Genomic DNA, 144,179 nt, shown 5'->3' on the forward strand with positions numbered 1-144,179 from the left:
TTGTTCTTGTCCCTGAACTATAGAGTAAACACAATGTATGCCACAAAGTAAAACATTCATGTTGACTTTTGTTGTATATTAAATATGTACATTCAATAAACGTATATTAAAATAATTTAAATGCTATGTTAATATTAATGTATACATATTAATTATAAATTCATATAATATTCATATGAACGTGTCTTACATTTAATCAATAAATGTAAATAAACAATACAAAATATTTTCCCTCTAACATCTTATCACTTTTAACTTTTTTTATTTGGAGCGAAGTCCAGGGCCGTTTTTATAGTCCCAGTTCAGACTGGGAGGTAACTGCTACAGTATATGTTTACATTACAGGCAGAATCAGAATAGTATTCAGAATCAAGTATTCAGACAGACCATGGTGTAAAAGCTTTTATCCAATTCCAGCAGCTATTGACAGTCAATGAGAAGCAGAATATGACAATGCATGATGCAAACATGATGTGTGAATATTGTGTTTTTCAGTCATATTTTAAAGTTTTCGCAGAAATCTCAGAGATGTTATTCTCTTTCGGCAGGCTGTTGTACTGCAGTATTGGAAGGCTGCGTTGCTCTGTCTTCAGCTCTGAAATCAAACCCTTCACACACGAGAGAACACAATCTAAAGAGTATGGGGATTTAAGATTGAAGCTGCTCTACGCTTTACTGAGTAATCCAAAATGTTAACATTAGAGTCAATTATTGACTCAGAATTTTTCAATAACTGTTTTAAACAGATTTTTATAATAATCAATAAAGAATTATCTTTATTTTACAGCATCTGACCTGTAACAATTACATGGTGGAAACAGTATGGTCAAGACATGTGTCTTGAACAGTATGGTCGGCTGGACTAACACAGATTTTAATCTAGCCTTTAGTAAATTAAGTGAAGAATGTTGTGAAGTTGTGCACAAATAAAAATGAATTTGAACCCCAAAAGGGCTCATGTGACACCCCTTTTCATCTCTCTCCACTGGCTACGGGTTGAAGCCTGGATCAGATTCAAGTCACAGATGTTTGCATACAGGACTATCACTGGATCTGCGCCGGCATACTTTCACACCCTCCAGCACTCCTACACCAAGAACCCTGCATTCAGCAAACGAGCGGTGCCTTGTAATGCCTTCTCATAAGGGCACTAAATCCCTTTCCCTTCACAACTCCTTCCTGGTGGAACATTCTTCCCAATGCGGTCCGGTCAACCGCATCTATCACAACCTTTAAAAAATTAAGTAAAACCCATCTCTTCTGTGAATATTTGACAGACAAATGAAAAAGAAATATGTTCTCTCAAAAGGTAGTGATATAGTTTTTGTTGAAACTAGTAACTTTGTATTAGCACCTATTGTACCATTGCTTTTTGTATGACATATCGCGTATTGCTCCCCGAACTCTATGTAAATCGCTTTGGATAAAAGCGTCTGCTAAATGTCTAAATGTAAAAACATGTGTCTTCTTTGTGTCCGATGAAGAACACTGAAATATTTTCTTGTGGAAATTGTTCTTTTTCACTGGTTCTCAATGTGCATTATGGACCTGAAGGCATTGCTATGTATATTGTATTGGATATCTATCAATAGATCATCCCAAAAATTACACACTGGACCTTTAAATAACAATACTTTGGGTATTTCAGTACTTTTAATTTCAGTACCAAAACTGAAATAATGGGCTATGTTGACTGTTTATGTGGTTTACAGAACATGTGTTCATAATGTGATCTATTTTACAGTTTACAATGTAAAATAAAATATAAATATGATATATACATAAAATATAAGATATTCCCCAATGTATGAAGTAAAATTAAACCAGCATTTATTTAAAAATGAATAATCACGTTGGGTTTAAATACCAGGTTAAATTACCCACATGATTTAGTTCAGCTCAACATATATTCTGTTCTGCCTATATTTACGCAGCAGTTGGACATAAGTCACCTCAATTTGCTATATTAAAATATCTCTGGTGAAGGACCTAGTTATGACGTTCGAACTTTTATTTTGCATTTCTCCATTCCGGATGTTGAATTGCGTCATTTTGAAGAATTCGCAGTGTCAACGAGGCTACTGGTTGAACAGAAGAGGACAACAGTGGAGGGCATTACTTGTAATGTCAAATCAATAAACTCTTGTCGTCAAACGTTCGCCATCACCTAATCAGAAATGTTTTCTCTTTCAACTTCCTTACAGCCACAGGTATTGAATTTCGTCCGTTATCAATATTTGCTTTCGTAACCGAACATTCGTGGCTAGCCGGTTAGCATGTTCTAACTTTATAACACATCTAAAGGTTGAGAAGCTGGGCGAAAACTTTATAAGCACTGCAGAGTGCTCGTTTGTGTATTGGTATGTTGCTGGCGCAGTCATTGTGGTTAATTAGTGAATTGTTCGTGCTCATAGTGTTATTGTTGGGCCGTGGTGTGTAACTGCTGTTAGGTAAATGCGTGTGAAGCACCTTACATCACACTGTTTTTCTCTGACCAGCGCTAGATGACCATGATACTGCTAAATACACTTTTACGTTTTTAAAGTATTAAGTGTGGTAATTAAAATGACTTATTTTAAGTGAACTAATGGAGGACCATTATTTTAAATTGCCTTGGTTTTACCGTTTTCTAAGGTAACGGTCCAGCTGAGTCACCTGATCAATGCCCTGCACTTTCTGAAGGGTTCAGTAAGCAGCAGTACTTCATCTAGTCTCAAACGCGGAGACAACACACCCGAACCAGATCAAAACAGCACAGAGGTACGTGAATGCATACAATGCAAGCATAAGCATGTTTCCAGGTGCTGTTGCAAGGTTAATTTTTTCCCCATTTCTCCTTCTCTGTTATCTCTTCATTTGTGGTGATGTACTGACAAGCCATCATGGAGCTTGAAGGATTTAGGTGTGACAGATATAGGGATCGGTAAATTGAATGATCTGGTGGAGAGGCTTCTGCCCTGTGTGACTCCCAGTGAAACTTCTTCACCCCTGGGGACTGCACCCAATATCTGGAGGACTTCGCATCTCTCGTCAGATTCCTTTTTTCTCAACAAAAATGGTGAGACCGATAAATAATAACATTTCTGTCTATTATTAGTCTGGATGTGAAGATGTGCATCGTCTCATTTAGTGTTGTGTAATGTAACTTTCACGTTTTTTCATGTATCACCAGCCAATACCTTTGAATGTGAGAGAATTTTTATTTTTATACTTGTTAAACTGGATACGGATGAAAAAAGCTGCTGAAAAGTTTCTGGAAGTTAAAATGAGTGTTATCTTTTGTTGTTGTTGCTTACTAATGATACCAATGTATCTATCTGAATTTTTTTTAATGAGTAGGGGTGTAACGGTTCAAATTATGCGCGGTTCGGTTTGTGTCATGGTTTTAGGGTCACGTTTTTTGTTTCGGTTCGGTGCTATGTTCAGGGGAAAGGGACTTCTGACAAATAAAAATAAGACCAAATAATCAAGCTTACAAGTAAAAGCACCAATAAAATAACAGAGCAAAGCAGAAAATAAAATAAGATACTGTATATATACCTTTTAAGGTATAGAAATTGATTAAAGTAATAAAATATAACATAACATTACATATGTACAAATTAATTAAAGATGAATCATAATTGAAGTGACAGAAGCTATTGAGTCACAAGCAATGAGTGATTTCCTTGACTTCTAACAGAAAGCAGGAATATGCTTCTGTTGCTTTAAACCGACTGTGACAGGTCTAGTACACTGATACTGTACACATGTGTTTTTTTTTTGTCTGTTTAGTCCGTTCACTTAAGACATAACCTACTTTGTTTGTTATGATACTCGACAAGGTTGTTGACCTTCCTCGTGTGTATTTGAAGTCTTGCGCTTAAACAGACATCTCAATATTTGCGCCATGTCTGAGACTCAGCTTTCCTTGTGCGCGCTTTGGATCTTCTCACAGCACGCAAGCGAGTTTTCTTGCTCATCATCTTTTACTTAAATGTTAAAATTGGCAAGGCTTGAATAAGTTTAGTTTAAACAGCAACGTGCTGTTCAGGTCGGGTGATGACAGCATGAATGACTGGTCATATTACAGCATACGTCAATCTTTGTGTTATTTTTTATAGGTATTAAATGTGTATCCACTGACAAACATACATTAGCTAAACTTTGTCAGTCTGTTTTACGCATTATAATTTTGAACGAAGAATATTATACATGTGCGTCAAATTTAAGATGAATCACGGTCCAATTGCGGGCCTAACCGTTGGTGGAGAACGGTGTGGTTAAATTTTTTCCCAAGAACCGTTACTACCCTAGTAATGAGTCTAAATCAGTAGGCATTTTTTACTTTTAACTATAGTGGATATAATATACCTTACAAATTGTTGTCTTTCTTTTCATCAGGTTTTTCAAGAATTAGTGGTGGTACTCCTGTGTTCTCTAGGCAGAACAAGTCACCTCTCCAAACACTGTGCACAGACCTCAAGTATTTGCCATGTAAAGTGTTGGATTTCATTGTAACTTCAGCTTTCACATAGTGAATGAGCACCTTATTAAAAAAATGATGTTATTTGGCAACTTCTGCTATTTGTTTTTTCAGTGTTGGTCCCAAATCGAGGCTTTAAAACTCTGAAGTCCCGAACACGTCGTCTGCAGGGAGGCTTTGACAGTCCAGTGGAGCCTGAGGGATTTACCCCATCCTTTATGAAGGTCACACACATAATAATAAAGCAACTCTTTTTTTTGTACAACATACTGCTATTGTCGAGTATTCTAGAAAGGCCTCATAATAACACTGTTGGAGATTCATTTTATTTTTATTACAGCTGTCTGGTTGTACATTATCCCATACATGTTTACTTTAAATCTGCTGCTTATGCACTGTATGAATCTCTCTTTAAAAAACTAAATAATGTAGTTTGAAGAGTGTACGTACTGTGCTTCACAAAGAAAGAAAGTTGAGGGTAAATTGTCATTTCTTTTGTAAGCTTTTCCTGTAAAACATGTTTAGAACATTTTAAAACGTTCAAATAAAAATATGGTTATAAAAAATATATTTATTCTTAAAATGTTTAGATTATAGTTTTTGTTTTTATACCTATAGGGTTTCCTCACACGAGACAAAGGCTCAGATGTAGAAACTTTGGACAAGCTCCTTAAAAACAAAAATATACCTGATGGTCAGCATGATTCTTTTAAAACTGGTTTTGCAGAAGGTTTCCTCAAAGCTCAGGCCCTAACACAGAGAACACAAGGTATGTTATTAAACCAACAACAAAAACAATTAAGTCAAGATGTTTGATGGAAAAATATTTATATTTTATTTCTAATAAATATTTTTTGTTTTACTGTTCATCTTCAAAAAGAATCATTAAGGAGGACACGGCTGATTCTGTTGGTCCTCTTTGTGGTCGGCCTGTATGGGCTCTCAAAAACACCTTTCTTATCAGGTAGAATTTCCATAGCTGCATCTGCATGTCTGGTTGGTGTTGAGTGTACTTGATGTGTATCATGCCTATCAGTTGTTTTAAAATAGACTGTTTTATAGGGTTGGGAATCGAATCAGATTCATAAGAAAGAAATTGGAAATCCTTTTTCTAAAATTACAATTTCGATTCCATTTAATGATTCCAGATCACACGGTCACATCACCTGACTTGACAAAGCAACCTGCGAGAACCTTCCGCTTGAATACTAAAAGTTCAAACGATGGACTGTGGAAGGCACTCTAAAGTGTGGCAGCATTTTGCTAAATCAAAAAATACAAAGCTAAGTGTAAAAATTGTGACAAACTATTACGTTCCAACACGGTGTCAACACCAATATGGCAAAGCATCTTTGGTTGGTTCATCAGTTCAATTACAACAATGTACCCCGTTTGATGCATTGCGTAACCTGAGTGCCCACACTGCCTACTCCGATTGCTCTTCATTAGCCGCCGATGACACTAGTGCGGGGACAACGAAGGCTCACAGGAAAAAACTGAATGAAAAAAAAGTGTGACAGATCGATCACAACATTTATTGTGAAAGGGCTGCATCTATTTTCTGTTGTTGAGTCGCCATCATTTAGGAAGGTATTACATTACGGGCCAGTGAAGATTATTTTAAAATCATTTTGAGCTAGTCTAGCCATCTTTATTTATTTTCAGAGTGATGACCAGGCCGCTCAATCCAAAGTACACATGTATTGTGTATTAAAGCTTTAATTTAAAAGTTTTGCTGCTCCTAAAAAAGTTTTTACGTACCCTCCTCTTTTGTGTGATCTGGCTTGACTTTTATTGCTTTTTCACCATTTTGGAATCGGAACTAAGAATTGGAATCTATAAATTTGAAACGATGCACAACCCTATTGTTAAATTACAGTAAATGTTCTATAGTGGTTAAGATCTTAAACTATCAGATTTTCATTATTTGCATTGTTGTTTTAAAGGGGAAGTTTAACATGTTTAGAGAACTTCCGGCTTTTTCGGAGAACAAATTAAGATATTTAGGTGACATCCGAGAGATTTCCAGGCCTCCTCATAGACATCGTGGTGTCAGTTTTTGTCATGGTTCTTGTCACTTCAAAAAAATTCAACTGAGCAACTATGTGTGGATGGACCAATTTAACAATGTCTTAAGTACTTTTCTGGACCTTGACAAAAACTGACGACATGATATCTATGAGGGGGCCTGGAAATCTCTTGGATGTCACCTTAATATGTTCATTTGTGCTCCGAACACGGCGGATGTTCTCTAAACATGTTTAACCTGATTTGTGGGTGAGTAAAAAATCCTCTAGCCCTATAAGAGTGCTCTGTAGTGTGTGTGAGTGTGTTTGGTGTGTGAATTGTAATGTAACCGTTCCGGACAGTGCGATTCCGAACTACATCAGGCCTGGACTCTGCAGTGGACCCTGTCCAGATGAAGAATGTCACATTTGAGCATGTGAAGGGAGCAGAGGAGGCCAAGAATGAGTTACAGGAGGTGGTGGAGTTTCTCCGCAACCCACAGAAGTTCACAGTTTTGGGAGGAAAGCTGCCTAAAGGCAAGACTTCATGTTTGTTTAAAGACTTGTCTTCTTAAAACAGTGTTCCAGGTTTTACACGCCAATGAAAACAAACTTAAAAACCAGTGACACAGGTTTTATAACATTAATGGTAATGTGATGGAGCTAAACATTTCCATGCAAATACTTTGAACTTTACAGAAGGATCTCTTTTGCAGGTATTTTGTTGGTTGGGCCTCCGGGTACAGGAAAGACTCTGCTGGCCCGTGCTGTTGCAGGCGAGGCAGATGTGCCGTTCTACTATGCGTCTGGTTCTGAGTTTGATGAGATGTTTGTTGGGGTCGGTGCCAGTCGAATCCGGAACCTTTTCAGTGAGTATCTCAAGAGTCTTGGGTGCTGTCACCACTGATAAGCTTTGTGTGAAAGTATCTTTCTATCATAGCGCAATGACTTTTTTCCTGATCTGTAAAGAGAGAGAGAGTAGAATTACTAAAGATATGAAGGCTGCTTTGGATTGATTATGATGTGTACTTCCTTTAGGAGAGGCAAAAAGTAACGCTCCTTGTGTCATCTTCATTGATGAGCTGGATAGTGTTGGAGGCAAGAGGATTGAGTCTCCCATGCACCCCTATTCTAGACAGACTATCAATCAGCTTCTAGCTGAGATGGATGGGTAAATCTTACACAACAAGTCACATTACGTCTTATGATTGTAATGCAACTTCATATTGTTTTATTTTGTTACTCCTAGAAGTGTTGCTGTATGTCATAAACTTACTGTTTTACCTTTGCAGATTCAAGCCAAATGAAGGTGTCATCATAATTGGTGCAACAAACTTCCCAGAAGCTTTGGATAAGTATGTAGTTTTCTTCTGTCAAGAAATTAAATGACACTTAAACTCACATTAAATAAATATTAATTAATTGATTCAAGATTTTTGAAAAAATTTGGTTAGTTTTGCGCAAAATGGTTTGGTGACGCTTTAAAATGTGAGACTGTAAGAAGGTCTGTGCTCTCCTGTTCTCCAGTGCTCTTATCCGGCCAGGTCGCTTTGATATGCAGGTCACTGTCCCTAGACCAGACGTGAAGGGCCGTACTGAGATTCTTAAGTGGTACCTAAAGAAAATAAAGGTAGACTCAGGTGAGTAGCCTAGCATTGGAGAGTACCCGCTGCATCGTAACATATCTTGTCACGTACACTGAAAGGAATAGTACAGCTAATGCATATCAACCCTGATTAAATAAGAACTGCCATCTTGTCTGGATGTCTAGCTGTGGAGGCTGAGGTCATTGCGAGAGGAACAGTGGGCTTCTCTGGTGCTGAGCTGGAGAATCTTGTTAATCAGGCTGCACTGAAGGCGGCTGTGGATGGCAAGGACATGGTGACCATGAAGGAGCTGGAGTTTGCCAAGGACAAAATACTGATGGGTAAAGCATCTCTTAGTTTACATGTATGAATTATGATTTAGTCACATTTAGGATTAAGGATAGATTTAGCAAACATTAGTTCTGTCCCGTAATGGGTGACGGGTGAAGGTTGAGATAAATGAGTGTAATTTGCTTTCTCTACCCACAGGTCCAGAGCGCAGGAGTGCAGAGATCGATAAGAGGAATAAAGAGATCACAGCATACCACGAGTCCGGACATGCAATTATTGCATACTACACCAAAGACTCCATGCCTATAAATAAAGCCACCATTATGCCAAGAGGTCCCACTTTGGGTCATGTGAGTAACATTGGTTGTTTGTTACTGGTGGTATTAAATCGAAACAAACCAGACACCATTATGCCCAAGTAGAGCAAAACAATTTTGTATTGTGATAAATAAAAGTAAATATTCAATATATTGTTGAACCCTTAATAAGCAATTCTGCTAACTCATGTTGGACAGCAACTGTAATTTACTAGGACAGTGATTTACAGTGGTCTGATCTGTTCTCTGTAGGTGTCAATGCTTCCAGAGAATGATCGCTGGAGCGAGACGCGCGCTCAGCTGCTAGCTCAGATGGATGTCAGCATGGGCGGCAGAGTGGCTGAGGAGCTTATCTTTGGCCATGAGAATATAACCACTGGTGTGTTTCTATGATATTTTGTCCAAAGTTGTAATGTCATTAAAAATAATGTTAGTGTTATTTCATGTGCTGACAATTGCTTTGTTATTTGCTCATAGGCGCTTCGAGTGATTTTGACAGTGCTACAAAAATAGCCAAAATGATGGTGACAAGATTTGGCATGAGTGAAAAGGTTTGTTTTGTCAGACTTTATTGTGCATTCAGATTAGACCGTAAAGTTTGAAATAATTCTATAGTTTATTATGAGTATTTATTAACCAAAAGGATAAAAGCTGCTATCAGAGGAGTTTGTAATTTTCTCATCTAGAACTTTGTTATGCTGTTGACCATATTGTAAGACAGCTTCGCTTGTATCCCAGAATGCTTTGGTGGTTTGTATAGATTATATAGATTTTGATAATAAAAATGATTATATTAACATTAGTTATGAATGTCAAATCCATACATACAGATTTCTTAATTATTTTCCGTTTGTTTGGTCATAGTTGGGTGTCATGACGTACGCCGACCTTGCCAAACAGAGCCCAGAAACACAAGCAGCCATTGAACATGAAGTCAGGACACTTCTGAGGGTAAACATGACTCCAATGTAACACATTAATGATTAAAGGCTTAACTGACTTAATGTTGAAAATTTGCTGTTCATTTCCTCAATCTCTGAAAATTAATTTACCATTTCTCATTTGCTTAGCATTACCCTGTCTGTGTGTTTGAACTGACATTTTGTACTTGAATTGTATATTCTTTTGAGGTTTGAGCTTAAATATCTGTTGTGTTGGTTTAGGATTCCTATGAGCGTGCTAAAGTCCTCTTGAAGTCTCATGCAAAGGAGCACAAAAATCTGGCCGAGGCTTTACTGCAGTATGAGACTCTAGATGCCAAAGAGATCAAGTTGGTCTTAGAGGGAAAGACGTTAGAAATCAGATGAGAGTTCACTGGGACTGTCAGGCAGTGCAGTGAGAAAAATGGACCCTTTCAAGACATGAATGTACATATGCAACAAAGAGCTGGGTAGGTCTTCATTTCCCATTGATTATATTGTCTTTCTGAGCCGGATTGTGAAAAATAAATTGTTTTACGCACTCATAAACGGGTGATAATGTGATGTATCTTTTTCCATGTTTCACTGTACCATTGACTGTAGATGCTGCTTTATGTGGCACTGATAAAGATTCAAGTGGAACTGAATTTGATTTGGCATAAATCCATCAGCTGTAAGTGACAGTCCAGTTTACTAGAAGTCTGTAACATATTGCTTTGACGTTGTCTGAGCCGGTTGAGTATGTTTACTGGTGGCCTTTTGGAACTGTACAGTTAGTGTATTTTTTAATGAGGGACTATAAAATATTTTAAAGAACTTTGGTTCTGGATAATATACAAGTTGGGTTTTGTTAAATACATATAATTTCTGCCTTTGGACAATGCTGTTTCAGAACTCCTTCAGTTACAATAAATGGTTAGATAAATCCTGCTATGTCATTAGATAAACCTTCTGTATTCTGAATATGTCCCGGTGACAATATTACAAATGGCCACATGAACTGATTCTTTTATTTAAATAGAAGTATTTTTACATTATTTTCACTAGTCATAAAATGCCATTATGGGCCATTTCATAAAAACTAATTATTCCTGATTTTGTGCTCAAAGTGTTTTCAGTCTGAAATACTTGTTGACATTTTGTTTTTAAATGCTTTACATAAGTTTTCATTCAAACAAGCTACTTGTACACATTTGAAAATGCATTTAATCCAAACATCCACAACTCCTCTCAGAGATTTGATCTGATAGCATCTGATGGGTCCAGTGGCGACAGTCAATTGTTTTATTCAGCTTTATTCTATACATGTTATTTATTCATGTACAGTAGCTCTACATGTATGAGTTTACTTTTCCTCCATGTATGTTTGCCTTTTACCCATGCTTATTTTAGTTGTGTATATACAGTATTTAATAATGATCAATAAAATAAAACAAGGCATTGTATGATTGTATATAAGTGTATAGATTGATTTTAGTTTGAGTTTTGCCTGGTTTGTAATTTTGAATTGCTTTTTCGTTTCGTGCTCCTGCACATTAAATATTGAATGGGGTTACATGAGCTGAGCTAAATAAAGAAAACAGTTTCATTTGTGACAGTATCGTCAATAGATAATTCTCATCAATTAACCTGTTATCAATAGGCTGTGCCGTCGGCGGTACACTGCGTGTTTTGGTTGATAACATCGGGAAATACAACAACTTAGAAAAACAAAACCTAAACATATCACATATCTTTAAAAAGCTGAGACTCTTGTGATTCGAACGATGTAAACCATTTTAATATACAATCAACACAGCCAATGCAATCGGAGTCTTTGTCAGACAACCAACAACCAAATAAGCAGCAACAAAACTGAAGAAACTCTCCTATAAAGCCTCCTGGCAGTCCATGTATTCATAACATTCCCCCCAAAATTGTATAGGTATACTCTAAAGGGTCCAGTAAATCCAACACATATATGTCAATAAACATCCAAGGAACATGGTAGTATAGTTTCCAGAAGCCGACAGAGCTATCAAATCTCCGACGCATTTTGTGGTGTAGCGTCTCTTCACTTGTAAACATTGCAGATTTTTTTATGTCAAAAGGGCCACTGAACTCTGCCCTTTTGATTGACACCTCATTTGAGCGAATAGGTGCATCTAAGAGGTGACAACAGGCAGCAATAGCCAAGGAGCGCCCAGGATGAAGGATGAGACCCTCCTGTACTTGATTGACAATAGATCGATCCTGTCGCGTCAGAGTTTGCTAATGAGGGGCGTATCTGATAGCCAATAGAATTCCGAAAAGATAAATATGCAGCTTCACGGGAAACATTCAACCGTAAGTAGAGAGGTCCGTGCGCAAACACGTGTGCGGCTGCGCGTAAACTCTAACAGGGATTCGTGACCGTGCGCAAAAGCTGCTAGGAAAGAGTTTGAGCGTGTAAAGAGTTTTACATTTGGAAAAAATGGCTAAAAGAGTGAGTAAAACACACTTCTCACTTGAAGAAGTTGTTGAACAATGTACCAGGCGTGAGAGTGATTTGTCGGAGGAAGACATTTCAGAAGAAGAGAGCCCTAATCAGCTATTATAAAGTGATCCACAAAACCCAGAAGTGGTAGAAGACCTTTTTATCACTTCTTAGACATTGCCATTGTAAATGCCTTCCTGATATACAAGCATATCACAAAAGGTTATAACGAGTGCCATGTTGCCAATAACCTGTAATGTAATTATAAAAATTTTAAATAGTTTGGGTTTTATACATTTACTTAGAGTGTGTTTGTTCTAATATTAAAAATTATTTTATTACACTAGCACTTAGTCTATAGTCTCTTTATTTGCACAAAGTATAGTTTCAGTGACTATGTGTTATCCAAATTCACTGTCAATAATTGCTAAGGAATAGAGTAGCTCTAAGTGTAACCTTTCATTAGAGCCCAGAATTATGACTGTACATTAAAGCATTCAAGAATAACAGAATTTTATGTGTCAATGGTAAAGGGCCATTTGGAGTCTCCAAGTGGCCATTCTAGAAGGCCACCTAGACATAAACTTGGATAAACATGTGAAAAACACACATTTTCTAAGGTATTGTAATCTAATTAGCTTGGTAAGGCTTCATGCTGTGATCCCAATGTGTTTTCCAGCTAATAGCTCCCAACTATAGTCATATGCAGGCAACTGTTTTAAAATAAAAAGTAGGCAGAATATTTTTTCCCCTCTTTCAGTGTTTTAAAAATCCTATTACTCAATAACAGTAAGATTTGCAGTGATTCTGACTCTTTAGAAACAAACTTCAGAGTCTCACCTTACAAAAGATACCAAAACCATGCATATACTCAAAATGTTTCAAGAACAGTATGCACTTTACTTCGGGTATGTCTTTTTTAAGCGTTTTTGCAAAATTTAACAGGATTGCTAAAGGGTTAATGCAAACACAATTGCCATAGAAGTATTTGTACTTTTCATTTATTGAAAAGTTGGATGACCGTATTTTTTAAACACAATATTTCACAATTCGAAAAATGCTATTTGACAAATGTTGGTGGAACATGGGCCTAGTTAACATGATAAATTACATCTGCATAATGTCTCCATCATGTGTTAGCTTTGCCTTCAGAATTCTATAAAGAGCTTACACAATGACGCGTTATATTTTTATTACCTATTTCGAATGAGCTATTTCTATCTACATACACCGCCGGTCCCCTTGCATGGATTTCGCCATGTTCTGTCAGCCATTGTAGTGTTTCGACAGGAAGGAGGAGGGGTGGAGTGAGCGGCTGGTTTTAATATTCAACCTTACCGCTAGATTTCACTGACTGAACCTTTAAACGCCTTAATGTAAAATACACTTTTATGGAAGAAAAAAAGCACAGACATTTGGATCAGTGCTGCCACAATTTGTGACAAAATCCAGTGAAGGTTAGAAAAACTGGAATAAAAGCAATACCATGAAATAACCCAAACACAATGACCAAGAACACAATAGAGAAGAGAGTTCTGAATATGTAGCTTGTAGAAGCTGAAAGGACCACAACACCCACAATCGTCGACAAGGCCCCTTGAAGAATAGGAAAGCCCAGGTGTGTCAGAGCCTCCACAACTCTCTCATTCACATCAGACTTGGCACTGGACACAAACATGTAGGAGATGTGAGCGGAGAAGTCCACAGAGAACCCAATGCTTATGACCAGATTTATCATGGAGATGGAATCAAGGTTAATGTTTAATAGTGCCATAAAGCCTGTTACTCCCATAATGACTGAAGCAATGGCAAAAGTCACCCAAAGGGCACAAAGAGGATTTGGAATTAGTACAAGAGAAATGACTAGCATGACTACTGCAGCTACACTGATGGTCTGAACGGTGATTTGACCGATCACAGTATATTGATCATAATATATAAATGCTGGATGATAGACCATCAGCAGCCACTGGCAGTTCTCTGCTGTCTCTCGTAATGAATTCAGCATGGTCTTCTCTGAGGAAATGTTGAATGTCTGAAGAAACAGACGAGAAGCAGTTATGTTAGCATTGGTTATGTTGACATCCTGTCTGAACATGGGATGGTGGTCCAGAAACTCATAGAGATGTGTTTTAAACTCTGCCTCAGAGCTAATGTCTTTGCTGGTTTTGTTCGCATATTTCTCGAAAGAATGAAGCCAGAATGTTGATATGTTCTTGACAAAATCAAGCTCTAGAAATTGTACAATACAAGACTCAAGTTGTTGCCGTTCATTCTCATCCCAGTATTGAAATGTGCCATTGACAGCTAACATCACATTTGGACCATAATAATCAAAATAAGTTTTTTCAGTCTCATAGTATTGGACGACGTATGATTCATCAAGCGCTAGATTCTTGAGATCAATGCCCTCCTTAAGCCTCAGACATCCATAAATGCTAACTGCGACGTATAGCAGGTATAGAAGAATTACTATTACTTTAGTCCAAATTGTGGTCAAAAACGGTCCATAGGACTTCCTGAAAAACAGCGTCATTGGATGTTCTTCCTCGGTTCCTGTGGTATGGTCATAAGAACCTCCAACACAGCACACAGTGTACGCTTTAGATTGTCCTGTTGAGTACTCTTCTGGAACCTTCATGCAAGTCAACCAATGTCTGTTTTCCCCCTCCCTCCTACCATTTAAAGCCAAACACGCCCCAAAGAACGTTATGTTATAGAGGTAGCAGAAGAACACGGCCGTGCCAGCGTAGAGACAGAAAGACCGCACAGAACCAAACGGGTTGCTGAAGCTGAGGTAAAATGCTAGAACGTCAGTCAAGGTGGTGATAGTAATGGAAATGGCTGCTTCTCTGTAGGTGCAGGCCATTCGATCTGGCACTGAGTCTTGAACGTTGGTCCTCTGCCAGCTGGAGATCATGATGAACATGTCATCGATACCGATCCCTGCGAATAAAGTTTTGCATTTTGAATTACAGAATGTGACCTCAGATAAGGTAAAAACACATTTCAGTGTAGAGATGTCATCTTACCAAGAACAAGGAATGGAGATGATGCCACAGTTATAACAAAGGGCACATCCATGAGTAGTAGCAACCCAAAACTGGATAGCACTGCTTGTGCAGCTGAGAACACTCCAAGAGATGCCACCCAGACTTTACTCCTGACATTGTCAAGCCTGTTGAGTGAGGTCAAACAATGTATAGCAAAAATATATTGCAACATTTAAAATCTTAAAACGTCAACAGTGATTTAGGATAAAAAAATTAGGCATTATACAAACCTCAGGCAAGATATTATTGAAAATGAAATGGCAAGAAAATATGTGATTGCAAAAAGCTGAGTGACGGATGCAGTGCTTTTCTCAAATTCCAGTTGTCTTGATATAGAGGTGAAAAAGGACACCTGACAATAAAAATTGTAAATAAAAACTTAAAATTTGTAATATGAACAAAAACTGTCATGTATCAAGTATACACTATTAATAACGTTAAATGTAGTTATGGATGCCAAAATATGAAATTGGCATCAATAAACATTATCAAAGCTTTGAAAACATTTGAATAATTTCTTATTTTGGCATCAATCAGAATTAGAAGAAAGATTTGACATTATCCAAATGTTTTTCAAAGCTTTGATAATGGTCATAAAATCTACCTGATATGGACATTATCAAAGAGGTTAAAAAGAATACTTACTTCTGTGAGGGAGGTTGTCACATTACCGAACAAGTTCACAAATCCTTGCAGCCAAATGTCCCCCAGAGTAGAGTTGTCTTGTAAATAATATACAAGTCTCACTGCTTTGGCACTTTGAATAACTCCATTGTCATCCACATCCACTTCACTAATGTAATTTCCAACATAAATACAGTTGAAATCTGACTGACAATACATAGGGAATGTTACGTTGACTAAACTAATATTGCTCGCATTGTAATTTAAGACATCAAGCAATGAGTTAGTGTAACACGTTCCATTCACAGTTGCACAAATGTCTAAGAAAGTAAACTGCCTTGATCTATGATTCGCAATAAATCCTTTAACTTCTCCATCTATGCGTAGGATTTCCTCTAATACATCAGTGCTGAATACATTTGTTTTACAAGACAATATCACAGATGCAAAGACCCCATCAGTGTTTAGTCGCAGCACTGAAAATTCTCTGTCTGTCTGTGGAAAAGTTTCTTGAAAGAAGCGCCTCTCCACTTTTGCGCGTCCATTCTTCGGCGTGAACTGCTCCACTATGTTGTTTGATTCCAGGTCCTGCAGAAAGTAAAATCCTCCTCCGAGAGCTGTAGACATCACCAGTGGAAGACTGACAAACCACCACGGGTAAAGCCCAACGAATTTACCAAATCTCTCAAAACCTACTCGTATGGGTTTTTCTAAGCAGTTTGTGATGCAGGACACCATGACTTCAGCAAAGCTCTACAAACATCTACAGATGAGTCCCTCTGTCCATCAGTGAAGCTATATGAGTCTCATTTGAATATTTACAAACCCGCAGCTCAGATTTCTGTAGGGTTCTCACAGGAGAACACAAAGGATCTCTTCAGACCTCCAGTCTTTTGTTTTCTTAATAACTATTAAGGGATGCATCAGCACTAGAATTACTGTTAATGCCTATATAGTCAAACAGTTGATGTTATTCTTAAAGCAAACAATTTTCTGAAGCAGTGATCCAGGCACAGAGACGATTATCCCAGTGAAGTAGCAGACAATGAAAACACTCTTTAGAAAATTGGTTGAGATTGAATGGGGGGTTTTTAAGAAAAGCAACTATACCTAGTTTTTTTGTGGAAGTTGTTAATGCAATCATTAATTGTCATTATCATGTATCAAGGCATTCTTTCCATTCAGCTGTTTACAGGTGTGACAGGAGGGCTGGAAACACATCCCCCCGTGGCCCAGACTCCCACAGATAGATGGGCCCACTCAAGGGTGTAACGTTTGTTTGAGAAGTGGGGGGTACAAAATGGGGAAGAATGTTACTGATTTGAATCCCATTTTCTGCATGAAGTGCAGCAAAGTGTGGATGGAGCGCAGCGAGTGATTTTCTCTATAGGGAATTCAGTATCACAAACTCATAATACCTATATTTTGCATCGTTTTTTATTGTTTAAATTGATTAAACCATGAAACCACACAGTTTTTTTTCATTGTGTTGCAAAAGTTGCTGTTATGAAGGGGGAAAGGCAAGTCTTGACTGAGAACGGAGGAACCAAAACAATGTTTTGTAAACTTGAATCTGCGGTAGGGAGGACACGAGACGGATGACTTTCTAAAACACCTAGGTCCGATTCACATTTCGGCCATACTCCGAAAAGTTGAACTATTTCCATCTCGATCCGGTGCCGACACCGCAAAATGCAAAAAAAAAAGAAATTTCTATTAAACCTTAATTGTAATAAACACAAGCTACTGTTAAAAGAACAAGCACTTTTTCCCGGGATAACAGTAGTCTCACGTTAAGCTTGTTTATTAAAGACATTTACATTTAGTCATTTGGCGGACGTTTTTTTCCAAAGCGACTTCCAAAGAAACATTGGAAGCAATTTTAACAACATAGGCAACAAAATACGTAAGTGCATTAAACTAATCCATTAAAGCCTAGCACAGTATACAAAGCTAATAATAGTGAGGTTAATATTTATTTATTTTATTTTTTTTAAGAAGGAAAGGGAAAGAATTAGGATAAATCAATCAGAGACGTGTTGACGGAAGAGATGAGTTTTTAGGTGTTTTTTAAAGATGGCAACCGAGTCTGCTGATCTTGTAGCAGCTGGTAGATCATTCCATCAATGTGGAACAGATCCAGAGAAGGTACGGGAAAGTGACTTTTTTCCTTTTTGGGATGGTACCACTAGTCGTTGTTCTTTGCAGACCGCAGTGATCTGGCAGGAACATAGGTCTGCATTAGCGAGTGGAGATACGATGGTGCGGACCCGGTGGTAGGCCAGGAGCATAGCTTTGAACTTCATGCAGGCGGCAACAGGGAGCCAGTGTAACCTGATGAAGAGTCTTTTAACAGAAGCTAGGTAGAAGGTTTGACAGAAATTTGGGCTTATCTGGTGGTTGTTCAGGTCGTTAAACATAATCTTTGAGTTTGTCACAGTGAATTCCTATGGATAAAACCACTTGCTGCCATCCACGTGATTGAAACCAACCAATGAGAGATTTTTAGAGTATACACACGACGCCTGTGTCAAAACAAGACTACTCGGTCCTACTTTAAGTTGCATTGCAACTTTAACAGCTAATGTCAATAATCTCTGCACACTTAAATCACTTGCACTATTGTTTAGTCTAAATTATTATCTGCTCATATCCACCTGTACGTTAATGTTCATAGTGTTAATGTTCATAGTATATAGTCATCTGTATATATTGTTCATAGTACATACCTACTGCAAAAGATATTTTCGCAATATTGTATTCTGTATTTATTCTAACTGTATATCCTGCACTTGCTAATTGCACTTCTGGTTAGACCTAAACTACATTTCGTTACACTGTACTTCTATATGTGTAATGACCATAAAGTTGAATCTAATCTAATTTCATAGCCTAAAAATGTAACTATTATGTTGTGACTATTATATCAGTAGCAAAATGTAATTTTTGGTTTCATTTTTTTGAGTATTTTAAGTCAATTTCTAAATCCCCATTTCTTCACCTTCTGTCAACCAGTCAAACATACCCTTTAATAAAACAGAAAATAGAAAAACTAGACTGTGTTTATTATTTAATCTATCTGGTTTGTAAGATTCTGACTAACATCAAATTGACACAGGTCTTCAACAATCTGAAACACCATCTGAGCTAAGCCTCATTATATATTTCTCTGTCCGTTATTGTTTGCTTTTCTCTTTCTCCTGACAAAAACAGAAAATTACAGTTTTGCCTCCATTATTTGCTTTCCAAACCAGTTTCTTTATGAAGAAGGAAATGCCAGAAACCTCAAAAAAGTTATAACGACCAAACCATTAAACTATATCGAAATATGTTATTACATGTAAGCTATCTTATTACAAATAGATGTAATGCTTGTGTCTAACTCTCGTAACTCGTTACACGCTCTTACGCAACATCTAACGCGATCCTCCTGACGTCATGACTCAACCGGAAGTTCCAGTATAGGCAACAGCGAACGGGAGTTTGACCAGTGTAGTGTAAACAGCGAGAACATGGACGACGACGTGCTGACAACATTAAAGATTTTAATAATTGGAGAGAGCGGTGTTGGTAAATCCAGGTAAAGATAACGGTATCATTTTACTCGTTTTCAGTCGTCTCCGACAGAATAGTGAGTTGTTTTCAAATAGCATTTAGCTGTATCTGCATTTAAACAAGCGCGAGCTCGGCTAAAGTAAAGCTTACTGTCGCGTGTGGTCAACGTTTCAAGCACCTGTCATCAAACTTCGCGTATAAAACTCGTTTTGGACTCAAGACTTGATCAAAATGTAACTCTTAAAGTTGTTTTGTGGTCAAGCTCATCGTGGTATTCTGAACCCTGTTGGCTTTTTTGTAAGCTGTTGTTTGCTAGCATTTGAAGTTACGTAAAGCTTGAGTATAATAGTTGCATATGTTAGTTTGGCTTTGAATAATATGCTGGAGTTAAATACTTTGTATACAGATAGATCAGATGCGGCATGAACAAAATGTTAGCTGGCAGCTGTTCCTATAGCAGTTCTGCTAACGGCTGGTTATGTGGCAGTCCAGACGAAACAGGCCTTGGGTGGAGTTTAGGCTTAAATACTGACAATATATGTACAGTTATAATTGATCTGTGCAGTTATAAGACTTTAATCATACTTTTGTACATGGACGTTTAACACTTACTAAGTCACAAACTAATACATTATAAGTCACACTAAATTTGAAAGCAAAGAAAGTAATTCCAAGGTAAAGAACGAAAGTATTCCTCGCAAGTCATGAACAATTTTTGCAAATATTTTCAACTTTATAACGGGATTGTACATTTCATGTGCTGTTATTTCTCTCTTTATTTCCACAGTTTACTCCTGCGCTTTACAGATGACACCTTCGACCCAGAGTTAGCTGCTACTATTGGTAAGTCACATCATGAGTATTTGTGATCCTACTAATGAATTGGTGACACATCTTGCTTGGTTTTCAATCGGTTTATATTCAAATCCACTGAGATTAAATATTTTATAACACATTATCTGAATTAGTAGAGCATTGTGATAGCAGCACAAAGGTCATGGGTTTGATTCCATGAAAACAGGTATACTGATAAAAGGGACCTTAAAGGGCTAGTTCACGCATAAATGAAAAATCTGTCATCATTTACTTACCCTTAGGTTGTTTAAAACCTGTAATAATGTCTTTGTTCCATTGAACATAAAGATATTTGGAAGAATGTTAGCAATTCTCATTTCTGGGACATCATGCATTACCGTAGTAGGATCTGTTCTGTTGAATACAAAATTAGATATTTTGAAGAATTTAGGGAAAGAAACAGTTCTTGGGCACATTTGACTAGCATTAATTTGTTCCTGCTATGGTAATCAATGCTGTCCCAGAACTAAAAATTGCTAACACTCTTCCAAATATTTTTCTCTGTGTTCATTAGAACAAAGTAATTTTTACAGGTAGGAAATTAAACGAGGGTAAGTAAATAATGACAGAACTGTCTCTTTAAATGCATTTAAGTTGTTTTGCATAAAAGCATCTGGATAAATGTAAACTTAATTCTTGTTGAGCATCATTGAAAGTACATTTTTGGGGGTGTATATTTAGGTGTGGACTTCAAAGTTAAAACAATTGCAGTAGATGGCAACAGAGCAAAGCTGGCCATATGGGTAAGTACAATAATACTCTTAGTAAGTGGTTTATAAGTTCTTGATGTTGAATATTTGAAATTGTCCTCACTATAGTGTAAACTATGCTTGCACTCGTCTTATTCCACTAGATGGCGCCATGACACTCTCTGTAGCTGTATTTGATTTTGTCTTTTATTAGTGTCCTGATGAGAAAGCTGCTGAAATCTTTATAATCTTTTCAATTTTAGGACACAGCAGGTCAGGAGAGGTTTAGAACTTTAACTCCAAGCTACTACAGAGGAGCCCAGGGCGTCATTTTGGGTTAGTGCTTTTTTTTAATATATATTTACTCTCAGAACTTGTAGACTTTTTTTCCACAGTAGTTTATGTCAGTATGGGTTTGAAAGTTAAATTAAATTGTTGTTTTCATTCCTTATAGTGTATGATGTTTCTAAGCGGGACACGTTTACAAAACTTGAGAACTGGCTGAATGAACTGGAGACATACTGCACACGCAACGACCTGGTTAAAATGCTTGTTGGAAACAAAATCGACAAGGTTTGTTTGATTCATTTTGTAAATGTACTAAACTGATAGCAAGACAGGGCTGGTATCTCTTCATAATGCATAGGGTGAGGGTTTGTTACTAGACTAATCGGCTTGCAGCTATCTTGTGTCATGAACAATTCTGTCTGACATCAAACAATAGTTTTTCCACATTTGTTTAATTCTTTCCTTACACGTTGCTTGATGCTATATCGCTTATTGCTCCATAAACTCTTTGTAAGTCGCTTTGGATAAAAGCGTCTGCTAAATGACTAAAATGTAAATGTTTGCAGAGTAAAAATGTACCTAATCCTAGTAATGAATTTTTCTTACCACCAGATGAGCCGCTTTATAATGCTGACCCTAAAAGCTGTTTTCACCATCTTACTGTACACTGGCATTTGTTTAACCACAGATGCCTTCACCCACTATTTTGTTTTGCCCTTTTGGCAAGTTAAATAATGTGACCTTTTCTTGACTAGAAAAAACGCATTACAAGGTTTTAACAAATTCCTTGCTTCTGGCTTATTGAAACAGTCTGGAAACCGACAAATTAGTAATTGTACAACATGGTCTATGAATTAAGTGAAGTAGAAATGCGGTCCTGTATTCTTTTTAGGAAAGTTGTACATGTGTCCAGACCCATAGATGTTAGAGAATGTAACCTTTAAATAAAATGTTATTGTAACATTTGCAGACATTCGGAGACTTCTGTAACTTCATTTCTTTTATTATTGTATTTGAGTTTGGTAAAACTCTTCCAAATATCTTTCTCTGTGTTAATTAGAACAAAGTCATTTTTACAGGTAGGAAATTTTAGAATGAAATGAATGACCTTTCTATTGCAGGACAATCGTGAAGTAGACAGAAATGAAGGCTTGAAGTTTGCACGGAAACACTCTATGCTTTTTATCGGTAGGTTTTCTTTCTTATTAATTTTGTTTTCATATGTATCAGATGTTTTGTCTATTCTTTAACTGCACGTGGACACTTAGTGGTGTAATAGGCATATTGTTCTTGCACAGCTTCTCAGCCTTTTTTTGATAATGATGTCAGTGTCATTAATTCATCTTTGGACTGTGCGTCTCACTCTTTAAACTTTATCTGCATTTCATATTTCTTGCTTTAATGACTCACATGCCTTAATCAACTCTCTCGCCATTCTGTGTGATTATCAGAGGCTAGTGCAAAAACACGGGACGGAGTTCAATGCGCCTTTGAAGAACTGGTGGAGAAGATCTTGCAGACGCCTGGGCTCTGGGAGAGCAGCACCCAGGGTCACGGGGTTCAGTTGTCTGACAATGAACAGCAACATCAGGGTGCCTGTGGGGGCTACTGCTCCCTTGTTTAACATCCTCACCTCGCTCCAGAACCACAAACAGTGATGGCAGTCTCTTGTTTCTATATGAAAGCTTCTATTGAGGAGGAAGAGTCTGGTCCCTCAGAGCTGGTCAAAGGGACCTTTGCAGTTTGCACACCCTGTCATATATTTAATGACTTTAGAGTCCCAGTAATTTATGTCATATTATTCTTATTGATTAATGTTTCACAGTTCTACTTTACCAGTAGCATATGTAAACATTTGTTATGCAAAATACGTCCGGTTTAATATTACAGTCTGAGTGCCTGGAACCCCGGCCAGTTAACATGCCGAGAGGGGCCGAGACAAAGGAAGGTCTTTCCAGTCTTAAAATTATATTTATCAAATGTCCTACTACATGTTAAATTTCTCTCATACCCTTCACTAGTTTGTTTAATATATTTTCTGTAGCTCTCATTTTAAAACTTTCTAATTTTTATTTCCATATCATTTTTGTGATATTTTCCTTCAAATGTTGCTTAGCACAGTCCTACGTTCTTAAAAATATTATTTTACAAATATAATATTCAGTGGCTGGTCTGAATTATCTACGCTGAAATAACTTAATAGGCATTTGTATACAAGATGCTGTGGAGCTACATTATGTATTGGTTGAAATGCAGTGCTGTTTGTTTTGGGACTTCACTACATACATTTATACGTACTTGTTAATATAATCCTTAATGATCTCAATCTTGTCCGAATATCACACAAGGCTGCCCATTTTTCTCCACTGTGTTTAGATATTGTCACTTCTATCCATGAAATTTGCATCTCTTATTAATTGAGAATGAATACCAAAAATACATTCTGTATTATAAATGCTTTTTAATCACAAGGATTTGATCATGCCTTAATATTTATTAGTGGTGCATGTATAACTTTACATAATGAATCTGTAGAGAGTATGTTAATGTAGCCAGTCAGAATGGCCTATGGTATATGGCTAAAGTGGTTATTTAACCTCTTGATAACATATCTTGGTCATAAAGTTAGGACCTCTTACAGTTTATATATATTGAGTTCAGATGGGACAGTGTTGCTCTTATGAATGCTTCATACTCCGTTGTGTATAGATGCTTTATTTCTTTTAAAGGCTGTTGTATACTTGAACTATGAAGTACAATTTCTGTAATGTAGTGGACAGTATGGAGTGATTATATAACTGAGAGCAAGTTCTGTTTTCCTTTTTTGCATTAAAAACTTCCCTTAAGAGTTCAGAACAAAATGGCTTATGTTAATACTTAAGAAACATACTTTGAAACAAATGTATAGTATAATGCAATGTCAGTCGCTTTGGATAAAAGCGTCTGCCAAATGCGTAAAGGTCTGTGTATAACCAAAGATGTTCTGGAGGTTGTCTGTGGTAATTACAGAGTGGTAGTATGAAAATTAGTTTTCATACGTATGCGCTGTGAAATATATTAATATTATATACATATATTTCTATTAATAATAATGATACACTATAAAATATGCTAATTACAATTAATTTGATTGTTACTAACATTACTGTCTAGTAAATCTGAGTCAGTTGCCTAAATTATGGCTGCCATTGTTTACTTGATTAATCTTAAAATGATGTATTGCTTTGTATCTGTTTTTGGCTATTAAGTACCACTCTTTGAAGCTAAAGCATGTGTGAGTAGCAAAGTTATGATTCCATGTTGTAGGGGTGTAATGGTCCTTCGATACGATGATTTTGATTTTGTGTGTACAGATCGTTCTAAAGCTCACACAACGGGCAGCTATACAATAAACTGACAGTCGGATTCCATTCTTTAATATAGCACACACCCCCAATTAAACTGTTATATAAATATTGCTATGATGTCTGGAACTGAAACAAGATCAAAATCAACAGATTTCCACCGTTACATCTTTGTTCCAGGTTCTTCTCAATTTCAGAATTTGGGGTTTTTCTATTTGTATTGGGCTCTGTGTGTTGATACAGCAGGAGCAGTTGACCATTGCATGACTGCAAGTCAGGGTAAAGCCAAAGGGAAGGTGAAAAATATCCTCCTCTTGAAGCTTGGGTGTAGCGAAATAAAACTTGAGCAAAACACAAAGCATGTGTCCAGTAAGACGTATGTAAAAACATTATCATAAAGAAAAATCAGGTACATAACTCTTATGCAAATGCAATATAAGTAAAAGCACCTGGGCACTGTAGAAGATGGAGGAAGATGCAACATCCTTAAAAACAATATAGAAACATAATGCATACGTATAGATTTAGATATTATTTCTTGAGGATGTTTTTACAGAAATACTGATTGAGAAATGCTTTTAGATTTTTACAAATTATGGATTTTATTATTATTTAAAGTGAACTGGTACTTTGAACCTTTTTGAGTGTATTTCAAAAGAATAACACAAAACCTTCAAAAAAGAATTTCACTCATTGTGTAGAATATTCAAAACATTTGAAATTGCTTTACAAAACAGAAGAATCTATATATAGCAATGTCATAGGATGACAACAATCCTGTGTCAATTGACATTAAAATTAACTTAGAAAAAACTGAATATGTATATGAATATATTACATTTGAGCCACTGACAACATTTCAAAAACGATAAAATAAACTGGACTTAAAGTTTTGTGCTTCTGTGTTCAGCCTAAACATATCCATCTTTACAAATTCTCACATGACAATTGTAGAAAAATAGGCACACTGGTCAGTCAACAAATATTTGTCCTCCCGGAAAAGGCAGTTGTAGATAACTAAGTAAATGATTGCAGGTACCGTACATAAGTGTTCAGGTAGTCTTCAGCGAGTATACGGCCAATTAAAAGACCGAAAACCAGTCTGTCAGCCACTAATGTCTGGGTTGTATGGGCACCTTGACAGTCTTAATCTCTGCTATATGAGAAGATTTCTGGATGATACAGCTGGTGGTTCCTGCCGTTGTATTCTGCTTTCCTTGGGCCAGGTTGGTCAGAGCCATGGCAGCATGGAGCTCCTTCCAGCAGGTCTCATTGTTTCCCCGTCCGCAACCTTTACTAGCACAGCTATTGCCAGAGAAAACGGTTTATGTGGGATTTTATCATTATTATTATTATTTATGAATAACTATAATACAGTACAATACAAGTCTTACCTCTCACTCTGGTGTGTACCACAGCCCAATGTTACTGAAAGGACATTATAGTACAGTTAGGTGAAATGAATCAAACTGAACCTTTATATAGTAAGCACATGTTGATCTGCACATTGCTTACTCTGCAGATGACATGGTTCGCAGTATATTAATTGACTATGAAATTAATTGTTTATGGTGACCGACTTAAATTGACGGAACTGATGTGTAAATGTGCTTTAACATGTGCATTTTTGTGTCAATGTACTGTACATGGGTAAAATAAGTGTGTGTCTACTGCGCTCGAAGTGGAGTTCTGCAGGCCGTGCCTACAGCCACATTCATGCGTTCCAGCCAAAACAAATGCAATTACATTTTTCCTGCGCTCCTGAGATGGAAAATGCATATCTGCTTAGTGTCAGAGACAGACACTTTATTCCACCACTCTGGGACTGATTGGAATCTTTGAAAATTATTGCACCTTTTTTGCACATTTTATTATAATTCTTTTGGCTAATGCCATTTCAAATGTCAGTGACATTCTGCCAAGCAAAAAGTCTGTGTTGAGCTAGTGCTTACTAAAAATGGAGACTTAGAAAACTGTGAGGTATTCCATGGAGTTAAACTATATAATACAGATAGATTAATATGTCAATATCAGAATAATGATATCATCCCAACAATAAATAAGCAGCCATCAGAATGTTTGACATTACCAACAATGCAAAATGAATGACAGAAAACATTGTGTCTTGTTAGATGGGAGAGCACAGCTCAAACAAATTGAGATGGATATTTGAATCATTTCTTAATGAATCTTTCACATTTGTTTATTTATAGGACAAATCCTGTACAATACATTTTTACAGTCATCGTTTGGACTCTGAATGGTGAAACGGCCACTCTTTTCTGCTTAAAGCATTCAGATAAGTAAACAAAGATCTCTTTTATGGGAGCTATGAGAAGGAAAATTGGACGACAAGCACAAGTACACAAAATGCTTTTTTCAGTGTTCTTTGCCTAAAACATCCCCATCTCATATTTCTCAAACGGCCGCCGTGCCAAGAACTACTTTAAACCTTTAATAAATCATTTGGTCTGGTTTCCTGTGTGCTACTGAATGCTTCTCATCATTTATTGCATGTACTGCTTTTTAAAAAACAGATTATTAACCAAAATCACATTAACTAAATGAGATCGCATGAATGAAACAAAATAAATAAGGCTTTGCTAATTTTCATTGAAAATGCGGCTATGCCTTCATATATTTATTTATATTTAAAATATGTGGCAATAAAACGCAACTAACATGACGCATGATTGTTTTACTCTTTCATTAGTATCAACATTACAGCATCTGCAACAGGTTTCTTCTGAGATGAGGAGAAGCCCGACTCATTTTCACACACACAAAAACACTAAAGTCAACACAGAACTTACTGCCTCCTGCTGTTACAGCACCTCAGTAATGGTCAAACTGCTTTTAAAAATACTCTTGTCTCCATTAAAAGTCTGTTACAATCTTTTGCGCCTCATTCTCACAGCTATCAGTGGCTGAAAATATGAGCCATTTTGAACCATATAATGGAGTTATGATGTGAACGTTTTGACATTTTTGTTTTATGAGATTGATTTGGAAAGTTTATGTTGAGGTCACAGACTCTTTTTACTGAACCACACAACTCTTCAAGTGCTGCTTGTACAGTACTACAGGTAGAATCAATTTGACCAATGTCACATGTTTAGAAATGACAAACAGCTTTTTCAGTTTCAGTAGGCTTATTTAAAATGATTTATATTTAACTTTATCCTGCTTACATGTACACCTCCAGCACTGTACTCTCTAAAATAAAACAACATTGCTCAAGGTTCCCCTTTTATAGCTCAGGATATTTAATAAATTCTGTTTATATTTTCGTAGTACAATAATTCTTCTAAAAACAAATCTTATATTTTTTCCCTAAAAGCTCTAACACGCAAAAAAATTAAAGTGCACCCCATCCTGAGAAACACAGAGCTTCACCCAATACAATGTACTTCCCACAGGGTTTGCGTCTCCATCTCAGATAACTTACAACAATGAATGTTGATTACCAACTCACACTTTCACATCTGTTCTCTTTCCCCCCTCTTCTAACTAAGGACCTCACCCTTGAACTGGATTTGACAAATAAAATATCTTTCATGAACAAAGAATCTTCATATGCATATTTGATATCATTTTAAATGTCTCATTTGAAGTGCGATAAGTACAATGGTCTCATTTCCACAGCAGATCATAACATAGGTTTGAGGGTTTAAAGATATTCTGGTCACTGTTGAGGGTGTCTCTTCATGTAAATGCCCATTTGTGGCCTGATCAAACCCAGCACATTTGTGGAATGGTTTACCTGTACACTTAAGAACTGCTCAGACTGTTGGCATTTTTAAGTTATATTAAATATATATATTGCTATTCTTATTATTTTTCCTATTGTATTTGTGTTGCTTGTGTGTGATTGCCTTTGGACATTGTGAAGCACTTTGGTCAACCATGGTTGTTTTTAAATGTGCTATATAAATAAAATTGAACTGAACAGCTCATTTCTTTGTGATGAAAATTGTTGTTGTGTGGAGGAAGGGTATTTTTGGTCTGGGTACTTAAGGGAAGCTGGCAAAATGTTCTGGGGAATTGGTATGCATTTTAGACTCGTAGACTAATCTTTCAGAATTTAATTGTTATTGGGATGAAACATATACCTGACCAATAAATTGTCATGTTTGAATTTGTTCTGTTTTAGTCTGAGTTTATTAACTTTAGTAGATCACACTATATACTCTGTTACCGCAAATCTATGTTCAGGTTAGTGACGGACTAAAATCCTGTATTAGTTGGAGCATTGGGGCACTGAGATTTTAGAGCTCCGGCTTACTGTTTGGCATTAGGTTAAGTGTACTTAGACTGTAGGGGCTAATGTTTCCGTTTAGAACAGCACATACAGTATGTTGTCTGACCAATCCAAATAAGGTAAGTCTCAAACCTCTGGCTATTGGGATATTATTTAACAAAGTGTACATAGGAAACTATGGCATAATTATACAAAACTTCCATCAGAGGAAGTAAGATTGGTCTATTTATCTCTATGGAGTGGTCATGACCTCTGGTTAGAAATAATCATTACTTTAATTAAGTTTTTATAGTAAGGGGACAAGATAAAATAATGCTTTCTGAGTATTACTAGTCAAAGAACCTTTGGCAGTGACCAAGACTGGCGAGTTTGTGACCGTGAGATCCGAACGTAACAGCCGAGTGCGAGAATCTAAGCGACACTGAGAATCATAGGAAGAGTGCAATTTAGAATCAAAGAATCAAACTTGACCCAAATTGCATGAATATTATCACATAATAATCAAATACAAATAATATCATTCAACAAGGTTTTCTTTTTATCTTTTGGAGTCAGATAAGATTACACAATGTTAAAATAATGTTAACAGTAACAACCCAGAGCGCTGGAAAGACAGAACACGCACATGCTTCGCCATGCCACTTGGACTGCGCCATTGGGCCAGTGGGTGGTTGGTGGTTTTGTATTCGTTTCGCTTTATTTATATGCCAACATTGTGTTGCTGGATTGCTTGTTTGTCTAAAAGCAAAACAAACAGCTTTATTTTGTCATGCGCAAATGCATTGCTGGATTATTAATAAAATCCAGAACCTTTTTTAATTTTCCCATAATTGTCCAAAAGGACACAGAGGCAAAACAATCAGAGAAAAGGGACATTTTGAAATGTTGAGGTGGAATTATGTTAATGATAAATGAAACTTTGGAAACTTTGGGAAGCATTTGCTTTTAAGGGACATCAGCAGGTGTTCTCATAAGCTGTAAGGGAACCCAGTCCAAGTACTTTCCATTCACTGGTCAAACCATGAATGAAACCACAACCTTCCATTCAACTTAATTCTTCACTCTAATGAGACCCACAGTATGTATTTACAAGCATGTCTATTGGTTATGTTGTATTCACATAGGAGTGAACACAACATGTAAGACGAAACATATTAATTAAGAACAGTACAGAGCAAACTTAGCATGTTGCAATGAGTGCGTAAATACAGAGGAAATTGCAGTCGCTCATTTTTCTATTGCATCAGAATGTCATTTGGACCACTTAAGCCGCATGAGTGCCAGGAGAACAGACCAAGAGAAGGTCTTGTTCATAATATATCATTTTGCATCTTAACCCTTTAAGTATAATACTGAAATGATTAAATAAAGACTTGCATCCGAAAATGCTTGTCTTCGGATGAAACTCAGACAATGTTTCTACAATAAGAGCAAAGTATCCGAGCCTGAAGATAGTAACATTTCTTACCTGTACGGTAGGTGAAGTTTGCTTCAGCTTCTGATGAAGAAGGTGAGAGGAAATCGTCGTCATACTCGTTGGAGCTAAATGATCCAGAGTGATTCCTCTTTCGAGACTCCAGAACTTTTTCGGAAGCCATTACATGGCGAAGCGAATCGTTTAGATAACGGTTCAACAAACTGTTCTTGTATTTCGGTGGAGAGACATGGTCATCACAAACAGAGAGGTCTGTGCTTCGCCCCACCCCTTTGCCACGGCTATCCTGAATAACACTCAGTGACGGTCTGGGAAAGTCTGATTCACCGGCCTGCATTAGTAAAGGGCTATCACCATCTGTGAAACACACATTTTTACAAAATTCACTCAAAAATGACATACACTTAGCATTATTGAAACACAAACACCCACTGAAATTATATTTCTTATAATCTGATGTCTTAAACTTCTTTTTTTAGTTGATTGGTTTAACGTGGCTTTGTTTTTTATTATAGCCATCAAATACATAAGTTGTACTAGACAGTCAGTGTACAGTTTACATAAGTGTCCAGTTTACATAAGAGTGTGTTACAAAAAGCATCCCAGAATGCACCTTATAAATCCAGTTAAGGCAATGCTTATACAAAATGCTTACTTTGCAGGATCTTAACATTAGATTTTTAGGTCACTTATACTGTATGATTCCTAAACTGTTTCTCACGGTTTTGTTCACTATATGGAAAATATGTAGAGAATAGTAAAGCACCCCCCAAACTGTACCGTCTGATGTTGTGTCATCACTGCTAATGCTGAGTCTCTCCGCATTGCCTTGCACATACTTGTTGTAAAGTTTAATGCGTAGAGCCCAGCTCAGGTCAGGCTGTCGAACTGTGTTCTTGAGTCTACGTCTTGCATTTGCGAACCAGTTCGAGACCTGAAAAATATAAAACCACAATTGTTGAATTGGTTTATCTTGATTGCAGTCTCACGGGCAATGATTTAATGCAATAGTCAAAATGAAGCAATATATAGTCATATTTTCTTTTGAGATGGCTGTCACCCACTTTATAGTAGTTAAGAAAAAAACTTTAGGAATTCTTTTAAATGAGCTGGATTTCTTCATGAACGGCTTTTAAGATTATATCTGATCTTTATCCATGTCACAATATTAAATAGAGTCGTATTTAACAAACAACACATGCAAAATTAGTAGCACCATATCATTATTGAAGCAATAGACACTTAAGATACCTGAGCCAAGATAAGTGTCCCAAACATTAACATTGACCTTTTCTGCAATATCAGAAACACAATTTAGTGCTCTGCTCTTCGTGAGGGGACTCTGCTCATGTCCAATATGACTCAATCAAAATAGATTTCAGCAAGCCTCACGAAATCTGTTGATGTTCATGAGACTGGACAGGTTACACAAGATTTTTCCAGACTTGGCCATCAATCAGTCCATAATCAGGACAATAGTTTACAAATGGAAGAAATTCAGCACAATTGCTACATTTAGGACTGGATGTCCTGCAAAATTGTCCTATCAAAGAATCTTAATGTGATAACTTTGTTCAGTATGTTTATGAATCAATCATGAACCGCAGAGCAAATGGTTACTGGTGTGCATTGTTGCCTGTTTCACATTTGATGCAGACCACCTGAATACTCAACAGCACTACTGGGACAATCATCCAGCGAATGATAAGATAAAGGTTGAGTATTTTGCACACTGCCATATGTTTGGAAAGCACAAAATGCAGCATGCCAACACAAAAACCTCATTCCATGAGCTTGGTGGAGGGAACATGATGTTGTGGAGTCTGATTTGATTTCTCTGGGCCTGGAAAGTTTACCATCATTTATGGACCAATGAATTTCAAGTTGTACCCACAAATAACATAATGTTGAAACATCTGTTTTCAAAGTGGATGGTTTATGCAACATGACAGAGTAATGGGCCTATAACTGTGATGCACGTCTGATTGGCAGCTACAGAATGAATTTGGTTGAGGTTATACACAACGTGCACATTCGCACGAGACTCAGCGATGGGCCCAACATTAAACCACTTCAGCCTGATATGAACCTAATCAAATAAGTCACAGCTAGCAGGATCCCTGTCATACAGAGAGAAGGCTCGCTTTGATCTCACCTGAACCAGTGTCATGTGCGAGCCCAAAGCCAGAAGAATCTTCTCAGTCTTGGTGGGGTACGGGTTGTCCCTGTGCTTATAAAGCCACTGTTTCAGTGGTCGAGCCATATCCTGCAGGGCCTGACGTTTGTGCCGCACCTTCCCTCCGCTGCTCATGAAAAACACCACGGAGAGCCAAAGAGGTAACCGCAAATGTAAACATTTTACTCACATCTAGATTAACCATTTATCTTAATTCGGTCTGGATCAATTACTTTGCGGCTGTAGTTTCTACAAACCTTCAGCAAAACTACCATACCACTCATCACGCTATTAACGCAAATTATTGCCCTGCAAAAATATAACCCAAACATTTTACATGAGAACAGAAATGGAGACTGGTGATATTGTAAACAAAGTGGTTGAAGAATGTTTGGTATATACATATGACAAATGATGGAAAATAGCAACATCAATACTATTCAAGTGAAATCTTATTCATGCTGTATCAGTCAGAAGTGGCACCATATTCAACACCAAAACAATCAGCAGATGTCACTGTGGACCAAGTGCAAGTATTCACTTACTGTATGCATAACACCTCATATTTTTACCTTAAGTATAGACTGATGTGATGAATTAACTGCTAATGGACTTTATTCCATTCCGGTTTGGTGTTTTTATAAAAAAAGAGAATTAGCATGTACAGTAAGCATAATGTCCTACAGTATATGCGGTTTTCTGTCGTAAATTATTAAAATGACTTTATACTGTATACCTACTTACAAATCTCAACCTTAGAAAAACAACATAATATAATCACAATTTTGTTTTGTTTTGTATTTATTTTTCAAACTGTTTTCATTTAACTGACCCTACCACCTTTATCATCATTTGTTGCTCTATGTAGCACCACCCCCCATAATTATTTTAATATCATAAGTTAACCGTATGGACATTATTATAATAATAAATAAAATAATATTCTCAATGTTTTCAACGGCGTCCTTAAACTGTTGCCTAAATAAATACATAAATACAAATATTTTATATTATATTTAAACGTTTTCAATATTTCAACAGAGTGGTGGAATACGAATTTAACATTTTAAACGTAGGTTGCATTAAAAATGAGGCTCAATGGGGAGCTTGCATGCATTCTAGTTTTCTGTAATGGATCGCAGACATACCCATTTCTCCTGTGTTTAACAGCTTCGGTGTCATCCGTCACTTTGTGGCTTGACAGTAAATCTGTGTGTTGTCCATCGATCACATCTAAATAGTTCCTGCTGGTCCTCTCGACACTCTTATCGTCAAAGCGCAGGTGATCAAACTTACTGAAGACTACCGTGTTCATCGCTCTTGCGCTTAAATAAATGCCATGTGCCGCAAATGAGACCGTAACTCCAAAGACCGACAAAATGTTGCTCTTAGAAATGCCCCTGTGAAGAAAAAAGTGAAAGTAAAAACTTATAACTGAAAGCTGAAAATGCCTTTTCTATTATTGTTTTCCACATTGTTTGCAACTATTAACATTTTGAGGTTAAAAACATTGAACACAACCGTTTCAAGCACTGGAATAGCCTATTATGAAACACAGAATGCAATTAAAAAAGAAAAACGTGTTTAATGTTCTTAATTTGTAATAAAACACAGCAGAACATACCGATATGATATATCCCGTTAGTACCTTTAACTACAGCGTGGTTATTTTAGATGGTGTCTCCCATCCCATCCGCTCATATTCAACACCGCTGCGTTCAGCAACTGTGAAACTGCTGTCTGACTCCCCACTATATCAAGCAACACTAGAGGGGATTGCACCCCGGAACCTGAATACGCAGCCCATCGCGCGTTTCCCAGACATGAAGCTACAGCTCATAAGACAACATGAATATGATGTATGCGTGTTTCCGCAGCCCAGGTGACGGAGTCTGGCGGCGCGTCTCCGTTCGCAGCTACTGTGCATCTGGCTGTTAGCGGGACTGGACAATCTCCAAACGCAACTCAGGGGAGTTCTCGAGCAGACTTTTCTGACTTATCTTATGGAAAGCATTTTTATTGGTGCGTTGTTGAAACACATCTCATTACGGGTAATTATTTAGGGCCGTCTGGTTTCAAATGGACCGCTTTTTATTCTGATCTGTGCTGGGGTGAAAAGTTAACTATGGAGTTGAGATGGCACAAGAAGGACGTCTGTTTTAGCGATTCAAACTTGTATTTACTATTACTGTAATTGACTAGCTATTATTTTTTTTAGACATATTTTATTGCTCAATAAATGCTGGCTGTTAATATCGGTGATATATGTAGAAGAAGGTTACAGAAATTACAGACGCATATTATATTTCACCACTATAACGTTAGGCCTATATATAAAATATATCGAGCTGAAAAAAAAACATTCAAGATAGTGCTAACTTTGCCATAGTGTTAGATTTGCTAGAATTAACATATTAGTCTTAAGGGGATAGTTTGCCCCAAAATGAAAGTTCTGTCACGAATTAATCATCCTCAAGTGGTTGCAAACATGTATTTCTAACATGCAAACATATTTGGATGAATAATAGCAACTGAGATTTCTGGGGCAACATTGAAGTAGAAAAATTTATAGGCCTATAGTTTGTTCAGGTGTACACAAAATAAGATATTTTGATGAAATTGTAAACTAACTGTTCTCGGGCACCTTTGACTACTTTTGAGAAATCTCAGTTGCTTCCATTCTTAAAAATATATTTCTTTGTGTTTAACAGAACAAAGAAGTTTATACAGATTTTTAACGATTTAAGGGGGAGTGACAGAATTTTCAATTTAGGATGGAATATCCCTTTAAGTGGCACCCTTTAAAACATAAGTGTGAATAACTCACAGGTGTCTGATTGCAGAATGCAATGTATCTTTGTATTTATATTTGTATATTTTTAGTTTACATTTTATCGTTGCTTGTATATTAATTTATTCCGTTTGTATTACTATTTTATGCCTTGTATATTCGTAAATGTTAGTTTTGGAGCATGTATATGTTTGACGCATTTCAGGGTCTTGTGTGGCAATATGCTGTCTTGTCAAACTTTAAAAAAACCCAAACAAAAGTAAAATTATTTTTAATGGGAGTATTTAATTATAAATTAGGTGTATTAATAACTATGGAGAAATGTAAGCTCTCACTAAAGACCCTAACACAGATGTTCTCACAAAGGGGTATTTTTAAGCATTTGTAATCACAAAGAGCATCCCCAATTGACACCTTAAAGCAGACAGCACATTCCTCTCCAGTAGTCCAAGCATATAACACAGCAACACACACCATAAATTCCTTTCCCTCAGCGATACATTTGTTGAAACTAGACACGAAACCTCTCATTCACACACAAAAAACAGAGAGCTGTTCGCTCCGAAGTTGTGCAACAATGAATAATCTACCGACTTTCAGAACAGGTTCATTCCCACTTGATTTTGTAAAATAAAAATGCTTTGGTTGAAGACCACTGTGCGTGTACTCTGCTTGAACCACGTTTTCTTGGATTTGCAGAGTTGGAAGTGGGTAAAAAACTTTGTTACCATGAGCAATAGCATCTGCTCTTGTGTTTGTTCATATAATGTAGAGAAACATTATTTAATGTAACATTTTAATGAGAATGGTTATGAAGCTGTTAAACAGCATTGCAAAAACGGCTACATTTTTATCACAGGACTCTGTAAAAAAGCTTTGGGCAACACGAGTTTAGTGCAATAGTACCAATTAGAGCCGATTCAAAACCACAAACACCACAGCCACAAATGATCTTCAATAGCCCAGAGTGAACATACAGTAAATGACAAAATCGCTTTTATACTCTCATGGAATTCATCTGAATAGAAATGTCTGTCAATGCATCATATGCATCACAAGCCTTTAGAGTCAAATAGTTAATAGTCTCAGCACCTCTTGATCTCAAGTTTTGTATGCTGGACTTTGTCACAGATACAGCATTGTACTGAAAACTGTGGCGACTGCGGTATGTGGCACTGTCCCATGAAATGTGTGTAGAGTTACAGTTACAGGCCTGAGTTTTATCCTAGGGGAGAACAACTTTGAAAATGTCGAGGAACAAACAGCTCATGTTTTTAGTTTTGTCTGTTATGTCTAGCGTAGTGAGGATCTCATCAATGGGGCCGCAGTCACATGTGAGGTCACCAGAGAAGCTGAAGATTTATATGACCTTTATCTAGTAATGTATATTTTAAAATGTTTTCGAGATGAGTTTTATAATACTTTTATCACCTAAAGTCATGTACCGATTGGACCTGAGAGGGAGTGTCTGGTCATTTTTATTCTATTATTATTTTATCATCATTTATTGATGTATTTTCATTTACATTTAGTCATTTAGCAGACGCTTTTATCCAAAGCGACTTACGAAGAGTTCGGGGAGCAAAAAGCGATATGTCATAAAAGAGCAATAGTACATTAGGTGCTAATACATAGTTACTAGTTTCAACAAAAGCTAGACCACTGCCTTTTGAGAGAAGAGGGTTAGTGTGTTTTATTTTCTTCATCATTTGTCTGTCAAGTATTCGCCGAACAGGTGTGTTTTAAGTAGTTTTTTGAAGGTTGTGAGAGATGTGGTTGACCGGACCGCATTAGGAAGAATGTTCCACCAGGAAGGACATTTACATTTAGTCATTTTGCAGACGCTTTTATCCAAAGCGACTTACACAGAGTTCGGGGAGCAATAAGCGATATAGCATTTATACCATTAAGTCATTGATTGGAGAAATCTTGGTGTTGAGCCACATTTTTCCATGTTCAACTATTTTTTCACTGCTTAATGGTGAGATTCTGGCAAACAGAAAGACATTGCAGAGGACTAAATAGTATAAATAGCAGAATGAGTTATACTTAAGATTATCATTTGCTGTCTGTGAGATACTGTGAGTGGGCATGGTGTGCATTTAAAAATTCCAAATGGGATCAAATGAAGAGCCCCTGTTCTAGCTGTGCAGTTATTCATAGCAAATGCTGTTTGATGAGCTTCACTGGTTGTAATGATAAGGATAAAATGATAACTATAATGGACGTTTTTTTAATGCATTGGTATTACTGCAATTGAAACAAAGCTGACTGGTGGGATATTCAGTTCCTATTGTGATGTGTATATGGTCTAGATTTAATAGGCTAGAGGTTCCTTTAGCAGTCACTTTTGGGCAGCTGTTTTTTTTATGATGGCATCATGGCAACAGGGGATGTGAAATATCATGGTACATCCTCATGCAGCACAGTTTTAGGTCAAAGCCAGCTATCTCTGTCTGTCTACAGAGAAGAGTATTTTCTTGTAGCCTTGCACTGTCTCAGACCTTTTATAATTAACTCCACATGTCTTATCTAAATAAGTACCACGCCAAGACAGATCCCACTTCCCCCTGGTGCTAGCCACACATACAGGTTACCTTGTCATAGGCTTTGACGTAAAAAATGAATTGATACTGGCACAAGTAGTGGCCTCCAGTCATGTAAAAATGTCCCTATTAAGTGATTCTTCACTTCCTTTTACCATAGTAAATTACTATGTATACAGGAGCAGGAAGTCTTATCTAGGTTCAGTTCACGAATTGACAACCATTTAATATTAGACCTCTGTCCTTCTACAAATATAAATCATTTGAAGAATTATCCTCAAGACATTAGGGCAAATGAAATTGTTAATTCTTACCACAGTCAAATGGTGATCATAGAAAAACTGTTTAAATGCTAAAGCATGCCAATCACTAAAAAAAAACATGCTGAGAAGACTGAATGTGGACGGCAAGGTTAAATTAGTAAGATAGTAGTTTAAGGTGAAAGTAGATGCTGGTCACTATGTGATTGAGCACAATGAAATCAAAATGGACACAATGTTTACTCAAACACGTTCCTAGTGTTGTCATCTGAAATTAATAAAATAATGATTTGCTTTGCATATGAAACCACTTTTGCCTGCTTTCATTGAGTTAGCTTATGCAAAATCTAGCCACAGGCATAATACATATGCATAATAAAGAACAAAATGTAAATATGTAAAAAAAGAAAAGAAGTATAAAGACAAAGATAAACATTCAAATTAGATTGTTGACATTTGAAAAAACATGTCATAAAAATATGTGCTGCACTAAAAATTGTTGTTCCAGGATATTGCATTGCTTTTTGAAGGTTGGCTGATGTAATTTCATTTCCATATGCGACAACCACACTAACTAATGTCTGATCATAATTTCTTAAACATTCTTTAATCAACATATCTCCTTGTCTAACAAAATGTTAAATCCCAGTGGAGCCTATATGCGTCATATGTTTTTCTTTGCTAATAAATCTTCCATGGTTGAATTATATCCACAGAGTACAGTAAATTAAACATGATGACATACCAATGTTAGTGTCTTCTCACACTTGCTGTTTTGCCCATTAGCTGGGGAATGGTCCAACAGAAAGATGCACCGGGTGCCTTAATGTTCTGCCAGTCAATGAAACCTCTCAGACAAAGTTGTGCATTCATCTTTTTTTATGTTGCAGAAGACTGCAAATGATTTCTCTGAAATATTTTTTATATCTAAAGTCTTAACTTTAACACCAGGACATAGTGGATCTTCAAGACACAAAAAGGCTTTGAGGGAAACTTACAGAATTTGTTTTAAGTATTTAAAGGTGCTCAACGATTTATGCATTGAAGTTTAGTTAGAAAATTGCTCTTTTAACCCATTTGAGAGCAGCTAAATGTATTGAGGGCAAGGACAATAATTGGGACAGGTTTAATTCTGTCTGCTCTTCTGCAGGTGCGGCTCTCTTTAAGGGCTAGCTATTTTAGCACCATATGACCACTAAGGTTTTGGACATTATATTTGAAAAAAGATTCTCCCTGCTAAATGACAGCACACGAAAGCTACAAAAGAGTGTCCTTACTTAGCCAGGATAAGCAATGGTGCATTGTGTTAAAGGGAAAGTTCACGCAAAAATTTAAATTCTGTCATCATTTACTCACCCTCCGGCTGTTGCAAAACTGTAAAAATGTATTTTTGCTGAACACAAAGGAAGATATTTGGAAGAATGTCAGTAACCAAACAAATCTCATCCCCCATTAACTCCCATATTTATTTTCCCTACTATGGCAGTAAATGGGGGATGAGATCTGTTTGTTTAATGACATTCTTCTAAATATCTTCCCTGCGTTATATCAATCATGGCAGCAAAGCGATTTCATAGTTTCTCCGTCACAAATCAAATGAAGCAAAGCATTTTCAGATCATGATTCCAAAATTTGGTTTGACAGACAGGTCATCGTACAGAGCTGTGTATACATTTTACAATGTGCGCTATTGTACTTATAAGCTGAAAGAATGTTTAATTCTGGATTGCTGTTGTAGTATTTTATTGACGTCTTGTATATATTCATCAAAACCATCTGTTGATTCAAGTTCAAAAATTGGATTATGTTAAAGAACTTTTATATTCTGGTTTATCCAGTCTCTCCTATTATTTGGTTACTAAATAAAGGGTATTAAGATGCTAACGCTATTTATGCAGTTAAATGTTTTCACGTCAAAGTTCAACCAGTTATATTTGTACGCATTGTAGACGGTGTCAGTCTTCAGTGTGCTTCTATCAAGTGTTTACACATTCAGTGCCTCTGTCTTCTGGTACTGAAAAGAAAGACCAGCCTACTGTAAATAGTCAATGCCCAACGTGCCTGTGCGGTGATTAATAGCTTTGCGAATGTGTTGCTCTGTGCCACGTATACTCCCAGAAGTCCCTGGGTGTTTGAGCACTGCAGTTACTATATCATATAATTATGACTTTGCCATCAATCACATTTTCATACTAATGCATCATTAACCCAACAAATAGCTCCCATATGTTCATTCAGACCCGGTCCAAAAACTGTATCCCCGCCACATGATTTTCCACAGAGTTGTGTGTACCATAGGCTACACCACATGGTTCCACCCTCTCATAGTCTACATCTTCTTCACATCCTTAATGAGTTGGGTCGTGTTTGCCAGTTGAGCAGTCATTGATAATTTAGCATGAACGTATCGTTTTCAGGGCCATGAGGATGTGTCAAGACGTCCCTCTTCATGTTTCTGAGTTCTTCAGGTTGCTTTCACACTAAGGGCTTTTGGTGCGGACACAAATCTGTGTCGTCAGTGTTTGGTTGCCGTTGGTGTTAAAGCATCATGAAGTCACAAATGCTGTCCTAAATCACGGAGCTTAACAAAACTCTATTATTTGGGTCTGCATGCTACTCCGATAGCCGGAGCTGTTTCAGCTTTTTTCGACAATGACATTTTTTATGTTTCTGCTCTCGCTCATAACTTCTGGTCTCAGCTACAGGATGAAATCCCCTTGTAGCACATTAACCTCTTCTTACTCAGCATCATGCTGGTTTCCGTCGACAAGCAATAGGCAATTTTACGCCTTTCACAGCCAATTGACTATATGATCCAGAGGAGAGGTGAACCTCGACAAAACTTTTGTTATTTCACGTTTCTCATTAGACGCATCATGGGTCAGTGTTGGACATGAAGCTCTGTTAATGTCTCGAAGGAAACTGCACCTGCAATTACTGCTCTCATTATTGTAATCATTGTTATTTATGACTCCCTGTTTAGAGTATAGCTCAGTCCAAATGGAGCATAATGAGGTGTCGGGATGATAATGAGTTTGTCTTGAAGATGATGAGAATGATGACGGCATAATTCTCCTGGTCTACTGTGACTTATGGAGTCAAACTGCTTTAGGCCCATGTGTGAGGCAGCTGGCACCTCACAGAATGGTAGAGGGCCATGTGGTAAACATCATCATTGTACAGAAACTCAAGTGTGTATGAACCGTCATTGATTTTGCTGAGGAAATTATAGACATTTTGGTTAGAGACCATACTGTAAATCATATTGTTCTATATTTGCATTAATTAGTTTCACAAAATATAGAATATAATCCTCATAAATTTCCCAGAGATTTATTTTATTTGATCATTTGCTCACCCTACTGTCTTTCCAAACCTGGTAACCTAACAACATTGGGTTTCAATAATTGGGTTTGTAAGGACACAAAACCACTGACACTTTCCTCAAAAGATCACATTTTGTGTTCCACAGAAGAAAGAATACAATTATCTCCATCTATATTGTGAAGAAATAATAGCCCAGTTGCATTGACTAAACACCCAAATATAGTTGAATGAATCAAACGCCACGATACGAAACGCATAAACTCGTCCTGCAAAAAACATTTACAAATGAAAAGGATTAGTAAAGCCTTCCTGCCTTAAATGAGTTAAATATCATTTTCATTTTTGTAGGTTTAGAACAATTTAGGAATACTCCCGATATTTCAAAGTCTACCAAGATAAACAGCTCAAGGCCTAATCCCCCATAAAGACCATCCAAAATGGAAGACCAGACATACAAATTAAGATATTTTGCAATGGAAAAGAATCTCACATCACAGTGGAAAAACATAAAATGTGGCTGCATGCATTGGAATTTTGTATGATTTTTTAGTTAAAAGTGCTAGTAATCGAGTATATTTCATAATGCTAGTCTTCCGATTTACGTATCAAAATATGTATTATACTGACTGAATTGCATTTAGTATTTTTGTTATGTCTGACTGTTCACTGCCATTTCCTCATATAACCAATGACTAAAGTATAGACAGTTCATTGTTTCAGTTTTCCATAGATTCTGTGAAATAACTACAGTATATGCTGTCACTTACCTTGAGACACTTGATGGCATTCAGCAAACATAAAGATGTTTCAGACCTTTAGTTGACTGCAAGTCTTTATTAAACCGATGTCTTAGGCTGTCGGGCAGAACACTGAAGCATGCATGGCTGAGTCTCTTCCCATACCTCTGATGCATGAGTAAAAGGCATAACATTTCGTTAACAGGGCAGACTGAATTAATACCCATCCGAGGACTACTCCAGATGGCTCTTGCCTCTTTCACAGCCACTCGTTGTGTAGGAAAATAAACATCCGTAAATCACCATAGTGGGAGTTTCTACAATCAACGATGCTGAAGTCATGGTCCAAATCCCGTCTTCTCAGAGGACCTGCTGATTTTGTGGGGAATGCTCAGTGCTGTTAAAAGCAATCTCCTGACAAAACATAACGTAGCTGTTTTAGACAAATGTGGTCTCGTGTTCTTTTTCGATTTGATGTTTTTGGCTTAAAGAGCTAGAATATGCCATGGCCCTAAAGAAGTAACACTTTCGCTTGCCTACCTGCTTACAATGTGTGTTTGTGTCTTCAGGAACTACTACACGCATGTTTAAAGACTCTGGGGAGGAAGACGTCCAGCTTATGGAGTCTTGTATCACTTCAAATGGCCACCATATTGCAACGACCACATAAAGAGGTGTTTTTGTTGGAAAAAAGGTGCTGCCAAATGCTTGCCAAATGAAATCCCTATGAAAAGATGACCTTTAAGTCGAAGGTGGTTATTGCAGTAAATAGAGCTCTTTGTGGATGTTTTATAAAAACATTCAATGCATTCATGTTTCTGCCATTTTAAATACGAGAAGTGACTCGTGGGAGTGTCTTGGTTGCATGCACAATAGGATGAGGATTAAAAAGCTCTCGGTGCTTTCATTTTTGAGTCTTTCAACTCAAGGACAAATTTGACTTAATTCATAAATGGAAATTAAGAATGAGTGCAATGGACAATGCAACCATCATAAATGAAAGCACTGTGGTGCCTTTTTAAAAGAAAAACATTTACATTCATGCATTTGGCAGGGTAATAAAGAATCATAGATGACTGTGCATAAGGAATTATTTTAAGTTCATGATGCTGTAGTAAATTACATCAGCTGTCATAGTAGCCAGCGCACCATAAACAGAAAAATGAGTGAGTGCACCTGTAATCCTCATCCCATCGTGCATGCAACCAAAACACAAGTTACCTCTTAGGATGGCATGAACGTTATTAAGGTTTTTCGTAAAATATCTACAAAAAGCATCATTTACTGCAATTGCAACAATGTCAACAGAGGGATTTGAGGCTGATTTTGTGTACAGAATCTAATTGAATGCTCGGGACGACTTTGTTCTTTTTGTAGATGGGCTTTTAGAGAAAGTATGTGAAACATCAGGATTTCCTTCCTCAGAGTTAAGTAGATTTTGTCTGTTTCTCGAAGGACTGGGATTTTGGGAACTTTTTTAATTCATTGTCGTTCCACAATTGTCTCTGAAAGCATACCACATCTTCATACAAAAAGAAAAAAGAGAACAAAGAGAGAGAGAGAACAAAAGCAAAAGCATAAAATAATATTCTGTACACAAATCCCACTGTTGACATTATATCCCATCTTGCATTGCACATATTATACTCTATGTGTATTTGGTGCAAAGGACAGAATGTAAGTAAAACACGTTTAAGTCCCAGATCCAAACTGAATGGCCCAGTGAATAATTTGGTGAGAGGTAAACAGGAGGTTTCTCTTGCGCTTTATGTGCTTTTTGGTCATAGTCCATTAAACCCACAGACCCAAGGCTCTGCTAACATGCTGCCTAAAGGTTCTTCACTAACAAGAAATGATTGGATATAGCCGTAAATCACGCATGAAAAAACAGGAGTTTTATTATATTTTATACAGCCTTTATTATCTGTCATGAGTTTGTGTGCTTTCCTGTAGCTCAGTGGTAAGAGCATTGCGTTAACAATGCAAGGTTGTGGGTTCAATCCCAGGCCATTGCACATACCTATTTATAAATGTATAGGACAATGCAATGTAAGTCGCTTTTGGATAAAAGCGTCTGCCAAATGCCTAAATGTAAATGTTAGAAGACTTAAACTGCAGCGCTAATCCGTCTGGGGTTTATGGTAAAGGTAGATGTTACAGGCAGTCGCACATCATTTTTTTGGAACGTTTTAAACTGAATTGAATGTATGGAAGCAGTCAGTTTGACAGACAGCCTTCCCAGTGGGAACGTAGAGGCTACTCTTATTGGTTTCAGGGTCGCGTGCTCATGAAGGAGGAGCTCGACAAAACAAGCACACAGTCTGTCATTTACTAGCAGGGGGCAAAATACCACAATGAAGGTTTGTGTTTTTAAATGAATGGACACAATGAATCACACAGGACGGCGGTTTGACGGTTATGATCGTGACCCAAGCTCAGCTTGTCGAGAATGCTTGGTGATTCAAGTTTAAGTGAAGTTCTCATAAACTGAAGCATTCGTGGCACGCGTCCATCCCGAGGATATTTCATTCTAAGAGGTGGTCTGTTTTATCCATCTTGATCTATATTGATCACAGAATTGCTGAGGTCAGATTCACTCAGAATACGGTGGTTCATTAACTAATCGATCTCATCTGCTCCAGTCAGCTGTAAGAATGGCCCGTTCTGCCTGAATCTGTTGTGATTGGCTCTCGATATGTTCAGAATCCCTCCGCTTCTCCAGCGTGTGTCTTGTATTCCTCAAGTCTCCATAAATAACGCTTAATTGAAACTGTCCAGCTGTCAGAATGATTACACGCTTTAGTTCGCCATTTGGCGGCGAGAGACACAAATCTATGCGTGCTTGGTTATACAGTACAAGTTTGTGGGGAATTCTTCACTTTCGTGGCCAACATAATCATGCCACTGGAAAAAGAGAAAAGCCTGGACGTACACCTGTGTAGCCCACCAGCGCGATGTTAGCGGGTGTGCAGTCTCGTAACAGTATGCCGATGCTGCTGTTATCTGTCTCAGTAAACAAATATTTTAACATTTCCGCATTTGGCAGGCGGTTTTATACAAACAACATGCCATGTGTTTGAGGTACATTTTATCAGTTTGTGTGTTCTATGGAATGAAACCCACAATTTTAGCGTTGCTATAGCTTTAACTCTACCTCTTACAGGAAGGTCAAGGAGGAGTGGTGGTTTTCAACTGCTAAAGGACTGTTAGCTCTAGCATGCAAAGTCACGAAGCTGTTTTTGCATTGAGCCAACACAAATGCGACGAAGTGGGACAGGTTTATGAAACAAACAAATACAAATGTTTGCTGGTATATCCAAAAACTATGCCATCATTTACTCAGTCTCTTGTAATTGAAAATCTGTGTGACTTTTTTTCTCTTGCAGAACACAAAAAATATATTTTGACGAATGTTGGTACAATGGTACCCATTCAATTCTATTGTATGGAGACAAAACCAATGCATACTGCTGTTGTTCGGTTACCACCATTTTTCAAAATATTAGAAAGAAAGAAGAAGTTTGAAATTACAACAATTTCCTGAAACATTTACATGTTCTTGTTACTGATTTATTGGGGCTATGAAAACATTTAAAAGCACTTGAACAAAATCTTTGTCTTTGAAAACAGTTTAACATCTAATTGAAACATCATAAAACAATTGATTCAATTATCAATCTGAATTCTTATATCTCATATTCACTTAAACCCTAAATAATGTACTTTGAGCAGTATGAGATCTCTGGAGATGAAACAGTTTGCTCTGACTGAATTTTCTAGACCAAATCTGGCTCTGAGCACTGCATGGTTTGGCAAAAGGTGTGTAGCCTCTGTGCTGTCCAAGAGAAGGTGTGGCCCACTGGAGACCGTTTAGTGCATTTCTTAGCCTTCTGCATTTTAGCACAAATCATGAGTCAATCTGCTCTAAAAACAATGTTTGACACGACCTCATATAAAATAACTTCCTCCTTGTGTGATTACATTTGTAAACATGGAGTCGTTGCTGGAATGTCTTGTTTCTCTCGGCTGACCACAAATGGTTGTTCTGTTACTGCGAGATAATGAGGGACAGAACTTGACTATAGTTCAGCGAGGATAAAGAATGTTTTGTTTGATGTAGTTAACATTAACATTGTCTTACACTGATTATGGTGATCGTGAAAGCACAAATCCTTTGTTCCCCATTGTAGTTGCTTTATTCAAATGCATCAGTTATCTGAAATCATTGTGCACAGCTTTACTTGGTCTAGCCATATTTTTATTGGCATCATCAGTGTACGCGTGTAAGCGCATGAACTGTCCCGGTCTGTTTAACACGCTTAGGCCTGGCTGTTCAGATAGCCCTTTAATAGCCATGACGTCAGCCTGTGAAGGAACCTGACCTCTTGTAAAGCCACAAAGCCTGGGCTGCCTACCCAGGCAGCTCCTTCACACAAAACCAGACAAATACAGTCTCCAGCTCTCTGTCCAAACTTCTGTTTCTATAGTAGTCTGTTTGATTCTAGTCATTATAACTCAATTACAGAAGGATAAAAGAACGACACAGTTTGACATTTGGATGAGCCAGGACTGACCAATAAATTAATATCCTCCGCAGATACATGGAAACTTAAAGTGGGAAATGGCAGTTTCCAGATATTTAAGGATGAGGGTAATTTTATTATTAAAGAAGAGGTTCCTGAACTACAGTAGATAGCTCAGCAGGTGGATTATTAAATTTGGTTTTAAACACTGGAGAGCAGTGTAGCTTAAAAAAGGCCAAACAGCAGCACAAAATCGCAGCAATACAATGAATTCTGTGATACGCTAAAAAAAATATCAACTTTAAAACTTTTGTTTAAAAGCTGATTTACATGTCCAGTTTTAAACAAATTGGCTTTATAAGGCAAAAGTCATAAAATCTAGTAGTAAAAATAAGTCGAAAATTGGTTAAACTAGATTTTTAGGTCAGTTTATTAAAATGTAAATTCATGTGATTTTAAAGCCAGTTTGATTTATTTTAAATGTTTAGTTTTAAAGCCGTGTTAAATTCAGGTATAGGTAATAAATAGGTACTGTATTTTTTTACAGTATACATCTGGCATAGTCTGTTCAATTCAATCTTACTTTCAGTCCGGCTTCATGGGAAAGTAAAAGGCAGGTATGCCTGGAGTTCTGTCGCTCCCACTGGCCAGGCAGCCAAGTAAACCCCAGGAACATTACTGATAGTCTATTTCTCCTTGAATACACTTCCTCCGCTGGCTTCCGGGGGAAACGCTAAGGTCACCATGCTTCAAACCTCTTCTCCACTAAACGTGTGGGATAACTTGAGGTGCTTTGCATTGATCTTTTGGAGAGTTTTACCCATGGATGGCCTCCTATACCTGCAAAAACGAACAGTCCTCACGAACACTAAGAAAACTCTTTGTAAAGCCCTGGGTTAAGTTCAACAATGCCAGGAACAAATCTAAACTTGGATTGGAAATGTTTGGTACATAGATCTACCTGGATACGTTTCAGAGATCTAATCCAATGTTCAGACTTGTATTTGCAATTTTAAAAAGTAAACCGTATAGTACTTCACCTCATTTGAGCCAAATTGAGAACACGTCTTTGCCATAGAGATTCCACGTCTGCAAGTGATTAATGTCAAAACGTGACCCACAATGGGGCACCAAAGCAATACACGTAGATGTCCAGTAATATAGCATAATGTATATAATTATGTAGGAATTAGGGAGAGAATACTCTACAATTATTTGTTTCTTAACATAAACATTTTAAGTGCAGGAAAAAAAGAACATTTCAGTACACTATCATGTGTTTAGCAGATTTGAATGAGTTGGTTCATGACCGGTCAGGACACTGCACGTGTTGCATATAATTACAATAATATAAAGTGCTCTTTAAAATGCTGAAATCTCCGAACCATTGTCAAATGCTATATGTTTGAACGATGTGGTCGGCATGAATTGCTCTCTAAGACATGAGCCCATGTGGGATCCAGTTACTTTCTGTTTCAGTCTTCCTGAGTTGATCTCTCAGCTCAGTAAAAGCCATGGCCAAGTCGTCATTGATGATTACTTTATCAAACAAATGGCCATATTTACTCTCCATGGCTCGGGCACTGGTAATCATATCCTCAAAGTCAATTTCCTGTAAAACAAAATAAAATGAATTAAAGTAATAGTCCACCCAAAAATGAAAGAAGATATTTTGAAGAATGTTTTTAAGTGGCCTCCTTTCACTTTTGGTAAGGACATCAAATCAATGCAAGTGATTGGGGGTCAGTTTACAACATTCTTCAAAATAACTTCTTTTGTGTTCTGGGGATGAAACAAAGTAATTCAGGTTTGAGATGACAAGAGGGTGAGTAAATTTTACTTTAATACATAGATGAAAATAGTGCTGTAGTGTTCAGTTGTAGAAAGAAGTAATCTGCTGCATTTTCATTAGGAAAGGGATGAATGAGACACTTGAAGGATTCATATTTTTTAGATCTATTTTTGCACAGTCAAAATGAATGTCTCGTCTTGGATTAAATGCCACATGTGAAGATACAATGTGAACTTTTTCCATTTATTTTCGTTTTGGTGGCTTTATGTAAATATTATGGTACATGTGTTACCACATGTGGTTCTAGAAGTTTTAAAAATTTTGAATTAATGATTTGTACAGCGCATAGGACTGTTGATCAAATAAATTCCACAAATTTAAGATACTTTCTTTGCCTAAACCAAGATAAATTATGTATATAGAGAAAACAGCCATATGAGTAAGAATATCAGTAAAATTAGTAAAAAAGGTTATTTAGATTATAAAAGGGTAAGAACGAGATGGCTCTTTTAATTACTTTTGACTGAATGGTTCTCTGTGGAACCAAAAATATTTCTGACATCATGGTAAAGAACATTTTGGGCACCTTTATCTTTAAGAGTGTATGTCTGAGTCCCTCTTAAATTAATTCATGGCAAAGGTCAGTGTGAGAAATGTTCTGTTTTAACTACCACATTGTCCACTACTGTTTAACAGTTTTATATAGATTATCTCAAAACTGGTGATTAAACACATCTTTCAGCACTTATAAACCTGTCTTTGGGTATCTCAGAAGGTATTTCACTTTGTAGTTTATAATTTACAAAATAAGAGTAGTGTGTCATTTTCAGACTGATCTGGCTTGGAAGACCAGATCAGCTTGTAAGGACGATTTACTCATGACAACGCGAAGGTCCAAATGTTCAGGTCAGTGCTTGATTAATATGGAAAGATGAGCAACACATTTGCACCGGAGGGCGTCTGAGAGCCTGTAGTATGTGAAAACAACATCCAGGTGTGGGAGGGATGACCTAAGACTTTTATTAGACCCTGGGGTGGACTAAGGTGCTCATGCTCACAGCAGTGTCAGTGGCGTTACAGACATACCTTCTAGTCCAAGGTCGAAACAGAAAGTGGGGAGTGTAAGAGGGGGAACCTGTGTTCGCTCATGGGGCACCTGCAGCCCACCCTGAAGTGATTTTAAAAGGGACCTTTGCCAAAGAGGTGCATTTACTGCTAGATGGGTCGTAGAAGGGTCAAGACAATGGGTCTGTTGAGTACTTGTAGTGGACATCAGGAAGGTTATAAATTGAGAATTTATAATCTTTCTGTACTTTTATACATTTAACAGTGAACTGTTGTTTGGTCTTTGTACTATGAATTTTCAAGTGGATGCAAATTTTTTTTATTAATAATGCCATTATGAAATATTCAACTGGTCATGTCATCTTAACATGGCGGACCTCCACTTTTTCTTATTTTGTAGAATACAAGTTTTACTGGTCTATTGATATGGAGCCTCTTGCAACTCTTCTGTCTTCTTTCTTCCATCTTATATGAGGAAATATTGTGGTGCAGTTTCAGAGCTTGTATTCCCCAAAATATACTTTGCTTTTTACAAGTACAGTGTATAGACCCCTTTTGAACCGATGTCACGATTACGTCAAGGCCTTAGCTGGAGGCAAAACAAAGGGAAAACTGGAGGCGTTCCATTGAGTGAGCGTGTACAGGTCAGCCAATTAGGTTCCTTCTGTTAACTTTTTCAACAACAATCACAGTTCTGGGCTGTGACTGACCTTGCACATTCAAATTAAATCGGATTCTCTTCAGACATTGTCAAAAAACAAGCTATCAAAACGTGCTAGCTAGGGTTAGTAAAAGGGCCAGAGGAATCTTTCTGCTTGCACCTACGCTCCACCCACAAAAACGTGTCACAATGTTTGCTAACAAAAAGGGGTCTATAGCACATGCATGCAGTAGTATAGACTATTTCATTTGTCTAGTGTCTAATAATAGAACTAATTTATGTTCATATTAATTTGTACTATTATTTGACTGTATAATAATTGTATTAAATCAATTATTTGTTGAATAGGAAATGCAGTTTGGTCGCATTTTAAACAAACCTATTGGGAAATTGACATCTAGCGGTTGAGCTTGGTATCGGAGTGTAACTCCAAAATATTGGAGAGACAAGTTTAGCCAAGTATCGGTTCTTCTCGGTTTCTTTTGATTGTTAAAAGAAAATCTACACGCACACTTGTTTGTGAATGTGTACTGTATGTTCAGTTGGGGTCACAGAAGTGCGTATGCCAGAAACGTTTGTTTATGTTGTTAAAATGAAACTGCCTATACTCAAGCCTTTCAAACTGTACCCTATTTGACCATGTGCACAATCACAGGTGGCCGTAGAACCACAATCATTATTATCTCTTACCGTAAATGTTTTTGTGGATTTCTGCTCATTTGGACTTGACAGAACTTTTGCTTTTCTCCGGCTCAATTTCAAGCGCTCTATTGATGGAGGCTTCACAAATACAACATAGGGTTTAAACTCAGTCGTGTATAAGGCTTCTATAACCTGTTAAAATAGAAACAACAAATGGAAAATGTTAAAACTAGTCACTTTGTATAAGCACCTATTGTATTATTGCTCCTGTATGACATATCGCTTATTGCTCCCTGAACTCTTTGTAAGTCGCTTTGTATAAAAGAGTCTGCTAAAAGACTAAATGTTGCTTTGGCAGACACCTTTATCTAGAGGAATTTCTTTTAATTTAGGCTATAAATTGGATCAGTAGATTGACCTTATTGTTGCAGGCATTATACTCTACCAGCTGAACTACAGCAACACAGTAAACTTAAAGGTATTGTCAAAATAGTACAGTTGTTCAGACATTGGCCTTGTATCAATGTTTCTATGCCGTTGTGACATTTTCGTTTAAAACTATTTTCTATGTCTCCAAAGAAAAATGGTCACAGTCAGAAAAACATGTGTAGGCTTTAGTAGAAAATCCTGCACAGGACCTTTTGCATCAGCCATGCATAATTTCAAATATGTGCCCATATAGTATGCTGGTTAATACAGTGAGAATGTTTCTATAAATGTTACAAGCTGATGAAAAATAATCAGACCACAGGAAATGTAGCAATTGGAGTGGAGCTGACAGAAGCTCCCCGTCCAGAATGACATAATTCCTGCCCTTGAGTCTACGTTCCAAAGTCAACAAATATGACATGTAATATAGGGCTCTCTAGCTCTCAAACTCTGTTTATCCCCGTTTCCATCTTTTTCTTTCTAACTTGTGCTTATGAAGGACGGTAAATTGTACTATTTGTGTTATATGTTGAATGTGTGGCTTTTTAATAATACAAAATATGTTTCGCAAGGTGGTGTTGCTGTTGATAACACATGATCCGATGATTTTTGGCAAAAATAACACATCTTTACTCACACGAGGCTCCACATCAAGCAAGCACACCCTTCTCTCCTCAAGAACCCTGCGCACCGAATCTATGTTCAAACCGTAGTAGTTCCCACTGTGTTCACCATACTCCAAAAACCTAAATAAAACATTAAAGAGAGGAAAAGCAAAACGTATTCAAAGTGCATTATCACAGTATGACTGTTAATAACAGTTGCTTTTAGCTGCACATTTATTGCTTTAATTGCGTCAACTTTCTCGTTAATTCTCCATTTCTGATTTAATAAATATTCTTTTTTTTAAGAAGATAAGACCTAAAATGTGCTTTGTCTTTCCTCGCAGAGAACATTTGGAGTGAGTTGTAGATTTTTTTTAAAACAATATCCAAATGTTTTAGCACAGTGTGTTTTATCCAAAGCTTTGAATAGAAGTCACCTGTTGGATCTAACATATGAAAAAACACCCAGTCCAGTCTCTGAGAAAGAATAAAGAATACAAATGTGATGTTTGTTATTAATGTGATGTAGTGTTAAAAAACTCAGCGTTGCTTATGTTTTCCTGCAGTGGTATACTGTCGAGTTCTGGCAATAACTTGGGCTTTGGCATTTGGCTTCAAGGCATTTATATGGTAATTAAAGATGATGGTAAATCGGAGTGATTTAAAAAGCAGCCCGTGTTTCCTCTCTCTAGCTCGTCTCTCTGGAAAGTCTGTCTGTCTGCTCTTTGTCATTCCCGTCTTACTCCTTTTGACATCTGTCTCGATGCACAACTAACAAGACAAAAAGTCATTTCAAACCACAAAGGGCTCTTAAAATATCCTTTTAGTTGAATATAATGTGACACCGTTCACAGACACATGCTTTTGAGATTTCCTTTAGTTTCTGAGTGAAAATGGGAGAAGTTGGACGGTATTTCCTGTCAATTTTGGTTGTTATCTGCGTTTTAAGCATTAACCAGCATTAAATGTGTGATTCAGATTCCAGGAGCATCTTTTAAGGCAGGAATGGAGAACTCAGCTTCTTGTAAATCGTATATCGTTTAAGAGATGGATTTAAACAGGGAAAGAAAATATAAATACCACAATTTATTGGTTAAAATAAGACACTATTTGTAGTAACCCACAACTTAATAACAATTATTATATTTATTATATAAATGTATAATTCTTTTTAAAATATTAAATTTTATGCTTTATTCTTGATTGTTTTATTTTGTATATATGTATGTGAAAGTGCTTTTTTGCAAAGGGTAGTTGACAAATATACCGTATACAGTATGAGTCCTATGGTGTGACAGCAAAAATATAGAAAACAAACTATGAATGTATTATTTTATATTATTAATACTTATATTTATAAACAAAAATGGCTTATGAGATTTATCTTCATTGTTAGTTTTTTCTAATTTTTTGCTGTCATTTACACATTTATTTGTCAACTACCCTGGACAAAGAGATTAAACAAGCAAGCAATGCAGGCAAAGCATCAAGAAGAATCCACATCATGGCTGGGTGGTCCATTTGCTTACTTGTGGTTAAGAATATCTTTCTCAAACGTGTGTTTGGTTATAAAGTGATAGTCAACACCATCTTTCTCCTGCCTTTGTCGCTCCCGAGTGGTATCTGTTGAAAAAGCACTAATGTACTTAATGCAATAAAAATTGAATTCAACTGGTACATACTATCATTACAAATGCGACGCAACCATTTTACATAACACACTTGTACTTTAACATTTTAAGTGCATTGACATTTAACATGACAGATACCCAGTCTAGTAGCATGTGTCCAAATCTGAGTAAAGTTTATGTAGTATGAAGGCTTGGTTTAACTAGCCTGAGTCATGCAGAAAATATGTTCAGAGGTAAGCTTAACAAGGCCCGAGGAGCTCGCCACACACCCTAACTCTAATTGTCCACACGTTCTCCACATACTCCAAAATAAACTATAAACTTTTACCGCCATTGTGGGGGCAACAAGCTGGGCCAATTGTGATTTCTGTGTGTGTGCACTTCCTCCAGCCATGCAAATCAAACATAGTCTTGTTTATAGGCCATGCAAGTTAAGTGATAAGACAATTTACTGATCTCCAAACTCATCAAAATAATGCTGTTCCTGGACATTACACAGCAAATAAAATGTATTTTAGTATGTCAGCTTTAAAGTACAAGGCTTTATACGGACCTCTGGGGTCAGTAGCAGTCTGTTACAAAAGCTATAATTCCACTACAATCAAAATAAAATCTAACAGAGGAATTAGTTGAGATTATCATGTCATTTTTTGCTAAATTACTTACTTATGTTAAACTCTATAAATCAAATAAATGTATGTCATACATTGTTAGACCCTAAGTTTGTTTCACAGCAGTTTGGAAGCTTGGAACACATTCACAAATATGGCAAGCTGTTAGCTAGAGCTTCCTAAGAGAAACAGGCAAGACATGCGCCAACCTAAAGCAGAACGTTGGTGGGCTTCCAAATCAGGGAGAAAAAGTGACGCTGCTTCCTTTATCCCCACATTGACAGTACGTTAGTGGCTGTGATTATTGCCTGTCCACATCGCTCTTAGACCATCCGAGTGGCAGCATGGATCTGACTCTGACATCTACTGCCAGTCTCATACAGCCTCAGGCATCAGTGTGGAAAAATGTGATGGTCTACATACAGATTATTCATCGCACATGAGTTTTCCTTTTGAAAAATATAACCGTTGTTGATTCCTGTTTGTTAGCTCGCTTGGGGGATGTGCTGTCGAGTGTTTAACTAAAAGTAGTGACGCTACTGGAAAATAGTAGCATCACAGTAGTTGTTTTTAAAAGTGTGCAGCTTTGCAGATAAAACTACTTTTTCCAATGAATGATCACAACAAAAAACACTACATTGCTCTATGTTGTATTGTGCACACATAGCTTTACAATAGAGTGGGCTAGGTAACAGTCTACATTTGCTTTCCTTTGCTTTATCTTAAACATTATGTGCTATAAGAGACAGTTTATTTAAACAAATAATATTCTAAATAAATGCTTCACAGAATCACAGATTTAAATCTGTGATGAGCGTAGTTGTTTGTATTTCAATATTTGTTCAAAAAAGTTTTTATCATTGTGTTTTTGGTTGATTGTATAGTGTTCATTTATGTTCCACTTTAATTCGGTCAACCCTGTGAAAGTTCACCCAAAAATTAAAATAGAATTTACTGTATGATTTGGGTCACACTTTATTTTAAAGTCTGTATATAATTTATGTATGACAACAAAAATTACCATTGAGAAGGAAAAATATTGAGTTTAATTAACTTAAAATTACTGGAACAATCTGAATTTACTCAAAAAAGTTGTCAGCTTTACTTAAATTGATTTTGTTTACACAACTAAATTGTTAATTATAGAAACTACTCAACATATTTGCGTGAAACCACTTTACCAGTGGCGATCAATGCTTATCTTCAGGGCCAACTTTACAAATTTAATATATGTGTTAAGCGCGTCATGTCAAAATACGTGTTAGGTGCATCACATGAACCTAGATGTTTGGATATTTCATCACAAAATTCTTCCATATTGTGGCTTTAAATGAATAAAAGAGCTGTAAACACACAACATACAAAATAAAAACTTCGGTTCTGTATTTGAAGTTCCAAATGTTGTTTTGCTACGTACTAAAATGTATATACTTTGATAACAAAAAACATTACATTCTTTTACTGCATAGTTATAGAAGGTGGACTGGGCGTTAGCATTTATGTTTAAGAGATAGTGGATTGCGTCATTAAGCTAATTCATTCAAAAACACACAAAATGTTTTCCCCCAAAATAATAATAGCAGTTTGTAGCTTGTAGTGTAGTTTGACTTTAGTCTGAAATTGTGCAATATGTTACTCATAATTTAAAGTAGCCTCCCTTGCTTGGAGGAGTGAGCTACATTTCAAGCAGCTCAATGAGTTTACACAAAAGCCTTGCTGGTTGTTCAAAACAGACAGATGCTGTCAGACTGATTTATTGCACATATGTTATATGAACTCACATGGCACAGTCACACTGAAGTGCTCTGGGTCAGAGAGGAGAAGTTTCCTCTTCAATTCAGTCACACCAACGCCACTGGGTCCTGTGCGACAAACACACACACACACAGTTTATCACCAGTTATTCACTCCTGACAAACCAGTAAAGTGTGCAGTCCACACTCACTCAATATAAACACACTTATCTAAATCATAAGTAACACAAAAAAAAACCTTCATCATGCTACAGTCTGTCCACTCATAATCTCCATCCAAACATTTTCTCTTTCAAGTCGAACCCATATGACAGACTGTAGGCTTGGCTGGTTAAGTGGCACACGAGAAGTGTAGGGACCAAAAAGTAGGTGGAGATGAACTTTGTATAAAATATACATGGACCGTCTGGGCCATGAAGTGGCCCTTTATTCCGGCAGGCATCTGCTGTTTCCATCACTGGACTGTAAGCATAGGGATGATAGGGTAATGCTGTATTGATTTCAGCCTGTGGCTCCCGTCACCGTCCTGTACCCTTTCCAGAACACAGTTCCAGTCTCTGCTCTGGCCGGCACACCCCCAGAAGGAAAAGCCATACCGCTGTAGTGAAAATGAAAAATTTGTCTGGTGCCCATTCAAGAGAGATTGAATGCCTGTGCGTGCCAGCCGCGAATCCACGACATGCTGGGTGTTTTGCAGGAGTATCTCTACAAATCAGAGACAACATGCAGCCACACCTCTTGCTGAAATTGGCCATCTAGGTGTGGAGCATTATTCTGAAAATTCCTGCCATTCTTATAATGCATGAAATGCCTACAGCCAACACTAATGCAAGTAAATGTTTGGCTCAGTATTAAATGAGTTTTACAGAGTGGAAAGAAGGTAGGACATCACACTGACGGAAAAAAGCAAATATTCAATCATTTAGTTTGCTTTCACATGGGCTTCCTTTCTGACCTCACTTTCATCAGCTGTCAATGCATCACTCGTGCTCATCTGGCAAGCAAACCTGCGGATTGATGGTCATTGAAATATTTGCAAGTTGCATCTGGTCAGTCAAACAAACATATTAAGGAAGACACTATATTTATATTACACATTATTGTTTGGGTTTAAATGAATGAATTAGACATTTCAGCCGTTACATGTCCTGTATTGTGTATATTATTTTGAAAAAAATATATATTTTAGTATATTTTATGCACATATCATGCTTGTAAGGAATATGGACCAAAGACATTTACCCACTACTAAACCAAAGATAATATAGTGTATTACCAATATGAGGCACTGCCATTACAATGAATAAGGAGGAATGCAACGCTCAATATGGCAGTTCTAGTGAAGAAATTACCACCTTCCAGTTAAACGCAAAGACTGAGAATTCTCTGGGGCGGGGTCCTAGTGAGGCGCTTGCCAACCTGTGCGCATGTGTAGTAGTTGAAGCGACTTCAAAAAGGTGATTTTTAGTGCAATTTTAACGACCAACTTTAGCAAACCAAAGTTATGGTACAGTCCATATCAGGAAATAATTATTGATCGTAAATGTGCCATTTACTTGTGATTTTTGCCTGAAATATATTGGCCTTTTACCCCTCAAGGAGATGGGACTGTTGACTTGCTATGATGTAAATAGCTGCCCAGAGGCGTCGCAACCATGGCCGAAGAGTGACAAGACTTTCGTGAACGGTCTTTAACTAAACTTTTGTGTTTTGGTTATGTGACAATCGCAATGATTTGACTTCTGCAAATCTGTGTGTTATTAGGACAGAATCAGCAGGACTGACCAATTTGACCGTTTGAAGAACTTTTAGTGCACACAGTGTTTTTGTTGGAATATTTCTTAATATATCAATGGCAGACAAAGCAGGTTGTGACCTTGCTGAAGCGATTTTCTTTTGAAATCGTTTAATGGAGGACTTAAACATGTTGGCTCTGGTCAACCTTGTCAAGGCTCACTTGAGACCTTCCAGTGCTGTAGATCACTGTGCTCCTGTACGTATTCCCTTGTTTTTTTGGGAAAGAATCTCGCATTCGCTCTCGCATCTTTGCCATCTGCTGTTCTCGCTCCTGATGTATCTCTAAATGAATGCTCAAATTTCCTGCAGAGACACATTTTTGTTTCAGCAGTGAATAAAAAATAGAAAAGCTTGAGTGACCTCACACGCTTCATCGGATTTCTAAGTAGAATTTCATGCATTCATAATTATGCAAACAACAGAGCAAAATGTGACGTCTCAGGCATAGTTACTACTTTTAAAACAATGGAAACTTTCTCCAGAATTTTTATATTTTAAGCTCATAAAGAGACAGCTCAAGAGTTTGCGGTCAAGGAATGTCAAAGTCTGATTATGGTCATTTTCTAAACTCTTGCTACTGATAGACTGTGGCAACAGGGGACTTAAATGACATTAATAGCATAGTGGCTCCAGCTGTATGGAAAGCTGACTGCCATATTCAAGCAGTTCCTTCATGTTTGGAGGATAAGCACGCCTATTCTGTTGCTCATTTGGAGTCTGTCTTTGGAACTGTCATTGAGGTGAACATTCTGCAGAGCCAGGTCTATGTGCAGACAGCATAAAGAAAACACATACGTAGTCCACAGATCCTTATGTAAATGTATCTCTTCAAGTATTTTCTTTTTCTCTATCTATATATGTTCACAGTACTGAATATTATGGAAATGTCCTCAAAGGAACAGTTCAGCCAATGGAGAAAATTCTGTCATCATTTATACACCCTTATCCAGATTCTTTCTTCTTGTGTTCTTCTGTCATGACGTTTGGACACGAGACAAGAACCAATGAGGTCTGATGTTACTGACATCTATGTATTGTTCAATGATGTGATTTGATTTGATTTTCTGTCATGTTCCTGGAATATACCATTTGAGTCAAGAATTACTTTTATAATACCTACAGTAAATGTCCTTTTTGGAATTTGAAAGCATTGGTAAATGTCTTTTAGATTACAAGATTATTTTAGTTTGCATCCCTTAAACTAGAATGTTTCTCACCAGTAAGAAGCACAAGGCGATACGGGTCTTCGGGCTTTCTGTGGTATGGCGAGACCTCCTGATATATTTGATCAGGGATATTGCCATGTCCTTCAACCATCTTCTGTCTTACTTGTTGACTCCAGCTGTTCTTTCTGCTTAACCGAAAACTTCTCCTTAAACCAGCTGTGTAAAGAAGACAACTCAATTATTTTACATTTATATGTAGTTCGAAAACAAATCTTTGACAATATTTTTCATTTTTCATCAAATTGAATTTATGTACTTATATCCTAACGTGTCAGACCTGATTACAGGATTCTCTATTTTCTGATATTGAGTAATGTGTTTAGATATTACAGCATAATTTGCTCAAAGTCATTACTAAGTAGAGATGCCAGAAAAATTTGGATTGTTATACCTTCCATCTGTTTCTTATTAGAAAGTATGTTTGTCTGGATCATTAGTGTATGCTTTAGAATGCTGTCAATGTCTAGTCTCGGTTTGGATTGGGTTCTTGGAACCTGATTTTGGATGTAAGGACCAAAGAAGGGTCAATAAAACTGAGAAATCAGAAGACTTCAATCTAAGAGGTTGTCAAAACAATAAGTCTGGCAAGACAGGCTGTTTAGTACTCAAAAATGCATGCCCTTGTGAGCGTAGCAGTGGCCTGCTGGGGAACCAGAAATGTAGATGTCAGAGGAATTCTTTCGACCATGAAGAACAGATGATTTCTGTAGTGTTTCTGTAGTGCAACTGGTGGAGCGTGGTGCTGGAAAAACCAAAATTGTGGATGTGATTCCCAGGCACTGTTAAAAGGTGTATACTTCAAATGTACTGTATACTGCAGGTTGCTTTGAATAGAGGCATCTGCCAAATGCATGAATGCGTAAACAAGTAGAAATGAGCCAGTGTATGACACACACATGGCAGTTAACACATTATGTCATGACTACAGTTACAATGAAATACGTTCCCTAAAACTGGTTTAATATCAGGGAATAAAGTGTTTTTTTCTTCATCAATATAATAGCACAATAAGTAACCCAACCACCAGCAAGGAAATACTATGGAAACAGTGACTGCTTTATAGCAATGACAGTGTTTAAGTACCAGCCTCATGCAGAGTCTCTCCAAATGCTGCTTTCAAAAAGATTAATGGGTACACGCTGTTTAATTCAAAAGAGATTGAGGCTTTAAGATAAATTCACTATGTTGCATTACTTTTCACAACATAACGGAACTGCAGGAACATTGCATATAGAATATCAAAGGACCAAATGTCATAAACTACCCAACTTTACATCGGCAACTTTCATTCCAATTTATAAATCAAGTATTGGGAAATCAGCATCAGAAGCTCTGCATTTGTGCTTTGACATCATCAAGTAATATATTTGAAATATTCAACTTGATTATATTAAAATATTATTGCACAAATCACTAAACAATCACTCAATTCACATGGAATGAATAGTCATGCACACATTACAGAGGGATGATCAGCTATTGAAGCTCATCTGTGTTTCTGGGAAATATATCATATTGAATCTAAACAAATCGTTTTGAAAAAACTGTCAAACCAAAACATTATCACAGTATATACATCACAGTATCACATTTATTTGCTATAGTAAAGACAAGAACTCTGAGATAAACTGTGTCAGAACAAATTCTTCTTGATAATGTCAGATAACTTTACTGTATGTATAATAGATTAGGCTGAATAGCTGCCAGATGTAAAATTAAAGTACAAAATTAGATATTACCAAGCAATGCCTCATTTATTTTATGTTACTGTCCTCACTTACTTATAAAACTATGTCCTGCACCAACTAGTTCAAAAATATGGTTTCTGAATAATTCTTGGTATGACTGCAAACCATATCATTGTCTGCTGGAGCATTCTTTAAGTACACATTTGATTGATTCTACCAATATAAATTTTGCTGAATGCCTCCAGAGTTAAAGAGTGTCCCACACAGAGAGTAAAACCAGCATGAAGGCCAAACTGCTTCTGTATAAATAAATCAAAAGATAGCAGGGACGAACTGACAGAGAAAATTAAAGCAAGACAAGAAGATTAATTTTATCTGAGTAGTCCATGGACTCCCTCAAGATAAGAATCTCCTGACACTATTTTTTTCTTTAGACTTTTTTCGTTGTTTTATTTCCCCTCTTTTCGGGGATACAGCCAAGGACCTAAGTAGAATAAAAATTCTATTATACTTAATAATTTATCTACACTGGATAAACTTGTGGTGATATTAAATTAACATTTATTATTTAAGTAAAATCCTGTAATATGATATAAAATGACTGAATCACTCTGACTAGGAGGGAAAAATATTTCCTGCATTATCTATAAGCCTTTGAAAATCACCATAGGGAATTTTTTTTTCACAATTCTTAATTTCTAACAAACAGTAATACAAAATTGCCCATGTGCTAAACATACACAAGAGACAATCTACTCTTCTATGACGCCATAATTCCATCCACCTCCATTCCCAGATGATCTGGGTTAAACCAACGAACATTACTGCTTATTTCCATCCTTTTAGAGGAAAGCAAAGCGGCTGGCAGTAAATAAGCAGGATTTCATCAGGGCTGATCATAAATACAGCTGATGAGTGGTGATCATGATACAGCGGTGCTGACAGAGGCTGATATTATATAGAGAATGGAGATTTAAAACCTGAAGCGTTTACCGTGTCAGAATAATGACAGAAACGTGGCCACATTTTTCGGAAAATAACACCATGCAGGAATCACCACACCAGAAGGTTTATGTTCCTTAATTCATGGTCTACACAAAACAGTTCTTTAACCACATACATGTGGTCTCGCGGATGCCATGTTGTGGGCACTGTGAGGCCCTGATTTACTGACATGATACGGGCATCTCTAACTCTGACATGACAGGTAAAATTACACTCAGTGAGTAGAACAGACTCTGTCTTATTATAAATTATAAGGATTTTTGAGTTTTTGGAAGCAGTTTGGCTAGGATTGACTCAAGAGCAGGATAATCCCAGCGGTCATGTTGTGTTCCAGCTTGTAAGTGGCTTGATCAGTATGGACGAGGAAAAATGCATCTCACTTTAACAGATATTTAAGTGCCAAATAGGAGAAATAGGATACAACATAAGCTTAGACAAATTATGACATGATTCAAATGAGCCAACTATATTAGAATTTCTTCAGAAGGAATATTCAATACGGCACAACCACAGGTAAAGTTTTAAGATTCATATTGATCCACCACTAATAAATACACATTTCTTTTAATGTCTGGAGATTAAAGCCCTGCCTGGACAACACTTTATATATCTTAACCCTATATCTTCAACTTTCTGCCCTTACGTTCCTTGCACAGGGCACAGTGCCATTAAAGCTCAGCGAGGCAACACAGACACACATCCCATTCTGGGGAATTTAGACGGTCCGCTAATATGATGGGGAATGCTGCAATATAATTTTGATATGCCTCTTCAGAAACCACATACTGCACTTAACCTCATCAAGTACCCCATTTGCATTATCCTTCACAAACGGTAGATAAAAAGTACGACATATCAGATGTGGCCGGTTGCACCAGGCTGCATGTTAAAACCATTATCTGCTTAATGAAGACTTGTGATCGTCATATAAACGGAGCAGATTAATGTGTGCAAGCTTCGGCTACCTGACACCGAAAACATCCAAAAGATCTGGAGAAGTAAGCAAACGCTCTGGAGTTTCACCCGTGCGTTAGATTCTTGGCTCTTGACGGCATGTGGGACTGCATACTGATTAAATAATCTGGTTTGTATATAGAACCTGTTTTTAATGCGTCCCTGTTTTTCCATGTCTGTATCTTATTGGGATTCGCTGATACCTTTTCCAGGTTTCTCCAGTTTAATATCCCACCACACCTCTCCCTTGTGACCCCTTTCGGATCCCACAACAGCCTGTGCCTTGTATCTCTGAACAGCACCTCTAAACTATAGCAGCGGCTTTGCTGAATAGATTTATAGAAGAGTGTTGACAATTGCTCAAGGAGCATCCAGTGCTACCAGAGCTCTCCATCCATGGTGAAAGGCTCCAGTTTTCCAACACATACTTGCTACACTACCACTGTGATAAATTTCACATTCTGAACCTGGCACAATAAGCCCTGTATGGCTGGGTCCCATTGTAATGTCTTAACCATGTCGTCTTGAGGGACTGCAACAGCAACGATGCTAGTTTGGCCATTGCGTGTGTCCTGGAGATTAGCCGCGGACATACTGACTTTTGAAGCGGGGTCAAGGTTGCCAAAATGCTGAGAACGAAGCACGTCTCTGTTAGACTCATCCACTAGCCTGGCTGCTAAATGAGCACAGTGCATGTCCGGCTGCCTGATGGCCTTTATCACTAATGGACCAGCACAAAGCACCCAGTCAGGAGCCATCAAAGCCTTTCACATTAGCATGAATGCTCAAACCAGATCAGTCTAAAACTAAAACTAATGACCCCCACCTTGAATAAACATCATCTTTATAATGGTGTGGGAGCATAATGGAAAAGTACAAATGTAATGGGATGAGATAGAGATCTCTAACAACAGCCTCATTTAAGTCACACATGGGGCTGTAGGACGCTGTGGCCATGTGTGTGCGGTATAAAAGAACACAAAACAAAGGTAATGACAAACAGATCCTTACCTATATGTATGCCACTTATTGCTCTGTAGTCAACATCCTCTTGTGTGAAGACAGGGTAGGGTGTTAGAAGAAAACGTGCAGATTAAACAATGAAACATGTAAGAGAGTTCAGGCAAGTAAAGCGTGGTTAGTAAAAAGTCTACATTTATAGTTTGTTTTCACGTTATGTAAATGTTAGAAATAACAAAAACGCTAGCATATACAGTACATGCAGCAGTTATATTACTATATTACAGTGATTATTTGCTGAAATGAAGAAAGATTACCTTGCATGTCTGCTCACAGTTTGAATAAAACAACAAGATAATTGAATGAAAATTCAGTTTTTGACATTTGGAGGAAAATGTATGATATCTATTCATCTCATATCAGATTTCAATGTAATGTATTTGTCATCAACGATTACTGTACATCCCATTAAATGAGCTTACAATTTATTAGCTGACAACTTTAGTTTCGTCAAAGTACATTGTACTGAGAAAAGTATTTCTATTATTATATTTCTATGCATGTAATGCTGAAACAATCCAACATGACAAATTGTGAATGGAAATAAAACCGAAATTTAAATATTTATATTGTGTATTAAGTTATATGATTATTGAAACTGATTAAATTGGTATGTGTAGATTTTTTCTTTAAATTGAAAATGATCCATACTCGCCCTTATGTCTCAAATATAGTTTGACTTCTTTCCTGTTGAACACAAACATTTGGATTTGAACTTTGGTCTTCTTGTATCCTTAATGAAAATGTTCTTCCAGATTATAACAGAACTAGCACATTATAAAAAGAGATATCTTTGTCACATGTGCTCTTGCTCAGAGGATCGAGACAGTACTGCCAGTGACACTGGTGCCCCTTCCAAAAATAAATGGTGCATGACGCCTGTTTTTAGAGGTTTCTACAAATACACTGTTCTAGCTGTCATATAAAGAAGCAGCACTTAGATACAGCAAAACGCCAAGCACTTCATCAATCAATCCTACTGTATAATCAGTGAGGATGTGATGTTGTTTTTACGGCCTAAATTTGAAACATCACCGAACGGCCCGTTGCTTTAAAAACTCTAATCACCTCTCCTGAACTTCACTCTTTCATTTGGTGGCTTTAGCATGTAAACAGTGAAATGATAGCAGGGCTTTGTGACAGTTGTACCGCAAAGAGAAAAGGGAAAGAAGTATGACATGATTTTGGAAGAACATGCTTTTATTTCTTTTATTCCTTTTAAAAAGGATGAAGTGGGCACCGGAAATCCAAAGCCCACACATTGTGTGTGGCCTGGACTCTTGAAGCCACATTGCAGTTGAAGCCAGGGGGCAAGACATCGACATCAGTCCAACTGGCCGTCATGTTGTGGCCAAGGTAGATTTTCGAAATAGTAATTGCAATTTTCTGTGACCACGGTCTACATGTTCTAACCATGTCCTCACCTGCTGTTCATTGCGGAATGATGTGTTTCATTCTTTTAAGAGACAGTAAAATGCTGTTTAACATGTGGCATCTTGGTGACCTCTCGCACGGACCCAGGCTCTATGTGTGTGTGTTACGAGGAGGCTGTAAAGTTACCTTGTCCATCATTGCCTAGTGATGACTCAGTCGCTTAACAGCTGTCACTTTCCTCGCATCCAACCCACAGATGGAGCTTTTATAGGGAAAGCTGTCGCTTTGAACAGGCCTACAATGGCTTTTCAAGATGAGATGATCGAAATATTCCAGATCCATCCATTTCCAACCCTCTTCAATTCTCAAAACAACTGATACTGTAGAACAACTTCACGAGGAACTTAAAGCGACAAGTATGTTCCCTAGTGAATTTGAGTTAGACATCATCACTTTGCATTATCTAACTGATAAAAGCATATTGTCTAATAAAAGACTAAAATACTTTTGTGTAGCATTCTTTTTCAAATACATTTGAAATATTCTTCTCATTTTGAACCTGCAGAAGTATTATTATTGCAGTTCCTGCAGATTCACACTGTAGTTTTACTTTTCTAAGTCCATTCTTAGGTTTTTAGCAATGATAGACTGCATCTGCAATCTGTGGCTCGGTATGAACGTGTTCACACATAGTAAAACATTTTTTAATATGTCCAGCAGAGCCACTGTGAACTACAGCACTTCCTCAGACTTTATCAGGCCATGTATTTAGCTCACATCTCCAGGGAGCCGCTCCAGGAAGATGCCTGGCACCCTTACACACACTCTCATCTCTAACATTTACTGTAGTTATCACACCCGTGACATCACTTTCTAAAACAATGAACATATGTTCTTTTCAGTATTCTTGTTATAAAAACCATAAAAATACATGGTTAAACTGGATGTACCACACATAAAAATGTTCCAGTTTTTTTACGTTCGTATGGAACTTGAAGTAATTTCTTTTTTAAAAAGTGGTCAGTGAAAGAAATGCTCAGAAGGTAAAACTGTAAATATTACATGAACTCTTTGATTTTCCATTAATTTTTTAATGGAACTCTTTGATTTTCCTTAAAGACAGTGCTCCCTAAATTTCACCAGCATGTTTCCTGCCACACAAGAGGAAACAAAACTTTGGACCATGTCTACACAAACATGGCTAAAGCTTACGCCGCGACACCCCTCCCCCACCTGGGTCAATCTGATCACCTTTCTTTGTTCCTCACCCCCAAGTACATTAACCTCATTAATCGTGTGAAGCCATCAGTAAAGACCATCAAGGTGTGGCCTGCAGGGGCAGACTTTACACTCCAGGAAAGGTTTCTACACACAGACTGGAGTCTGTTTGCTTCTCAGGCCACCAGTGGCTCTCACACGGACATCAACAGTTACACCTCCTCTGTATTGGACTACATAAATTCCACCATTGACAGTGTCAAAACCCTGAAGCAGATCACCAGATCACCACGTACCCTAATCAGAAGCCATGGATGAACAAGGAAGTGCGCCTCCTGTTGAAAGCACGTAACACTGCCTTCCGATCGGATGATGCACAGGCCTATAGTACTTCTAGGGCAAATCTGAAGAGGGGCATCAAAAAGGCCAAACACTGCTACAAGCTGAAGCTAGAGGAGCATTTTTCCAATTCTGACCCTCGACGCATGTGGCAGGGCATCCAGGCCATCAGTGATAACAAACCCAACCACTCCACCCCCATAGCCACAGATGCCGTCTTCCTGAACGAGCTTAATGACTTTTATGCTCGCTTTGAGAGAGACAACAAGGAAACAGCTACCAAGCTCACACCCTCTGCTGACCACCCAATCATCACACTTAACTCCACTGATGTTCACAATGCACTAAGTCGGATCAACGCGCGCAAGGCTGCTGGACCAGATGGCATCCCTGGTCGCGTACTCCGGGCATGCTCAGAGCAGCTCGCTGGGGTCTTCACGGACATCTTCAACCTGTCCCTCGCCCAAGCAGTGGTTCCAGCATGTTTTAAATCCACCTCCATTGTGCCCATTCCAAAAAATTCTAACCCGACGTGCCTGAACGACTACCGCCCTGTAGCACTCACACCCATTGTTATGAAGTGCTTTGAGCGGCTGGTCCTGGCACACCTAAAGGACTCTCTACCACCCACACTGGACCCATACCAATTTGCCTATCGAAACAATAGGAGCACAGATGATGCAGTGTCTATGGCGCTGCACTCCGTGCTCACACATCTGGACAATAAGGACACTTATGCCCGTATGCTGTTCGTAGACTTCAGTTCTGCTTTCAACACTGTCATCCCTTCCAAGCTAATAGTCAAACTTGGAAACCTAGGCATTACCAACCCTACCTGCAACTGGATTATGGACTTCCTGACGAACAGGCCTCAGCTTGTTAGGTTAGGCCCCATCTGCTCCACCACCACCACCCTCAACACTGGTGTACCACAGGGCTGCGTACTGAGCCCCTTTCTCTACTCCCTTTTCACACTCGACTGCAGGCCTTTTAACGGATCTAACTCCTTCATCAAGTTTGCAGACGACACAACAGTGATTGGTCTCATCAGCAACAACGATGAGACTGCATACAGGGAGGAGGTCCGGCACCTGGCCACATGGTGCTCAGACAACAACCTGCTCCTTAACACCTCCAAGACAAAGGAGATCATTGTGGACTTCAGGAAGGCGAAAGGAGGCACACACGACCCCATCCACATTAATGGGATGGCTGTTGAACGTGTTTCCAGTTTTAAGTTCCTGGGGACTCACATTTCGGAGGACCTGTCCTGGACCACCAACACCTCATGCCTGGTCAAGAAGGCTCACCAGCGTCTCTTCTTTCTGAGGACACTGAAGAAGAACCAACTGTCTTCAACTATCCTGGTGAACTTCTATCGCTGCACGATAGAGAGCATCCTGACCAACTGTGTCACAGTCTGGTACGGGAACTGTTCTGTTGCTGAGCGCAAGGCACTGCAGCGGGTGGTGAAAACAGCCCAGCACATCACAGGGACTACACTTTCTCCCATTGAGGACATCCAGAAGAAACGCTGTCTGCGACGAGCTCGCAGCATTCTCAAGGACTCCTCTCACCCTGCTCATAGACTGTTTACTCTCCTGCCTTCCGGTAGGCGCTTCCGGTGCTTCCCTACAAAAACCAGCAGACTAAGAAACAGCTTTTTTCCCAGAGCTGTTTCATTATTGAACTCTGCCCCCCACTGATTCCTCTACCTCTCATACCTTTAACTCCAATGCTGCTACAACATTGTTTACATTGCACTACAGGGCTGAATGCATGACTGAACTGTACACACCAGTACTTCATGTTATCTGCTCTACCGGACTGTTTACACACACACAGCATCATTTGCACTCTATACTGCTCACTTGCACACCAGGAATATTTAACTGAATGCTCATTTGCACCAATGGACCACTTCCATAACTGCACTAACCTATATACTGCACAGTAATTCTATTAACTACTCATCTATTGCACTGTAACTTCAATAACTGCATTAACTAATCTACTGCACGGTAACTCTATTAACTGCATTTACTCATCTATTGCACTGTAACTTCAATAACTGCATTAACTAATCTAATGCACGGTAACTCTATTAACTGCATTTACTCATCTATTGCACTGTAACTTCAATAACTGCATTAACTAATCTAATGCACGGTAACTCTATTAACTGCATATACTCATCTTCTGGACTGCAACCTATTAACTGGATTAACTCGTATACTGCACCGTAACTTTAATAACTGCATTAACTTCAACAACTGCATTAACTCACCTATTGCACTGCAACTTTAATAGCCAATGTCTATTTTACACTATTTTGCACTATCTTAGTCTAAATTATTATCTGTTCACATCCATCCTGTACATTTATGTTCATAGTATATAGCCATCTGTATATATTGTTCATAGTATATACCTACTTTCATATTTTCATAGTACATACCTACTGCTAAATATTTTTATAATCCATGCCCACTGTATTATATTCTCTCATTGTACTCTGTATTTATTTTAACTGTATATCCTGCACTTGCTAACTGCACTTCTGGTCAGACCTAAACTACATTTCGTTACACTGTACTTGTATATGTGTAATGACAATAAAGTTGAATCTAATCTAATCTAATCTAATCTAATCTAATCTAATCTAATCTAATCTAATCTAATCTAATCTAATTTACAGAGGTATTTTGAGACCAAACGTTTGTTAATTATGAACTTTATTTTATGAACATCTAGGACTTTCTTTCCTCAAATAAAATATGTTTTGAAGAATGTTGGTAACCGAACAACAACAGTACCCACTGACATCTATTGTATAGAGACAAACCTAATGCACGTGAAACCACCGTTGTTTGGTTACCAACATTGACTACGTTTAGGTCGTCATTTTAATATACGTGTGTCAAATGCATAGGCTACACTGTTATGTGGACGTATTTTATGGCTATTCAGCGCTGTGATGAAGACTGTCATGTTTACCATGAAAGGTGCGTGACAGAAGCACATGCGCACCTTGATCAGAGCAACATAAATGCGATAAAGGTGCTACATGCCGTCATATCACATTGCCATTAAAACCGGTGTACACCACATGTGTTACTTTGATTATGCTTACTGCGATTACGAGCTAAATCACATTATTTAAATCGAATGATTGCTTTTACATGAGGTAAAGTGTAAGGCAGTATTACCTAAATCCTATTATAATCGCATTATGAGGGTGCATGTAAACGTAGTCACTCTTAACCTCCTACCAAAAAGGATTATTTTGTGTTTTGCAGAAGAAAATAAGTCATACAGGTTTGAAATGGCAAGAGGGTGAGTAGATGATGACAGAATCTATACTTTTTACCAATTTTACAATTCTAATTCATCACATTTCTAATATCAACGTAATTGAGTCATCAAAAGGAGTTATATGGTGTCACTTTTTTTGTTTGACAGTTTTGAAAATCAAGTTTCTGATGTTGTTTATATGTCTTTGTGGTATTTTACATATTTTAACTCAAAGTATATGCAAACTCCTCAGTCAAGACCATTGGTGAATATGTTGAATATGAATATGTCAAAGACCGTCTGAACAAGATGGTTTAAATGTACATTTTACATTTAGCCAAACTATTTTAATATGTTATTGTGATGATCAAAGATGAGTTTTAAGAGGTAAACCACGGGGTATACTGTTCTTACCTGTGAATGTTTCTAACACACTGGGTAACTTGAACAGAGCTTCAGGTCTCTGTAAAGCCATTCTCCTGCAAAGAAGAGCACATCACCACCACCACACAAAACATCAAAGTCAGCAATGTTATATTCCCCTTCAAAATTACACAGTTGTCTAATCAAAGTCAGATCACATTAAACGGAAAAGCTTTTCCTCCCATCCTGTCGTCAATGATTGATTCTGGCCAGATACTCAAGTATCGAAAGAACATTTGATAGATTCCTACTGCTGATTTTGGATCTGATTCAGATTTTGATGAGATCGATTGCTTTACTTACAAGATTGAAAGCTTCACAAAGGGAGTGTCAGACTGTGTCTAATTCAACATTGAGAAAGTGATGACAGTATCCAAGCCTAACTAACAATTGTGAGCGGGACTCTTACAACAAAGGGATTTTGTTTCTTCTGTCTAGACTCAATAGTCTGATTATACATTTTCTTACCTCTCCTGAAGCTGTCTAGAGGGAATCAGTCCAGCCCTGAGGTTTGCCTCACCCTGATGTTTGGCCTGCCACCAGATGTCATCCTTTTGACTTACAATCTGTAAGACATCTCCTCTTCTGAACTCCAGCCCGGCATCTTTGCACGGAATAGCAGGATCTGCTTTGGGATCGTAGTCAAAAAGTGCCCTCATGAAGATCTGTAAGAATGTTTTTTGACAGAGTTTGGAATTTAATTATGTGGTGTGTAAGATGCAATGCAGAAAACAATTTGCACCATGTACACTTCTGATAGTAGACCTTGGTGTTTTTGGTCGCCAGTTCTTCGTTGGTGCCTGGAATGACTCTGAAGGTCACCGTTCCTTCGGATTGGGCCTGGAAGGTGATTTTGAGATATTGGTCCAATTTAATCTTACAAGGTACAGATTTATTGAAGCATATACAAAAAGACACGATGCAGAACTGTTATCGTCAGGAAAACCATCAAAACACGGCAGACCAAAACATACATGCACACACAAAGAGAGTCATACCAATATGGGAATAATCTCCTCTGGGTTCCTGTCCTCCATTGGAACGCCATTAACTTCCTCAAGCTTGTCACCTTCATGAATTAGACCTGAAGCATTTAACAGTGAAACAATGATAAGTTGAATAGCAACAATTCAGCTAAATGAATTGTTTTGAACCTTGTAAAGCAACAGTTGCTCAAGTGTGATATTGCAATACAAAACTTACATAGAGCAGCAATACAAACCTACATGTGTCCTATGGTGTGACATCATAAAATTCTGAAAAAACTACCAATGAAGATAAATCTCTCTTGTGTTATTTTATATTATAAATAAAAATAATAATGTGTGATAATATTTGCTGTCACACCATAGTACTCATGTATGGTTTATTTGTCAACTACCCATTTGAACAAGTGTAAGTGAACCAGTGTGAACCACATGTTGCAATGAACTTCAGTATTGGCACATATTTCATAGTGAAGTAAAGTAGGAATACGTGCCTTGTTTTTTTCACTGATGAATTCTATTTTTGATTCAACGGATGACTGTTTCACCACACAGTTAGTAATGTGCAATTAAGTAAATAGAGTCAATTTTGATTCATGTGGACTTTAGATTCAATCTTTCTGAAGTCATTTTCTGTTAAAATGAAATTATTTAAAAAAATGTTAAACACCCATTACTCATTAAGAGGATCGGGACAACCATGCGCCCAGGCGCGCTGACCGTTTTCCACCGTTAAAATAGCAAAAGTGGATTCGGACTCGCTCTGAGAGCACCTTTGAACCATGCTCTTAGATCGTGAAAATAGGGCCCATAGAATATTAAATTGCATCTATATGTCAACGTACTCTCATTAGAATATTATTAGACTGGTAATTTAAGGTTGGGGTTGGTTGTGGGGTAAGGGTTAGTAGAACAAGTTGCAAAGTTACTTCAGTCAGTAGGCTGTTTTTTTTAGGGACTATCAAAGTAGGTGATAACACATATTAGAGACACAGTATACTAATACTTTCCCGACTGTTAGTTGAAAAGGCCTTGCAAAGAAAGTTACAGTTTGTAAAATATTTAATTGGACGACCGCAATGAAGTGTTACCCTATCCACAAATTCCCGGAGGGCAGTGGGTAAAACTTCCGGTGAAGCAGCGGAAGAAGTATATTGCACCTTGAATGACACAGCACCTTGAACGAGACAGTAAACTGGATTTACAAGGATTATTTACTGTAAATTACCAACGCATCAAAAATCTGTTGGAATATATCAAATCATGTGGACTATATTTCTTATAAAGCTTGATGTAAAGTAGGTATTTCTTCCACTAATCGTCTTATAAACAAAACATAGAATGTTTAAAAAAAAAAATTTTTATTATAATGTTAATCAGATTAATGGCCATCTGACGATACAGCAGTTTAATGATACTTATATACCACATCTTTAAATAGCACACAATCATTTAAAGAAATTGAAAACCCTGAATAATTTTCAAATTGGTCATTGGTTTCCTGTAAATATCTAAATATCTGCTGTCAAGTCTTAAAATATATAAAGAAGTGGACAGAATGCTTATGTAGTTTATAAATGCTGTCAGTGTGTAAGTTCACATTCTGCTATAAACAAATGATTTGAAATATGGCAGAAATGCATCTTTCCCGCAAAGCGTCATGGGGTGTAGGAAACGTGTGGATAGATATACAGTATGTGTATTTTTTGCATGTAAATGGATATTTCAGTCAAAAAGCAAAAGGGCTGTCGTTCCGGCAAATGACGCAGGCTCCTCGCGGCTCTGTGAGTTCCTGTGATGAAAGCAGCGGCGCAGCAAAACAGAATGAAGACAGCCAAACGCAACGGAAAATAGACGGATAACGGAAGCTAAGACATTATCATTAATAAAGTTGTCATATGGATATTTATCTTAAACAAATGCATCGACTAGCGTCAGAAGGCCTTTATTAATATATAACCTCACAGAGCCGCAAGAAGCTATTTATTGGTCGATGGATGGACTTTTTGGAGCTTCAAAATCTCATCCACCATTCACTTCCATTCTAAAGCTTGGAAGAGTAGGATTATTCTGAAAGAAGAAAGTCATATATAAAAAGGGATGCCTTGAGGGTGAGTAAAACATGGGGAAATTTTGTTTTTTGGCTGAAATATCCCTTTAAGATGCCGCAATGCAGTAGTGCTGGAATTATGTTGTACTGCCACAGTATAATGCGTGCCAAATTGTAGTCTGAATCCGCCACTCTTTGGCGCTTAGAACTGGCCTCCAACATGGGGAATTGGTATTAACAGGGGCACAAAGTCTTTTGGCCGTGTATCATGCTGTTACCTGATTTGCATAACTGTTGTAGTGAAACAGATGCTACAATAATACAGACAGCATGTTCAAATAAACAGTTCTTTCAGCGGGCATAATTCATTCTGAGTAAATTGTTTTAATATTTCTGGATATGAAACAAGCTTCTGTTGACAAGTAACATGTTTAAGCAACGTGACCACAAAATGACAGCTGTATACACATTATCATTTCCCCAGTTATTTTTATCGAAGTGACCTCCAGATGAATTGCAGGGGGGATTCAAATTTAACAATAATGTTTTTTCAATGGCCCTTTGCGAACCCCTGGATTCCGCAAAAAACTCTTAATATCAGGAATGAGTTTTTAATCTTCTAAGTTGTTTAAATGCTTATTTGTTTATGATAATATATATGACTATACATTATCGTATAAATCTTGATTTTATTATGTATATTACATTATACGTTTTTCAGATCAGAGAAATAGGTTTTAATTTCATTGAACTAAATAAACCCAAACACAAAGATAGTTTTCTGAACAACACTTTTTGACAATGTATAACAAACTTTTTCAAAGTGTAGGTCAAGGACACGATGGCCAAAGAATAGATTTAAATGTTTCTTACCACTAAGATCAGCAGCTCCTCCACTCATGATCCGAGCCACAACTATCGCTCCAGTAGATGCATCTCTCTTCACAGTGGCTCCCTGGAATAGAGAAATGTTCGTAAAAAGTTTCTAAGTGTAATTCACAATTACAAAAAAGGCAAAATTCTACCATTTCTTTCAAAGCAAATTGACTGTTAAGCAAAAATCCATCTGACGGTACCAATAAGTAACAAACAATTTCTGTCAGCCTTGTAAATCAATTTGTGACTGTCAGAACAATAGAAAACCGGACAGAGCATAATACAGGTGTCAATATCATAACAGGAATAATAAGTTATGCAGAGATCTGAAAAAGAAATGTTGCGTGAGACCGTGAAGAACAAGTCAAACCTAATGAAGGAAATTCTATTCCCGAAAGCTCAAATTAAGACAAGAAAGCTTTTGTTGAAATCACACAGCTTGTTGACATTAAATGTCAAACATCTGATAAATGTATTTTAGTGTGTGAAGGATCAAATCAGCAGCCAGGTTTATTAGATCCAAATGCACATAATGTTTGACCTTGATGAATTAGATACACATTTGTGCATGATCTCATGTTACCACATTTCTTGGACGGAATCATTTGTGTTTTATTCACGTAACACAACTTTTTGCTCAATTTAGGTGCCTCAGCCCTGCGGGGTGTCCAACACACCCACCCTCCAAAACAACTGAATAGCTTGCTTAGCTCCTAAAAAACCTTTATTGAACTTTAGAGGCCACTCGGCGCATCTTCAAATCTGTTGTGTACACAAAGAGGTATAACTGAAATACTAGCCAGAGAGCACTAAATGAGGAGTTAGGAGGCCCTGCTTGCTTAACCACGAAAGAAGACGAAATGGCCTGTAGTATCTAATCACAGGGCTCAGGCCCCCTATCAAAAACACAATGATCTCCGGCTTGTGGAGAGCTTTCTTGTTTCTTATGAGCGGAACTGCTTTTTAAGGAGAATGGAGAAACCATGGCCCTGTGTTTATAGCTCTCTGCCCATGGTGCGGTGAAACAGATGGGTTCTGCTCCATGTCTGTTCAACGATAGAACAATAAGGTTTAGGGATCATGCAGTCTCCTCATCAGTAAGGTAACCCTCATCTGCCAGTCCCATTGAGTTCACATGAATTCTCAGATCTTGCGTTTGCAACAGAAGGCACATTAAAACCACAATCACAGGACCATCTGCAATAGCAGAGATATTGCTAGTTCCTAGTTTTTATTCACACCACTGAAACGTATATCATTGTACATGATTAGGACAGACAAAACAGGCAAAACTTGTTGATTTATTTTTGTGACACTCTGGATCCATGTGAGCGTTCCCAAACCACTTGAAGATCTTGACTCCTCTGTGACTTACAACATGTGCAAGTCAGACTCTGACAAATAGCATAAACCTCTTGAATAATTCATCATAGACTACTCCAATCCAATCACAATCATGGCAGACAACTGATGGAAAAAAACATTCAGTCCAGTGAGCGGATGGCACGGAGGGACTCTTTGTCACGGGCGTACCTAAAAATGATGATACACTTTCCGTTCATTCTCTGGAATTCATAAAGCTCCATTCAAACGGCTGCCTGGTTTGCCGTTACTTACCAGATGTTATAGACGAAAATAATCACAATGGGGGAAAATCATTTTACAAGCTATGCATTATGATTTGGAAGGCTGCCACGTTACAGCAAGAGAAGGAGAACTAACAATAAAAAGATAAGCCTTGTTTGAGAGGGTTCGTTCTGAAGTCGTGCATTTTATTTGAGGAGCGCTGTACAATGTTTCCTATTTGTTTTCAAAACGTCACATCTAAGTTACACAAATGTAAGTGCAGATGGTTTTGTTCAGCGATGGAAAATATGATTCTGGAGGTAGAGTGGAGGGCAAGTTTGATCCAGGTTACGCTTTGATACTCTTTAGTATTATAATCCAAATCTTTACTCTAAATATGCGTGCCTTAATAGTGTTCTGGTGATTATAATCGTTTTCCAAATCAATTTCAGTGCCATGACCTTACAGGGATAGTTCACCCAAAAATAAACATTCTGTCATCATTTACTCACTCAGATATCTTTCCAAACTCATATGACTTTCTTTCTTAGGTCGAACAATTAAGAAAATGTTGCTCTTTTGCGCTCAGCTCTTTCACATGGTCATGTTATTCCAAACCCATGTCAGACAGGTTGTTCACGCTTCTCTTTTCCAAACAATAAAAGGGAAAACTGACCAGAGGCAATAAACCTCCAAATGACCAAACACAACACAAAAGCAATCCATGTGACTATTGTGTTGGAAGTTTCCAATGCCACAGCTTTGTCTGAGGAAAAGATTTGTCTATTTACTCACAGTCTTCTCTGCTGAAGTGCTCAAATCTCATGTACTTACATTACAGTCTGCTGCACACAAAGGTGTGTACATGGCTTTAGATAACTTCACGGTAAGTATGTGGACTACTGCAGTTGGGCATTCATTTCATTCAATCTTTCATTTTAATATGAACATGAAAAATAACACTGTTTATGAAGTTAAAACATGAGATTGGGTCACTCAAACAGTAATCTTACAGTTTTGTATTCTGTGTTTTATAAATGATCATTATGTAAAGATATCTGATAGTTTGCAAGGGTCTGAGGCAGACCAATCCACCAACACTTGGCAAGCATTTTCTTTCATATATATCGTTGCTGTCCTTCTGAAACCTCGGACGTCCAAATTCGCTGTTTTTCAGGAAATGGAAAAAACTGTACCTTAATAATTAAGTGAATGCTTGGCTGAAAAGATGCGTCTTTAATCTAGACTGTGTCTGATCCACAAATAGCGTCAGGAAGGCAATTCCAGAGTTTAGGTGCTACGTATGAGAAAGCTCGACCCCCTTTGGTGGATTTAGTTATTCTAGGTGTTATCAAAAGTCCCAGTTTTGAGATTTCAGAGAGCATGACGGGTTGTAGTGTGATAGAAGCTCTAGGAGATAAACCATTTAAGGCTTTATAAGTGATTAAAAGAACTTTAAAGTCAATACGATACTTGCCAGTGAAGGGTTGATAACATTGGGGTTACGTGATGGTATTTTCTGGACCTGGTTAACTCTTGCAGCTGCATTCTGAACTAACTGTAGTTTGTTTATTGATGATGCAGGCAATCACTAAGAAGTGCATTACAGTAGTCATTACAGTTGACGAGCACTTTTTGATATTTTTTATTGGCTAGATATTTGCAGAATCCAGTGACTAATAATAATGATTTATGGCAAAAATAAAAATCATGAAATATGGAGATACAAGGTTTTAGAAGGAAAGCAGCGATATGTAATTTAGTCTGACAGATGTTTGCTTAACATTTCAATTTGTTTCTAAATGTTCTGATGGCTGTACATTTGTTTCAGTTTTTAAAGGGGTTCTGTTAAGTCTTTATATTGGATTTCGTGATATCACTAACCCAGGAAAAAGTTTGTTGTAGTCCCAATGAGCCTTTCATTGTAGTATTTAAAAATTGATTTCTGTGAAAGAAAACATCTTCCTTCTCTGTGAACCTTGAGCGTTACAACTTGGCAGATGTTGTTCATGCTCAAACAGCTAAATTACTCCCCAATTAAATTTAAAGAAGTCAAATTACATCACACCTCCCCTTTAACACTATAATATATGTGGAACAAACACGCAGATACACACACAAATTGGATCAGTAAGTGTTTCTATCAGTACCAGAGGGACTCACCAGAGGCTCCTGGTTTTTAATCATACAGATGATCCTGAATGAATCTTCCTTATCCTCTTTGTGATCATGCAATGAAGGCAGAGAAGGCAACTGAGGGTCATAGTCTTTCTGGGCCACCGTGTCATGGACTGAGAGAAGACCCTGAAGAGAATAATGAAGCACAGGTGTGACCCTTTCCCTTTAAAGAGAACATTTTTTATTTCTTAAGTAAAACACAAAATAAGATTTTAAATAATGTCTCAGTGCCAATGTTTTTTTGGTTGCAAGCTTTCTTCAAAATATCTTCTTCTGTGCTGGCTGAACTATCCCTTTAAGACTATGGGCCCTATATTCACGATCTAAGCGCATTGTTTAAAGCGCATAAGTGCACACAGGGCGTGTCCGAGTCCACTTTTGCTAGTTTTTAACGTCAGGAAAACGGTCGGCGAGCCTGGTCACATATTCTAAACAGCTTGTCCCGATTCACTTAATTAGGGGTGACACAGTGTGTAGAGAGATGTATGGTGTAATGCGTTGTAATAGCCTTACACTTTAGCATTTGTCGTTAGAAACACATAAAATATTTTAAATTCTTAAAAAAAACTAAATGTAATACTCATTTAAACCTAAAGATGCGGCTATTTTCTTTTTCGATGACGTAAAATGGTTGCACGCATAGCTAGGTAGCCAAACTAAACACAGACACACTAATCAGTTCTTCAGTAAATATAAGGATCTGTAGGATAATATATATATATATATATATATATATATATATATATGTTAAAATAAGAAAGTAGGAAAATAAAGACGCTATTTGGTGTATTTTCATACATTTTTATATTGTTTGTCAGAAACAATACAAACATGCATATTAATAACCAAAATAATTTTCAATTTATTATATACATGATATTTTAGGCATTATACAATGCATCTTATCCAGATTTTGAGTTTTTGATGTTGATTTATCAATATCAGTAACCTAACATCTTTGTCTTCTCTCCGGCTAGTATTCACGTGTGCTCTAATACAGAATAAATAATCAAACCGCAAGCATCTTATTATTATCAGTAAATTCTCTAAAGTATACGGTATTATGGAGGATGCTGACGTCTGAAAGGCCTTAAAGGCGGTAGTTTAAAGCTATGATTTAATGTACGCTTACGTACTGTCTCCCAATAGGGGGCTTTGTTCAATTTATTTGGGGGGGGCTGCGTTTTTGAAGGCTTGCACTTTAAGAAAGATTGCATCACAGCAGCGCGACTGAAGGCTGGTAAGGCTGTCCCAATTCAAAGATTGCTTCAAATGCAGCCCCAAAATGCGACCTTATTTCCGTGGGGTTTTAAGGATAGAACGGATATATCCTTCACAGCTTTGGCTATCCCGAGATTCATTGAATGATGTTTCAAAACTTTAGTTAAATAAAATCTTTTACATTGTAATTCATTTTTAAAATTATTTGGCATTACACGTCCTTCTGTGTGTTATAAGCCAAATGTATGAGCGCAGTGCACCCGCCTATAGGTGCATATTCCTAACGCGCTCTTTAAATAACTAAAAAAATATTGCGCCATTGACTTTAGACCAGGACTTTAGCAGTCTATTTATTTAAGTTCTTCAAAATAGCAACGCGCCAACAATGCGCCTGAGCACACCTCTTTCTTAGACCAATACGCTCATGGGTGCACAAATGAGTGCAAATGCATTTGTTATTTAAACAATGCGGCGCAGGACGGGAAAATTAGACCTGCATCGGGCTGAAACTAGCATAAACACCAGGTGTACTATAGGGCCCTATACCTTAAAGAATATATATCAAATAAGGCATGAAACTTGGCACATAAGAAATTGCTTGGACGTATGGTAATTGAAAATAGCCACGATCGACCAATCACAATCAAGCAATACAGGTCATGCACATGCAATAATAATGAAAGGTTTGTCTCATATAAACATACAGAGAGTATAAGGCCGTTGATTTGTCTTCTAACTTGGCTTGATAAAGATGAAAATCACCTCACTCAGGAACTTCAGTGTTGCCTCATAAAATGTGAGAGCCAATCATAAAATGTGAGAGCCAAACTAACGATCCAAGAACCAGCATAATATTCATCTATTAGAAATAAAGCTGTCAAAGCCCTCATCAGTAAAACTCCTGAACTCCATAAACCTAATGCGTGGGTCTGGTTTTTAACAGGCCTAAAAGTCTATAATCTTTTGTCCGTTTCTTGTCAAGATGACACTTATAATCAGACAGAGAGAGAGCTTAATTTCTAGATTTTGTCAACTTTATACGATTTTGTTTTGATCAACTGTGCCAACAAAACAATAAGCATGTCTAAAGTCGACGTCTTGCTTAGAGAAAATAAAGAAACACACATCATTTGGATTCATTTTCCTCCAAATACTACTCATGTGTCTTTTATCTAGCGACAAAAGCCCACCATCAAAGCAGGAATTCATTCATCTGCTTCTACTTTCAGTCACTCAGAGATAGTCACGCTCCCTTGTATTTTATCCTCTCAGATGTCGACGTGAACATACATTCTCTTCTCACCTGTACATGAGGCCTGGAGAGTAGGTCCAACAGCTCTGATGTCTCTCGGCTGGCGACCTCAACACGGAGCTCCTCTGCCAACTGAAACAAAAGGCAAATATTTTCATGGCAACAGACATTCAGCATTCGCAACTTAATAATGATACAATATGTAATAACAGCGTCTCTTTGAACCACTGACCATTCTATTCGCTTACTTTATGCTCCAGGTATCATGAACTGACTTGGTGCCAGTTTGCTTTGGCAATGCTCTGGAGTTTGGTTCAATCTATCCAAACACACTTGACAATATTATGCGAGTGTTTGTGGAGCAGGTCAAAAAGCCACAGAACCAGGAGCCCTGGAGAAGCCAAACAGCGACAAGCCATGGACTGAATGTGGTTGTGAATGACACCGGACCTGACATTAAACATACATTAAATTTCCAAAACTGAAATTTTACACCAAGCAGCGACGTAAGGAAAACGCTTTTAATGGCTTAATGCTTAGAAATGTCCTCCTCGGTTTTAGGCAAAGGGAAGATGGAAAGTGATATCACTATAAACCTCCTCTTTGCTTTAATGAAATATGGCATATAAAGACACAGGCTGGAGATAATCTTCTGTTTCAAGAGTTTCTGCAGAACTGAACTGATACAGGCAGGGCTAATGGTTTTTGCAAGATGTGCATGGTCGAGTTGAAGTTTCTATACTGCTTAAAGCAACAATAGCAATGAGAGCGGTTAGGGATTTCAATCATATCTTAAGTTATAATGTCAAATACATTCTTAATGGGGAATTCACCTAAGAATTATTTGCACAAACTGTCTGTGTGTTATCACTTGATTTATAAAAAATATATATATTTTCTACATCTATGAATGGTAGAAAATGTGAACAATTGATTTATATTTAAAAAAATATATATATATTTTCTACATCTATGAATGGTAGAAAATGTGAACAATTGATTTTAAAGAAATTAATGTATTGCCCCAGGGAAACAGCACGGACTTTTTTTTTTTATTATTTACAAATTCAATTTAGATTTTACTCCACAGATTACCCATAAAGTTGCATACTAAATCTAAATGAGCAATTCCAGTGTTATGGATGTGACATTTTCAGCCAAAACTTATATAATATAAATTCTCACAGAATGTATTTATTACAAATATATTGAACAATCTCTGATAAGAGACATCAGAAAAATACTAGTCATTCATGCGTTATTGATGTGATGAAAAAAGGACACATTTTTGAGAGACAACATACATTTTTGCATACTAAAAATGTGCAAACCAGAAACAATGATATTCAACAAGTGGAGAAGGGATATCTCTTCACTAACCACAACATTGTTATTTTAAATTGCATGTGCCCATTTATGAGGAATATGGACAGATATTAACGTGACAATTCCGTCATGGACGTGCCTATTCACTTACCTGGAAAACTATGTTTTAAAAGCTTAAGACATTAATACTTTAATATTGACATATGACCTATTTTTAAGGTGAAAATCTTTTTTTTTACTTAAGTTTGACATTTGCATGGAACTACCTAAATGCATCTACACAGATTCAGACATGTGCATAAAATATTACACATTTCATTGTTCATTTTTGATTAATGTGCACACCAGAACGAAGCTGCCAGTCCAGCTGCTTTCTTCAAATGCATAATTTCTAGAATTTGTGGAACCGTCCACATACTACTACACCTTCAAATAAAGTTTTGTGTGCAGGGGTGGGGGCTTCTCATGGTTCACTGGGGGACCCCCAAGATTTGCGGTACTGCACTGCTTGCAACTTAAACCTCTCTCAGGTCCACTGAGCGTTATCCCATCACTCTGGTCTGGAGAAACACAAACACCAAAAGACACCCAAGAAGAGAACTTACATCCTGTAACAGGCCCTCTGTACTCTCCAGCAGTGGAGTGGGCTGCTGGTCCCTGTACTTCTGCAGCCTGTCATAGACCTGTGAAGAGAGGAGAAGTGGCATTAAGCTGCAGCTAGACGTAATGTGGCCCACCCTGTTCAACCCCTGAAATTTGTCTGGTAGCAAATTCCTATGTATTATTATGTTCGATTGTTTTATCTGAGTAATATATCACACACCGTGTCACCAGAGCTGATGATCGGATGAGCAGATAAGCCAGAATTCTGTGCTAAATCATATAAAGTTACAAAATAAAGACGTTCAAACAAAACCTCCAGATCTTTAAGGAGAGAACATTGGCAAGGCCATCTGTCCATCCACTGGTTGGACTTTATATGTGTTGCAGAGGCAATGGGAAAACTATTAGAATATTAGCCAAGGAAGATGTAATCATATTTATGGCCCTCACACAGCCAACAGTCCTCATAAACACGAACATGTTTCATTACAGCTATACAACAATGTTCATTTTTTTAAAGATGATATCATACATACAAACCAGATACATACAGACCTGTAGGTTTGGGGTCGTATTTTCTGCTAAACTCTACAAAACTATATAAAATTCTTCTGCGGACTGAACGTTCTACTTACCCACCTGCCAAAGCTTACACATAGAGGTAGGCCAAAACAAATGATCTAAATTCATAAAAATATTTCAATATCAAATTTCCACAAAAACCATCATTGCAATAACCTGCTCAAAGTATGAAAAAAACAAAAAATATAACAATAATTGATATTTAAAAAAATCTTATGCTAAATTTACTTCATATTTTTTTTGGTTGTTCTCTTGTAAAGTTCCTCTGTGTTTGTAATGGCAGTATAATTGCTTATTTTCCGAGAGAAAAAGCTCTGATTTTCTTTACAGTCAAATGGCAGTGCCTTGGAAAAAGCAAAAGATTCTCATCTTTCACACTTACTTTAATCCTTTAGTTGCATGTTTGCGTTTGGCACCGAGATGGGCTAAATTAGTTGGAACATACCGTGCGGTGAGAATTGGTATATCAATCTAAGATTTGTCAGACTCATGCTAAAATGTTTCACTTATAAATAATTTCATAGCCTGCCTCTTGTGAGACACTTTGACGTAACAAACACTTTTTTAGAGGTGGTCCATCAGCAGGTGTGTGTTTGTGTGTGTATTTTATGACTGAATGACATGAAAGCTCCACGTGTTGCAGGTATAGAGTACGTAGTGTTCATTGTGGGAATTTGTGTGCCTTGCTTGCATTTAAAGAACTTTCTGTATCAATGCTTTCGAACAATTTTCAGAGACGTCCCGTAGTTTCTCTAAGTAATGCCAGATTGAATGGAAAATCTGATCCTGTCCTAGCATTCAAAGACCAACATGCAGCAAGGACACTACACGTGTCTCATCAAACAGAGCGGCCAGAAGTCCAGCTGAGCTCTGTTTGGGCTTTTATCACAGTCTCCTCTTCCCCTTCGACCTCTTCTCCCTCCCTGCTCGCCACCCCCACCCTACCACTCACACTCAGCATTGCAGACAGCATGTGCTGTATTCATTAGAACTTTCTGCCAGCAAATGATGATGATGGGTGTGCGCTTGCTTCAGTGTTTGGGGAGCTTTCAACAGATTTCATCATGAAGAAATGCCAGTGTAAGCTTGAGTGGGTGAATAAATGACAGAGTGAGAGAGAGAGAGAGAGAGAGAGAGAGAGAGAGAGAGATAATGAGTCTGTCAATGTTTGAGTAGGTGAGATCTTGCTGTGGTCAACCCAGTGGACAACATGAACCTAATAATTTAGCCCAGTTCAAGAAGCACTGACAAAGTCGGGTCAGTAAAGTGGGCTAACACCAACTCATTCATATACTGGTGGCTGCTAAAATAAACTCTGACCTTAATAAGCAGATGCAGAGTATTGCCCATGAGCATGTCCTGTAGAAAAGTACTGTCCTCCGAGGTGTCCATGTGAGACTCCAACTTACACAGCAAACAGGTCAGCAGCCGACACACCCCTGAGGAAGACCAGAGTTATATTCTGTTCAAACTAAGCCAGGAATTCCACACACATATTATGAATTTTGACTCCAAATATTGCACTGTAGGATGGTCATGATTTGTCTCTCAAATAGATTCTAGTATCACCCTCTACTGGTAAAAAGTACAACCCATGCACACTGTAAAAACAAACAAGTTAATTCAACTTGAAATAATTTGTAACCTGGCTGCCTTAAAATATTGAGTTGAGTATGCTAAAAAACTTTAGTTGTTGACACATATTAAGAGTTCTTTGAATTAAGAATCAATAGTTGGGGTTAAAATGGTTAAGTGTTATCAACTTCATATTTTTTTGACCAACAATTGTGGCAATTGGACCAACAAGAAAAGAAAGTTGCGCAAACCTTAATTGGAGTAAAAAGAACATCAAATTAGTAAGACCAACAAATGTTTAGTTGTTAAAACTAAGTATCTGGTTGCATACACTTATAATTATTATTCGTGCAAACTAGATAAAAGAAACAGCTTGTTGAATTAACTTATCTTTTTAAGGCAGCCATGTTACTTTTTCCAAAATTAGTTGATCTTACTTGGAATGTTAAGTTAATTCAACAGGTTGAACAGTACTGCATAAACATGACTTCCGGACATGGAATAACAAGCAGAATGTTATTTTATTTCATTTTAATTTCCTTTATAAAGTATATTTTAACATTGACATTTCATATGTGCATGTTATGGAAAAATTAAGTAACAAACGCATGTTAAACTACAGCATACGTAAATAAATTACTGCCTTTAAGTGCTGCTAAAAGTGAACACGTACTTTAAATATATGTTAGTCTTATATATGTTAGAAAAAAGATTAGTTTCCTTTACAAGGCAAAGTTTAACATTGACATTTCATATTAAATTGACACTGCTTAAAAGGACAGTTAACAGACTCATTCTTCAAATGAGTTCCCAAATGTACAAAGTACATGGCTCAGAAAAATTACACAATTCACACTGTAACCTATGCGTTATTACATGAGATTTGTGGGTAATAGTTGGCTGAAACTGATGAAGCAGATATTTTTTGTGCTGTAACAAATGTTTTTTAAGGGCAACTTGTGTCTTAAAAGAACACAAACAGTCACTATAGATGCAAGGTAAGGGGCAAGATCTACTGAAGTGTCTGTTTTTTATCTTATAGTGCCTTATTATTTTGCGTTGGTTGGCAGAAGAATATGGGCAGAGCTTGCAGGTCTACTTCATACGAGTCACAAGATGCTCTGTTGAACTAGCCCAAATCTGAAGAAAAAGAAAAGTCAAAGTTAGACTAGTATATATTTACTTTTTGAGTTAGTGCATATATAACAGCTAAAGGGCTGTATGTAATGTAATATTGTCCTGTAGCTCAGTGGTAAGAGCATTGTGTTAACAATACAAGGTTGTGGGTGTGATCCCAGGGGATGGCAGATACCCACGTATAAATTTATAGAATAATGAAATGTAAGTCGCTTTGGATAAAAGCATCTGCCAAATGCATAAATGTAAATGTCTGCTGCACAGTATTGTCCTTTTGCTCAATTTCAGCCTTTTCAAACGGTTTAAATAAATATTTCGATAAACTCAAAGAGCTACCAATTTTTGCCTTCTGCCAGGAGTAGGCAAACAACATTGGATCACATAAAGTACAAGCGTTTTGTTATGAAAGTATGACTGCTTCCGGAGTGCCTTTAGTTTTACTAAATGAGCAAATCTCATTCATATCCTGCGTTCTCTTGTGGTTTACGGAGCTATAAATGATTCGCTGAAATCTTATATTCGCTAGTGACTGAATAGTTTTACCTGTTCAAACGAGTCATTCGTATCACATGCATGTGCATTTATACTGGCGAACACGTTGTGAACAGTATAACGCTAATTCAATGAAACAACTGCACATTATGAAACGTTACAACGATGTACAGCACGTTTTACAATTTCAAGAAAATGAACGTACTTTGATGAAAAGGAATTCACATAAACTGCCGTGAAACAAAGCTACTTCTAGCTCTTGTTCTGCGACTCTTCAGCGCCTCACCAGTGTTGCCAACTATTTTTCAGGGGAAGTTGCTAAAGGCAGATCGCTTTGTTGCTAAAAGTTGCTAAATGACGTTGTGACGTCATTGCGCTATGACGTCATTGCGTAATCGCAACACAAAACTACGCCATTATAAGTAATACGTAGATATTATTGTTTATATTATATATATATATATATATACATACATACATACACACACACACACAGCATTTGTAAAAGTAATACAAACAACACTTATTCATGATAAGATTTTTTTCATTTTAAATACAACATTGACATTGAACAGTTAAACACTTTTGAACAATTACAGTTTATGTAGGCTATTTTCTAATTTACCATTGAAACTACACGTTAACTGAACAATAAAAGCACTGTGGTAGTTGATATACCCTAAAACAACTTTTTTAATTTAATGATCTGTAAGACTGGGGCTTTATTAATGCTGTTCATTTATTCAAGTAATTTTTTTGACATTTGGGTATAAAGTGTTTTAATTCTACAATATATGCTGTAAAAAGGTAAAAACGTCTGAGTGCTGCCCTTTTCTGGTTGAACGGTGGCTACTGCAGTTGAATTTTCCTATTGGAAGTTGTGATGCCCTTACCAGCTCACCACACCCTTGCCATTTCATGTGTTTTTTGGATTAGAGTCACTTTCCAAAAGTTGCTAAAAGTTGCCAAATAAATAAAAGCAAATGCTAAATTTGTTGCTAGGTGCTTTATGAAAAAAAAGTTGCTAGGGTAGTCTGAAAAGTTGCTAAATCTAGCAACAAAATTGCTAAGTTGGCAACACTGCGCCTCACTGGTGCTGATAAAGAAACAGCGCCTCCATTGTGGCGCAACTACAGTTACAAATGACAGTCTGTCTGTTGATCGTCCCGAAATCATTTTCGCAAGAGTGTGAGACGGAGGCGGCTTCTTATTTTTTATGCAGGAAAACCGTGGATGACATATTTCAATAACAGGATGCCACGACCGTAAAATAACAGTGAGCATACACAAAGAAGCAAAACGATGAAGGCACTTCACGGAACTCTGCTCGTTAACTTGGCGAGGACAAGCGTATTTGTCAAACCCTGGAACATGTTCAGCGTTCTGTATACCTTAACAGTGACTTTTACAAATACTATCTGGATAAACATTTTTCCTCAAGAACTCATATAGAAGTCAGCCACGGCGCATGGTCACCTGTGTTCTGTGTTGTGGGGAAGGCTCCGCGGGGTTTTTGCAGGGGCCGCTGACTGAGAAGATGTCCTCGTTATGATGACCTCATAAAATCACAAACAAATTGGCGAAAATGAAATACAAAGTTTTGTTCACTTCTCTTCTCTTCACTGTAACTACTATATATATATATATATATATATATATATATATATATATATATACTGCATGTGGCCACAACTGAATAAAAAATTAGGGGAACTCATTAACTAGTAAAATAATAGCTTATTCGTAAAACTAGGAACATACATGTGCAGGGTTCTGTAAACACCTTAACGGGAACTTTCACAAATAACAAGATATAAATTTGCACTTACCACGAAAAACCCTTGACCGAAAAAATGGAAGCTTCTCGTCAGTTATAGAGCGTTGTCGCCTGTGATCCGTGTGTATTTTTGATAGGGTTTCCTGACGCAATTATGCAGGGGTGAACGGTGAGTGACGCGCGCAGCTGACATGCTCGGTGGGCGGGGTTTCCATGCCACTCAGACAACTGAGAAATCTTTGTTGAATAAACTAGTCTGATTAAACGGATTAGTTGGACACAGGTAAACTTAATATCTTAAGTACACTCAGCATTTTAGTTGAATATACTTAGGAAAATAAGTTGAGTCAACTAAATCCTCAAATCCTTTTTTACAGTGCAGGTTGTTTGAAATTAAGTGTTTTTATGATGCGAGAGGTGCGGCTGGATGGCATCAAGTAATTTTCCTTCTTAAACTGTATTCAGTCAGATTATAAGCGACTTTGTCGCTGCATGTCGCCAGGGGTGGCGGTTCAGGTCACTATAGTGGTAAATCGCCAACAGCAAGGATCACATTACTACAAGAGCTGGAGAGGGATCACATCAGCTCTACATCTTCCTGTTGGCTGTCGCTTCCGAAAGTCGCTCTTCATTTGCATGAAGTTGAAGATTTCTCAACTGTGTCGTGTCGCTGGATACAACCTATCCAGTTGGCAACGGTTGTGACTGCTGGTGTTGCCGGAAGTCGCCAGCTCTACATTCAAATGAATGGGATCATACCGCTTTGCAAACATTTATATCCACTGTATGGACAAATGGCTGCTCAAGTCCTATTCAATTACTGTAATAATAAAGAAAAATTAAAACTAAATAATAACAAATTTAAATAACAGATTCTGTGCTGGAGAGCTTTTGTCAAAGACACTATATTAAAGAACTTAAAAGGCTCTAAAAATAATTGCCCCATCAACCCACTGAGAGATATGCAGCAACCATCTCTAAACATTGATAAAATAATTCATTCTGCTAAATTTTAGGTTGTCATAACTTGTCTTTACCTTGCTGTTACCTCTTGTTTCCAAGCAACATCTGTAGTTTTACACCTGTCATGCCCAACCGTTACAGAATTTATATAATGTTACAGAATGTATACACGAGGGCTGAGGCCAAGTCTAAAAAAGTGCTCTGCCTCTCACATATAGCCATAGTGCAGTCCCAGCTTGGAGACATATTTTCTTTTTCTTTTTCACAACATTAAACATTATACTCACCTCCTGGTCCAACGGGCGGGTTTATCATTATAACTCCGTGATATGATGCTGACACTCAGTAGATGAAAGTCCTGTGCTCTGGATAAATGAAATTACACAGAAAGACAAAATGTTAACAATATTGCCCTGTTGATAACTGTTGAGGTAATGTTTGATGCAAGCAATTTTGAAACATTTTAAATCATTAATACACACTAAACTCATGTAAATAAAAGCTTTTCTCAATATATATAATCCTAATACAGAATTACAGATCGTAATTGTGTTCTTGCAGGCACTTTCACATATGAGAATACTTCCATCTAGTGGTAAATATGAACAATGTCATCTTAATGAGTTTCACAGTGTAAAATTCTCAGTCTCAAAACAGAAACAGTTTTGCTGTGCAACATCCGTCCTCTCATACATAAGATACATTTACTTACATCTTATATGCAATTGCATTTACCTAAACATTACAGATACTTAAACATTTAAAATGCTTAATGTTCAATCTTCAATAAAACCGATTCTAATTTGCAAATAGTCACAAAGTACATATCCAGTACTATTCATATCAAACACAGTCTGCAGTAACAGTCTGCTATTACAAATATTGTTGTTATACGGCTTACCTGTCTTAAATGAGTTCTCTCCTAAAACTCCCAAACTCCAAAATGATGGAAAATGAATGTCATAAATGGTATAAGACTTCAAATGGCGTCAGCTTACATTGCGTACGACTGGAATCATCAATGTGACCCAAATAAAACAGACAAGCGGAAACATTCAATACAAGCTCAGCACGTGACCCTTTCTGTGCCTACAACAAATACACAGTAGTGACAAACAGACCAAACACATAAAACATTTACAAACCTTTTACAAAATTGAATATCTGGCGATAGCATTTTTGTTCTTGTTGGGCATAAACTAAACAAATTACACAAAATAAACAGACTCACAATAAAAGACCCCACAGTCCATAGTTCACTTGTGAACAACTGCGAAACAAACATAAATAAGCTGTGTGTGTTTGCATTACATATTTCATTAACGTGGTGCATTCCTTGACCTAAGTTACCATAAAAGTCACCTAATGTAAACATGAACTATCGACAAATCTATCCTGACACTTCATTTTTAAACAAAAAAATAAACACGGATTCTGATGACCAAATGTGTCACCTAAATTTGTAGACATCAACGTGTAATTTTGAATGCCGCATAGAAAACACAGCGCGCATCCAGCCGCGTGCACTTGTTTAGCGTTCTCAGGCTCTGCAGCTCGTGCACGTGCGGGTCACGAGCACTTTGCTCGTGCACTTGTAGGGCGCAGTCGCGAGCAAAACGAAGCGATGGACCGTCAGCTTTTTCCCGAATAGCGAAGCAGCACTGCAGCAGAGCTACTTTTACAGATATAACTGTGTTTTCGTCGACAGTAATCTGTAAAATTGCGGTAGTTCAGCTGAACTGCTCGAGTAGTAACACTTTTCCACATCCCTGCAGCATTAATGGTAATGCATGCAACGAATCCATCCAGACTCAATGATGGGTAAACATTCATTTACCTCCATCTCGCACTTGTCCGTTCATCTTTAAAGGCCTAAAGGAACCGCATATTAAATGTCTGAGAATGTTTTTAAGAAGTTAACGCGCACCTCTTAGTTTGGTTGCAAGTTGTTTTTGTTGAGTTGTAGCTACTACGTTAGCATTTTAGCTAGTTAGCCGGAGCGCAATTCGGACTGCATTAACTTTTCTGTCTTTTACAGGTGCAATGATCGAAGAGATCCTCAAGCCTACCAGGTACACGGTGAAGTATTTTATCATTAACAGTTGCTGCATCTTTGAGTGAGAAGACGACGTTGTGTCAGAAGGGTATACGCCGGCTGTAGCACTTCGGTAGCTTACCACTAGTGCTCATAGGCCTAGTTCCTGCTAGCTAACGTTTACTTCGAAATAGCTGTAACGGGTAAATATTTCCTTATAGCTCGATTTTAAGTGAAATAATGTGCCCAGGGGGTATCGTGGCTTTACATTATATATACATTTAGCTTGATAGCTTATTTCGTAGTTGGCTACATTTTTGCACAAGTAAAACGTTATAATTTAAGACACAATACCACCAGTATCAAAAGCTGTCAACACATACCAAACATTGTGTATTGACTTTGTAAGCTTTACAAACATGAAGGTAAAAACCATCAGGTTCCCTGACTAGTTTTGGTTTGTCAACATCCCATTTGAAGTCAAAAGCACAAAGTTTACATTATTTGCCGCTGAACTATTTCTAAAATAACATTATGGCATTTTACATCTGCATAGTGGCCGTAGGTTACTGTCTAGTTTGTATTTCTTAACTCAGATTGTATTTTGCAGCCTGTCAAATATCAATCAAAGAGTCACTCAGCAAATGATCATCGCCATGAGAAGATGCGAGACTCATCAGACTCCACACCACCAACTAAAATGCTGCGGCGGTCAGACAGTCCAGACAACAAGCAGAGTGATGTCACAGGACACAGCCAAACAAAAGCACTCCACCATCATCGGCCACGTGAAAGAGAAAGCGGTAAGAGTGCGTGAAAGGGGAGGTTCAGGTTGAACTTAATTCATCAAAATCCCAAAGTCGTACATGAATGAATAAACATAAACCAGTATCAGTTGAGGAGATAATTAGTTGACATGTATGTTAGGATAATACTTCTATTGTCATTCTTTTGGACATTCTAGATAGTACCTCAATTGTCATAATTCATATTTTGACTGTCATTTGCTTGAACTGATTTTATTAAAGGGCATACTGACTTTTGCAAGTATTGCATCAATTTTGACTATATGCTGCATTGAAAGACTTCACACTAAAAGTTACATTTTGACATTTGTTGGAATACATTAAAATCATAAAACACATTTATCACAGACTAGCACTGAAATGTGCAAAGGCTGAATGGGTGTAACTGATGCACTCATGTTACATTAAATCGGTTCAAATATGTTCAGATCTGTATTTGGATCATTGTTGTTTTGTTTTCAAACATGTTTTGCATCCCTGACAGAGCAAATCAGCAAAAACTATTACCAAACTAAAACCAAAACTATTGTGTTAGTATTCACTTTCAGGTCGAACATTTTGGACAGAAATACAATATACAAAGCCTGTTTGGTTTGAGAAATAATAAAAAATGTTCAATGCTTTATCATTATAAATGGTTTTAATGTTCATGCGGAAAATATGATACGACTTGTGCTTCCTTCACCTTCTTCTTCTTCCTGTAATTACCACAATCATGAGGCTACAGCAGGTGCACCGTTATGTTTATCTTTTAATCTTGACAAGTCAGAGGCCCCTAGCTTCTCAAACAAAACAAAACCAATGCGTAATGTTGTAATGGCATTTTATGTGTTGGTTTGCAGATCTTCGAAAAGCAGTGGTTATTGTAATGTGTTCTGAAAATACACGGTTGTGATTATACTTTATTTAATCTGAGCAGAAATAGGAGTAAAAACATGAGGCCTAAGAATTTGTGTAGTGTCTTGCTGGTCATATAATTAGGAATTCATTGGAAAGTGCAGCTCATCTTGTCATGATGCCATGTTTCCACAGTACAGCCACAGGACTGTCAATTTATGCCTATAGACCAACAGCCCAGTGTGTTAATAAGCAGTGCAGAAGTCTGATTCGCTTTAGAAAATTAAATTAAGCTTAATAAACTTTGATCATCTGTTTGCTAAACTTATTATTTTTCAGGTGTCAGTTCTTCTCCACAAGAAAACTCTCATCATATCTCCAGTTCTCACCCGAATCCCAACAGAACTTCAGAAAAGGTAGGTTTAAAATCTATTAGTTGCTGGATTGTCTATGATACAATCATTCCTGTTTAAAGCCCTCTTTAATGAAAATAAGGTGTATATCCTGGAAGATCTGTTCCTGTTTATAAACGTAAAGGTTTCCTGTTTGTTGCAGCCGCGTGACCCAGCAGATGATTGGTCGGAGCATATCAGTTCCTCTGGGAAGAAGTACTACTATAACTGTAGGACAGAGGTCTCTCAGTGGGAAAAACCTAAAGAATGGCTGGAGAGGTGAAATGTTTGGCATATTTGCTAACTGACTCTGATTCTCTGCTTGACTTGGACCCCAAACATCCTTGACCCCAAACATTGCATTTACACAGAGAACAGAAGCAGAGAGATGGTGTTAAGACTGTCGTCAACAGCTTTCCCAAAGACAGAGATTACAGACAAGAGGCGATGCAGGCCAGTTCCACAAGTGCCCTCAGTAGTGCAAGTAAGCATGAAATCTTCAGAACCACATTCTTTGGGGATCCTTCAAGTGATATGAGTTTTATAAAAAAAGGCAGGTTAAAGTTTACATTTAGGACTGTTTTAGTCAAGTGATTTTAACACTCGTTGTGTGATTTCTCACAATCCTATTCATCAGAATCTACTCTAGCGGAAAAGCCGTTATCAAACTCTTCTTACTCCCAGCCTTTGCCCGTAAACCCCTCCAGCACATCCAGCTCCTCGTCCTCGAATGTGCCTGTATCTCCTGCCCTGCAGGCCTCAGCCTCTACTCTCCTCCAGGACCCAGCACTCCTCCGACAGCTGCTGCCTGCATTACAGGCCACCCTGCAGATGAATCACGGCAATGTGGACATGAGCAAAATTAATGAAGGTGAGGATATCCAAGCCTAGTTTATTCTGAATGAATTGCTTTTATACTGTTTTGAATGTATAGATCTGCAAAATATTTTATTTATCAACAAAAAACTTATAGCATGTAGTCTGGACCTAATTACAGTGTATTCTGGCAAATAACTTATAAACATAAAACAATTTTTAATTACTGTATTGGATATTATATCGTTTACTAAAACTCTCGTAGAACTTCAAATGTATAAATTATTCCGGTCAAAAATTACTATAGAGAGGGTTTTCCCGTTTCATAAAGTTTTAGCAATTTCTATAAACAAGACAAATTACTATAACTGAATGCAAAAAGCTTTTCTGTCCTTTAAAATGTCGCTGTTGCTGTCTCTGAAGTCTCTGAACCAAATGAGATATGCTCATAAAGGCATGCCATTAGAACTGTGGGGTTATCTTTTAAAAGCTAGAGGACACATGAGATTTTACATGATTTATATGACAAATCAAATTTAAAGGAATAATTCACCCCTAAAAACATCTCTCATCATTTACTCACCATATCTAATATACAGTTTGGGCCATAAATATTTGGACAGAAGCACAGTTTTTGTTATTTAAGCTGTCTATCAAAATGTTTTTGAATTAAAGTTTTATAATGTATATTGTCAAAGTGCACACTCTGTTTTATTTAGTGTATTTATCCCTTTGATCCCCTTTCTCAAGGGACCAAAGGTAATTGGGCAGTTGAATCAAAGCTTTTTTTTAAGGGATGGGCTTTTCCTTTCTCCTTTAATTTTTTCATAAATGAAGCATGGTAAAGGTCTGGAGTTAATTCTACGTGTGGTGTTTGCATTTGGGAGCTGTTGCTCATCATTGGGGTTCAGGGAGATCTCCATGCGAGTGAAACAGATCATAGTTAGATTGCAAAAACACCACAAATACATCAGAAAGATGCCAGGAACATTCAAAGCGGCCAAATCAACAATTTGATACATTCTGAGAAAAAAAACACAACTCTGAGCTCAGCAAACCAAAATATATCAATATCAGAAATATAAATAAAAATATCCCATATGAGATCAATGTGGTGGATGATGACATTATCCTCTCCAAAACACATTCACAACATCCAGACAAGTGAAGAACAATCTCCTAAAGGCAAATATGTCAATGTTTGTCAATCAATTCATTAAAGAGAATATAAGGAAAACACAGAGGGTTAATAAGGTGCAAATGCCTCAAGGATAGAATTAGGGATGCACCGAAATTAAAATTCTTGGCCGAAAAAGAGGAAACCCAGGGCCCGAAAACCGAAACACTGAAATAAATTATGCCAATTATTAGTACCATGGCATTTATGGCTATGACCTTGTACTAACTTTACTAAAATCAAGGCATTGCAATTGCCTAAATTAATATTAAAGTTTCAAAGAATAAATCAATTACAAATTATGCAAATATTTATTTAGCAACAATGCACAGTATAAAATAAAATTCAAACTTAAATGGACTTCAGACAGATAACCATCAAGCTATTGAGCGGTTGACCTTGTCATCTGCCTGACATTTTAGAAAGATTTGAGTTAGTGTATTTAAATTGGGCCAGTGCATATATAAACTTTTTCAAATAAATATATATCTAGCAGAAATATGGCTACAATCTTATAGTCACATATATAGAAGCATAAGAACAGAATAGACTACCTATTATTTGAGGCATCTTCTTGCAGGATTTCACTGAACATATCAGACAGCGAGGGTGCACGTCTCTCTGAACCAGACGAGGGACGAGTGTTTTTTTTCTCCACTCTGATTTCCTTCTCCTGCACTTTGCGCTTCTCCGTCTGCACGCGGGGTCCGCGATGACCTACTTGCAATACGATTGATGTGATTCGCGCCAGTTGAAAAATCTGAACTTTGGCGAAAATTCGCGCCGCATTAACCAATCAGGAGCTTGCTCTAGTAGGGCCGTGAGCGAGCGGCAGAAGCCCCTCCCATAACGCAAATTCGCGTCTGTAATGAAGCGAATTTCACGCGCGAATGATGCGAGTAAACTCAGTGTTCAAGCGTCCAACTACACGCGATTTACAGCGTTTGGTGTGAACACTCTATAAGAGTATATACGAGATTTACTGAAATACGCCCACACCGCAGACTTGTCGCTTCAGACAAGCACGTGCAGGTCGCGGATTCTGTTTGCGTCATCACATCATTTCGGCCGTATTGTTTCGATGATAAAGGTCTTACGGGCCGAAACCGAAAATGCCCTTTCGGTGGCCGAATATTCGGTGCATCCCTAGATAGGATGGGTAGATTAGACTTCTAAAATAGCAGAATAAACTCTAAAGCATTGGAGAGATCAAATTAATATCAGCCAGCATAAGACTGAAAAGAATAAGAGATGAAGACAATATATTCAGTTAAATAGTGGTCAGGCAGTTTGATTCTATTTCCATGCATGACTTCCTCCGGCACTGGGTCACTGTTTTATTTTGGTGATGTAACAGCAGACCGAAGCATCAGGATTAATTCTTCACTAGTCTGGGTGTTGTGAAGGTGTTTTTCTTTATCATGGAGAGGATAACATCATCCACCACTTTTCTCATACGCCCAGGATATATTAGTTGATGAGCTCAGTTGTATTTTTCTCAGAATGTACTAAATTGTTGATTTGGCTGCTCTTAATGTTCCTGGCATCTTTCTGATGGATTTGTTGTGTTTTTTCAATCTAACTATGGTCGGTTTCACTCGTATGGAGATCTTCCAGAACCCCATGATGTGGGTTCACATCAACAGCTTCCAAATACAAACACCACACGTAGAATCAACTCCAGACCTTTAACATGCTTCATTTATGAAGAAATTATGCAAGGAAAAGCCCATCCATGTTAATAAAACAGCTTCTGATTCAACTGTCCAATTACTTTAGGACCCTTGAAAAAGGGGTGAGCTTCATATTAAACTGCTGTAATTCCTAAAGCCTTTGGCTAATCTAGATGTGAATACACTCTAAATAAAGCTGAGATTGTGCACTTTATGAAAATATACATTATAAAACTAACTCGAATACACTTTGATACAAAATGTGCTTCTGTCCAAATATTTATGGATCTAACTGTATATGTCTTAATTTCTTAAACTTCAGAACACAACATAATGGAATATCCCAAAACCTTGATATTTACTGTTTGCAACATATGTTTTATCTTTTAAAAATGTACAGTAAGCTAAAACAGTTGCTTGATGTTAACCTGACACTGCTTTCAGTTTGTCTGACCTCATTGACTGTGTGTGTGTGTGTGTGTGTGTATCTTTTCTATCTTTGTGTTCTTCCAAGTTCTCACAGCTGCTGTCACACAAGCTTCCTTACAGTCTATGCTTCATAAACTTCTCACTGCTGGACCGTCTGCTTTCAACGTCACTACTCTGCTTTCCCAAGCTGCTCAGCTGTCCACACAAGGTATGGCTGAAGTCCAGTCCCCCCTCCACACCTCTGCTAACTGATGTTGTGCTGCAGTTCAACTAATGCACACATAATGTTTAGGTCACTTTTGTAGTTTTGGCAAATTGCACAATAGTATAGAAATAAGACATTGCCAAAAGTATATTGTTTATCTGCCTGGGGTAGGTTGTTATATTGCACAGTAATACTGCATACATGTGATCAGTGCATTTTTCTCACCATTTCGCTAATAAACAGCACAACAGTCCGGACAGTCTCCAATGTCATTAGCATCAGATGCTTCTTCGCCGAGGTCATATGTGTCTCCTAGAGTCAGCACACCTCAGACCAATGCTTCGAAACCCCTGCACAGCTCTGCATCACTCTCTTCACAACCAAAGGTTAGTGCTGTGAGCTTTTCTATTAAAGTACCTGTGAACCTGAAATTTCTTGCGTATTTTGATGCATTTCCGAGTGAAATTTTGAATGAGAAAAATAGTGGCTTTGGCTTTCATCTTTCTTTGCGATTTGATTGGATGTATAAAAACAGCCGTTGCATTTTGGAATGAAATTGATAGTTGAAGGGGAGGATTAAATGGATTCTCTGCACAAGCCATCTAACATATGGTATCTTAAATGAATAGTCATTACCTAACATACGATATCTTAGATTAAATTGTCATCACAGGACGGAAGTGCATTTTTAGATTTTAACTAAAGATTATGAGGGCACACATTAACAAACTATTTACAATAAACTCTGCAATATTTCATGAAAAAATAGGCATTGTAATGTTAAATTTCACTTGGACTTTAAGAGTATACACCTTGGCCTTGTTTGATGGCAAGCAATTGTTATCTGTTGGTCAAGCCAAAAATTCCATTATTGTTTTCCTAGTGATACATTTTTTTTATACATTTTTGAGAGAAAGTGCTGTTTCCTTACAATAAATGCTACTTATTTTATACTTCATTGCACCAAGCTTCACTCAGTTATATGAAAGCTGTTAATTTATTCTGTGTTGGTGTTTTTATTTGGTGCCTCTTAGCTTAGATGTAAACTGTTGTTCTTTTTTTCAGGTTAGTGCATCAAACCAGAGACCAGGATCAACAGCCCAGCAGTCCACAAACTCTGAAAAAAACTTGGAATTTAGTGATCCCCGTCTTCAGAGGCAAATGTACGGCTGTCTTTTAAGGTTTAAAATGTCTTAACATAGTATTAAATGACCACTTTGTTTCTTATGAACTTAAACATTGGCAGCAACATACCAGATTTTGTGTTAGTGCGCCATCTACTGGTTCACTGAGGAAGTGCATTTTAGTCTGCACTTGTAAAGCAAATAAAGATATGATATGTGAGGGAGAGATGATATATTGGTGCCGTTTCTTTTGTTTTTACAGCAGTCAAGAGAGTTTGTCTGGCTCTAATGGCAATTCAGCCATCAGCATTCCTTCATTAAGCACCACCTCTCGAACCCAAAGCACTTTCACCCCTTCTCTAGCATTGCACTTTGATGAAAATCTCATCAAGCATGTTCAAGGCTGGCCTTCGGAACATGTAGAGAAGCAGGTGCAAGCATGTTTTTTTTTATATCTTTTGCCGTTTCATATTTTTATGCACAGTACAATAGTCGATCTGGTTACGATTATTAATCTGGGTTTCATCTCTGCTTAATCTCACTTTTTTGTTACTAAGGTGTCACGGTTGCGTGAGGATATCCACAACATGGGAACCCTCTATATGTCAGAGATCTGCACTGAGATGAAAAATCTTCGCTCTTTAGTGCGAGTGTGTGAAATCCAGGCCACTTTGAGAGAGCAAAGGTCGTGAAATACTAATTATTAATCAATCTGCTTAACTGACATGTACAATTAAAATGAAATAACATTTCATGAAGCTGATTGTCAGTATTTTTCTTCACACAGGATTCTGTTTTTGCGACAACAGATTAAAGAACTTGACAAACTGAAGAATCAAAATTCCTTCATGGTTTGAGAGACCTGTCTAATGCTTATGACAGTCTCTCTCCAAACAAGTCCAGCAATTGGCTGTTTGGACCCCTGCTCTTGGCCCGAGCCCTCACAATTGCAGTTCAGCTACAGGCTGCATTGTATGATATGGGACCGAGAAAAGATGAGCTGACAAAAGTGCTTATCCAGCCAACATGAAGCCCTGAGGCCGTAGATAAATTTGAATATCCTTTAATGTACATCACTTTACCATTCTCAAATCTACTGGCGATACATTCAGAGAAATATTCTCCAACCCTGAGTGACAAGTGAGGAATCATGTATTGGCTCTTGTGATTCATGTGCTGCTTTTTCATAAGATTATGCTTGTTTATGGATTAAAACATTTTGTCGCACCAAGGGTCTATTATACAACCAATCTCACCTAAAGAAGCAAATTGGGTGCCAAGCTTTTTTGAATTAATAGTAGGCACTTAAAAGCTTCTGATGTGATAGACACATTTTCTGAGTTGGTGGCCCATGGTTATAGGGTTTTTCACTGTCTGCCTCTGATTTCTGGTTTCACTGTCTGACTGTTTTTTTGTTATTATTTTGGTTTGTTTGTATTTACTTGGCTGTACATGGACTTGAGTTTAGCCATTCCCTGGTTGCCCATGTTTAAAGGAAGATGCAGTGAGAGGAATCACTTGTTGCACATCAGAATTGCATTCTTCAAGGACTGAGGATTGGGCTGTCACGCAGACTTGCAGGGACATGTTAGGAGAACCTTTCCTTTCTCAGCTTTTACACAAAATAACGTGATCCAGACTTTAAGAAGTCCGTAAGCTTTTAGTCAACCGGTCAATTAGTTTTTTACGAGGATGAAAAAAATATTGCAGATACAGTGATTCCTCTTCGATGTTTGCAGTATCATTCATAGTTTCTGCTCTTGTTGTCCTCTCTACCCTCACTGCCTTCCAATGTGGGGTTTAAACGTAGACCAATTGAAATGATTTAGACTGTGTAAATGGAGTTCACTCTCTGATTAGAGATGGGTATGTTGCTTTGTATATGGTTTCTACAAGTTAGAGGAAATAAAACATTTACCACAATATGTTTGCCACATGTTTCTTTTTGGCTGGTTTAATAACGTCATTAAATAAACTGGTAGTTTGTGTGTGTCCGCCCTCTTGTGGTTGAGTTTGGATATTGACAGTTCGAGGAAAAGACTGGCCAATGTGTCTAGACTCTAGACATTGTATCATTTTTAAATGTCTTTAGAATTAATAATAATGACGTACGTTTGTCGTGGTAGGGTAGGTTATTGGGACAATTGTTTCGGTTAAAATACCATTTGATTTGCGGCTCTTAAAAAAGCTCGTTACAAAAGTAGGCCTATATGTAATGAATCTAACCAAAAATTTAACTAAGTTTGTGGTAATTAAAAGAAGAAAAGAGCCGAAATTATATTTATGAAGAGGTGTTAAAAGCATTGATACGTAGTCTGTGCGGAAATATGCTAATGAATCAATGTTTTTTTACATGATACATTTGTTATACACGTAAAACTCCATGGAAAACAAGACCGGAAGACATGCAGTGTTTTTTCAGGATTTTCGATATTTATTTCTTGGCTACCTAAATTCCTATAGGCTGTGTCTTAATCCGTTAATGATATTCTTTTACTTCCTATCCGCTATAATATCCCAACAACCAAAACATTTACAGTTCTCGTTAAAACAGAATATTCCTGTTGCAACCATTAAATCAGAGCTTATGTAATTGTTTTTGTCATGGCATTTAACTTGATTTCAGTATTTCTTAGTTTTATATTATTTTCTATAACTGAACATATTCTACCAGAACAAGAGACGTATCATCCGCCTACGGTCACATGGTGAGGCAGTCGTCGCAACTTTATGTATGTCAGTGGACAAGCCCCACTGGCCCATTGACTCTAATAGGAGGAGCTGGACTCATTCTCAACTCTTCAAGCGAAGTGTATACGTACGTTATTGTCCGCGTGAGACTCTCGCGTGCACACGAAAAGAAATGGATTTTGCATAATGCTGGATTTTTATCTTTATTCAAAAACTGCACGTCAGAGATAGCTATCTGAAAGTCTTCGAGAGCCGCGGGGACCGAGACACGATGTGACGTTTCCATCCCAAAATCCAACGCCAGAACTGAACAGTGCGCGTCGGGCAAACTTTCGGACAGTAGCACGGTCATATCGGGTGTGAATTCCGTGTCGATGGGAGTGTGAAACGGATACATCTAGTATGGAGCGGCACAGCAGTCTCGTTTCCATTTGGCTTCAGCTCGAGCTGTGCGCGATGGCTGTTCTCCTCACGAAAGGTGAGTGTCTCATAATACAGAAACGTATACACGTAAGTTAAAATGAATCAATGATGACTATTATAACAAACTAACAGCGTAGTTACAAGAAGCCCCAGAAATGTATACATGTTGAATACGTCAGTATTCTGCTGTGTTATTGTTTTACTCTCTGTATTGACTCTTGTAACATACGATCAGAAGTTCTTTGACCTAATTTGTCATTTAATTGTATTTCTAAAGCATGGTTTACAGCAAAAATAAGTCTTTTAAATTCTGAAAGCATTTATTCATATCACACCAGTCCTCAGGTCTTTAAACTGGCTACCAGTTACATATAGAATAGATTTAAAAGTTTTATTACTGGTATATAAATCGTTCAATGGCCTAGGACCTCAATACATTGCAGATATGCTCATTGAATACAGACCCAAAAGAACAACAGGATCATCAGCTAGAAATACCAAGGGTTCACTCTAAGCAATGAGAGTCTGCATTTAGCTATTATGTGAGCCGCAGCTGGAACCAGCTTCCAGAAGAGATCAGATGTGCTGCCACAGTAGTCACATTCAAATCCAGACTCAAAACTAGGGATGGGCGGATCGATCCTAAAGTATCGATACTTTCGATACTAGCGTTGTATCAAAAAGATCGATTCTCAATTAGAAGTATCGATCCTATCTGTTTTTTTTTTGTTGTGATTTTGTGATACTTTAATAACAGTAGTACGCCATATATTCTTGAAATATTTACTTAAATAGGAACTGCAATGGGAACTACTTCTTCCGTTGTATCTCCGCTTGTCAAGACAGTGTTCTGTTCGCTCACTCTGTTTAAGGCAAGCAAGCACGTGTGACGCGAAGTTAAAGAGTGCGTGGCTGCGGTCATGACTGAAAGAAAAAGAAGCATAATCTGGAGATCATAATCATAATCTAACCCATGAAGAGGAGAATGTCAACATTTAATTGTTTCATCTCAAAAACATAAAGGGAAGAAAAAAGTCTGTGTGACGTGAATTTGTTATATAGCCTACAGTGTTATCTTTGTTTATTTAATTAATAATGTTCAGTATTTTTTAATAAATGTAAAAAAAATGTCCATTGCAGTTTTATTTAATATGAATGATGATGGCTATCAAAAAACTATATAAAATCCCTCACATAAAAACATTTCATTCTAGTATCGGTATCGGTATCGATATCGACGATACTTGTCTTGAAAGTACTTGGTATCGGATCGGAAAGAAAAAAATTGGTATCGCCCATCCCTACTCAAAACACATCTGTTTAACTTTGCATTTAATGAATGTGCACTGTGCCCCTGACCGCCCAACTGTTTGTGCTGTACTTTATTTTATTTAGTTTCTATTCTAAACTGTATTTTATTAGATTTTTTATTCGTAACTGGTTACAGTTTATCTTTCTTATTTCTTCACTGTTCTATCAAATGTATATTTTTAATTTCTTCTATGTAAAGCACTTTGAATTACCATTGTGTATGACATGTGCTATATAAATAAACTTGCCTTGCCTTGCCTCAAAGAACATTAAAATGATAAATTATATAAACTCATTCTTAACATGGGTTGGTTGTTTTCAGTCGTATGTAAACACTGTAGTGACTCTCACTGTTCCTATAAAAGTAAACTGGGCGAGAATTTAACTTCTCATTTGTTTTAACAGGAGAAATAAGGTGTTACTGCGATGCTCCCCATTGCGTGGCTACCGGTTACATGTGCAAGTCGGAGCTCAACGCCTGTTTCACACGCATCCTAGACCCTCAGAGCACCAAGTCTCCTCTCTCTCACGGTTGTTACGACCCTGTGCTGAACTCTGGAAACATTTGCCATCCAGAGTCAACCTATGATACCATGCATGGCCCAGCCACACTGCAGTGTTGCCATGAAGATATGTGTAACTACAGAGGCCTGCAAGATCTCACACACTCCAGAGTAGAAAGTCATGGTATGCGAATGTTTTATCCAAATAAAGAGTCTTTGTTTATTTAGTGCTAGTGACCGATAAATCTTTATTTTAAGATGATCTGCTTCAAAACAACCACCTGATATAAGCAATCAATAACCTTGTTAATGGATAGTGCAGAAAGTTCACAATTGTTCGCCATTCATATTGGTTTAGTGGCTAATACGTATGAATTCATTTAATCCAGTTCACACATTTCTTAATCTGCTTTCCCCTTTTGGAGTCTCATTTGAAATAAATCATTTATATTAGTCTATCTGGAGTTTTGCAAAAAACCTGTATTGATCAACCAGTTGTTTCATCTACAAGTTACCAAACAAGGTAACAAAATGTTATAACACTAGAAATAACATTAAGATCTAACTGCTGCGTGATTTACGTCGCATTAGAAACTTCAATAATCCGTAACTGAACTGAACTGAACATGACTCCCCAGAATCTCCTTTACATTTGTGTTTGGTAAATAAAACTACTGTGATGCAAGGAGTCTCTCCGTGCTGTCTATAATGTCTACATAAAAACCCAACATTCTCTGTTCTTATTCAGACAGAAAAACCGACGGCAGCCGTCATGTGATTGCACGACTACAGGAAATCCCCTCCTCCAAGGAGGTTTGGTTCCGTGCCGCCGTCATCACCGTGCCAATCGCTGGTGGCCTTATCTTGATGCTTCTCATCATGTTGGCGCTGCGCATGCTCCGCAGCGAAAATCGCAGGCTGAAGCAACAGCATCGAGAGATGCTCTCCCGCCTTCACTACAGCTTCCACGGCCAACACCTCTCCAAGGGTCACGTGGCCAAGCTGGACTTAGAGTGCATGGTTCCTGTGGGAGGCCATGAGAACTGCTGCCTGACCTGCGACAAGACTCGGCAGTCTGACCTTAGCAGTCAGAGAATTCTGTCATTGGTCAACTGGGGAAAATACAGCGGACGGGGCAAACTAGAGTTTGTCTGATAGCTCTGGAGTTTGTTTACCTTCTTGGATCTGGAAGGGACTTGAATAGCTAAGACTTTTTATAAGGACCTTTCTAAAGGACCCTACTGCCAACGAGAAATAAAAAGACACTTGAAAGCACTAACCGTATGGTTGTTGCTCTAGAAGCACTTTATTTGAATTAGACGCTTGAGGAGATGATGGACTGTGTGTATTATAGACCTTAGAGACGTGGCTTCGTTCTGGTATCCTTTCTTATCACCGAAGGATTCCAAAAATATATTTTTGTTTGAGAATTTGCACTTTTTGTATAAATAAACTAAGGTTGATTTGCTTTAGTTGTGGTTGTAGACAATGGGGTCAAGTGAAACTCAACTGGCAGAGCATTGCGATGGCAAGGTCATGGGTTCGACACCCAGAGAGAAAATTAATTCAACAATTGCATAGGACCTTGAACACAAAAGAAGATATTTTGAAAAATGTTGGTAACAGAAAACCGTTGGTCCCCATTTTCTTGCATTGGTTTTGTGTTCATACAATAGCAGTGAATGGGGACCAACCATTTTAATCACCAACCCTTTTCAAAATATCTTGTTTTGCAAAAGAAAGAAAATCACACAGGTTTAAAATGACAATAGTGTAAGTAGTGATAGTAACTTGTGTTCAATGTAAATAATACATTTTCAACAAGGAATCAATTTAGTATTGTCATCTTTGATCTCAAAACTCTCAACACTTGTTTTTGCTGAAGTTTTGACACCACATTGGGTAGTACCGTGAGACCGAGCTGCAGGAAAGCAGACTAGTTTTGCACGATCTTGACAAGCTCATTATCCCCAGAGGGAGAAGTCTTTGCTAATGTATCAGCATGTCAACACGTGCACAGTAGCAAGCGCATTGGAATCATTAGCAGTAGCATGAGGGCACGTCAGTGTAATGTGGGAGCTATTACAATCATGTCTTGTTTTACAGTAGCGCTACACTTCTGACTGACTCAGCCTGGAAACTCTTTCCCAGGCTCAAACCCCTTCACAGTTACCGCTGGCTGAGTGGGCTTCCTTGGAAAGAGGTTTGATGGGGCAACTGATCATCTATATAAACATAGCATCTCACACTATTTATTGGTAATTCAGCTAGGCTGAAGTTAGGTGTGGTTGACACTGGTTTCCAATAATGCAGTTAGATTTTTTATTGGTGCTTGTTGGTCTGTTTTCTCTTTCCAGTGCAGTGGGTCCTAAAATACTCTTATAAATAATCCCTTATGACAGTGCAGCATTTCTTAACTTCTGATTTGTTGTTTCCTCACAAAGCAGTTTTTATATACGAGGTGGCACAGGAAATGTAGTCGATGCACTGGAGGAAAAAACACATGCTGTCCTTTAACGTTTTATTCCGTTCTAGTCTTAACGGTTTCTTTCATACACCTCTTAAATTTGTCCTTGTGCACTTTCCAAATCATCACAGGGCTGCACACTCGGACTCTGGCTCAATGCACAAGAAGCTAACAGTTATTGTTGGCCCTTGAAGGAGAATGCAAGCTTTACTGCAGTGAATGGAATAAAAGACATGTTTCTTTGACAGTAATAACAGGGAACTTCATCCGTGCCCCACTTATATGTTAAAACACAGGCTCTCCGTTGGTTAAATGTGCATTTTTGCAGAGGTTAACATCAGGACATCTTTTCTTTTCGCCTTTTTTGTGGGCTCTGCTTATTCCAGACATAGTTTATAAAGTTGCAAAATCCAAGTTTAGGAAAAATAATCATTTCTGGGGGTTTTATATTTGGGTAAGTGTTTAAACTTCTCAGAATCCATGATCAAATTTTTATATATTTATGAAGTTCTCCATTAGTAATGCAAATGTTTATGAGCTGTTAACAATAGACGTCAGCATGTTTCATACATGCAGTGCATTCTCATCCTCTCAAGTGGTGTGTAAAAATGCGCTGCTCGAACATGTCAGATAATATCAAAGTGTTTTAGTAAGAGTCTTAGAAACTGGAGGGAGTCCAGTGTCCCGGCAGACAAATATAACTGTAATGTTTTAAGAAAAACTAGCAAGACACAATAACCTAGCATAATAAAAAAAGACAGATTTTTCAGCTCTGAGGTTTGTTCTTTATATGCATTGCACAACATTAAATGACAGAGAGTTTGCGGTTGATGTTTCTGGAATGGAGAGTTGTCAGATTTTGTAGGGGGGTGGCAATGTCTCGGGCCGTCAACCTTTCAAGACTCCCTCAAATCCCAGGCCGTTCCGAACATGATCAGCGAGTTTGCACTTTGAACCTGCAGTGTGAGGAATGTGGATTAATGCGTGAGCGCATAGCACGTTCTCTCTTCATGGGCACTTGGGGCAATCTCTCATCCACAATGGCCAGAACGAGATGTATTAGCTATGTGTTTACCAGTTTAATGGGTTACGTATGATACGATTTCATATGAAGAAATGTTTGATTTAATTCAGTGAGTTTAACTTAAATAATTTGTTAGTATTATCAGATACAGTTGTCTACAAAAAATATATATAAGTGCCGTTTAGCATTTATGGCATCCTACTACTAGGGTGAACAGTCAGAGCTGTGTTTGACAAGGTGTATTTTCAAGTATTTTTACATAAAACATTAAGGAATTTTAGCCAAAGTATGTTACAGACATTCCATGATAGGGGTAGTTCACCCAAAAATGAAAAATCTGTCAGGAATTACTCAACCTCAAATTGAGTTAATCTATGTACATTTGTTTGTTCTGTTGAACACAAAGAAATATATTTGGAAGAATGTTAGCAACAATGATTTTTGGGGCACCATTCCATATCATTTAAAAGGCTGTCAAACGTATACCAGAACTGATTGTTTTCCTAAATTCTTCAAAATATAAATAATACAATATTGGTAATTAATGGTGCCCCGCAGAATTATCAGTTGCTAACATTCTTCCAAATCTCTCTCTTTTTGTTCAACCAAACAAATACATTTATACAGGTTTGGAACAACTTGAGGGTGAGTAATAATTCATGACAGAATTATCCCTTGAAGACCCTAAAGCATCATTCCAACCTGTGGAAAATAGTCATCAAATGTCCCCTTTAGAATTGAATTAGTTGATATTTATTGTAGTGGATTTGAAAATCACTTTAAGAAGCACTTAGCCACCAAACATTGACCAGGTGGTGCAGAGCGAGCTGAAAGGGGTAATGTTGACCAGACACTCTAAATCTGCAGTGTTTTTTAATGACCCCCCCCCCCCCATCAGTCACACTACTCTGCTTTCAGACAGGAAGGCCTACTTTGTTGCCTACTGTTTACTTCAGAAACTGCAGACCCTCTGTACCCGAGGGCTCTGACACTGGAACCCTTTCAATGTTCATCTTTTGATTTTTCATCTCTATGGCTGAAAGTAAAGGGAAAAACATGTTTTTTGATCCACAAATCAAAGGAAACTCAGCAAATGTTGCATAGTTGAGGTGAGGGAAAACTGTCATGGTTTAAATTTTTTTGCTTATGTGCTCATTTTTATATATATATTTTTTGAGAGAGATAGAGAGAGAGAGATGTATGAACAGTGCTCTGTTTTGTATTGTTATATCTCTTTCTTTAATGGCTTTGAGGATTTTCCAGATCAAATTTTATAAACATATATACATGCTTTAAGTTTAGCCTGCTATCGAGACCATTGTTTAGGCATCAGATTTTTCCTTTATCGTGGTCAGACAACATAATATATAGTATGTACCTTTATATCTAAACTGGTCTCACTTTCACTATAATTCACTATACCTTGAACAGTAAACTGGTGTTTTATGACTTCGAGGAACAAGCTTGGCCAAAGTAACTCGCACAATGTTCTACAAATGTCTATCTTAAGACTTTTAAAAAATGTCAGAGACAGATTGTAAAATTGAATTAAATGAACAAATCTCTGGTCATATCTTTTTTCTTGCTTTTGGCTAATGAAAAGCAGTAGAGATGTGAGCCGTGTTGCGAAACTGAACTGCACGGAAGGAGTCATTTTCTGCCTGCTGTTTAAGCAAGGGAGTGACTTTCACAACTGTAATTTTCAGGACGGTGATTAAAGTTTAGAAATGACAGATCTTCACAAAGCTATGCCACGCAACTCCACCGAAACTACTATGTTCTTGTTTATCAACGCCTCATGCTAACTACTGATAAACAGTATTCACTTTGCAAAGGCAGTTATTACTCAAACGGATATGATGAGCGACAGTAATTGAAGTTTGATTCAGAAGGGATTTTCATTTGTTTTAGGGATATTGTCTGTAAAATAGCACCACCCTTCCATAGCATTTCTCTTCCTGACTTCTGTTGCCTTGTGGCCTTTGTTAAATACTGGTTAGATGGTGTACATAAGGGTTTGAGCTGAAGACAGGAGGATTTATTGCGCAGTAGCGCCACAACTGTGCAGGGGTGTGCTGACCTAGGGTCAGTTCCCCTGTTGCTGTCTAAAAATGTTAATTGGACCTCGGGAGCAAAGAGCTGATTTGAGAGCAGTGCTTTTGTTTGAGGAAGTTTTACTGCTATAAAAAGGCTATGTATATTTGTTGAAAATAGTTTTCCAAAAATCATCGCAAATATCAATAATCTTTCTATATTATATAAACCCCAATAAAACACTCAGTAGCTGCAGTAAAAGTAAATCGTCCATTTAGTGATTTTTACTAATGTTTGGTGCTTGGCATGCCTGGTGTTTGGCTTGTCTGTCAGTCGCTGTTGGAATGAGTTCTGGGATTTGTAGTATAGAGTCATAGTGTCTGTGATCAAAGGAAACACAGATCTATAGAGCTACCAGATCTTCCCCATCATGTCTTGTCATGCTCGTAATTATACAAAGCTATCTACTTCAGAGCCAACCCCTTAAACTCTAGTCTTAAAGGTATACTTCGCCCTAAGATTGAAATTCTGTTATCATTTACTCACATTCAAGTTATTCCAAATGTGTATACATTTCTTTGTTCTGATGAACACGGAGAAATATATTTGAGATTCACTTAATAGGACTAGGTGTTATAATCCCACCATTTCAGCACAGTTGAATTGCAGAATAGGACATTTCCCACGCCTTATGCATGACAGGGCTATCACTGCACTTTGCACTGTACCCTAACCACCTGGTGTCGTCCCCACATGCATGGCGCACGCTCACACACACTCACAAACACACACGCATGTCTGATTCGACTATCAATCGACTTTAGGCAAGACGTGACAATTCTGATTCTACTATGTAAATCCTTAGTCAGGACACCCCTTCAGGATAATGTTTGGGATAATGCTTCACCAAACAGATCTCAACACCCATTGACTACCATAGTAGGAAAGGATCAATAGCTGTCAAAAGTGCCCAAGAACTGTTTGATGTCATACATTTTTTAAATGTCCAAGTACTTTTTCCTACTATGGTAGCCAATGGGTGTTGAGATCTGTTTGGATGTAGTCATCATTCCAAATATCTTTCTCTGTGTTCATCAGAACAAAGAAATGTTTACACATTTGGAACCACTCGAAGGTGAGTAAATGATGACAGAATTTTCATTTTTGGGTGAAGTATGCAAATCATTCATTAAGAAAATACACCCTATGTGCCTATATACAGTAGCAATACTCAAAGGACTGGATCACCCAAAAATAAACAATATGATTTTATTTACCCATCTTATTTGAATTAAACGTATTATAGACATATTTTTCCTCTGCACACAACAAAAGGAAAAATTTATAGGAAAAGTTCGGAAGAATGGCTCTTTTCCATACAAGCTCCAACAAGAGCAGAGTCAGCATTCTGCGAAATATTTATTTTCTGTTCCATGAAATAAATAAATTCTTCTGGAATGTATGGAACGACATAAGGGTGAATTAATAAGGGCAGACGTTTATTTTAGGAAGCACTACTCTTTTAAGTAATTATTTTAAAAAGACCTAATCATATTTTGTTACAAATCTGCATATTCAGCTTGAACACAAGGCTCGGGTGGTTGAATGGCTGCCAAACATGCGTAAATGATCCACTCTCATTCATTCCACATCATTTGGTTTGTATTAGCCCAAGCATCCACGAGATCCAAGAGGAAGAATGTAAGCCAACTTGAGATGTTGTTCTTTCTTGTTATTTTATTTGTTCAGGGTGTCATTCCATCACAAGAGTCAGGGTAGAATTTGCAGTCTCGTCTTTGGCTCTTTGAATAACTGCACTATTAATACATTAGCATTAGTAGGCTTTGACTGTGTGTTGGAGGGCTGAGACGGGAAATGGGAAGATGAGAAGAAATAGAGAAGGTGAGGCATAAAAGTACCATGGCTGCCACTATTTCCATAGGACACATTTGAAGTCTCTTGGTCAATGCAATGACGGCTGGATTGCATGACATTATGCAGAAACAGAAAAATATGAAACTAGCCCGCTGCTGGTTGTTTCTAGCATAAAACGTATGTTTCTTTCTTGCTAATAAAACAGGCCATTATTATAAATCAACAGCATTTGTATAGTATCTATTCTGCTAAGATAAGAAAACCGCTATTTTCAAAGGCAAAGAGGGAATTTAAAAAGTCCCCAAGAAACTTCCCAAGGCCTTTTCAAAAACATCTAAGCATGAAACAAAATGTACTGGACAAGCAGGATAATGGGGTGACTCAGCAGAATGTAGGAAATATAATTACATTTTGCTTTTAAAATACATCCTTATACTTCTTCTTCTGTGCTGCAATGCATTACAGTAGCTTTGAAGACAGCCCCATTGTGTCGATCTCTCTCTTCTAAATCAAGCTAGAGTACGTCAAACCAGCGTCTTGTGCTTCTAATTATGGGGCCGGAAGATTGTAGGGTTTGAAGTCATCTCAATGGCCAGCCAAGATTACAGTTCTGCATCTGTGCCTGTGTTAGAGAAGCAAAAGTCTGTAGCTTGAGTATTATAGATTATATTCAGATGCAGGATTATTGCTTTTGTTTTTTAGATGTGAGTGTTGCTATATGGATAAAACAAAAACATCTATATTTGTACAAATAATGTCTATTTTTCAAGAATCACAATTAGCACGTTTTGCTTTGTCTTTACATTCTCTGAGATATACGTTTTTCCCTGTGAGAAACCTAACTGCGACAATGTTATTTTAGTCCCCTTCTCTGCCATGTGTTGGACAAACAGGAAGTCACATACTAAAGCCATGGCATTTATTGAGCCAAAGTTGGGCAGATCGAGATGCTAAAGATAAACACATAAGCAAAAAGACATAACTAGCTTGCTAGCCATCTAGTCGCAATTTTTTATTTTAAAACTGTGACGTGTGTATGGAATTTTGAGGTTGTGAATTGCAACTGACGGCTCCATCCACCCCACACCTTCCTTTCGAAGCAATACGGCGGCTGACACAGGCCAATTCTATTCAAGTGGACCCGCTTTGTATGTAGATAGAAATCGCTCATTCTAAGGTAATAAAAACAACACTTCATTATGTAAGGTCTATATTCACCTCTGAAGACATACAGTAGTATTTATATGAATACTATTATATTATATTATATTGAATTTCTGTCAATAGATTTCTCACAGCACCTTTCTGAGAATGACGGCAATATAAGAATAATAATAAGAATGCTGCATTGTTTCAGAAAGGGATTTTTGTTTCGTTGAAACTGACACTTAGCAACAGTTTTTTGACAATGTGTGTGCTTGGATTCATTGAAACAATGAAACGTTGAAACATTGTGAAAAGCGCTTTATAAATAAAAAAACTGAATTGGATTCACTGTGGGTCCATTCATCTAACAAAGTCTGACAGTTTGATGTTAGATGCTGTTTAAATGGAGCCATACACATATTTTCTGCATAACACAGTGACAGCTTCCTACCTGCTTTGGTTTACCCTTCACCTTAGGTAGCCTATGCGCTACTCTTCTTTCTCGTTTTGCAGCATTTTACGAGAGCATCTATGTTAACAGTGTTCATCTGAAAGAATACTTAAGTATGGCTTGGGAGTGTTGAACAGATTTTAAAGAATAGGTGAGTGACAAACACACCATAATACCTGTTTTAAGTCGGCGCTCTGTAATAATCTCTTTCTAATTAGAAGATCTGATAAGATTTACTCGGAATGTACGTTAAAGGTGTGCTGTGTTTTCCCAGCAAACTGATCTGAGATCAATTTCCTCTGACCACAGAATATGTGACTGTGATGCTGACACAGATATCATGTTTAATACATTATGTGTTTAATTTAGCTGGTCCCTTGTGTGAGTGGTTTGTTCACGCTGTGTGTGCAGTAGGGCGTCTTGCTGAGTCCTGCCCTGTGATTGCTGAGCTCGTCCCTGCGTTTAAACATGCGCTGCTCTGTAATTATGTGTGTGCCAGGCTGTCTGCCGAAAAACAGGCTAGCTGAGAGAGAGAGCCTCAGGCCTGGGATGGGAGGAGGGAGGAGACACTCTCAAAGCCTCATCTTTGTTATTTAATACAGACAGTCATGTCTCCACGCCACTTTTTTCTCTTTGTGGTCTTTGTTTTTCGATGGTTATGAGGCGACTGATTCATACCTGAATGAAAATGAATTAAATGCTACTGCTGACACATTCACACGCGTTACACCTTCATCCGCCGGCCTGAAGTGAGTTAGTTGGATGTTGAGAGCGTGACTTATGATCAGTGGGATTATAAGATGTTCCCACGCTGGTTCAGGACAGCAGTTGTCTTTGGCCAGACCTGCAGGCAGAAGCACGGTTACATCTGTCTCTGCTTTCACATTCAGCTTCTGTGTAGGTTAAATCCTACAGGTTTAGGGTCAGATTTGAAACATAGCGTACTTCCTTTCTCTCCCCTCCAACCAAACATAAACGAAGATATTTTGAGAAAGGTTTTGTGTCTATACAGGAGAAGTCAATGGGGTCCGATGTTGTTTTGATACCAACGTCATCAAAATCAAACAATCATCAAAATATCTTCTACAGGAGAAAAGTTTAATACCGGTTTTAAATGACATGAGGGTGAAAAAATTATGAAATCAATTCCCAATACCTATTTTGGGTGACTGTACCTTTAAGGTAGCCAAATGTTTTTCACTATTTGTACCTTCCAAATATTATATCATTACATATATTGTGAGAAAAAAACACATAGTTGACACATAGTTAAAATTATTTACGTGTAGATGAATAAAAATCATAATCGTATTGAATCATGATCAAAATAATTGCAATAATCGATTATGTAATTATAATTAATATTTTTTAATGAAAAAACTATTATACTGAATATGATCGTCACATTAATATGAGGTATTATAAATGGCATGCATGATCATAATTTTAAAACAATAAAGCATAATTTGTAAAGCATGTCACACTTTCCATTTTGGGAAATTACTATCCCTGTTTGATGTTTCACAACAATTAAGCAAAACTGTACTTTCACCAAATGGGCTAAATGTGTGCTCATGCTGTGCTTCACCACAAAGGAAATACAGTTTGTGGAAGGAATGGAAGGGACACCTTTGGCCATTCCAAACTGAGGGATTTCTGCCAGTAGTCTGTTTACATTAATAGCCTCATCAAACGTGGAAGTGGCATCAGGAACCATTTGCGGTCACCCCACAAATGAATATTACCTTCCTTCTGAAACCATTCCCTAGAGGGCTTAGGGTGAAAAAGCAAATGGGCACCTCAATAAATTGACATCTGTTTGTGGTTTGTCGTGACTCCAGAACAGAACAAGAGTTAATCTGATCTCATTGCTTTAAACTATCAGACCGTTTAAGCAAAGACCTTGATCGTCACAAAAATCCCAGTGCTCATTAATTACACCAGTTTGACTTTTCATAACCAACGCATTGGCTTTGGACAACGCATTTGAGACAGAACAGGATAGAACAAATGTATTTGTTAATGTAAGTGTTGTAGACTGCTTCCAGACCAGTCTGACAGTGACTTTGTTCTCAGCGTTTGTTTTGTTTAGTCTTGAATATTTTATGACCTCTGGATTTACGTCAGTGGAAGCTACGTGGCTTTGAATGGCGAAAGAGATAAAAATGAAAGAAAAGAGGATGAGAAATGCCATTCCCTCTGGTCTCCATAAAAACAGCTCTAAACCTGGGCGACTGCTCTCTCTGTAAAGTCACTCTGAGAGGGCCCCTTTTTATTTGGTTCGAACAGAAGGTTCGTGTTAACGCCATCACCAACTGTACACGAGAGAGTCGCTCGTCCTCATACTAAGGCCTGGAGTTCATTAAGCCCTTTGGTGGGTGGAGGGAGAGATACAGCCCTGAAGCAGGTCTTTACATACGAGCACATGAGCTGCCCACTACTGGGCAGAGGGGCTAATACCTGTGTTGAGTGGGTAGCTTGTATTAGGTGGTTTTGTAGAAGTGGAAAACAGAATCGTTTTATTGCTAAATGTAGGGGAAGCTGGGTTTTGTTTTATAGTTTATAGCTTTATGTGTTGCGAGGCGGTCAGAACTAATTTCCTAAACATGTAGATGCTGCTTTGTTTTTTTGTAGGATGTTGAGTAGTTCATGTTTATTGAATGTGTTTTTTTTAAGAAAGATGTTTCCCATCTGAAGAGAAAATGTAGTGCGTGAGATGACGCGAGATGATAGTTAACTGACCTTAAGTTGTTTAGAGAAGTTTGACATGTTCAGAAAAATACATATAAACATTGTGAGTTTGATTATCTAAACCTGTGGGAAAGAAAGATCACAAGTCAGATCTCTTTAATATCGCAAACGTTTCCTCTAGACAGCAATGAGAGAAAGTAATTTGAGGCTTTAGCTGAAGTCCCTAGGTTGCTCGAATAAACCCTTGTAGTTTTCTCATGTACAGTATCTCAATTCTTTTTATAAATGAGCACAAATATTTATTATAAGGAAGTTATACAAAACTATCGGATAACACAAATATTGGATGTATGCTTTCTATATAATCTATTGTAATTTTTATAGTTTCGCATTATTGCAATGCAGTTTACTACATATTAAAATAGATAGCAAAGCTCATTAAAACCGATAAAGTGTGAACATTTTTCTCTATTTCTGTTTGTTTTCTTTAATAGTTGTAGGAGAATTTCTGAGCGTTGATTCTTAAAGGAATCAAAACTAAGTCCCTAAAGCAAAGTTTGAACGCAGAGTATTAAAATATCTCTTCTAGAAATAAATATCTTCTACTAAAGGTTCCAAATTATGAAACTATGTAGCTATTAGGTGGTGATCAAGTTGCCCTTTATATCTGTATAATGATTTTACAGTTGTAACAGTCAAGTTCTGTCATTGGACTGACTTTGTACCTCAGTACCTTAGGGCCCGTTCCCTTTATCCCTCATTATTCCTTCTCTTCTTCAAGAGACGGCTGCATTCCTGAGTTTCATAGCCATAAACAACTATTAGGCTAATGGGTAGAAAAATCATTATAGAGGAACATCTGTGAACCCCAAAGGTCCCAGTTAATGTGGTGAAGGGAGTGATGGCGTCCAGTAACCTTGCGTCTGGTTAGCCGATGCGGCTTATCTTTTCTTTAAGCTCCCCCTCTGCGCACATTACTTTAAAGCTTGTCTGTTGATGGCGACTCGAGCAGAAGGGATGAATAAAAGAGGGAAGGGGAATAAGTTTAAAAAGGAAAGCCTAAATTAAACAAACAGATGGAAACATTTAGACCCTGAGTGGTAGCTATGATGCCCCCCTCCAGTCAGCTTGTATAAAGCCCTTTCATTTAGCCAGCCTGAGATTTAAGGATGTCACTGAAAATCGAGGTGGGTAAACTGTCAAGCAAAAGGGGGAAAATGAAAATGATCTCTGGCTGTAAATCATGTAATTACAGGACCCAGAGAGGAACACATGCTTTTTAAATGAAATCTGCTTCCCAACAGGACATCCACTTCAATAACTGCACACAGGCCGGCAGCCCTGAGGCGAGCAGACAGGCAGAGTCGGATTTTGGTAGCTTTAATCCATTCAGTTTTTTTCGGTCTAAAGAAAATTAATCTGGTTTGGATATACACTCAAAATTCATAACTTGCCGCAGAATGCCCAAACATGAACTTTATAAAGGAGGGAAAGCGGCCCAATGAGAGGTTTGTGACTAAACTGTGATTTATATAGGATGAATAGACAAATGATAACATTTACCAAACAAGTAAATGTTTATGAGCAGTACGCGTATATGTATATACTATACATATACATATATACTGTATATACATACACACACACACACACACACACGCACGCACACACACACACACACACACACACACACACACACATTTTGCAGTATATATATATTAGATTAGATTAGATTCAACTTTATTGTCATTACACATATTCAAGTACAGTGTAACGAAATGTAGTTTAGGTCTAACCAGAAGTGCAGTTAGCAAGTACAGGATATACAGTAAAAATAAATACAGGATACAATATTGACAAAATATAATGGGCATGGACTATAAAAATATTTTGCAGTAGGTATGTACTATGAAAAATATATACAGATGGCTATATACTATGAACATTAATGTACAGGTGGATATGAACAGATAATAATTTAGACTAAAATAGTGCAAGTGACTTAAGTGTGCATAAATTATTGACATACGGCTATTAAAGTGAGTTAATGTAGTTGTTGAAGTTACAGTTCAGTGGATGATATATATATATATATATATATATATATATATATATATATTCTGTATATTAGGGATGTAACAGTAAAAAGTAAAAAAATCTTACTGTACAATAATTATTGCAATATTTAAAATGGCAAATGATGACTTGGAAACGTGCCATAGGCATCCTCTTTTCTTTATCCTCTAATCATAGAGGTTGCTTAGAGATATGAGTTACAGTATGACATGTGTCAAATGACCTAAATATCCCTTTTATAAAATACAATAATTGCACCAGATGGACCTTGCCAAAGGTAACATCTTTTATTTTATCTAACATTCTCTATGTTAGGCCCAGAAGACCTATCGTTTCATACAGTCATGTGACCATGATAATATTGAGACAATTTTGCTATTTCGATAACACGATATCGATAATATGGTTACATCCCTTATATATAGAGAGAGTCTCTCTGTTGATATCAATGACTTCTCCTAGACATCAATGAGATTAAATGGTGAGCAAAAGGAACTTTTCTTGAGAAATAACTTAAAAAATCTTGCCAATGTTTCCATTAGAGTTCCAAAAGACAGCTCAATCTTGTGACATACTGAGCTCAGTTTTGCCGGGTCTGCAATGAACAGTCAATATTATTAAAGGTTTTAATTAACTCAATTTCCTCCTCTCTGTTCTCTGAGCGTCATGTTGTGTTTTTCAGCCACACCGGAGCTGTAAGTGAACTAAATACCCCGGAGAAGACCTCCTTGCAGACCTCATAAACACCATGAACGAAAAGAACGTACATTTTCAACCCCCTCCACCACTTCTCTGACCACGCCCACACTCTCTCTGTCATGAGCATGCAGGCATGAAAATACTTTCCCAAATGGAGATAATTGAGGGGTAAGAGCTCTGCCCTGTCTGCCTAATCAACTCACACAACAATCGCTGGATTGTTCCGGAAGGCTGGTGACACAAAATCTTGTCCTGCAACATTTGAGCTGTAATTAGCAAGCACTTACTGTCATTCATGTCAGATGCGGTTATGTGATGGATCGAACCGAACAATGCATAAGCACAGGCAGGGTGGTTTCGTTGTCGTGTAGACATACAGTATGCACATTATAAATGACTGTACATTTTTCTGTCAGAGTGGAGGAAATATCAAATCTGATCATTTTGTTCGAGATGATGGCTCACTCACATAGCCTCTTAGAATATTTCTGAAATCTGTGTCATTTCCAATGCATACAAGCCCATTTTTTATTTATCCACTCCAGTCTTTGTGAATTTATTATTTTATATTTGTTATATTACATTGTTTGTGTATGCTGAAGATGGTGCAGTCTTCGCAAACATATAAATATTTCTAAGATACAAATCACCACAACCAAGGTTCAGGGATGAAAACTTAAAGTATTTATCTCTGCTGGACTTCGTTTATTTTAATTTGAAGCTTTAATAAAGTGGTTTTCCTGCAGGATGACCTCTGTGTAAAACCTAATGTTAATGGAAATAATGGATAGGAATATAGAAGAGCATCTCTCTCTATTTACAACAACTTGATATTGAGCATGGGCTATAATCATTACCGTCTGGAATAAATCTGACTGGAGAAGGTCATCTTTGTGTAAAATGTTTATTAGAAAAAGTACTGTTACTGTTATTTATGTTGACATCACTGAGGCCGTGAGCGTGCAGAACAACAAAGCAGATATTATAGTGAATCATTTCTTTAAATTAAATACAGTAAACATTTGAAATCTGTATCATGAAAAAGATCTGGGTACGCATATAAACCTTCAATGAGAATATTGTTTGCTAGAGCTGCAACGTACTTGGGTTATTAAGAGTTTTATTGTGAAGCTCTTGTTTCTTGACATGTCTTGTTCACTAGTCCTTTCCTGATCCAGTCCATGTGTTTCCAGTTAATTTGTTTCCTTATTTTTTCCCCACTTTGTATTTACACCCCCTTTGTTTACCTGTTGTTTAGGTTTGAATGTTCTTGCTGGCCTGGACAGTTTTCCTCAAGTTGAGAGCAGGTTTGCAGCACATTCTGAGGCAAGTCATTTTGTGTATTTACTTATTTTAGCTTTTCCACTTTAAAATTGAGTGGAATATGTTCTAGAATACAGAGACAGGAATTATCTTCAAGCCTGTTCACCAGTATATATTATATAATTTTTATCTCAGGCCATAAACATCACTTAACATTACTAATCATCTCACTGTGGATATTTTTCTCTGAAACATCCACCAACAAGCAATTTACAAAACTAACAAGTCATAAATACACACCCTCCTGAAAATGCAGCATACTGTAGCTGGTCACAGGATATTGCTAGATACTTATGCTACAAGAAGTCAACTAAGTCAAATCAAGTCAGATTTATATATATATAGCGCTTTTACAATTTACATTGTTACAAAGCAGCTGTACAAGAAAACATTGACTATAAGCGAAACATATAAGGTTATGCAAGTCAAAACACAGGCCAAACATCAGACAGACTATAAATTCCTATATGCTGTGTTAATTAAATAAAACTATAAAATTCTAGCAGCCCCCCGGCCAGGCAAACATTATGCAAATGGTGGCGAGGAACTCCATTGAAGGAGAAAAGAAACCTCAGAGGGAAACAAATCCTAACCAGGGGATTCCAGTTCCCAGCCTTTGCACAAGCTCGACAGTGCTGGCACAACAAGGGAAAATAATTTGATTTAAGATAATCATTATTAATCTAATAACGGCTGAAATTTTGTAGCATCGCCACCTCCTTTGTCCAGCTCTATCATCACAGCATTTGTCAGGTCTGGGCATGGACGGCGTCCTGCCTGCTCTGGTAACCTTAACCGAAGAAAAACATGCTACTTTTCAGACATAAATCAATGTTGGTTTATAGAATGTTATTGAATATTGATGTTATCATATTCATTTGCTGTTGTTACCCCGGACATTACAAGGATAGTTCACCCCAAAATGAAAATTCTGTCGTCATTTACTCCCCCTCATGTAAGTTAAAAACAGAATGGCTTTCTTTCTTCTGCAAAACACAGGAGATACTTTGATAAAAGAAAGCCGTTGGTCCTCATTGACTTAGAATTGAATAAGAACCAATATTCGTCTCTTTTGGTAGAGTTACTGCTGTAGTAACTGTGCCTGAAAGCACAACTCATACACATCAAGTGCCTTTAATCATTAAAGCAGACAGAAAGACAAACAGTCCAGATCCTGTTCTATGTTGAATCAATGATCACAGTGTATGTTTCTTCCTTCCAGACTCCTGTGTCACAGCATAGAACTGATAAGAGATAAAGCTCTCTCGCCCCTCTATCTCTCTGCCCTCTCTTAAAACCAAACAGAAGTACAGACCACGAGATTAGACAGGGTAGATAGATACCATATTTCATTTTTTGTAGTGTCAGAAATGTTGTATCACAGTTGTCCAGTGTGGCTGCTCCAACCTAACACATTGTCACAGGAAAGTATAACTATTTTACGAAATGGCTTTTTTATATAAATTCATACGACCTAAATTGTACTTTTGTGCCAGTGACGTTAGGCTTAGGGTGCGGTTTTTAGGAGGGGCTTCAGTATTGCTTTTTCTATCGTACATAATTCATATTGTTTGAATGCACACGAATTTGCCACCTCATAAAATAGTTACGAATTCCTGTGAGATCAGTTTGTATAAAGCGATGGGAGCCTTTGAAATACATTTATGTTAGTCTTGAATAGCTCTGGGTTCTTTATTAATTTAATCTCCAAAAAACATTTTTGCAGAGTTTATAATTGAACTCTGAATTAAGTAAACAGGAAAATGTATTTTTTAAATAAATGTTCTGAGAGCTCTCATGCTTTTGTACAATTATTTGGCAGCCCTTAAAAAGTTAACAGTATAAATCAAAATACCAGTTAAGAGAGAGACACCGAGAGAGGAGGGGAGAGAGATAACTCAGGATAACTAAGGTCAGTTTGATGGTCACAGGGAATGACAGCCCCAGGGGAGAGGTTGTTATCTGACCTGAAGGACCCTAAGGTGCCACTTCCCTGCCTGATTAGATCTGTGATCCAGGAATGTCTGTTTTGTGACTGTGCTCAGAGAGATCACAGACACAAGCCACACATCTAATGAGTCACATGCTCTGAGCTGATCCATTAGTACTTCATTTACTACATCAAACCTGGTCGGCATGTGAATGGGACTCAAAAAGAAAGATGAAGGAAAGTCACAATAATAGAAATCGAACTTTAAAATGAATCTGGCATGAGACAACACAGAAAAAACTGAATCTCAAGGCAGAAAAATAAGGGTCATATTTAATTCCAAAATCTAAATAAATAAATGTGTTAAATTGTTGTGAATCAAATCTAATTCAATATAATTTATTTGTAATTTCCTTTGGATTTCCCTGGGGAGACATGATTTGTTTTTGTGAGACTGTATAAAATCGTTTAGAAAAGAAACAGGCCAATAAGGACTCTTGTAAACACACTTTTGCTGAGGCTTATGTATTTAACATGCCCGCAAACATGGCAACAATCAAGATCAGATCCTTAAAAGGTGTTACTTCTAGTGTTCTTCCAATGTTTTTAGAGTCGAAATCAACAGTAAACCACTGGAAACTCTGCTTCCTGATAATTTACCATAATTACAGGCCTGCATTGGAAAATACACAATAGATGGCAAGAAATCAAAGCTTTAAGCTTCCCAAATGAGGGGAAATGCTGCCCTTGGCTGCTGGCTGAATTCAGCAGAGAATTCAAGAGAAATAAAGTTTTCTTACTGCGGTTGCCTAATTAAACACTTTTGGAGAAACAATCTTTTGACTTTTATTGATATGCAGTCAAGACGTCGATTTAACAGAGGAATATTGTGAAATGCGTATAACTTCATTGTGTGAGAGAACAATTGAAAATCTTCGGCCTGCTGATCGGTCATAAATCTTAAAGTCTTCTGGAGAATAGAATCCCACTCAGTTTGTCCTTGAGTTTAGGAGCAATTTGGCAGGGATATGGGTGTATTTATCCTCTGTTTTTATAGGCTTATTTAAAAAGTAGAAATGACCGTGGAAATAAAATGGGAAAATAGCCACAATGGGAAAAAAGAATCAGAAGCGGAAACAACAGTGGCTCATTTCTTACCAATGCCAACTGCCGAATCCCTTACATAGGCCTTATGCTCATCGCTCTTATGCTTGACAGCTCTCAACTGGCATCCAGATGATCCACAACCATATCTGACACTTATCTAGATATTTCTGGGTTCAGGCCAAAAATAATTTGTTAGCAAAAATGATATTTCTATCTACATTCACACGGGTCCCCTTGCAGGGAATTAGCCATGTTGAAGCCCTAAACAGAGAAACTGCTCTAGACAGCGTGTTTCGTAAATACAGTATCTTCTTCAGCAAAGAAGCGAAAAGGTGATGGCATCTGTGGCAGTGTCGGCCTTTCTGTAGTTCTTCGAAAGGGAGGGAGGGTTGCAAGACGTTGGAGGAGACGTTGGTTGCAATTCGCAACCTCACTAACAAGTCCACATTGCTCCTTTAAAGAAATAGTTTACTCAAAGAAGAAAATTCTGTGATTGAAGCTCACTTTTATTCATTTCTTAGCTTGAAAGTTTTGAACCCTGTTCAATTTCATTGTATATACAAATGCTCTTTTACAAATATAATCTTTAATGTTGCAAGTAAGTCACATGGTTTCTGAACAGCAAGAAACTTTTTTCTGTGTGCCATTTCTTTAAGTTGTACAGGACAAGCACTCTAGACCTTCTTCTGAAAACAAAGGAGAGCCTGATGTGACTTACTGGACTGCCTGGTGCCATATAGACTAACATGAATGGCCTCGGGGCCAGGAATGGTTCACCACAAATGTCCCTGTTAGTCTGAAGCCTGGGGCTCTGTCACTAACCTGAAAGAGATTCTTCTGTCAGGGCAAGGATGTGGTTACTGTAAGTGCTGTGAGAATGGTTTGCTTCTTCTTAAGCGAGTCAAAACTGTAATGTTGTTTATCCAGGGAAACAGATCTGTGTTGTGCAAGCTTTAATATAGAATTATAGCTGAAAAAGACTGTTGTTTTCTTTTTCCGAAGTCACCCCTCCAGATCACAGATGTGTTTTACACAGGAAGCTATTCTAAAATACCTGACTGGGCAAAATCAATCCAATATTTTTGAAGTGTGTAGACTGAAGTGCCTACTGTGATCTTGTTTGTTCTCCTGAATACAGTCTTTCTGTCCAATGTTGGGGAAGGTACTTTGAAACTGTAGATTGCCAAGCTAAATAAATTGCAATCCAAATATGGACCCTTTTTAGCTACATTACAGATAACTAACAAAAAATGATCTAATCAATGCAATTTAACATGACAATCACTTAAATATGTTATATTTGAACCTTTGGGAAAATACATTTAAAAAACATTTACATTTAGTCATTTAGCAGACACTTTTATCCAAAGTGACTTACAGATGAGGAAACATTGGAAGCAATTAAAGCAACATAGGCAACAAAATACATAAGTGCATCAAAAACTAGTTCATTAAAGCCTAGCACAGTATACAAAGCTAAGAATAGTGAGGTTAGTAAGTTTTTTCTTTCTTTTTTTGAATAAGAAGGGAAAAGAATTAGGATAAATCAATCAGCGACGTGTTGACGGAAGAGATGCTTTTTTTAAAGATGGCAACAGAGTCTGCTGATCTTGTAGCAGCAGGTAGATCATTCCACCAATGTGGAACAGATCCAGAGAAGGTACGGGAGAGTGACTTGGTGGCATTTAGTTATGGTTGTCTCTGCTAATTTGGCTGGTTTAGACAAAAGTATTTCAAGTTTCAAGTCGTAAACATTTAGCTTATAAAGAGTCAGTGAACACCCCAAAAATATTAGAAACATTTATTTGATCAGCAATATGATTAACTGTGTGAACAAACTAACATCCCAATGTTATATGAGCATTGGGACAGAGCGTGTTTGACACAATAAAAAGTGATGGGAAAATACAGTAATGTACCATTTTGTCACGCTAAAAGTCTAGCTGGAGGAGCTTTTTTGAAAACTGTTGTACTACTGTCATGCTAAATTTTTAGCAACTCCCCGATTGTTACTTTCTAACAGTGTTATTGTCTAATGTGAGAAGACCAGTATTTAGCTACCATGTTTGCTTTAGGATGTTAATCCTTTTTATCTTTTGCTATCACTTCTGTGCCTCTCTCTAGTGGTCTGTCTGGACCTGCTGACTATTTGGTGATATGCAGAGTTATCACAGCCTGCCATCAGACCCCTCTTGCCCTTCTGGGGCCTGACTTTTCCCGGCTAACCTGGTGGTCCCTCCAGCAGTAACAACAAAGGTGGCTTGTGAACCAAAAAAACAACTTTGTCATCATCACAGTAATTACCCTTTAATATTATTGCAACCTTTTCCAGTATAATGAGTTGAACACATCATTCAGAGCAGTCTCTATTACTAAACATTTGAAATGAAATTAATTTATAAAAAACCATAATAAATTCAAACAGCATTGGGATAGTTAGAATACCTGCGCTTTCTGATATCGTACAGCAAATCTATGACACAGCATAGGGCATGTCTGGGCCTTTCAGGGATCCCACTGGGGCTTTATTCTTTACTGAACAGATAGTAATTTTCCTACAGATAGAGCTGTCCTCAAAATCTTCACACACCGTGCATTCCTCATTTACGCTCAGTTGGATAGTGTTCAAATTATTATGATACAACTTTCTTTTGCTAGTGCACTAAAATATATTTCTGAATAAATCTGTTGATTTAACATAAAAAAATATGTACATTTTTGTATTTGATCATATTAAAGGAACAGTAATTCTGTTTTCATTTACTCACCCTCAGGTTGCTCCAAATCTGTGTACATTTATTTGATGACCACAGAGAAAGATATTAGGAAGAATGTTTGTATCCAAACAGTTTAACCATTGACTACCATAGTAGAAAAAAATGGCTTTATAAATAAAAAAAATATATATACTATGGTAGTCAATGGTACATTTACAGAACTTTTACATTAACAATGTTTTTTTATTAACATTGAAAAATCATTGTGGTGAGGAAGGCGGGACGAGAGCCGTGACGCGGGGCCGTTGGCGTCAGTGATCAGTGCAAGCAGCTGTGCATGCACCGGTCCCGCATCTTATCACGGAGGAGATTGGGAGCTTAAAAGGACGATCGGCAGGACTGTTGACGAGAGAGGACCGGGCCCGGACATATGTTTAGTTTGTGTATGTTTTATGGCCGGCAGTCTACCGTGAGGTGGCTGCCGGTTACATCCGTGTTTATTGTTTATTTAAGTAAAGTTTTAGTGTTTGAATGTTTGCCGGTTCCCACCTCCTTCCTTCCCTTCTATGGATCTTTATTACAATCATGTTGAGACCAAATGTAAAAAAATTTGTTGAATTAACTTATTTAAATGAATTACATTGACCATTCCTTTTGTCCCTACAGATAATTAAATACATTTTGGCTTGAAGATGCATCAAAATCCTTTTGACTTGCATCATAGAATATTCATGTCTACGGACCTGACAAAATGAACAACCGCATAGCAATATTCTAAAAACAACACCTGAGGAGACACCTAACATTGCTGTGTCATATTTTGCTCAGGTAAGCAACATTTTATAAAAATATATTTGTACGTGCTTGTTTGTAAACCATTTTAATTAAAACTACATGTGTGCTGTCAATGTTTCATCCCCACTTACTTTCTGAACAGGACTGTATCTGTTTATTTTTCTACCCATCTTTTTCTTCTCAGTTCCTCTAATAAGTTTTTTCCTTTTCCGTTCCACATCATGAGCGATCCTGGGAACACTGCACGCCCTTTTGCCCGAGCCGCCGTTAATGGAGAAAAGGTCTAACATTTATTTTCCTGCTTCTCTTAGTGCGGAGGCATGTTGTTTTCATTGGTCTGGGGAGACGGTACCGTGAAAAGTTCTGGCGAACTGGCACCTTTGTGAGAGAACTAAATAGGCGACTCTCCATCCCACACACATTGCATATGCTCGAGTATTGCCGTGCCTTTTTCCGCTCCCCGTGTGTAAATATAGGGGAGGTGATGACTGATCCAAGCTAATAAAAGTCCTCTCACGGTGCTGACTACAACATTATTGTTCTTTCATTGTAATTTGGTAATTCGCCTGACATTTACTTGTCTGCTAACAACCTAATAAGGCTGTTTTGGATGGGCTTAAAAAGCAGCGCATGTAAAACATTAGCCAAGATATAAATCGGTGTGTCAGCCTAACAATTTGTCATAAAATATGGGCTGTTGAGGTCAGCATTAAATAGTAATAATATCACGCCCACGCTGTGATATTTCCTGTCCAGCAGGATGGTTGTTCAACATTATAACACTGGTCACTTGGTTAAAGAAATGTTTTTTTATGTAAGACTAGGTGACTTTCAGTGTATCTTAATAAATGTTCCATTCTTTCATCAACAATCGTCTAATACAAAACCATTGGTAGTGTGTGATCCCACCCTTCCCCCATTTTCTTAGGTCATGTAAGTGCTCTTTCGTCATTTCCATGGCACTCTGTTTTGTCAGAAAACACCTGGTTTTAGATTGGGAGGTTCCTCTGAACTGATGCTGAACCTGTGCTCATGTATAGAGATGGAAATCCAGTATTAATATGAAAAACTAATTTTCCCAAAACACAACAGGGCTTCAATCCTTCCAGGCATTTGTATATCTAATGCCAGCTGAAACTTTCCAAAGGAGAGGAACTCTTGATACAGCCTGCCTCCTCACTCTGGTTAAGAGCAGAAGTCCTTCCCGTCCATGTTTTTCCCCTTAGAAGTACAGAGGTTTGGAAGAAATGTTATCTCTTCACCTTTGACCTGTGTACATTTAACTCTATCAAGTAGTGACATGTTCAATATATATATAAACATACTACACTTTCTTTCCTTTTGGAAACAATAAAAGAAACTCCAAAAACCAAACATGATAGTAGGAAAAATGATCGTATTTTTTATGTTCTGTTGAACACAAAAGAAGATATTTCAGAGAATGTAGGACAGCAAGCTGTTCTGCGGCACTTTTGACTACCATTGTAATTTTTCCTACTATAGTCAATTGGGTCCAAGAACTGTATGGTTACTAGCATCCATCCAAATATCTTTCTCTCTTTTCAACCAAACAAAAAAATGTTTACAGGTTTGTGACAACTAGAGAGTGAGTAATTTATGACATAACTTTATTTTTTGAGTGAACTTTCCCTTTAAGCACTTCTATATCTGCTTAATTCTTTCTTATATACCATACTTGAATCATTTCCTGGTTAGCTGTAGATATGGATCAGTGTGAGGCTGTTACATGAGCCACATGCCCCTTTGACTTCCTTCTCCAAACATTACTTTGACAAGGGAAATAAAGCCAATGCAACCCTGAGAAACATGCATGCCACATATCCCAGAGTACTGCTGGGCATGGGGGGAATCAGGCTTATGTTTCAGTGAATGGTTTTTGTCACTACATAATCCTTTTTTGTAAACATAAAGTAACTTAAAAACTTAAATGAGTGGGATATTGATTGTATGCTTGACTCATGGAAAGCTGCTGCAAATAGTCTTAACAGCTTTTAATGGACTGTTCACTCAAAAAAAACCTTCTGTCATCATTTATTCACTTTCAAGTTGTTACAAATCTTTACAAAATGTATTTGTTCTGATGAACATAGAGAAATATATTTGGAAGAATGCTTGTAACCAAACAGTTCTGGGCCACCATTGACTACCATAGTAGAAAAACATTACAATGGTAGTTAAAAGTGCCCCAGAACATGTTTGCTGTCCTACATTCTTCAAAATAACTTATTTTGTGTTCAACAGAACAAAGAAAATGATAAAGCAAGTTTTGAGCGCAAAAGAGGCCGGGAAGCAATTCAGCGAACAATTTCCTCACACAAAGCTAAATCTTGACCTCAGGAGACTTATATAAGATTCATAATATAGTGCATGTCATATGGATTACTGCGTTTTGCCTTTTCAGAGTTGACAGCCCATAGTTACTGTACCATTCAGTTTAATTGTAGGGAAAAGCAGCGTAAACATCCTGCCCAACATCTCCTCCTGTGTTTGACAGAAAATATTACAGGTTTGGAACGAGTTTAGGATGAGCAAATTATATGAATAACAGAGTGTTTATTTTGGGATTGACCTTTACCTAAAGTGAATTCTGACGACTGGATTTCTTTTGTTCAAGAGAAACTATCTATGATCTTGCACATGTTTTCTTTTCTTTCACCACAGGACATGGCTAAACGTAGCTCTCTAAAGAATCCACTTCTGTTGAGCTTGGTTTTGTAGCATTGAATCATGACCATCTTGACGTAAATGTGGTTCCCAATTCCTGAGCCTCGTGGAGATAATCATAGACTCTAGGCCATGAATGCTTCAGGGCAAGTAAATACTTTCATATTGTTCAACCATGCAGAAATAGACGCTTCCATTAGGTTCTGTTATTTATTCCTTCATGGGTCATCTGAGAAACATAACCGGCTCCATCATTTGGTTTAAGCTGCATTTGTATTTCCTTTAAAAAAGAATGCTTGTATTTATAGTAAATAACCGCTAAGGGTTATGTATTCTTCCTCTATTTGAATCATTAGACAAGGGCAAATGGAACACATCCTTCAGTGGGTATAAATCACTGCATAAGTTAAAACACAGAGAAGGTTTTGTAGGGTGTTATGGGGTACAGCACATCGGCTATTGCTGGTTTCATCTGTGAATCTCACCTCCAGGCTCTTTGGGCAAACTAAAACCAGACCTAGTTCAACCCTCAAAGCTAATGTGAGTCTGAGGTAAATACAATTAAAGCCAGCCAGAGGAAAGCCTCACTTATTATTGTTTATCTTTAAACCTGACTCCATGTCTCCCTCTGGCCGTGTGCCATGAGACATGAGGGTTTCTCTCTAGTCCAGAAGTCAAAGGTATAGAATAGAAACATTCCAGTCGAACATTTAAATAAATGACAGAGATTCCTTGTTCTGACATTTGGAAACATTTTAACATTATTACCATTCATTAGGAATATAAGAAAATACACTGACCACAAGTAAGTAAATTTTTAACAGGTTTTCCAATCTTTTACCAGTTTGCCAAGAAAGTCCAGTGCTTAACTTAGTCAAGTCAAGTCAAGTCAGCTTTATTTATATAGCGCTTTTTACAATTTTCATTGTTACAAAGCAGCTGTACAAGAAAAAATGACTATAAGTAAAACATAAAAGGTTATGGAATTCAAAACACAGGTCAAATATCAGACACACAATAAATTCCTATATGCAGTGTTAATTAAATAAGACTACCAAATTCTAGCAGCCCCCCCGGCCAGGCAAAACAGTGCAAAACAGTATGCAAACGGTGGCGAGGAACCCAAAACTCCATTGGAGGAGAAAAAAAACCTCGGAGGGAAACCAGGATCTCCAGCCTAGATCTTTGAAATACATATATTATGATAATCTAGTGTATGCAAGATTAAAAAGATGCGTCTTTAGTCTAGATTTAAACTGACAGAGTGTGTCCGCCTCCCGGACATTGCAGGGAAGACTGTTCCAAAGTTTAGGCGCTAGATAGGAAAAGGATCTGCCGCCTGCACTTGATTTTGAAATTCTAGGTATTACCAACTGACCTGACGCCTGAGAGCGTAGTGCACGTGATGGACTATAATACGTAAGAAGTTCTCTCAAGTAGTGAGGAGCTAAACCATGCAAGGCTTTATAGGTAATAAGCAAGATTTTAAAATTTATGCGATGCTTTATAGGTAACCAGTGCAAGGTTGACAGAACCGGGCTAATATGCTCATACTTTTTTGTACGTGTAAGAACTCGAGCTGCCGCATTTTGGACCAGTTGGAGTTTTTGTAATAGGCCTGCAGGGCAACCACCTAATAGTGCATTACAGTAATCTAGTCTTGATGTCATAAAGGCATGTATAAGCTTCTCCGCATCTGATGATGACAGCATATGACGTAATTTAGATATATTTTTAAGATGGAAAAACGCAATCTTACAGGTTTTGGCGACCTGGTTCTCAAATGACAGAGTACTATCGAATATAAAGCCAAGATTCTTAGCTGAAGATGAGGGTTTTATGGAACATCCATCAATAGTTAAGCAGTATTCTTGGTTGTTACGTAGGGCGGTTTTCGGTCCGATAAGTAACACTTCAGTTTTGTCCGAGTTCAGTAATAAAAAATTGCTACTCATCCACTTTTTTATATCGACAATGCATTCCACTATTCGATGGAATTGCTGTGTTTCGTGAGGCTTCGAGGAAATATAAAGTTGCGTATCATCAGCATAGCAGTGAAAGCTTATTCCGTGTCGCTTTATTATATCTCCTAGGGGTAACATGTATAATGCGAAGAGCATAGGCCCTAGTACTGAGCCCTGTGGTACACCGTACTGGACTTGCGATTTGCGTGATACCTCATTGTTTATTTTTACATATTGGAAACGGTCGCATAAATAAGATCTAAGCCATTTCAAAGCTATTTCCTTAATACCGACATCATTTTCAAGTCTATGTAGGAGCATGCTGTGGTCAATGGTGTCGAATGCAGCACTAAGATCTTACACCTCATTATTTGAGCAAAGTTGCTTTGTCTTAGTTTTCTTTATGCATTTACTCTTCGACAAAATCGACAAAAGGTCTACATAAATCTATTAGAAGAAAAATGGTTAGAATGAGGAAAACAAACTGAGATAGACTCCTGTCTAGTAAATCTATACAACAAACAGTCATGCTAATGCTTTTATTGTGAGTTCTAAAATTTATGTATTTAACACCCACCAGTTAACCACTGAGCATTATGCAACATATACACATTATGAGGAATCGAAAGTGAAAAAAACCTCTGTACACTATTGTGTAAAATTACTCAGCCAGGTCTTACTAGAACCTGCTGAACTCTGATCTGATTCTTATCAATGTACCATATTTTCTCTGCTATCCAGAGGCCCATGTCTACAAACATCAGATTCCTTCACAAAGAGAGGAAAATATGTCTGAATCTCATCCCTTTTATCTCTATCTCGTTACACTGACAAATGGAAGAATCCAAGAATGTTTTTTTTTCCAATCCAAGAAACTCCCCCTGATGAAAGTATCCCATTGAATAGAAAGTAATGTAAAGCAATGGCTGAGGGTCTCTCAGATTGAAAGATTACCAATTCAACCTTCATCTGGTTTTGCTTATTCCAATCGCTGGTACTGCGGGTACCTCTGGAGTTGACCTTTGCTGGGGTCTGATGCTTATGTGGAAAGTTTAAAATAGATTAACTTGGGCTCAGTATGTCGTATTTCTTTGAAGGGAGATATGATCTGCTAGTCTTGCATTAGCTGTTGCAGAATTTTCAGATTCACATGCATTACTGTCGCTATATGCTTTTGCTCAAAAGTAACTTTTTATAACTCAAAACACTCAATGAAGTTATACTTATGTTTTACTTAAGTATATTTAAGCTTACCTTAGATGTTTTTCCTAACAAATCCTAAAAGATATATAAAGAGAAAAGAAACGATGCATTTGTAAAGGGACAGTTCGCCCAAAAATAAAATTCTGTCATCATTTACTCACCCACGTGTTGTTCCAAATCTGCATAAATGTTTTTGTTCTGATGAACACAGAGAAAGATGAAGAATGCTTATAACCAAACAGTTCTTGGCCACTAATTATACTTTCAAATTAATCTCATTGTAGTCTAAAAAACAGTCAATAATTTAAGCATAGTTCTTTCAGGTGGTAAATAAACTATTTTATTATTTTACAGGAGGCATCAACCTGTTGTAATCTTCCAACCAAACAAGGAAGTCATTTACACACCACTGGCCTTGCGTGACAATAAATGTTATATACAATCTCTTCTGAAGTTTTTCTCAAAGATATCATCACGCATCACTGCACGCCACATGGCAAAATCTGTAAGATGTCTGTGGAACAGTAGACATATCAGAGCAAGATACAGAGCAGATAAGTTTGTCTTTTCAAAGGCAGTACCCACTGCGTTGTGTAAGTTTGTGTTCAGCCCCATGGGGCCTAGTTGGGCCGTTTGTCTGGAATGTGTGCTGGGAAAATGATCTGATAAACAGTATAGATGTGTTGGTGTTCCTGAGATACAGTTGTGTGCTTTCTTGTGAAGGCAAGCTACTTTTTTAATATTTTCATGAAAAGGCAGTATGTCACTACAGCAATTTAACCTAATTTCATTTTTTGCTATCGTTTAAAAATTAAGTGTCAGGCTTTTGTCACCAATAGAGTAGAATTGTAAAAATAACGATTATTCCCAAACAGGTTTTCCAAACACTACTATTAGCTTTCATTGGTTGGACAAACCAATGATAGACCCATCCATAACTTTTCGATGGAAACCTGTGGTAAGTCATTGTTTAACATCTTAATAGTGCCTAAATAATTTCTATTTGAGCTTTGAGTACAGCTTCAGTCCAGAAAAACGAGGCCCTTAATCTAGTTCGTTAAGACCAATGAAAGCCTGTAAAAACGTTTCATTCCACAGAATCTGTTCATATCTCTTCTATCTGGAAGATGAATAGAACCTCCCACTGCATATTCACCGTCTGCAGGTCTATGACTCTTCTGTGCTCAGGCCACACAAAGCGTGCAGGGCCTCTTGCTTCACTCAGCAACCGTCAGAAGGTCCTGATCCTAACTGCAGTACAGAGTGATTTCTGACGTCCCTCACAGGCTCAGGTGGAGACCACCAGGTGAAGATCACAGTGATAGACAGAGAGGCACACGGGTGGACATATGTGAAGTGGGGAGGTCGGTCATATAGAATGTAAAGACTGTAGACAGGATACTATGATCAGGAATATTATTATGCAATGTAGAAATATAAAATGAGAAATGAACTTAAGCTTTAATAATACAGCAGGTGAATGAGCAGCTATTTGATTCACCAAAGATTTGTATTTCAAGTAAACTGTTTATGAAGCAGCAATGACTCAGTAGACAAACAATAAAAATAGACAGAAATTAAAAAATATATATTGTTAAACAAATATGTATATATAAAAACAGACAAACATAACAGTAGGTTCAAAATACTGCGACATTAAAATACTTCTGTTCTTCTGTTTCATTTTTGTCCTTATAGTGTTTATTTTTGACAGGAGAAAACCAACAGAAAACATCCTTCTATAGTATAAGGGATAGTTCACCCAAAAATATAAAAGCTCTGTCATGAATTCAACCTCAAGTTGTTGATTCAAATGGTTGTCAAACGTGCCCGAGAACTGTTTGTTTTCCTACATTCTTCAAAATATTTTCTTTTTTGTCCAATAGAACAGCACTATATTTTTTCTACTAAGGTAGTCAATGTTGCCCCAGAAATCTCAGTTGCTAACATTCTTCCAAATATCTTTCTTTTTGTTCAACAGAATCCGTTTGTCTTTCTTAATCCAGTAGCAACAAGCAGAAAAACTATTGTTTTAATAATATTGAATCTTCAACATCATCCAGTAAAAGAAAATGAGGGTCATGGGTATCGGTCACATTTTAGGTCTCAGCATGTTTGTCCCAACCCGAAGGCTACAAATACACCTTTTCTCGGATGTGTCTGGGGCAGAGGCCCCAGTGAACTCTACGACTGAGGCTAAGTCCTTTCAAGTTATGATTTACCTGCCATTTGGTGTTTTATAAACAGAGCCATTGTGCTAAATGTACCCATAAGCTGTTAATATTCTATGGAAATAACATCAAAATGCACAGAAGACCACTAACAGTATAAATAGAATATGCCATAAATCAGCAGGTTCTGGGATAACTGTGGTCAGAGAGGCATGTGTCCTTTTTATATTTTACTTTTCTGCCAATGAGGTTCTGCAGTCAAGTATGCAAATCTAAACCGTCTATTTATACCTACCAAAAAGGGCTGATTCAGTAAACAGAGGCTGGTGTTTATCCTTCTAAATACAATGACAAGCAGACGTGTGGAAAGATCTTGAATTATTCTCAACTGGTTGTTTGGGCCCTGAAATGTCAAAATAATTTTTGAGTATTACATTGATTTGATGGCTTCATGCTTTCCAAATAGGGATGAGAAATATTACTCTATCAACACAGTGGTTTTGAAAATTGCTTAGAAAACCTATTAAGTGACATTTGAGTGTTTAAGGTAAGTAGTTGGAGTCTGTCATTGTCAAGGATTCCCTGTAATAATTTGGGCAGTCTGAGAGAGCTAACACATGTTGGATGTTTACCATAAAGCAAATGAAATGCAGTTAAAAGGGACTTTGGTTCCTCATAATCTCTCAAATCCACCCAAATTATAATCCAAGATTTATGGACAAGATAGGCCGTCTCTTATCTTAATATTAAATGCACCGAGGCTCCCGACCCCACGCAACACTTTTAACATCTATTGAGTTCATATGGTCACATTGTGAGCAGTGGATCACTATCTTGTAGGTGTCAAAAGTGAATGCTGTGTGTCAAAAGTGATATTATCAGCACTCTGATAATGTTCATTTATTATTTCAATAGAGTTTAATTATTTAGCAACAGACCTATGAATTCAACCGGTGCATTACAACCATTAAAGTATGAAAGTATGCATTATATCAAATGCATTGAATTTGCTACATTGGCTACATACTATACTATATATGTGTCTGCTAAATGAATAAACATCTATGTTTGCATTTATTCATTTAGCAGACACTTTTATCCAAAGATACCTTATAGTGTATTTAAGTTTACTGTAAATGTCATATGCCTGATGATGTCATCATCAATGGTCCATGATGTCAAGTGGCTTTTTGAGAGTTAAATAAATTAAGGCCATTGTGTTCGCCAAGCTATCAGTTGGTTTAAAAAAGTTTAAGGTTTTAAATAAAATAATGCAAGTCATTCTTTTATTGCATTTTCATAGTCATGCTTGGTCCTTTTTTCGAGTTTGTTAACCACTTTGTCACTATATGTTTTCGATGTATGCATTTTGAGGATTTAAAACATTTTGTTTCACAGAAGGAAGTCCTAAGGATAATATTGGGATTATCTACACAATTTAATAATTCACTCACTCTATGGTCAAAACTGTCAATGAACAATCAAGATTAGTTGTTTTGTATTATTTGTATTCTGCTGGTCTTTTATGTTGCTGTTTTCTGCACCTCTGCTCTTCAGCTGAAATCCTGAAATCAGAGTCATAAGTGAGATGAGGGGAGAGCGTGTCAGGACAGGGGCCGCAGTGATAATGTCAGGAGTGAGAGCCGGGGGCTGGAGAAAGGGACCCGATGAGTGACTGCTCGGCTCTGGAACAGCTTCACACGACAGCACACAGCCGTACAGGCTTAGCTGGCCTCTGTCCTGCTAACATGGGTGAGGACACCTGTAGAAAGGGGTGGTCCTTATTTAGGATTACCCACACACAGCCTCCTAATACCGACTCACAATTTATAATAAAACATTCTAAGCTTGGCATGACTAGAAATATTGTATGTACATTATGAAAATAACTAAACATTAACAAATGTGTTGTCTTAGTCTAGTGCTTGTTCTGTATATCTTAACAGCCAAACATTATTTCTTCATTTTTTGTTGTTTTAGCTTATTTTAGTGCTTGTTTTGTATAATTCTTTTATCAATTTATGTCATATTTAGACCAACTTGGAAGTTGCAAAAAACTGCCGCGGCGGAGACACACTGACGTAAACACACAAAAAGGCTGTCAAGCTTCATTCAAATACTAAGGAACTTTTAAATGGTAGTAAAATAAGTTTTACTTTTACCAGAATGGTGTAGTAGGCCTATTTTTCAGTGGGGAATAATGGTAACCAGACAAACACTGACCCCTATAAGTGGACAGTATAATACAAAAGCCTTTGAATTGCTCCTTCAAAGCAGAATTTTGCTGCCATCTTCAGTTATGTATGACTCATGACAGTGATATATACTGGACATATTTCTTTTCAAATCCTACATTATGTTATAGTTTGTGTGTTTGGCTATGGTTTCATACAATGTTTTCTGTTATGTATTACAGAGAAAGTAAGAGGGCTAACTTGACTGTGAGCATGACGAGGTGAAAGGTCACAGATCACACCAGACCAGACATGAGGTCTCCACTAGCCCTGCTCACATTACACTAATACGTGAGAGTGCGACATCATCATGCAGTGCATTAACATGTGCCGAACAAAAGGTGATACTGCATATAATATATCATTTATTAATACATTCCGAATCGGTCTTCTGCCATAAACAGTGCATATTAACAGTACAATATTTTGTTTTATGCAAACAATTCATACCAGATTAATCCTTGACTTTCAAAAAATTCTATATCGATTAGTAAAACTAAGTTTCCATTATGTCAGAGGCAGGGGCATGTTTAGATACATGTTTAGCTCCTTCTGTGCCCTTAATGATTATACCAAAAATACACACACAAACATTTATACCATGCACGCAGCAACTGCTGAGGCTGGAGACTTGCCAGTGAAATATTCCTACACACATCCTTCTTGAATGCAAACTGGCGTAGATTGGACTGAACACTGTGTATAAACCTAGCTATGTTTGTATAACTTACACCTAAAAAAAAACCTGAAGAGCACTGCTTAATTAATCAGGTTCTGTGCCTCCAAATTCTGTCTAATAGGCCTACAATGGAGCATAACAAGCCATCTTTATAGGGATCTGGTCACATATTATATTGACTAGCTCACAATGCAATATAGCAATATCACAATTTTGACTTTCAGGCTAAAATATTCAACTCAAAAACACAAAAAAAATGTGTGCACCATACTGCAAAGTTAATATCAACTAACTGGTTGCATTTCCTATAAAACCTTCTCAATCATTTGGCTTGGAAACCATCTTTAACAGTAATTTGTTAGAGATCCTGAAGAACTCTGTGAATATCTTTTAGCCTGAGGCTGCAACAATCATCAACAATTTCAGGGTAATTTGCCACTAGTTACAATGGAAAAGCAAAGTGCTTAAAATAATGCTTTTATGAAATTTCTGAAAATGCATATAACACAATTCAGTCAGGACCACTTACGTTTGAAAACATATTTTATTGAATAGTAAAGCATCTATTTGGTGTTAGGGTTATGGTTCTGTTCTGGGCAGACTCCGCGCGCTCGTCCGGCACGAATTCCTGGACGGGGCGGGGAGATCCGAGAGTCGAAACCCCCCATGAGTATCGAACAGAACCATGAAATACATACATGTGATACACGAACGCGTAATCACTGAAGCACAGATTTGATTTGTAAATGAGGTGAAGTTGGGGATGGAGGGTGGGAGAAACTGTAGTTACTGCCAGGCTGTGATGCGGAATGAATGGGAATTTAAATGCTGCGCTGTGGTGTGTGTCGGATTAGGATTGGTGCATGTCGGAACAGCTGACTGTCAGATCAATCTAAACTGACGTGACCTGCCTGAACTATCGCGATGCTTGATTATCAAAAAGGACATCTATGCTGGCTAAACATAATGTCAAGCAGAAAGGGTGTTGAATCTCATAATTACAGTTTGGAGAAAGAATGAACTACATCTTCCCTAAACGAAAAATGGCCAAATTGAATTATTCAGGGTATTTTTAATGTCTCTGAGAGGGAATAGGAATGTCAGGATATAGGAGGAAACCAGAGAAGGTGGAATCATTGGTGTTATCTGCATAGACTCCACCAAACGTCTCGTCTCCATACACCTGCAACCACACCTCATCTCCTGCCACCAATCTCAAGATAACAGAACCCGATGCCTGATCCACATTGGATTCCTGATACTGGTCATAGGTGAACATGATGGCCTTGTCATTCTTGTAAAGACTGACCTTAGCATCTTTGGTGTAAACCGTCAGATGATATGTGAAGAAATACACTCCTGGCAAAACGCAGAGGAATTTGCCAGAAACATCATCGTAGTGGTGCTGGTCATTATAAAAAAACTTGTTGAAGCGAATTGGCACATTGGTGGTGGGAACAAGTTCTCTCAGACCTACACTGAAGGCCGATTGATAGGACAGAGCACTTTCACCACGGGCTCCTTTCAGACCAGGATTTCCAGGAAAGCCTCTTGGTCCGGCAGGGCCTCCGTCCCCCTTCTCTCCTGGATCACCTTTCTTACCTGGTTCACCTACAGAAAACAGAATCTTAGTGATAAGTGAATTTGTAGGTAATATCTAACTTATCAAGATAGCAAAGCATCAGCCTCTAAACACAGCAGACCTTTATCTCCTTTTTCGCCCCTTGGTCCATCTCTCCCATCTTTGCCATCTCTCCCAGGTTGCCCACTGTGCCCAGGTGTGCCAGGAACACCTCCCATCCACATGCCACACGGCTGTCTGTCATCAGGTTGACTGACATCTGCTCCGGGGCCCTCAGGCTCTTCAACCTCAACCTCTTCCTCTGTTACCTCCGTCAAAGCATCTTCTCCGTTTTCAGTCGCTTCATTCTCTACTGGCTCCTTTAGTTTCTCCTCTAGAAGGTCTTCAATTTGACCTTGACCAAGTTGTCCAATGAGAAGAATTCCAAATAACAAATTCCACAGTAGGTTCATCTTGGTGTCAATCAAATGACCTAAAGGAGGGTTCATTTTGATTGTCATTTCTACACTGCCGCATTACATTAACACTGTGTATTATGTTCATGCTTGAGTCTTGACTACACCATAAAGTGAACTGAGAAGCAAAACTTCTTTGAAAATATTCAGTAAAGTCTAACCACCGAAACCATTTCTAATGCAATATTAGCTAATAACCTCCCACTTACACTGCTTGATCTGTTTGACTTTGAAAATGTTGACATTGTCATTGACATGTTTATTCACACGTCAAACTAACTTGGCATAATCTCACATTGCAACTTTACTGTGAAATTGAACAGTTTGTTAAAATCAATCACAGTCTTACCTGGTGTAGATGTGTTTCCCCAAAAATAAAAAGGCAGTACAGCCAGTGAGCAACTGACTTTGTCGGAGATAGAACTGACATTGGGGCTTTCCTGCACTATATTTAGTTTGCCAGTCTACATTTATTTATGGCTGTTAAATTAAAAGGGCAGTGGTCTCACAGCAGATGGCTTAACTGCTTTGCTTCAAGCTGTTAAGATGCTGAATGTAATGTAATGTCTGTGAAATGAGTAGCACAGCTTATGCCAGATAAAACCATGTCTGCACAAAGTTACAATTTTGTTTAGGTGATAATAAATGTGTTTAAAGTTTAAATCTGCAGTTAGTTAACCTTTTCCACGTCAGGGCCCTTTTTGAGCATTTACATGAAAACGCACTGTTGGAACTAAAATGGCTGTAACTCATGAAATCTTTGGAATAAAGACCTACAGTTGGTCTTGTTTGAAAGAAGACAATTAGAAGATTAGTCCTAAAAAAAATATCACACCAAATAATGTATTTTTGGAAAGGGATTTTGTTATGTTTATTATAAAAATAAATAAATAAAAGGTTTAGGGTATAAAAAATTATAAAAAAGACAATTAAAAAAATTCAAATCAGATTTTTTTTTTGAAGGTCAAAGTCCCAAGGGTCAACAAGTGTTGTATCAAGTTTGGTCATGATACATAAAATTTTGAGGGGTCTGTAAAGTTTTTTAGCCGCCATACCACCTAAATCCTTTAGGGGGCCCATAGACTTCCATTGGTTTTAACACTTGAACTAATATTTGACCACAAAGGACATTGAGATGCTTTTTTTTACTCTTCCACATACCAGACACAATTAAAAACTACAAAAGCACAGAAACAACATAAAAACAAAAAAAAATGAATATTTTTGTATAATATGCTTTTGATGCACACTAATTTATGAATCAATTATCATTTATGTATCCATTTATCTTCCTAAATAGATTGTTCTTCTAAACACTGATCAAATGTATAATCTAGTTTATTTTGCTTTTCCAACAATATAAAGTTTGTAATGATAAGATAAGAATTTACATGCACAGTATTGATGTAAATGTAGGTGTTCCACGGAATGTATTTATTTTTGATACACACTCTCGTCCTTTATGCATCAATTTCATTTCCTACATACTTTATTTTATAAAAATATCATAAAATATGTATTGTAGAGTCTCAGACCTTTCCGACGATATGTAGTTTGTCATAAGAAGATCAGAATTATCACAAAAATATGGAAGCAAACATGGGTGTTCCGTATACGGAACGGTGACAAGTGAAAGGACATTAACAAATCTAAGCACACTCTTCGTAAAAAAGAAACAATTACTCTTCCTGAATAAATTATTTCAAAAAACACCAAAAAGAAATGTATTCTAGAGTCTTAGACCTTTCCAAAAATATATAGTTTGTCATGATTCGACTAGAAATTCCATGCACAATATTTAAGCAAACTCAGGTGTTCCATATATGGAACAGTGACAGTTAACGGGTTTTAATAAAGATCATACAAAATTGTGTGTCAGCTATAATGTACACCTTTTATTGACATGTATTAAAATAAACCGTTATATCATATGCAAATATTAGGCCAGAAGTCATAGTCCATATTTATTTCAGTAACTTGCTGTATATCTTCAAATGTGCTAATTCCTTTAATATTCTGCACACATAAGTGAATATTAAAATACATTTGCTCAATTTCTATACTAACTTCCATCAAAGGTAAACATGTGAAATGTTCTGGTCCACTAAAAGGAGTGTAGTTACTGAACTGAAAACAATTACCATGGATAAAATACGAAGACGTGAGAATAATGAGATAAAATGCTTTGATTAATAATGATAGCCTATACAACCTCTATGCAAAGTTTCCTCACGGAATAATTGAATTAAAACATGCATGTGTTTGCCTTATTTATTTACTGATTAAGTACCTTTATAAAAATGAACATATTGCGAATTTCACTGCCCTATGCATAGGCCTACTTCTTTGGTCTTAATTCCATACATTACCAATTCTTATGGTAATGTAACTTTACATTTAGTTACATTGAAAGAGGTCTGGTATAAAGCAACCAGATGGTGGCAGCATTTGTTTAGAGGTTTTCTTACATTAGGTTTTGTGTTATTAATAAATTGATCATTGAACTTACCCTAAGAAGTTTATGTAAAACAGCAGAAACAGTAGCTAACACATTTATTTACACAATAGTAGCACAATAGCAGACTAAACAGTATTTTAATGAAGTTGGCAAAGAATCTATGACATTTGTGCCAGTTTAAAATATGTGCCATGACTCCTATCAAGCTTATTAAGCATAAATATATAAATACTGCTATAATAGATAATACGGTTGACTTACTTTACTTTCATTTATCATTGGTCTGAATTTAATGCAGGATTTTCTGCTGATTTGCAAATGTACCCTCTTCTCTATTCCTCTCAAAGGTATTTAAGCAGAAAATACTGAAACCTTCTTAGTTAAGTATACCTGTGTCATACTTTCGTAAGATTAGATTAGATTACATTAGATTAGATTCAACTTTATTGTCATTACACATATACAAGTACAGTGTAACGAAATGTAGTTTAGGTCTAACAAGAAGTGCAGTTAGCAAGTGCAGGATATACAGTTAGAATAAATACAGAATACAATAGTGAGAATATAATACAGTGGGCATGGACTATAAAAATATTTAGCAGTAGGTGTATTCTATGAAAATATGACAGTAGGTATATACTATGAACAATATATACAGATGACTATATACTATGAACATTAATGTACAGGTGGATATGAACAGATAATAATTTAGACTAAAATAGTGCAAGTGACTTGGGTATGCATAAATTATTGACATTGGCTATTAAAGTTGCAGTGCAATAGGTGAGTTAATGCAGTTGTTGAAGTTACGGTGCAGTATATGAGTTAATGCAGTTAATAGGTTGCAGTCCAGAAGATGAGTTAATGCAGTAAATAAGGTTACAGAGCAGTAGATTAAATAATGCAGTTACTGAAGTTACAGTGCAATTGATGAGTAGATGCAGTTAATAGAGTTACAGTGCAGTTGATTAGTTAATGCAGTTATTGAAGTTGAAGTGCAATTGTCGAGTAGATGCAGTTAATAGAGTTACCGTGCAGTTGGTTAGTTAATGCAGTTATTGAAGTTACAGTGCAGTAGATGACTAGATGCAGTTAATAGAATTACAGTGCAGTAGATAGGTTAATGCAGTTATGGAAGTGGTCCATTAGTGCAAATGAGCATTCAGTTAAATATTCCTGGTGTGCAAGTGAGCAGTATAGAGTGCAAATGATGCTGTGTGTGTGTAAACAGTCCGGTAGAGCAGATAACATGAATTACTGGTGTGTACAGTTCAGTCATGCATGCAGCCCTGTAGTGCAATGTAAACAATGTTGTAGCAGCATTAGAGTTAAAGGTATGAGAGGTAGTGGAATCAGTGGGGGGCAGAGTTCAATAATGAAACAGCTCTGGGAAAAAAGCTGTTTCTTAGTCTGCTGGTTCTTGTCCGGAGGCACCGGAAGCGCCTACCAGAAGGCAGGAGAGTAAACAGTCTATGAGCGGGGTGAGAGGAGTCCTTGAGAATGCTGCGAGCTCGACGCAGACAGCGTTTCTTCTGGATGTCCTCAATGGCAGAAAGTGTAGTCCCTGTGATGTGCTGGGCTGTTTTCACCACCCGCTGCAGTGCCTTGCGCTCAGCAACAGAACAGTTCCCGTACCAGACTGTGACACAGTTGGTCAGGATGCTCTCTATCGTGCAGCGATAGAAGTTCACCAGGATAGTTAAAGACAGTTGGTTCTTCTTCAGTGTCCTCAGAAAGAAGATACGCTGGTGAGCCTTCTTGACCAGGCATGAGGTGTTGGTGGTCCAGGACAGGTCCTCCGAAATGTGAGTCCCCAGGAACTTAAAACTGGAAACACGTTCAACAGCCATTCCATTAATGTGGATGGGGTCGTGTGTGTCTCCTTTCGCCTTCCTGAAGTCCACGATGATCTCCTTTGTCTTGGAGGTGTTAAGGAGCAGGTTGTTGTCTGAGCACCATATGGCCAGGTGCCGGACCTCCTCCCTGTATGCAGTCTCATCGTTGTTGCTGATGAGACCAATCACTGTTGTATCGTCTGCAAACTTGATGAAGGAGTTAGATCCGTTCATAGGCCTGCAGTCGAGTGTGAAAAGGGAGTAGAGAAAGGGGCTCAGTACGCAGCCCTGTGGTACACCAGTGTTGAGGGTGGTGGTGGTGGAGCAGATGGGGCCTAACCTAACAAGCTGAGGCCTGTTCGTCAGGAAGTCCATAATCCAATTGCAGGTAGGGTTGTTGATGCCTAGGTTTCCAAGTTTGACGATTAGCTTGGAAGGGATGACGGTATTGAAAGCAGAGCTGAAGTCTACGAACAGCATACGTGCATAAGTGTCCTTATTGTCCAGATGTGTGAGCACGGAGTGCAGCGCCATGGACACTGCATCATCTGTGCTCCTATTGTTTCGATAGGCAAATTGGTATGGGTCCAGTGTGGGTGGTAGAGAGTCCTTTAGGTGTGCCAGGACCAGCCGCTCAAAGCACTTCATGACAATTGGTGTGAGTGCTACCGGGCGGTAGTCGTTCAGGCACGTCGGGTTTGAATTTTTTGGAATGGGCACAATGGAGGTGGATTTAAAACATGCTGGAACCACTGCTTGGGCGAGGGACAGGTTGAAGATGTCCGTGAAGACCCCAGCGAGCTGCTCTGAAAATGCCCGAAGTACGCGACCAGGGATGCCATCTGGGCCAGCAGCCTTGTGCACGTTGATCCGACTTAGTGCATTGTGAACATCAAGATTGGTCTGGAGTGCTCTTAGCTATACCTTATCGCCTTTGATGGTTCATACAATGAGCTTTTCTACATGGTAGTTTAATTCAGATATAAAATTGTATATAATAATTTTATATAAAATTCTATTTAGTATTCAATTTACATTTTTACTTTAACTAAAATACTCGTGTTTAATACACTTAGTGTAGGCTATTGAATTGTTTTCATGAATACAATTGTCAAAAGAGACAATTCTACACAAATTTAGCATGCAACGCGAGCACACTCTGTAGCTCTTGCATTGTTTGCCCAACTTCGTCGAGACAAACTCGAGCTACCCCCTCAGCCCCGAAAATCAGCTGCTACATGGCCGCTCTTCGTTTTTATGCTGTGCAGTTTTCTGGAGGTGTTTGGGGATGAATATGGGCTGTCAGGGCTGAGAAAGACATCGGTGTGACGTTGCGTTCACTCAGTGACAAACACGCAGCTTCGTCATGCCACCGATTACATACGTACGCCTTTCGCCAGGCACCATGTGGTGGAGGCACATCAAGGCTTCCATGCCATTGCGGTGTCCCTTGAGTGATTGGCGTTCTGGATGGGACACTTATCCCTTTACACAAATGAGTGATTTACGCCAATAATGTGATTCAACACAGATGGAG

At 37.6% G+C, this 144,179-nt stretch overlaps 8 protein-coding genes across 16 annotated transcripts; 4 read left to right on the plus strand and 4 right to left on the minus strand.

The window, feature by feature from the left end:
• Window positions 1-1,997: 1,997 nt before the first annotated feature.
• yme1l1b (YME1-like 1b) lies at window positions 1,998-11,190 on the plus strand. The gene is made up of 18 exons (XM_079453355.1): window positions 1,998-2,210; window positions 2,635-2,760; window positions 2,878-3,058; window positions 4,384-4,476; window positions 4,580-4,689; window positions 5,084-5,234; window positions 5,346-5,429; window positions 6,835-7,008; window positions 7,188-7,340; window positions 7,510-7,642; window positions 7,764-7,826; window positions 7,999-8,111; window positions 8,243-8,398; window positions 8,547-8,698; window positions 8,918-9,044; window positions 9,143-9,216; window positions 9,530-9,616; window positions 9,829-11,190. Exons 1-18 carry the CDS (start codon window positions 2,178-2,180, stop codon window positions 9,970-9,972), a joined length of 2,154 nt encoding a protein of 717 aa, XP_079309481.1. The 5' UTR covers window positions 1,998-2,177; the 3' UTR covers window positions 9,973-11,190.
• A 2,270-nt stretch (window positions 11,191-13,460) lies between these two features.
• Window positions 13,461-16,455, minus strand: ptchd3b (patched domain containing 3b; the record flags this gene model as incomplete). Its single annotated transcript, XM_079451899.1, has 4 exons — window positions 13,461-14,986; window positions 15,073-15,218; window positions 15,324-15,445; window positions 15,739-16,455. 4 exons carry the CDS (start codon window positions 16,453-16,455, stop codon window positions 13,461-13,463), a joined length of 2,511 nt encoding a protein of 836 aa, XP_079308025.1.
• Window positions 16,456-19,104: 2,649 nt separating this feature from the next.
• rab18b (RAB18B, member RAS oncogene family) lies at window positions 19,105-24,059 on the plus strand. Its single transcript, XM_079453215.1, has 7 exons — window positions 19,105-19,297; window positions 20,060-20,115; window positions 20,809-20,870; window positions 21,080-21,152; window positions 21,271-21,389; window positions 22,226-22,292; window positions 22,556-24,059. The coding sequence occupies exons 1-7, from the start codon at window positions 19,230-19,232 to the stop codon at window positions 22,726-22,728; spliced, it is 618 nt and encodes a 205-aa protein (XP_079309341.1). The 5' UTR covers window positions 19,105-19,229; the 3' UTR covers window positions 22,729-24,059.
• A 969-nt stretch (window positions 24,060-25,028) lies between these two features.
• mkxb (mohawk homeobox b) lies at window positions 25,029-34,249 on the minus strand. Its single transcript, XM_079453008.1, has 7 exons — window positions 33,945-34,249; window positions 33,469-33,720; window positions 32,300-32,447; window positions 30,925-31,078; window positions 30,178-30,501; window positions 25,843-25,876; window positions 25,029-25,753 (listed from the first exon to the last, which is right to left on the minus strand). The coding sequence occupies exons 2-7, from the start codon at window positions 33,633-33,635 to the stop codon at window positions 25,561-25,563; spliced, it is 1,020 nt and encodes a 339-aa protein (XP_079309134.1). The 5' UTR covers window positions 33,636-33,720; window positions 33,945-34,249; the 3' UTR covers window positions 25,029-25,560.
• A 13,479-nt stretch (window positions 34,250-47,728) lies between these two features.
• On the minus strand, window positions 47,729-90,182 carry mpp7b (MAGUK p55 scaffold protein 7b). 2 transcript variants are annotated; one of them, XM_079452602.1, is made up of 19 exons: window positions 90,071-90,182; window positions 89,518-89,625; window positions 88,904-88,981; window positions 83,993-84,111; window positions 82,093-82,170; window positions 80,213-80,293; window positions 77,674-77,814; window positions 73,942-74,023; window positions 71,031-71,116; window positions 70,798-70,872; window positions 70,501-70,697; window positions 70,024-70,088; window positions 63,376-63,414; window positions 58,709-58,873; window positions 55,722-55,802; window positions 53,228-53,321; window positions 51,731-51,839; window positions 50,713-50,856; window positions 47,729-48,116 (listed from the first exon to the last, which is right to left on the minus strand). In XM_079452602.1, exons 3-19 carry the CDS (start codon window positions 88,929-88,931, stop codon window positions 47,940-47,942), a joined length of 1,761 nt encoding a protein of 586 aa, XP_079308728.1. In that variant the 5' UTR covers window positions 88,932-88,981; window positions 89,518-89,625; window positions 90,071-90,182; the 3' UTR covers window positions 47,729-47,939. The 2 variants fall into 2 exon arrangements, with proteins under 2 accessions (XP_079308728.1, XP_079308729.1); XM_079452603.1 differs by lacking the exon at window positions 63,376-63,414 and having other exon boundaries at window positions 90,071-90,180.
• On the plus strand, window positions 90,142-100,098 carry wacb (WW domain containing adaptor with coiled-coil b). Of its 8 annotated transcripts, none has more exons than XM_079452604.1 (13): window positions 90,142-90,437; window positions 90,655-90,688; window positions 91,262-91,454; window positions 92,634-92,710; window positions 92,850-92,965; window positions 93,058-93,170; window positions 93,324-93,557; window positions 96,867-96,989; window positions 97,230-97,372; window positions 98,052-98,149; window positions 98,373-98,541; window positions 98,668-98,795; window positions 98,898-100,098. In XM_079452604.1, the coding sequence occupies exons 1-13, from the start codon at window positions 90,397-90,399 to the stop codon at window positions 98,965-98,967; spliced, it is 1,539 nt and encodes a 512-aa protein (XP_079308730.1). In that variant the 5' UTR covers window positions 90,142-90,396; the 3' UTR covers window positions 98,968-100,098. The 8 variants fall into 8 exon arrangements, with proteins under 8 accessions (XP_079308730.1, XP_079308734.1, XP_079308732.1 ...); XM_079452608.1 differs by having other exon boundaries at window positions 90,173-90,399; window positions 90,655-90,854; window positions 98,898-100,045; XM_079452606.1 differs by having other exon boundaries at window positions 90,173-90,399; window positions 98,898-100,045.
• Window positions 100,099-100,782: 684 nt separating this feature from the next.
• On the plus strand, window positions 100,783-104,864 carry bambib (BMP and activin membrane-bound inhibitor homolog b). Its single transcript, XM_079453534.1, has 3 exons — window positions 100,783-101,279; window positions 102,941-103,222; window positions 103,787-104,864. The coding sequence occupies exons 1-3, from the start codon at window positions 101,204-101,206 to the stop codon at window positions 104,191-104,193; spliced, it is 765 nt and encodes a 254-aa protein (XP_079309660.1). The 5' UTR covers window positions 100,783-101,203; the 3' UTR covers window positions 104,194-104,864.
• A 31,112-nt stretch (window positions 104,865-135,976) lies between these two features.
• adipoqb (adiponectin, C1Q and collagen domain containing, b) lies at window positions 135,977-138,782 on the minus strand. Its single transcript, XM_079453550.1, has 3 exons — window positions 138,696-138,782; window positions 138,013-138,363; window positions 135,977-137,920 (listed from the first exon to the last, which is right to left on the minus strand). Exons 2-3 carry the CDS (start codon window positions 138,341-138,343, stop codon window positions 137,382-137,384), a joined length of 870 nt encoding a protein of 289 aa, XP_079309676.1. The 5' UTR covers window positions 138,344-138,363; window positions 138,696-138,782; the 3' UTR covers window positions 135,977-137,381.
• Between the last annotated feature and the right edge of the window lie 5,397 nt (window positions 138,783-144,179).

The sequence above is a fragment of the Barbatula barbatula genome (genome assembly GCF_947034865.1).
Source record: "Barbatula barbatula genome assembly, chromosome: 3".
NCBI lineage: Eukaryota > Metazoa > Chordata > Actinopteri > Cypriniformes > Nemacheilidae > Barbatula > Barbatula barbatula.

Bases quoted from the DNA above. Each gene is read 5' to 3' on its own strand.
- bambib (XM_079453534.1), top strand. From the start codon at position 101,204: ATGGAGCGGCACAGCAGTCTCGTTTCCATTTGGCTTCAGCTCGAGCTG. The intron at 101,280-102,940 runs GTGAGTGTCTCA...TTGTTTTAACAG, and splicing joins GGCTGTTCTCCTCACGAAAG to GAGAAATAAGGTGTTACTGC. The intron at 103,223-103,786 runs GTATGCGAATGT...GTTCTTATTCAG, and splicing joins CTCCAGAGTAGAAAGTCATG to ACAGAAAAACCGACGGCAGC.
- mkxb (XM_079453008.1), bottom strand. From the start codon at position 33,635: ATGAACACGGTAGTCTTCAGTAAGTTTGATCACCTGCGCTTTGACGAT. The intron at 32,448-33,468 runs GTATGTCTGCGA...TTTCATGAGCAG, and splicing joins GTTAAACACAGGAGAAATGG to CGGAGGGAAGGTGCGGCACA. The intron at 25,877-30,177 runs GTAAGAAATGTT...ATGTCCTTTCAG, and splicing joins AAACTTCACCTACCGTACAG to TAACATTGGGCTGTGGTACA.
- mpp7b (XM_079452602.1), bottom strand. From the start codon at position 88,931: ATGATAAACCCGCCCGTTGGACCAGGAG. The intron at 74,024-77,673 runs GTGAGTCCCTCT...TCTCTATTCCAG, and splicing joins TTAAAAACCAGGAGCCTCTG to GGAGCCACTGTGAAGAGAGA. The intron at 70,873-71,030 runs GTATGACTCTCT...ATCACCTTCCAG, and splicing joins AGGAGATTATTCCCATATTG to GCCCAATCCGAAGGAACGGT.
- wacb (XM_079452604.1), top strand. From the start codon at position 90,397: ATGGTAATGCATGCAACGAATCCATCCAGACTCAATGATGG. The intron at 92,966-93,057 runs GTGAAATGTTTG...GCATTTACACAG, and splicing joins CCTAAAGAATGGCTGGAGAG to AGAACAGAAGCAGAGAGATG. The intron at 93,558-96,866 runs GTGAGGATATCC...TGTTCTTCCAAG, and splicing joins CATGAGCAAAATTAATGAAG to TTCTCACAGCTGCTGTCACA.
- yme1l1b (XM_079453355.1), top strand. From the start codon at position 2,178: ATGTTTTCTCTTTCAACTTCCTTACAGCCACAG. The intron at 5,430-6,834 runs GTAGAATTTCCA...CGTTCCGGACAG, and splicing joins AAAAACACCTTTCTTATCAG to TGCGATTCCGAACTACATCA. The intron at 8,399-8,546 runs GTAAAGCATCTC...CTCTACCCACAG, and splicing joins CAAGGACAAAATACTGATGG to GTCCAGAGCGCAGGAGTGCA.
- adipoqb (XM_079453550.1), bottom strand. From the start codon at position 138,343: ATGAACCTACTGTGGAATTTGTTATTTGGAATTCTTCTCATTGGACAA. The intron at 137,921-138,012 runs GTCTGCTGTGTT...TGTTTTCTGTAG, and splicing joins GGGCGAAAAAGGAGATAAAG to GTGAACCAGGTAAGAAAGGT.
- rab18b (XM_079453215.1), top strand. From the start codon at position 19,230: ATGGACGACGACGTGCTGACAACATTAAAGATTTTAATAATTGGAGAG. The intron at 19,298-20,059 runs GTAAAGATAACG...TTATTTCCACAG, and splicing joins AGCGGTGTTGGTAAATCCAG to TTTACTCCTGCGCTTTACAG. The intron at 21,390-22,225 runs GTTTGTTTGATT...TTTCTATTGCAG, and splicing joins TTGGAAACAAAATCGACAAG to GACAATCGTGAAGTAGACAG.